We start from the raw sequence: 144,179 nt of genomic DNA on the forward strand, positions 1-144,179 counted from the left end.
GTGGGTATCTAACAGAACTGCTAGGTGAAGTCATCCACCTGTTCAGCATCACAGCATTAATATGTGGGTGATGCCCAATTATTTTTTACTGTCTTAGCTGTATGGGATGGAAATCCTGATTCAGTTTCTTGATGGTATCACATTCTGAAGCAAAAAAAAAAAAAAAAAAACAGGCTCAGGAAGACAGAAACAGAGATTTATTTTTTTAATAAAATAATCACAATAATTTTAGGATTTTAATAACTTTAATTTAATAAGGTATTGTAGTTCCTCAATCTTCTGGCAACCTTACAATTCACCTGAATATTTTTTTTAAAAAAAATCAAATTCCCTATTAGCCCTAGATTTGAGTATTAAGGTAGTGCACTAGCCTACTCCTCGATTAATGCAATTCACTGACAAATCCTCTAGTCCAGGGTGTCAAACTCACATCATCACAGCATAACATATCAGAACTTTTCCCCTTCACTAAACTGGGCTGGAAGTGGCCAGGGTGTGATGCATTCGGCCCATGGACCGGAAGTTTGACATCTCTGCTCTAGTCCATCCAGCTCCTTAACTGGTTTCCTGCTTTACTGAACTTAAATAAAAGTGTTGATTTGATTAAAGATCAGATATACAGAAAAATCAGATTATACAAAAGTAGAATTTAAACAATCAAATGAAATAGTATATCATTCAACACTAAATAATAGAATACACTAAGCTTCCTCTAATTTGCAATTGGTATAATTGTAACCAGTGACTGAATTTGAAAAAGCAGTAGATGAGAAGTTTGTGATTTTCCTAGAGATCCCAGGGCACTGTTCTAACAACAAAAAGTGAGCACAATCCTCTATTAATTACAAAGGGTTTTATAAGTTTGGTGCATAAAATGCTGTAGAAAAGGCAGCCCAGAAATATGAATATGACAGATGCAATTTCTTGAAGTTTTTATGGGAATTTTTATACCAAAGTGAGAATGCTATAGTTCCTAATATTTCTGAAGGGATCTTATTAAATCCAGCTACAGAAAAGCTTTTTCATGCCTTAAGCACATATGATTATTTAAATATTTTGCTGGAAGAAACAACTTTCTGTTAATCCTGAACATTTAGAATCTAACAAAGGTTCCTTATCTTGAGGACAGTCTATGTCTAGAGCATTTTTTTAAGTTTCAATCCTGCCTACCTCCAGTGCTACCAAAAATTAGCTCAACCATCACTCTGACATTTAACGTTTGAAGCTGGATTTTATTCATTGATTGGAACTTATTATAAAACATCAGTACATGTTCCTAGAAAATTGAGTTTAAGCAAATGATTAAATTGATAAATAGTGACTTGACCAGAAGGGGGATCACCTCAGATTCAAGGCATACAGATGTCTTAGAGCAGGGGTGTCCAAACTTGGGAACTTTAAGACTTGTGGACTTCAACTCCCAGAATTCCCCAGCCAGCATGGTCTTAAAGTCTTAAAGTTCCCAAGTTTGGACACCTCTGCCTTAGAGGCTTAGATTGGATGATTTCCACTCACTTTTTGCAGGCATTCACCTGGGAACCACACACCATCTGGAACATTGTTTTGACTTTAAGGATCTTAATGACTACTGGAACATGATAGCCCCTTGTGAATAGAAGGAACCCAGTATTGCTTTTATACTTCTGTCGCTCCTTTCAGCAACTGACCTATTTTTTTCCCTAAAAGATTGAAAGGAAAAGAAAGTTAAACCAAGGTTCCAGAAGACAGAACCTGCTCTACTGTTTTCAGGTATTTATCAGAGATATGTTTAGTGCCAGCTCCTATGAGAAAAAAAACTATGGCCTTAATTTTGTAGCTAATAGTTAGCATTTCCTCATAACAATAGCTTGCTAAGACTAACATGTTTCTCTTGAGTTCAGTCTGTGTAGAATAAAGAATAATCACCTAACCCACAAAAAGAAGCATGGCAATCACCTCTCTGGGACAATGAAACATACTTTTTGTTAAAATTATAGCTGTAGAATTAAAATAAATTTTGAGAGGAGGCGAGCCAAAATTCAAAAGAAGTGTCTCATTCCTTTCTGTATTGGGTTTTTGACAGTTTGTAATTTCTAAATCTAATTCCCATGGAAGTATTTTCATGCTTCTTCTTAATTAGGAGTAGCTTCCCTGGTCTATGAAGAAGTGAACTTCTTTCTACCAGAGCCTATTTTTGGTTTGTAGATACTTGAGATTAAGGACTGAGAGAGAGAGCACCACTGACATATTCTACTAAGAGGAATAAAATAGGTCACTGGTAATTTTTTCCATTCTAAATTTAGTTCTGGTATTGTAGAACATATGTAACATTTATTTATTATGTTATTATTGAACAGGTCATTTTTTCTTAAATAACCTGTAGAACTTGAGAACTTGCAAAATATTATTAATGCCGGTAAATATGGATGAAATTAGGGCATGTTAACATATTGTTTTCAATAATTTGAGGTAAATTTAAATTGTTTCAAGAATAAACAATTATACAATAAACCAATACTGTAAATAAATTGACCTATATTCTTCAACAAGTATATTATTTAATTCTACAGTTCCTTGGGAATCAAATGAAATTTTAAAAGGACATATCTACCTGCACTAGTAAGCTCTTAATTTTATAATTATTTTTCCTTCCCCGAGTGCTTATTTTTCCACTGTTAAACAAACAAACAAACAAACAAACGAATGAATAAATTCAATGGATCTCTTGTCCAATCACAGAGAAGAGGAATAAATAAAAGTGAAGAAAATAGTTTCCGATGGATTTTGAATCAATAATCATCAACATGCTAGACAACTGTGCTATTGTAAAGGTACTGCAAAGGTAAATCTAGAGAACATAGTATCCATTCATTCAGGGGAGCAAATGTTTCTACCTCTGTGAAATATCCCATTAAAGTGAAGTAGTTGAACTAGAGAAAGGTAACATATTGCAGGCTGCTGCTAGAGGTAAAACAAGCAGGAAAACAGTATCTTGAAAGTAAAGCAGGGTATCACATCTGAAGTTCCTTTTTAGGTATAAAAACTTGAAAAGCTTCGCGGAAGTGTCACAGAGCATCGCAGGAGGTAAGGACGTATGCGCACGCTGTGCGTGTTAATGTGGTGGCCACCGGGCCCTGTTGCACCGTACTGGTTGCAATGGGATCCGGAACCCACCACTGATTAAAGGGATGGAGTGGTAGGGTTGAGAGGACATCACTTTAATAGTGGGAAGAAAAAATGGAATGTGCTAATTCAGGATGGGATGATGGCTACCAAGTGAGATGCCTTAAATGAATTAATAGAGAGGGGAAAAAACCTGTCAGTGACTGATTTATTATCATTATGCTGCATCCAAGATCAAAGCATATTAATGCTCTGAATAGTAGATGTTAGGGAATAATATAAATGGTTGGGTATGGCTTTCACAATTTTTTGTAAGCTTCCATTTTCAGTACTATGATTCTCCAGATTTTGTGATGAGACTTTCAGATTGAAAAGTATTTTGTCGTAGATAAATATATTAATTAATTTTACAATAATTGTAGACTGCCACGATTAAAAGTTGCATTAAAAAAAGAAAAGAACTGATCAATCATATGAAAACACCATATAATATTACTGTGAACTATTCTACACTCAGATGACCACCTGTAATACCCTACAAGCCAAAGGTTCATTGAAATAAAACCATTCTAGAAACTTCTGGAACACAAAAGAGGATTTGAGTGAAATGTACATCTGAGACCAGCCAAGGTATACCATACAGTTCCATAGTGTGTGAGCTTTTTATGAGGAGGTCTCATTCCAGCCTTAAGAATGATAATGATAAAAATGTTTTTAAACTTTTAAAAACTTTTTTCTTAAAAAAAACTATACTTAATATTTCATGATTTCTTTTATGTATTTGTAAGAGTAAGGTTCTACATTTAGGCAACAAAAACGGAATGCACAGGTACAGTATAGGTGATACCTTACTCAGTAGTAGTAACTGTGAAAGGGATCTTGGAGTCCTAGTGGACAACCATTTAAATATGAGCCAGCAGTGTGCAGCAGCTGCCAAAAAAGCCAACACAGTTCTAGGCTGCATCAACAGAGGGATAGAATCAAGATCACGTGAAGTGTTAATACCACTTTATAATGCCTTGGTAAGGCCACACTTGGAATACTGCATTCAGTTCTGGTCGCCACGATGTAAAAAAGATGTGGAGACTCTAGAAAGAGTGCAGAGAAGAGCAACAAAGATGATTAGGGGACTGGAGACTAAAACATATGAAGAACGGTTGCAGGAACTGGGTATGTTTAGCTTAAGAGAAAGAAGGACTAGGGGAGACATGATAGCATTATTCCAATATCTCAGAGGTTGCCACAAAGAAGAGGGAGTCAAACTATTCTCCAAAGCACCTGAGGGTAGAACAAGAAGCAATGGGTGGAAACTAATCAAGGAGAGAAGCAACTTAGAACTGAGGAGAAATTTCCTGACAGTGAGAACAATTAATTAGTGGAACAGCTTGCCTCCAGAAGTTGTGAATGCCCCAACACTGGAAGTCTTTAAGAAGATGTTGGATAGCTATTTGTCTAAAACGGTATAGGGTTTCCTGCCTAGGCAGGGGGTTGGACTAGAAGACCTCCAAGGTCCCTTCCAACTCTACTATTGTATTGTATTGTATTGTATTGTATTGTTTTATCAAATTTATATGGCCATACACTTTACATAAAGTGAGTTTCAGTGGTGTAAATAACCAACCATTAAAACTGAATATAAACACCAATTAAAACAAGAAATCAACACAACTAAAACAAAGATTGTAGATATTCTTGGTGCAACCAATATGCAGGCTCTCTGCTATTAAGTGATTCCCAGTGCTAATTGGGGAGGGGAGGAACCTTTTTGCGGGCAGTGACAAAATTCATAATATCGCCATGACTATGCTTTATAAATTTAATCTAGAACCAATTCTACTAATAATACTACAGTATAAGCCAAGATTATGTTTCCATTTTAGAATCATGGTCAGCGGTAGACTGAAATTATCTTCTCATCCCCACAATACAACATGTACTTCTGCATGCAGTATTTAGCTGTCCTATGGGAAATGAAAATGAAAAGATGCCTTGAGCGATGGGAACATAACTGTATTACATTCTTGGCAGTGATAACTTTCTATTACATTATTTTATAGGAAATCTTATTGCAGTAGTTCTAACATTCTTGATAAGGTTGCCATTGTCCCAGGAGGCTTTTGATCCCAAGAAATAAATATTTACAAATTGCTCAAAGACTGTTAGCTAAAGTGTATTATGCACACTGATTATACAGCACAAAATGTTGCATCAGGAAACTTAATAGATTTTTAACAGTCTTTAAAACATAATCGATAGTTCATAGTTACTAGTCTAGAAATGTAATCAATAGTTGAGAAATGCATTGTGTCAATTTCCTCATGAAAATAAAATCAGCACCTTGTCTTTGAAGTAGTTAAAGATAACAGTTTCATATTTAAAATGTTCCCCATTAAATTCTTTATTTTTTTTATTGATGCAACCCTCTTTAAACATATTTGTACTACTGGACACTTTTAAGTCGATCAAAATATAATTATAGTTTACTGTGATAGTGAAAATGCTTCTTAGTTGATCTTCAAAGAAAAAACAGAAGTCCAGTTGCCTCTTACAAAAGCACCTTTGGGACATGGAGAAATTGGTTTCCACAAATACACCACATTATTGGTACCTGGGCACTTCTGCACACAGATGGACATTTCTGTAGAAGCTACAATCCTAAAGGTTGTCCACTGCAGATTATTATGCTGAACCCATGGAGGCTTTTTCAGTAGCATCTCCAAGAAGACATGAAGTAGGAAGGAACATTTTCATCATGTCTTCAAATGCTGAAGATACTACTGTAGGCTAAACAGGCCTAAAGCCAAGAAGATATTCTAGTTCAAAAATAGATCCCTTCATTATCCACTATCAGTCATGCCAGGGAACTGAGTAGTAAAGTGCAGTTTTAAAAGTTATCATTATACTTATCAAAGAAGCATTGCATCAACTCTTTAGAAGGCTACAGAACTGAACAGAAAATCAGAGAGGTAACAGGAAAAAACATTCACAATGATATGAATATCTCTTCGATTTCTTCTAATAATTCTTTCAATTATTTGCCTTATTTTTTGTACCTATTTGCAGATATTGGTGGTAAAAGCAATAGCATTGATGGATTTATTATTGTCAAAGTTATGTTTTCATAACTAATTTGCTGTATTGGCTTTAATAGAAATAATTTCAAACTTCTTGCAAAAGAAAATGATATCGATATCTCTGCATTCTTGATATTCTGAATTAAGAATCAATACTTTTCATGGCATTGATAAATAAATAAAATATGTTTGGAGTTCTGTTTTCAGCTTTGAAACTTTCATTATATATTTGATATTATTGAACTGTTATATTTTACCTGACTTTAGCTGGCATACTTCAAAACATCAACCCATGGAATATGAATATCAGATGTATTTCTTTTGGTAAGTAAAACGGAGAGATAGAAGATGTTAAAGGGAGAAAAATAGTACTGGGCTCCATGAAATTATACTGAGTGACAGCAGCAGGACACTCTTCCATCTGGCAATTTTAAACAATGTGTCTGGCAATTTACAGGCAGTAATTCTGCCAGCCTTGACAAAAGACAGAAATATTTCTTAGCGCTTCTGACTAAGACACCTGCAAGTCCAGATTCAGCCCTTATAAATCTAGCCTCGGAGTCAGTAAGCAATCTGTGCATAGCAAAAACAGCCTGTTGACCTTTAAAGAAATAGGAAAGGCTGCAGACAAACCACAAAAAGCCCACTTATCTGTAATTTTGTCATATGACCATGAATAATGGTTGCTTTTTAGTATGATACTTTTTATTCATGCAATTATTTAAACAGCATGCAAACTCATAAGAAAATGGCCTTTTCAGCTAAGTGCCTTGATAGGATTTTGACTATTTTTCAGCTAGAGTTGGTTTGTCTACAATCATATTCTTCCTTCTCTCATTCCTGATTCCATCCAATTGCATAGGATCTTGCAGCATAAGGAAAGGCTCAAAAAGATGCATTAGAAATGAAATTCTGGGTAAATTTAATTTTAATGTTGTTTCAATTTACTTTAAACCTATGCTTAACAAGTGCAAGCAAAATTTATGCTGGTAAAGTTAATACAGAATGAGAACAAAATATATGTGACAAACCTTTTAAAAAATAAAGATCTAATTTCACCCATTCTCTTTACTAATGATTTATAGTGAAAACAAACTGCAAGCGTTTGAATTTAAATAAAAGTTGGTGATTTTTCTTGGAAGTAAAGGAAATGTTGGAAATCATTGTTTTTCTCTTACATTTCATTAAATGTAAACTATAGGTATTGTTGTTTTAAATTTAGCATTGTGGTAGGTACTAGATCAACAGATGGGAAGGATGGAAGGATGTGGTAGATAAATAGATAGGAAGGAGGGAGGGAGGGAAGGAAGGAAGGAAACCTCCTTGAAGCACCAAAATACTAGCCTCTGCTGCACAGCTTCTCATGATTTGAAGACTTTCCCAGAAACCTTGCACTTACTTGTATGGGGGAATGCAACAACCATCTCATTGGCATCTGATAAAGCAAAGTGGCTGGGCTTGTGCTTGATCTAGGAAGGCCTTTGAAACTGCCAAATTGAGCTCCCTTCTCCCCCAGGCTTTGGCTCATTTATTGCTTTGAGGAGAGGCATTTCAAGAAACAGCCCTTCAAATGTTTTCCATTGTTACCATAACTACTGTGCCTTAATAAGCTTGCCATTCTCCTTGGAGGCTTTCTTTAGGGTCAGAAAGTAGCCTATATGCCTTATGCCGCCCTTAGGCTGGCTTGACTTGCTCCCATTTTTCCTCATGCTAGTTAAGAAAATTAGAGTTCAGTGGTCTTGCTACCTGACCCAAGGATAACACAAATGCCTATAACTTACTTGTTTTCCACAGAAATAGTCTTACAAAGCTATTTTGCAAGATTGCAAAAAAACCTATTTTTACAGTTAAGTACAGAAATTAATCATATGTAATGAATTATTCCTAGGAGAGTTAAATGAATGAAAAAGATGGATGATTTAAAAATATTTTTAATATATGGCACAGATTTGTTCCTGTGAAGAAAAAGAGAAACAGAGAATGGAATGAGAAAAAAATAAATAAAAGGAATATACTATGTGAAGAAACATAAGAGAAAGGAGAAACAAACATGCACTAGTTTGTTAGTCACTAGAAAGATAATAATAAATAATAACCTCCTCCATTATTGATCTCTTGCCATAGGGAAGGAGGTTGCAATTATGGCTTTGAGAGCTATTCTGGAAGTAATTAATTTTATCAGAACTGTTACTCATGCCAGATACGTCTTAGAGAAAGAGCCCAGCTAAGTTTCTCTACCAATCTATTTAGTATGGTAAGAAAACAGAAAAAAGAATTCTTGTTCATTACCTGTGTCAACAATGACCATATACGATATTGGAGTTCCTGGGTATCAGTTGACAAACAGGCAATGGGATTTAGGAGCTATGACTGAGCTACCAGGATCTAGCCATGTAGGATTACCGGAAAAACAACAGCCACAAACAAGACAGAAATATACTGTGTTTGAAAATCACACTATTCTGGCCTATATTGTAAATCAGAACCAATAATATGGGGTTATTTGAAGTAAATGTTTGAACATTGGAAAATAATTTATCCAAACTCAAATATCATTGAAAAGATTAAGATAAGATAAAGATAAGGTTACAGAATTTAGTTGTTCTGTATCAGATATCATGAAGCCTAATCCCAAAAGGTAAACTGAAAACCAATCAGGGAGGGGATGTGTTCAGTCCCTGACAATAGGACAGGCCCTAGTCAAGTATCCTTATATGCCATGTCCTGGATAGAAGAAAGGGAAATTGCAATAATAATTTCTGCCACCCTCTGCATTTGCCTGCAATGTTTAAATTACTCACAGGCATAATAGCAGGCAACATTCAAGATTATTTAGAAGCAAATAACATTCTTCTAGCTGAATAATATTCCTTTCTAACTGAAAAGAAATAAAAGGAAAAGCAGAGCAAAAGATGAAACTTTGAATGGTTAAAAAAAAAATCTGCAGAATTACAAAAGCCAACCCTCCCCCCACCAATTTAAATCTGGTCTGGATTGGTAATGAAAAGGTGTTTGATTAGATGATGGTTAGATCATCAAATTTTTGGAAACAACTGGTATAAGTAAAAATATTAGAGTGAAGTGAAAGGAAGACAGAATTGGTGGCTGGAAATGAAAAATATGGGCTTGTCAATGTTAGGAGAGATATCTCCCAGGGTCATTCATGATCATCTTTATTATTTATCATTTCAGTGATTCTGAAGAAAACAAATCTTGGATACCTAAAAGCAAAATTTTATTAATAAAATATCACATTTACTCTATATGGAAAAATCAGAAATTTAAATCCAGTCATTGATAAATAATGTAAGAACTTTTAGCACAGTTATAGCAATGGAATTTGGCTTATAACAAATGTGACCTACAGGAAATATGCTACAGTAGCAATAAATAATACTCAAAACAGTAATGGAATTGAAATGCTGAATGGCTAAACTATTAGGAGCGATCAGGAGGAAGCCTAAAAGTATCTGGGCATTTTACAGATGGATAACATCAATCATGGACAAGTTAAAAAAGTGATTAGGAAAGAATGCATCCAAAGACTGAGAAAATTGCTAAATTGCTAAAATTCCTAAAAAAAATTGAACATTGATAAAAAAAAAATCAAACCATTAATAGCCATACCTATCACACAATACTTTGCTGGAATTATGAAATGGACAAAGCTAAAATGGACAGTTTGGATCAAAAACACACACACAAAAAAACAAGAAAACTATGAACTATTTGTTATGCATTACATCCCTGTAATCATATTGACAGATTAATACAAGTTAAAAATTGGAACTTACCTAAAGTATAGAAAACAAAAAATAATGCAATAAAAACCCAAACAGAATGCTGGCAAAAAAAAATTACATGGTCTAATTGTGACAAAAATCAAGGGAAAGGTAGATAATGATAAGAACGTGCAATAGCTTACAAAAAAAGAAACTGAAGGCTTGATTTTGACAGCTCAAGACAAAGTTATTCAAACCAATAAGAAGAAGAAAATGTAGATAATGGATGCGGCAAAACCCAGGGGATAGTAGAATAGAAGACAAACAATTGGATAAAGTCCCAAAATATCAGTTTCTGAAAATGGAAGTTGAAAGATTATAGCATAAAACAGTCTTGGAGATCCTACTGGTTATAAGCATTTTGGGACCATACTAAAAAACTTGGGCAGTACTATACAAGTGCTGTCTGTACATTGACAAAAATCACCATCAGACAATTACAAAAGGCAGCTTTATTTGGAAAATCTTACAACCTGTGATGATAAGTTCAATGCCATTAAACATAATTTTCCTATCCCAGGTGTTTGGGAAGAGCTAGATAGGTAAATAAAGATGCCAGATCCAGTTTAACTATCTAGCTGACCATAGTAATAATTTCATTTCTTGGCAGAGTGATATCCTATCTGTTCTTGAACTGCATCTTAGAAGTGGAATTCCATGGGTTTTTTCTCTCTTTTTTTGAATTGGCTACAAGTCCTTTCAAAACTTCTATCCTGCCTTGAGTAGTCACCCTATTTCATGTCATATTTGGAATGTACATTTAGGTGAAGCATTGCCCCACTAAATATACAGGAGGTTGTTTTATTTTTTGGCATCCAGACATCTATCTGAATTAAAGATTTGATAAAAGAACAAAGAACTACACTGATATATACTTCAGAGATACTTGATTGGAAACATTTTGAATGCATGACCTTAGCTAATTATTTCTGTGAAAATCAACATTCTCCTTCTCTTTTGCAGTTAAAAATAATTCAAATCAGGTTCATATGAAATTTATAATCAACAAGGAAATTTTAACTTTCTTAATATTTTCTGACCAGATCAATCTGGGGAACTTGATTTTGCGTACAAGCAGTTACAACTGCAGTGTGAAACTATATACTGCATTCTTTTTAGACTGTCTTCTACATTAAATTTTCACCTCATGTACATTCTTCTTTCAACATTTCTGTTTGATTTCTTCACTGCTGTTGACAGTATGATGACTCTTAATATTGTGTTTCCCTTCTATTTCTCTGAAATCTATTTTCTTGATCACTTATTACTATGCTTGGCTGTATTTATCTCATCTTGTGGAGTCCTTTATTATGAATTTACTCATATATTTGAATGCACAGCGAACTTTATTTACACTCTATTAGCCAGGTACTTCAATGACTGCAATCATACTGAACCAGATCACATTTCACATTATCTTTTATTATTTAATGAGAGCTCTAATAGAATCATGAAAGTTCCATAAAGTATAAACTCTGGGAAATTTTATTTTCTATCTTTCCTTCATTACTTCTAGATATGAATTCAGTGTTACCAGAGAATTCTCTTTTCAGGACTTTGAGTAAATCAATAATATTTTAAGCTTATATATTTTTTTCTTAGAAATCATGAGAATATGAAATATCAAAAATCATATCTTAATATGTTGTTAAAATTTTAGATAACTATCTCATCAAGAAGGGAATTCAACGGAGAATGAGGGATTGTTCATAAATGACAAACGCATAATTTTTCAACACTAACTTGAAAAACTATTTTTTTTTTGTAAAATAAACACACCTAACTATAGAGAAAAGGAATGATAAAGCAAGATCAAAATAGACATAGGTAGAAATATAATATACAGTTTGAATGTAAAACAGCACAAGCAATTGGTATACTCAGAAGCATCACATGAACATAAGGAACTTTTTAAGGACAAATAAAGGCTCCTAGTTTTATAGAGGATACATTGACAGTTTCACAAAGAAAAGTTTAAGAAACTAATATAGATATTGGTTGATATAATTGCAGCCCAGTGTGATCAAACTGAGATCTTCAAACTTTTTACTGCATTTCATGGAATATTATCTAGTTATGTTGCAGTTACCAAAACCAGGCAGTTTCATTTCCTGCCATTCTGAAATGAAAAATACATGAACATTATAATGCAAGCTCTAAAATAAATTTAACACAGTTTTATCAAAGAATTATCCAAAAATGGGAAAATTCCCTACATTCCCTAAATAAAGAAACAATTCTGCCCTGACTTTATATGCTACTCAGGATTATCCTCTTTACATAATTATCATTCCCATTTTCTTCTATTCTTCTACCTATTTCCCCCGTATTTGTCTTTATAAAACACTAAGATGCCTTGTTCATATATGGGATGCTAATGGATTCATTTCGCCAGAATTTTCCCCCCCCAGGGTTTTTTAACATGAACTTTTTGGTCTCATTTGATTCTCATACAAAATGGTTTCTCTTACAGAAAAGTAAAAGAGTGTGAGGGAAGAAAATATTTCCTCTGATCTGAAACAGTTTGCAATTAATCAACTCTTTCTTTACCAAGTGTCAGTAGACCAAACCAGAAAATCAACTCCACAGGAAAACCAGACTGCACTTTATGAGATTGGCTTTAATACAAAAATGTTGCATTTTGATTCTGCTACACCTTCTTATATCTTAGTGAATCAGGGAGGCATCTGACTGTCCCATTTCTGCATTTTATCTTGTTTGCCAGGATTTAAAGAATGTTTCAGTTCTTTTTATCTAGCTAAATGTTCTTGTCTATTTATGTGAAGATTATCTCTTTATTCTGTGTACCAGAGATGGTATACTAGTAAAAAAAAAGATGGTCTAGTTAGTAGATTGATGAGCAAATAGAAACTTTGAAACTGAGTTCTGCAACAAAAATCTCTATAATTTTGCATGTTCCTTATTCTATGTATAATACAGGAATTAATTCAAAGTTATAACAGCAGATAGATAGATATAAAAAGAAAAAGAGCATGTATATACAATTGGCACAATCTTTGCCTATAATTTTTACCACATTTTTAGCTATGGTTTTTCCATTTTTTTCTGGAAATACCTAACTTTCAAATTTCCAGAGCCTGGAGAAGGCAAAGATAAACATATTCCCAAATAAAACCTCTTTTCTTAATGTTAAAAATCTGTTTTCTTTATAACAAAGGCTGAAACATAACTGTATTTTAGGAACTGTGGATAGATATTACTTTGTTTCTAAATATTTACTTCCCTTTCTTTCAATTTCTGCTTCCTGTAAGAAGCAGAAAAGCTAGATGTGGATGGGAATAGCTGGTGACTCTCGCCAACTCGCTAGAGCCAATAGTTAAATTTTCTGGAGGTTTTCAAGAAGTAAGTTACTATGTGTAGCATGCCAATCAGCTGTTCTGCAACGAGTACATGGAGCTACAACAGCCATAGAGCCAGCAGAATTTACCAATAAGCCTATATTTCCAGCTTGTTTTCTTAGTAGAAAGAAAATTGTTTTACCTAGTAGTGTGAACATGAGTTTTGGGTAAAATACACATGGTAGCCGTGGTGGTGGGATTCAAATTTATTTACTACCGGTTTTGTGGGTGTGGCTTGTGGGTGTGGTGTGGCTATGTAGAAATGGCTTTGTGGCATGGCAGGGAAAGGATACTGCAAAATCCCCATTCCCTCCCAACCCCACTAACCTGCTTTTCAGCTCCATTCTCCTGTTCAAGGCAACAAAAGAAGAGCAGCTGGGAGGCTGGAAGGCAGTGAGGGTGGGGCCAGCCCATTTGCTGGTTCTTCTGATGTACTCAAAATTTATGCTACCGGTTCTCCAGAATTGGTCAGAACTAGCTGAATGCCACCATTGGGCAGCCCTACTCCATCCACTTTAATTAAAATAAGTGGAAAGTCCAGATATAGAGTAGTTATCAGAAGTAGTTTGCTTCAGTGTGGAAATGAAATTCCATAAAGTAATAGCCTCCCACTTTCTTTTTCAGTAAAAAAAAATCACTATAGTCTCAGCAACCTAGTCATTCTAGATCATGTTATCAGGATCCCAACAAAAGAAGACCCTGAGCTTCCCCAAAGCTCCATTTTATTAGAGATGTCATATTGGCACGTCTGAGAAAACCTGAATCTGAAACTTTCCAGGTTTTCCCCACCCAAACGAAAGTTTGATTCCCTGCTCAGCACCCACACGTCCATCACATGGTCCAATCAAACACCATCCAAACTGGAGATGCCTCCCAGTCATGCCACTCCAGGTGTGGGGGAAGATGTCCTTGACTTTCTGGGAAAGGAATGTTATTTTGACTATATCTACCCCACTCCATATAATCCCCCCTCCCAGTTTCCCACAGCGATAAATGTGACAGGCCTGAAGGCCCAATACATAAGATGGCTTCCAGGCCTGACACATGTGCTAAGAGGGAAAGACTGGATCAGTTATATCACATGGACATGGTCCTATTGTTTTGTAGACTGTGCATGGAATATTCCACCATGAATAGTCCAAAGCTGGAAAGGTTTAATATTTTTGGGAAATTTCATATCCCCCTGGAACAATTTTATATGGATATATAAAATCTATCCAAGTCTTCGAACTTTAGAAGACTTTGTAATTTAGAATGCTTTTCAATTACAGTGTTTTTCACCATATTTTCAAACTTAGATGAAATTTTAATACCAATGCTTTTGAATAAAATTCAATAACAGAAAAATTCATAACAAACATATTTTTTCACATTCAAAATACCTGATAATACCATCTGGTTATGTCACTATTTTTATGGCAAATGTAAGATGAAGAATCCTTCCAAGACAGAGAAAGAAAATCAATAGCTATTATCTTTGTTATTTACCATCATCATAACCCATCATCTGTTGTTGTTTCATGCCATGTTTTCTATGCCAAGTGTGGGCGTTCAATTCACCACTGATGAATAGCTATAAATTACTGTTTCAGCATGACTGAGATTCTGCTGGTCGCTACTGAGATTCTGAAAGGCTCATCACAGTGGGCTTTTAAAGAGAATCTTCTCTGGTGTGCTATTTTTTTAATACATATTTTCTTTGTTACTGAGTACTGTAATAATTATGCCAAATGAAAACACTAATGAGAAAATATGTAAAGTCTGAATATAGTTTGATGTCAATACCTGTTTGGGAAGCTTCATTCCATTTCTAAATTTCATTAAATCCATTATTTAGTCTTCATAATATCTCATTCATATGTTTTGTAGTGCATTCTAAGGAACCGGCATAAGAGGAGCAGGAAAAGAAAATATGGCCAAGGAAAAGTTATAGTTATATATTTCATATCATACAAAATATTTTTCATGAATGTGAGAACTGCCATTGAACAGGTTTTGCATATTCACCTATAAAGCATCTTCCTCTCCTCCCTCCCTCCCTCTCTCTTTCTCTCTCTCTCCACATGAGTAGCATCAGACCCAGTGAATGGGTAATAATAAGATTTTTTGGGCAGGATCAGATTCACCATAAATATTTGCACAGGTACAGGTATCAACAGAGCCTTGTAGTAATGTATAGAAAATGTCTGACTTCTGCTCTTTGAAACTACTTGGATTGACGTTTAACTGGCTCTGACATTAAATGTGGATCCTAATATGTCTTTAATAAATGTATTTTTATTACTTAACATGTGCAAATAGAGCCTGAGAATGAATACAATAACTAGCTTAAATTTATTATATAGTTACTTATTTGCTTTCTTTATTATTTTTTCTGTATTTGTATTTTTCCAAAAATCAATTAATTTTATTGGACCATTAAAATATATTAATTTTGTTTGTTAAACAAGATTTGTATTCATTGTTAAATATTTTAAACAAGATTTGTACTTACTGTTTAGTTCACTCAAATCCAGTTCACAGAGCTTTTGAAGATGGGACTTTTATAGAAGGAAAGCAAAAGCAATTTCTCTTATTATCCTACTAAGGATTTTTTTTTTCCAAAACCGTGATGCAATGAAGGAACATTACTTTCAAATAACTTTTTTTTCCAAGTTATTTCAAGTCCAGTTCAATGTGTATCTGCTAGCCATGCGTAGATAATCTTATGCAAAGTCAAAACTATAATAATAATGCTAACATGACAAACTAGCAGCAATGGTGCATTGGAAGATCAGCAAGAAATAACATTTGCTTGCAAGCAAGACCTTGTAGGACCTCATAATAGACAATGTAAAAGCAGATGAAAAAGCGAAAGTGCTCTGGAATGTTAGATTTCAAACAGACAAGTACCGGCTACATAACACTGCAGACTTAACAACAGTCAATAAGAAACACAAACACGTCTGGATAGTGGACGTGACAGTACCTGGAGACAGCAGAATAGAACAGAAAGACTGGAGAAGATAGCCTGAAATAGAAATGAAGTGACTGTGGTAAAAGAAAGCAAAGTTAGCATCAATAATAATAGGTGCCTTGGGTGCAACCCTCCAAAAACAGAGAACAACTGGAATACCATTGGCACTGACAATAACACATCAGTCAATTGCGAAAAGCAACTTTACTTGGAAAAGCTTAGATCCTGTTGCAATGTAAGGTTTAACATCATGAAACAACAATATCTGCCTATCCCAGGTCCTTGGAAAGGACTTGATAGGTGGATTAAAATGCCAATTCCGGTCTAAACATCTGGTTGACTCTCCGATGAACCATAATGATACATAATAACCTACTTTATTTTTATTTAATTAATATGAAACATATTGCTTGCTATAACAATGTTTCAACTCTAAAGATGAAATATATACAGCATAATATACAATTTATGTTGGTCATTTTTCAAATATGCAGCTGTAAAAGTTCCTGTCCACCCACTTTCTTTTATTTATAGTTGTGTGGGATATAACAAATAATGCTGGCGTCATACTATAGTTATTTAGGTTTCAGTATGTGTCTATCATAGATTATGTAAGTCAACTTTGTCTTTGCTGTTCTCTTGGTGACATAAGATTCTGTTTTCTAATTGGACCCTAGAGTAACTGTATCAGTATTAATACTGTTTTAATATTTCATGGATTAAAAGTAGATATATATTCATGTGTACTTCTTATATTACATGTTCATTTTATTAAAACTGAGCATCTTTTCTTATTGTTCATGTGTTGCTCCTAGTAGTCTCCTATTCGAGAGAGTGAAAAGTTAATTCAAGAATAGCTTTCTTCTTTGGATGAAAATGTTGTAACAATACTTTAAGAAAAGTAATGTACCAAACAAGAAGATTTGACATTAGAACAGCAATGAAGAGGTTGTAAAATGTAAGCAAGGTTTTGGGGGATGAAATCTGCTTTCATTTTTGCCTCCCTTTTTTTTCTCATCCCGAAAAAAAAAATATTTTCAGACAGAAAGCTCACCTCTGTTTAGAGCATGACATCTATGAAAAAGCATTGAGGCTTTAAGTGTTCAGTCACAGCTGCCATAAAGTGATGCACAGAAAAAAGTTTCCAATGACAGCTTGCATCAAAAGCATTTAGCTAACCTTAGCAGGTCATCCGCATAAGGAGCTATGCCATTGAGTTTATACAGAACTTTCTTCTAAAGCAAGAAATAATACAATGCTTTGAAAAGGACATGTAGCATTAAAAGTGGGGCTGGGAAATATATGCCTGTTGCTTGATTGGCCAAGCACATGGGAATCTAGAGTCAGCTACATTATAATTGGTGATTGAGGTCACAGGAGGGAACTGAAAGAAAGAAATGTGTATTATGTATAAAAAGAGATAGCAACTTATTGGCTAGAAAGGTTTCTGAGAATTGTGAAATAGGTATACGTCAAGCATTGAACACAGGTGTAACTCCTTCTTCTTTGTTTGAGTTTACCAACGTACAGGGGCATGAAGAGTTTACAAGGTGCAATATATTGTATTCAATGGTCTAGCCTACAAAAATACTTTGAATTCCACAATGTACATTACAGGTAGGCCTTGTTTCGTGACCATAATTTGAACCAGCAATTGGGTCATATAGTGAAGCTGTTGGTAAGTGAAATTGAAATTGTGCTCACTTTAGCTTTCCTTTGATTCACAGACCTGTGACGGTTGTAAAAATGAGGATTGATCACAAAGTTACTTTTTCATCACTGTTAAACTGCAAACAGTTGCTGTACAAGGCAGTTGTTAAACAAAGACTACCTTAGTATTATTATACATTACTATATTGAACACACACAGAGAAACTAGCCATGTTAAGACAGAATTCCATACTACCGTATTTTTCGGAGTATAAGACACACCTTTTTTCCTCAAAAAAGAGGCTGAAAATCTGAATGTGACTTATACACCAAATACAGCATTTTTTGCCTCCTAAAGCCCTGCCCCTTCACCAAAATGGCCGTGCATACCTTCATGGAGGATTTCAGAGAGCTCCTGGGGGCTGGGGAGGGCAGAAATGAGTGAAAAATGGGCCATTTTTGCCTCCCCAGTTCCCAGCAGCACACTATAAGCCTCTGTAAGGCTATGCATGCAATTCTTTGGACAAAAAATGGAGTGTTTTTTGCTCGTTTTTGCCCCCTGCCCCAAGCACTCTGCAAGCCCCCCCCCAAGGATATTCACGCCTTTTGGTGGGGGAAAACGGGCCTGTTTTTGTGAAAAATGGTCCATTTTTGGAAGGTTTGCAGAGTGCAAAAACTTTTTTTTCCTTTTCAACAGCTCGATAATTAATTGATGAAAACTGATCAACACTTACCTATCTACTGTATTTCTCTCTCTTTTTTTCTCTCTGTATCCCTCTATCTACCAACCTATACCTACTCTCTCTCTCCCCCTACCTATCTACTGCATTTCTCTCTATCTATCTTTTTCTATTTCTCTATCTCTATCTCTCTACCTACCTACATACTTACCTACACACTCTTTCTATCTCTCTCTATTTCTTTCTCTCTCTCTATCCTTTTATCTACCTACCTAACTATTCTCTCTCTGCTACCTACTGCATTTCTCTCTCTTTCTCTCCCTCTCTATCCCTCTATCTACCTACCTACTTTTTAAAAAAATGCCTCTTCAAAACCTTGGTGCGTCTTATACTCTGGTGCATCTTATACTCCAAAAAGTATGGTATATTCATTAATGAGAGCAATGGGAAATCCATGGCTCTTATTCCCTGCAAGTGGGTAAACTCTTGATGGAGATATCAGTTCAGCCTTAGCTACACCATGTGCTTTCTTTCTTAGGAAAAAAAAACATGAATTTGCCAGAGCAAAGGAACACCTGTAGGCTATGAAATAATGAATGGGAACAGAGACAGTTTACAGGTGGAAATTAGGGCAATGGATTCCATTTTCATCCGAAAAACAGGATAAACTTGAGTGGTTACAAATGATTGGTGAACTGTATGCAGTCTAAAAGCTATGGATTACTCCCCTTTCCTTGACTCTTCTGGCCCACAGAGAGGATGAACAAAATAAATTCTCTTACAACTGGGATAGATATTTCTCTTCGTGAAAGCAATTTTAAAAATATTTCCCTGTAACTGTGGCAAAAGGCCAGCTGATTATTCTTAAACTTTTCCAATTTTCAAAGTTTTTATCCATCACCCTAAAAAAAATTGTAAAACCAAGGAGTAAGCTAAATATGACATGCGAGTGGATAAAATAGACCTATTATGTGGTGAAAAAAGAAAAATATAGATAATTACAGTCATAGTTTAAAATAAAACATGTCCTTTTGGAAATAGAGGTGGTTTTTTTTGCCCTTTAACATTAAAATACCATTTACCATTTTTATACACATTGTCTCTCAATTTGACTGGTCAGTCTGATTTGTCTGACATTTCATAGGTTTAAAAGCAGTGGAAAATAAAAAATATACAATCTATATTTCCTTCCTGGTGATTTCAAACCCTGCAACTTTCTGCAATTTCAGTTTTATATAAAAGTTCCATTGTGACCACTACCAACCTCAGTTTTCATAATGCCTTTCTTGGGCCTAGACAAGGGGTCAGTAACCCACAGCTCTGGAGCCACATGTGGCTCTTTCATCCCTCTTCTGTGGCTCCCTGTCACTGGTCGGCTCCACAATTGATAGGGCTTTCGGTTAGGACAGTAAAGGATGCCATGCTAGGAGGAGACTTTATGGTGGGGGAACCAGCGTTCTAGTTGGCAGAGGAAAAAGGATGCTGCACTAGGAGGAGACTCTATGGTGGAGGAACCGGACTTCTGGTTGGCTCCATAATTGAATGTGGGGCTTCCAGTTAGGACCTTTGTGGCTCTTTGAGTGTCTAAGGTTGTCAACCTCTAGCCTGTACTGTACTTTAATTCCTAAACAGAGATCAACATCTTACCATCCAATGTCCCTTTTAAGAGCAATAGTTGGAGCCATCCAAATTTTGAGCAAAACAATTCTATAGGGCAGGCACAACAATAGAGAAAGCATGTTCTCTAGAGCATAAGATCAACTTTTGTTCAGTTCATGTCTTTTAAATAACCCACATATTCCTAGATTTTTGGACTGCAGATGCTAAAGGTTCCAAGATCAAATTAGATTTTAAAGTATTTAAAGTTATCCTTGAAAAGTTCCATGCCGTATCTTAATTACTGAGGAATTTCATTATTAATTATGCTAGAAGAATTAATAATTGTTTTATCCCAGAAATAAAATATATTTTTCATAATTTATTCTAAAATATTAATATTGCTTTTTTACATCTAATGAAGCCAGTATGACTGTTTTATTTTTGTAAGAATATAATTCTAAGAGATCTGCTAGTAAAGTAATATTGTCAAAGATCTGACAATCTTTCATAAAGTTAGGTTGTAAGAATGAATTATTGATATTAATACTTACTGCATTCTTTGTGCTAAAATAGTAATCAAAATTATAGCATCCATATTTAACAAGGCTATCATAACTCACACAATTTGTGAAGTCATTTTCCTGCTTTCTGTTCTATACAGTAAACCTCTGTATAATAAAGAATCATTTTCAAAAGACATATTATAGATCTTGTTATTTTTTTTAAAAAAAAAGCTTCTTAATAGGGATCCAACTAGCCTGGGATTCTTCCTAGTTTTAATTGCCTCAATTGTGTCAAATATATTCTGCAAAGTTAGAAATGCAACTAGGTCCCTTGATTTGGGATATAAAAATTCTGGAAGACAGATTCCATTTAAGAACCATTCATCTGCTCAATACCTATCTTTACATTTGTAAAATATAAATGTGCCCAGAGATCCATACATTGAAAATGTATGACTCCATGAATTGCCTCCATAGAATGCCTAATTTCATCCACTGTTTGAGCGTCCATCCTTTATTTAAGATAGTTGGAAGCAATTTCCAGTTCTAGTGAGGTAAAGCATTATGAAGCAGTGTATATGTCTAAGTGTAATTGCTATTACTATAGTTCACCTTACTATCTGGGGGCAGACCGAAAATTGCGACACAAAGAAAATAAGTTTTTATCATATTGCCTGATAATAAGATTACTTTGATTTAATCCGCTTCATTTTTTTACAACACTTGAAGGCAAATCGGATTTATTTTCCCAGCCTATTCTCCTTTCACCCTACTCTCCTTCTATCCCAACCCTCACAACAGGATTTAGACTACTAAATGATTTAAACTTTAAGAGTTGAAAAGCTTCCTCTCCCATGCTGAAAAAAATCACACCATTATAAACAGCTTCTAAAAATATTTCTCCACAGACATATCAAGATATTGTCTTTTTCATAAGGCAAACTTCCACTGCTACCTCACGCTTGTGCTTCACAAACATTCAATACCAGCTGCCATGAACTCAAGGGAAGCTAGATGGGAGGGGAAGAGACTTCCAAGGAAATGAAAGTTCACGGAATCTCTCTGATAGAAGCTTCTAGATCAGACGCTTGGGAACAGAATGCAGCTGCATACCACACACCTACCTATGCATGAAATGACCATTCTAAAAAGATCTTGTTCAAACTTGATTGGACATCAGGGGGCAGGGATGGGAAACAGCTATAGGAGGGGGAAATTACGCTTAGAAACTTTTGGCAGGAGATTTTCAGTTCTGGCTTTGAAGTACTGTAATTCACTTGACTTCTAGTAAAGTATACCCTTTGCAACCAAATGGAGTTAAGGATTGTGTGTAATTAGATTCTAATATTGAATTAGAATATTCAATATTCACAGGTAATTATGATGTGTTTAATCCTGAACTGGATTCAGTTTTTCTTGGGGCACTATCATGTCCTTCTTTCCGGGTTATTTTTCTAAACTTTTAATACTTTTTTTAATGTGATCCCACAACTTTTCTTTTTAATCAACATTTGCCATCAATCTCACAAATTGAAGTGACTCTGTGATTTACAGTAAATACAATTATAGAAACAATATACAAATACCAAAACAATAATAAATATGACAATAGATTAAAAATTACATTAATTAAAACAGACTATATTTTGCCTACGTTTTTATACTTCATTTCTAGAACATTTGAAGCACACTGTAATATGAATGTTGTCTGCTGATTAAAAGTTCAAAATTAGAAACTTCATTAGCCCCAATATCAGAAGGAATCATAATATTTGGATATTGATATAACTGATATTGGAATATCATTTCATTAATACTTAAATGTCTTTATTTGCTGATGCACATGGATCTTGAGAAGGAGTAATTATTTTTGTCATAAAACATCATATTCTTACTAAAGAAACTTCTTTTTAAAAGTCTGGAACTGGTGCAGGTCACTCAGCACAGGGGAAGTCAGCCTTGTTTCTTTCCTTATGAGGTATCTTGCCTAAAGCAATGATTAATAATTTTGTCTCTTTTTCTAATTGTTTTTATAAAGTATTTGAACAATTCATGGAAGGAGAGAGAGATAAACTGTGCGATCTTCTTGCCACAAGTTATGATCTGAAGTTGTTTATATTTCTCCTAGAACTTTAATACCAATATCTGTTTCTTCTGATCCATGACTTATCACAATACATTCTGTATATAGATTAAGTATATATAGTGAGAGAATGCAACCTTGACATCTTTCCAATTTTGTACTATTTGGTAACTTCGTAGTTCACCATTGCTTCCTGCTCATTGTACAAATTCTTCAGTAGGCAGATGAGATGGCCTAGAACACCAATATGTTTAAGGGCAGTCCACAGTTTGCTATTGTACTATGCTGTAATATGCTGTATTGCACTGAATTTGTATGCCACTGAATTATTCTAAGTTCTATAGTTTGTAACAAAATAAAATAGAAACAAATATCCATGTTAAGAAAGTAATGAGAATGAAATATACCTCAGAATAACTACTCAACCAACCATAGCTTAAAAAGAAAGATGAGCAATCACAGCCTCAAAGTTCTCCAAAACATAGCAGCTTTCCCTAGTTTCTAGAAGGCCATCAAAAAGGGCGTCAACCTAAGCATTAGATGGAGATTGTTCCAAAGCATGTGCCATTGTAAAAAAACAGTGCTTCCTAACCTCAGCCCTGATTCGCTTTGCTGACTAAATGCAGTTTTTCCAATGCAGTGTATATTGTCAAATTTCATTGTTCTCCATCCAATTATAATCCTATGCAGACTTGTCTTTTAGGTTGTTGGAAGAAGGTCATAAACAAAGAATTTTCTTTGCAGAACACTACTAGTCTGTCTCCTGCTTCATTTTTATAATAATGCCAATTTTATTTCCCATTATTTTACATGCTTCCATAATTCCAAATTTAGTGTTATATTATTGGGGGGGGGGCATTGACAAGGGATTGCTTAGAACTGCTTCTTCTGCATCTGGGGTTGGAGTATAGACTTGAATCATCATAACATTAATTGGCTTGCCATGAACTCACTTCATTCTGACATTGTTTCAATTGTATCTAGGGACTGGCTGATACTTTATGGTTAATAATAACAGCTATTCCTTTTCTTTTATGATAAGGTAGTAAGCAATAGAACAGCATACTGCCATATAATATACCATATCTAATGTATACTTTATAGTATATGGGACAACTACTTTTGCATCTCATTTGGAAACCAAGGACCCAGAGTATGGAGAAAGAGTGGAAAGGCCAATCAAGCACAGTAATCCCACGGTAATTGAACCAGTTTTTGGTGCTTTTGGCAAAAGTTGCTCTCATCAGAAAAGAGGACTTTGGACCACTGAGCAACAGGACTTTGGCCACTCTGCTTCATTAAGACCAGGATCAATGCAACCGTCTAGCAGGAGATTTTGGAGCACTTCATGCTTCCTTCTGCAGACAAGCTTTATGGGGATGCTGACTTCATTTTCCAGCTGCCCAAACTGCCAAAAGCACCAAAACCTGGTTCAATGATTGTAGGATTACTGTGCTTGATTGGCCAGCAAACTTGTCTGACCTGAACCCCATAGAAAATCTATGGGGCATTGCCAAGAGAAAGATGAGAGACATGAGACCGAACAATGCAGAAGAGCTGAAGGCTGCTATTGAAGCATCCTGGTCTTCCAAAACACCTCAGCAGTGCCACAGGCTGATAGCTTCCATGCCACGCCGCATTGAGGCAGTAATTGCTGCAAAAAGGGGCCCAAACCAATGTATATGCATGCTTATACTTTTCAGAGGTCTGATATTGTTCTATGTACAATCTTTGTTTTATTGATTGCATGTAATATTCTAATTTTCTGAGATGGTGGATTTGGAGTTTTCATGAGCTGTACACCATAATCATCACAATTATGACAAATCACAACTTGAACTATCTTGATTTGCATGTAATGAGTCTTATCTCATATATTAGTTTCACCTTTTAAGTTGCATTACTGAAATAAATGAACTTTTTCATGATATTCTAATTTTTCGAGTTTCACCTGTAGGCAGTGGTGACATTTATTTATTTTTACTACCGGTTCTGTGGGCTTGGCATGATGGGCATGGTAGGGGAAGGATACTGCAAAATCTCCATTCCCTCTCCACTCCAGGGGAAGGGTATTGCAAATTCCCCATCAGCTGGGACTCTGGAAGTAGAGAATAGATGGAGGTGGGGCCAGTCAGAGGTGGTATTTACCAGTATTCCAAACTACTCAAAATTTCAACTACCAGTTCTCCAGAACCTGTCAGAACCTGCTGAATTTCATCCCTGATTATAGGGCTTCCAAAACCACAGCAGCAAATGGTAGGGAAAAAACCCCTTTTACATGGCTTAATATCTTGCCTTTGTTTGAAATGAGTATTTGGTTTTGGTTTGATTTCTGTCCTTGGTGTCTGGCTATTATTGAAGCAGAATACTGATCAGGTTTATGTAGTTGCAGAAATGTTTATCACTGAGACCAATCTGTAGATCCAGAGATTTGATTTGAGCATGTGAAAGTAAATAATGATATCCCTAAAGGTACAATATTGGCTGTGAATATGTACATAGTTATTATATGCCAGTAAAGAAATACAGAAAACTCTAATTGTTCCCAAATGATGATTCTCCAGATTTTGGTAGCCTAGAACTGATAGGCTATTTCATTCAAAATATCCCTGTCTCCCCAAAGGAGGAAACAGTCTGATTCCTCTGTGGTCTTTAGCTATAACTCTCTCAGTGTTCTAGCAGTTCTGTAGTTCTCTGGTGGAAATTTTTAAGAGTCATTTTCCCATGACACTCAGTTAAAAGTGCATTTAGATCAAATGCCTCCTGCCAAGCAAGTTATTAACACATTATATCAAGTTTCTTCAATGTGTCCCATTGCTCATAGGAGGTCTGTATTTTGTGTGACCATATCTCTAGAAACAAGTAACATTTGTTTTTCCTCCCTTTGGGAAGTATACATTCATATTCCTCTATTCCTTCCTTGCATTTTCCATAATGCAAGGTAATCTTTCCATCTACTTCTGCAGGGATTGACTCACTGACTGCAGTGCTATCCCACAATACCTGTGCATATTCCTGTAATCACATTAAGTGAGAAAAGCATGTGGAAAGCATTGTGTTGATTCTTTACATAATCAACACTCTTCCCACACTGAACTGCTGGGATGAAGTGTAATTTCATGTGAAGGGAGGGAAGGAAAGAACCTCTTGGCAGCTGCAAATATCTGTGAACAACCCACTCAAATCTGATGTCACCACATGAGCAGCAATTCCTGTGATTTAATACATATTTAGACAGCCATCTTTTCAAAGCCATATGTTATGGAAGAAAAAAAAAACATGATTGTATTAAAAACATATTAAAAAAGGCAAATTGGTAACCCTACCAAAAAACTTTAACTCAGATAAAAAGACATGATTTCCAACACAAGTTAACCTACTGTATATTCATGAGCAAACAATTCTACAACTATTGAGAAACAAAGAATTTTTAAATGTCTTCTTCCATATCATTTTCATCTGCAAACCTCTTTCTTATTCAAACTGGGCATGTGAAAGTGAATTGGGTGTAGATGTATGGACACATAAATATTGATAGAATACCTGGAACCTACTTTATCTAAATAAATGAGCCTTTCGCAAACTTTCATATTCAATAAATGAAGTGCAGCACAGAAACAATGATATTAGAGATGGGTTTTGTTAAGCACAATCTTTGTCCCAATACAATTTTAATCTCCACATGTGCAAACTGACCTCCTATAAAGAGCTACAATTTAAAAGATGTTCTAGTTTGATTTTTGGAACCCGGAACAGAATGTAATTGGGTCTTGAACATAGTTCGGCTCAATTTTTTTTCTGTTCTTATTGATCCAAGCAATATCTAATGACTGGGATCACACACCATTTTTAATCCATTGACAACTTTAAACTACAATTTTGGCTTAGCATGACATGCAAACCAGACAATTGCTGTCTATTCAATCAATCATGATAATACAAGCCATAGCTTTGAATAATGTGTAAACATCACTTGGTGTCTAGAATGCTAAGTGGGCAACAGAGAAAATGCTGCATTTTGCTGGTGTGAAGTTCTCCAGTTCAGCAGAGGAAAGGAGCTACAAAATATTGTGTAAGTCAATTAACCCATTGTAGCCCATCAAGGGCAGATCAAGTACAGATTATCTTTATAACATTCCCAAGTAATGTTGCCAAAGCAGCAGAAGTTGAGGGCCCTAGTTAAAATGAGCAGGATGATCCTCAAACATGGTCTCCCACATCATGCATCAAGTGACATCGTGCATAACAATCTAAAAGGCCATTAGTTAACACTATTAATGGAGTGTGAGAAATTCTTATATTTAAACATATAAGTATAGCCCTGCTGGACTAGGGCAAATCCACCTTTTACAACATTTTGTTTCTTCTGGTTCCCACCTAATCTCTAATGAACTTTACAAACAGGAAATGACAGCTATCCTTTGTCTTCCATGATCATTTCCTATGTACCAATTAAAAGCATAGTGCTCTTGATCTAGAAGTCACATTGAATTCTCAAAACCAATATCCCTTAATGCAGAGGTGCCAAATTCATGTCGTCACGGCAGTGTCATGTGATGTATTGGGAATTTTTCCCCCTTCACTAAACTGGCATGGGCGTGGCCAGCGCATAACGCATCTGTCCAGTGGACCGGGAGTTTGCTAACCCTGCCTTAATGGATCTATCCCACATTAATCTTTTTCAATCCCCCTTTAAATCCACACAAGCTAATGGCCATAATGAATTGCACAAGATAGTTTAAACATATCTATCAGAGTAAATATCTGTGAAGCGTGAGACTTTTCGGATTGGATTGGATTGGAAAACAGATTAGCCTTTTCTTGGAAAGGAGAAATTATACTATTCATTTCTAAGCCAAATTAGAATTACCACATATTTGCCTAGCAGAGATTTGTTGCACAGTAAAAAATAAATCCTGCACAGCATATAAATCCAATAAAACAAACAAACAAAACAAACAAACAAAACAAAAGCATACAATCTTTGAAATAAATAGATGGTTCTGAAAACTAGTCTGGGGAGTTGAGGAGAGGAAAGACAGAGTATCAATGTAACACAGGGAGGAGATGCATAGCCTTATTTTCTAATAAAATAATATCCAACTTATAAATCCCAAGCATATCGATCAGGGTTATTATTCTATTCTGCTTTGCTTTATTTCATGTTATTACCTCCTTAAGTGTTTCAACAAAATTATAATGAGTATATTTTAAAATAACAAAGACAAAAGAGTAATACCAGTAAAACAATGAAAGCTCACATAAAAGCACAACCGAGTAATTACAATCAGTGGTGGGCTACTGCTAGTTTGAACCGGTTCGGGCAAACTGGTAGTTCTGACGATCAGCTGGCCTCCACCACCTGTACTTGCTCTGTCCTGTTCTATATTTCCTTCTTTCTGGCTCAGTTGATTTGCACAGCATAGCGGATTTCCATGCTTCCACTGTTCTACTTACCAGGGCTGCCTTAGAAGATAAGCAGCTGAGCTTCAAATTGCTGTATTTTGAACATTGCACGCATGCATGTTAGGTGCACACATGCACAAAGTGTGCGATCACCGAACTGACCTTTTAAATGGTTGTAGCCCACCACTGATTACAATGCCTGCGTACATAGGTCAATCAGAAGTAAGTCAACTTCCAAAGCAGGATTACAAAGCAATTTGCCCCACATATCAACATTCAAGGTTTTCTGAAGGATAGGGCTATCTGGATGGGATACTATTGCAGAAGAAAGGATAGCTGCAGAGAAAATCTAATCTAAGGTTTTTATAAAATGGCATTGCTTTAGAGAATAAAGCTGGTTCCTGGCCATGGCTGCCATAATAATCTCTTGCTAATTGAACAAGCCATCAATCCAAAAGGACACCCAAATTCTGCCTGTGCAAATATAATCCCATAAAGAATTAAAATTGGAATATCTCTGGAATATCTCTTGAATCGATGATTCTTTGAATCCACATCTTCTAAGTCTTGCTAACATTGACCCTGAGCCTTGAATTTTCACACCTAGACCCTAACAGCCTCTTGGCATTGGGGCAGATCTTCAATAAAATCACAATTTCTGTTGAGAGCCAAGATATATGACCTCGTGAAAATTGATGGGAACTGGAATGAATCAAGAGCCCTTGAACATTTATGAGTTTATGGTTGACAAGTCTCTACTTTTTTGTCCTGGAATTCCTTTCTTTCTTTTCATTGCAACTATGAATCTGTTGGTCCATTTTTATAGGATTGATTTATGTTTAAAGTAAACAGCACTTAAAAACTTTCACTTAATAAAATACAATTTGATGTATTTAGAAACTTCATTATGTAAACTTCAAAAGTGTGTATTTATTTAACAACAATATAACATGGCCTTTTAATTCATTATTCTGCTTACAGTGCTTAATTTGTCTTTAGAAGCCTTTAGAGCAATTTCTGTTGTGGCGCCCACCACTGGAATATTATCCTCTCAGAGATCAGGCTTGACTTTACCCTGTTGGCCTTTCAAAGGCATTAAATACCTGTTTTTGCCATCAAGCATGGATGAAGCTTGTTTGTTCTGTTTGTGATATATTATGAATGATCTTGGCTACCATTTTATGCTATTTATATTATTTACAATTTTGGTTACTGTTTTCATTCTGTTTTTGTTTGTTAGATTATAATTTACTTGTTGGTTATGCATGATGTGAAACCAATAGTACACCAAGTGCTGCAGTTACTGTTGGAAGTCCAGAGGTAAGAATAGTTCAGATACTTTCGAATATCTAGCTTAGGCAAACCACAAGTACACTCACTGCTAAGATCCCCAAAAGAAAGTCTCTTATCCCCAATAAACCATATTGGGCATGTCTTATGCACTTGAACCTGAGACTTGGGAAGGCCAGCCTCTTGTCCACTTGACAACCTGGTGTTCACAAGATGTGTTAAGAATTTCATCAGTCTGAATTATCATAAACAATAGCTTGTGGATTCTGCTTCTAAACATTTGAGGTGTAACCATTCCTTCCTAAAAATATGAAGGCAAAGACAAGGCAGATTCAATATTATGTACTCCTGTAGCAGCTGTTAAATAATAGCATTTCATTGACTCAGCACACCTTGGGAGAATTACAAAAGTGAAAATTGGATAAAGAACTGGCAGTAAGGAAGGTTATTATGTACACCTTGAAGCTGAGGAGACAATGAGACTATAAACATAATCTATTGAAATTTTTGACTCTGAATAGATCCAAGAGAAGAGAAACACTATTGTGGCACTGCAAGATAAGGAAAGAAACACAGACTGGGAAATCTGCTCATGTTTTCTCCAACTGAATGTATGTAAAACCTGTACACCTTTGACAATTAAATGAAAAGTTCTAATTTATTTTAATTATCTTCAATAAGGTTGCTACTAATGGCTGCATGTCTATATATACTACAGCATAAGCCTTCACAATTTGATTTGAAGACATAATCTTCTACTACAAGCATCTACCTGCACCATTTCAAATACTTTCTTTTGTTTTCCAGAGGAGGAACTGTTCTATCTTTGGCAACTTTAATTTTTTGTTGCCTTTCTTTTATGTAAACCTAATAATGTTATGCAGTTATGGCATTTATCACTCCCCTTTCCTTAGTTCCATGTCTTTGTCAATGACATACAATTAGATTTATTTTCTTTCAGCATAAGCTGTGGCTCAAATTAATTATTGGCTAAAAATGGTCCTTTTGTATTCAAAAACTTTTTCAGCATCTGAAGGATGTAGGTGAGCAGATGGTATGAAAATATGGCTTTTCCTTTTCCCCATAATTTCACAAGAAAATAACAACAAGTTTCCTACCTAGCAATATTTATTGTCTAGTGTTTGTTAAGACATTTTATAAAAAGCAGGATTTATATCTATTAAAAAATCCATATGACAAGTTGAGGCAGCTTTGGCATTCCCAAACATACAGAGTTTTCTAAGCTAGGTTCCAATAGCACAAAATTATACACAGGTCATTCTGAAGGTTATACTTTGTCCATATGGTGGAGAGGACAGTTTTGCCTGAATTGGTGGAAACAACTTCTCTGGACATCTGTCTCAATATTTGACTTCTGCCTGACAAAGTTTACATTTGTTACCTGATGCTTACAATCCAGTTTCAGACTGCTAGTCTAAGGCTTTTAGCAATTACGGTGAATGTTTCTTCTGTGATATCCCAGAATAAAATCTAAATATATCAGCTACTATTTTGAGTTTCCACTGGTTGCATTGGACTTATGTTTCACTTATAAATTCCTTAGATTCTTGAGGAGCTGTGGGTGGTGAGATTTGCTATGTCTCTTTTCCTTGAATCCTGAAGCATGTCCTGAATTCTGTGATTTTTTCTCTCTCTCTGCCCTCTGAGAGTTTGTAATAGACTTGTGCTCTTAGAAGTCCATATATCCATTTGGAAGAAAAGTCTTCTCCTTTTCTTCCCTACTCTTTTGGAAAAGCAGAATAAAGGGACTTCAATTATGTCTCCAAAGCCTACATTTTAGCCAGAAAGATTCCTTTGATATGCTGCCTTTTTTGCCCTTCCCATGAAAATTTCTACAATTTTGTCTCAAAAGTGAGCAAAGTGAGGGTCACAGTTTCATATAAAATGAGTCAGACAATAGTAAGTCACACAATTCTGCAAAACTACCCCAGTAAACCCTTATTCTTACCTATTTAAATTTGTCACGATAGATCCTATTTCTGAACCTAACATTTCCCAAAGTTCTTTTGTTTTTTACATTTCCTACTCATTGGCAGAGGTGGGTTCTGTTAGATCGCTAAGAAACAGCAGGTGAGGGGCGCGAGTGAGTTTCAGCACTTTTTATTGCAAGAGTGACTGCGCTCTGCTGGCTGGACTGCCGGAACTCGCCTTTTAAGGAGCTCCAGCAGACCAGCCGGCCAATGATAGTTGTTTAAACTTCCCAGGGTTTGGGCAACCAATCCCCGGTGAGCATGTGAAAACATGTAAATTAACAACGTACGTCTGTACGTAACAGGTTCCTACTGGTTCGCACCAATTCGGGCAAACTGGTAGTGGTATTTTGGCCTGGGTCGCAGAACCAGCAGTGACCCAGGCTGTCCATGCTCCAGTTATGTGTTCAAGAATCCATTTTGCTATCGATGCAGAGTTCCATCCAGAGATACATTTAACTGAATTGAATAGGTTTTATGCAATTTTATTACTTGACAATATTGTTTCAAACTACAGCAGGAAAGAGGCATGATGATTCTTTTAGGGGGGAAAACTGATGCATTAGACATAGGCTACTGTGAAGCCCATTATCATTGCTGTTAGATTTTCAGTAGATGAATTATCAGAAGTGAAAATGAGGTGCCTCCAGGAACAAAGCCACATGAGGAAATATTTCCTGGGAGAATCAGAACCTCAGCTTTTCAGCATTTGACATATCGAATGCAATCCTCTGAAGCAGTTCACAAATGAATTGCCATAGTGGAAACAGTTTTCCTGCTAAAATAGTGAGCTAAATAAATGTGTTTTCAATCTAATTTCTTCTTGTTTCTTTGCTGCCAAGCTATATTGCTACATTGCTAGACTGGTAGGTGATGGCAAGACTAGTGGAAAAAGTGATCATAGAACAGGCTTTGCAAGCAGCAAGCTGTACTCAGTTCCAAGCTCCAGGAAGTTCACAGGGTGGGGCCAAACAGTCTAACTGGCAGCCACGATAATGTGCTCAAAGCTCTAGCTGGGTTTATGAGTGCCATACCTAACAGTTTGGGTCATATCCTATGTACTGTCCCTACTTGACACAGGTTTTCTAAGGAAGAGTAACAAAGGGTGCTTCATTTTTTGCCAGTGATTCTTTTCTGCTTATTGTGACTACATTACTGTGAGAAAATCACTGAATGCTTTTGAGCATATAATTGGTTTTTAAAAATCATTCCACATACATGTCCCATACAGAGTCATACCAGATCGATTCAGGTAACAGAGTTCAGCACATCATGTTAGTTGAAAATGAATAAATAAATGCACAAATAACATCTAGTCTATAGAAGAGCTGAGGTGGCGCAGTGGTTTCAAATCTCACTGGCTCAAGGTGGGTAAAATGAGGACCCAGATTGTTGGGGGCAATAGGCTGATTCTGTAAACTGCATAGAGAGGGCTGTAAAAGCACTATGAAGCAGTATATAAGTCTAAGTGCTATTGCTAGTCAAACATTTCTTTGCTCCTTAAAACAAAGCATAAATTCTACAGATGAGAGTACCATTCTTTTAATGTTTATTTTTCTGCCTAGGTTTTTTATTTGGATCAGCTCTGGTGTTGCAGGATCTAACATTGTTCCCTAAAATAGGTGATTTATTTAACAGAAAAGGAGTACTGTATTTTGCTACAGGAAGAAATAAAAAGCAAATGCAAACACCTGCACACTTCTCAGGAGTGCCAGTAAAATATGTTATATATTATTAAGTTACGTCCTAAAACTGGTTTAAACCTGGCTGATGTCCCAACCCATGAAATTACCATAATGTTTTTTTTAAGTACATCTTACCATTTGAAAAAAAAAAAAACTTGAAATGTCCCAAAACAGATTTCTCTATTCTAATAAAACTCTATCACAACAAATGCTTTATATGTTACACTGCTGTCCTTTTTGAAAGGAAATTAAAAGAATTAGTCAATAATATGTATTCAGCCAAATTCACCAGTGCTATTGTTAGAATGGAGAAGACTGCAGCATATCCATTTTACTCAGTTATTAAAATTAATTGGAATACATTTTGTTTCATGGTCCACTAAAAAGGCACAGGTAAAAGTACTGATATCAAAGTTTATCCTGTTTAGTCTTTTCAAAATATGACTCACTAATTTTGCTATGTAACATTTCAACATACAACAAAATAACAGCTGCTATATGAAATTGAACACTGATCAGAAATTTGATAGAACTTATGTAGAATAGCCTTAATACATATTAGTATCTTTTAAGTAGTTCTACTGGGCACTGAGATTTTATCGCCATTGTTGCTGCTGCTGTTGCAGTAGTTTTGTTGTTGTTTTGTTGTCTTAGCACATAAACGGGCATGTTTTGGGGGACGTTTTGCCATCATTTTTTTCATTACAACAGATTTAAGCAATCAGCAGCTATATTGCTCTGGAAAGTATCTGTTTGCCCACAGAGAGAAGCCAAAAATGACAGCTGTTTGAACTGACCAAAAGAAAGATTTATTTTTTCCTGCCAAGTATGATTTCTTTCACAATAAGCTCTTGTTGCTAGTCAGACTGAGTAATATATTTTCTCCACATTTTGGAGTACAACAACAGAACTATTAATTCTTAAGATTGAATAAAGTAAACTGATATATTTTGTTGAATTCATGCCCAAGGTTTCCCTAATAAAGTGGAATGAAACAGCTGCTCAGACTGGTGGTTGCAGACATCAGGATTTGTTGTGGATGGACAGGCAAATTAGTGAAGCAAGGATTGGAATGGACTTTATGAGCTAGAACTGGTTAACTACTGCTCAGGGCTCTGCATCAGTTTTGAAGCACGAACCAATAACTTGAATACCATATATTCTTTCTCACATACCAGTACATATTGTCATTCTCTCTATGGGTGAAAAGACTCAAGGCTACTTACTGATGTGTGTTTTTTCTTCCTTTACAGTTTAGTGTCCTCTGAGACTTGTGAAGGACTGTACTTCAAAGTGATAAATTATTTATATACGTATTTAATTATTTAACTGTTTTGTATGTATTTTATAACGTATTTTAGTGACTGTACACCGCCCCGAGTCCCTTTCGGGAGAGGGGGCGGTCTATAAATATGAATAATAAATAAATAAATAAATAAAAATAAAATATATATATAATGCAGAATATGGATGAAGAGAGAAAGGAAACTGGAGAGATGAAATAGAAGCAATTGACCAGCTTCTTAACAAACTGATTCTTGTGGTCAGTTAGTTGAGGAGTAAGAGCTATTGTTCACACTTGCAATAGATAATAAATCTTATCACAGTTGGTTCATCATCTTTCTCAGGATAAACATCTTATCCATATGTCTAGAAAGTAGGATCCAGCCAGGTTAATTGAGATAGCTAGCATTTTGTCTTCTGGCAATGGTATTCAGGAATGAATGAATGAATGAATGAATAAATAAATAAATAAATAAATAAATAAATAAATAAATAAATAAATAAATAAATAAATAAATAAATAAATAAATAAATAAATAAATATTCCAAAGTTGCTTTTTTTCAAGAAGCAACTGGACTTTGTAGTTTTGCTTTGAGCTGAGAATTGAAGAAGCTTCTTTGATGAGAAGCAAAATGTCTTCAGGGAAAAATCAGAAAGTCCAGTTAAACAAATGAAACAAAAACATTATACCTTTTCATTTATATATTGAGGAAAATGATCACATATTTGCAGTGCAATCATGTTGTATGGGGGAAGGATTTGAGAAATGATAGATCCTTGATGTTTGTCCCAAAAGATTCAGTGACAGAGCAAATAATCAAATGAAGGTGCATCCAACAATCCACCAAATTTATAATTACAGACTAAATGGCATCTAAATGGGACTAAATGGCACGCAAAAATATTTAACATTTAACATAATTATCTGTAATGTCTTATCCAAAAATGAAGATATGACACATACCAACCCAACCAATGTTTTAGCTGCAGTGTTACACAGTAATATATGAAAACATGATTCAACATAACCATAACATTTTTTCCTGAACAACAAAAAATTACAGGGACTATGTATATCCAAAACCAAGGGTGTACATTTATATTGTACAAATTTTCATTAGAAATGAAATATGAAAATATGCAAACAATGTAAAGCATATTGTATATCTGGAATACAGAGGCAATCCACAACCAGGAACCCATTTCCACACAGAATGTCCAGAATGGAGAATCATTATTAATAAAAAAAATTTATTAGAATTGCTCTGTGTAGTCGATGTAGAATATCTTCTTTATTAATGCTTGATATTCTTTTCCAAATGAGTCCTCATAGAATTTTATAAATTTAGTCTTATTAAGAGATGATGTGATGCAGTGGTGGATTTAAAAAAAAATAGATTTTTTTTTCTTCTGTAGGTGTGGCCTGCTTTGAGGGAGTGGCTTGGCAGCCATGTGACTGGGTGGGAGTGGCTTGGCAGCCCTGTGACTGGGTGGGAGTGGCTTGGCAGTCATGTGACTGGGTGGGCATGGCCAACTTGTAAAATGTGATGAAACTCACTTAACTATGCTCTTGCTTAGCAACCAAAATTTTGGCTCAGAAACTGGCATTTGAAGCATGCAAGTCTTAAAGCTGTCAAGTTACAAGACCCTTGCACCCCTAACCCTTTATAAAAAAACCCGAGGAGTGTTCAAACTTGACAGCTTTAAGACTTGTGGACTTCAACTCCCAGAATTCCTCCTCTCACTCTTCATCTTGATGATATGCGGACGGGCGGGGGAAGGGAGCTAGAACCGGTTCTAAATGGCACTGTAGATTTGTGGAACCTCTTCTATAGAAGAAGTTAGAACTGGCAGGAACCCACCCCTGATGTGATGTGATAGCTGTCTTTAATTATTTTGAAGGCCTGCCACACAGAGAATGGAGTAAACTTAACGTTTCTTCATGGAATATTAATAGGGTGAAAAGATAATAAAAATATGTTTGACTTGGAAAAACATATAAACAGAAAGGAAACACTTTTTGACAGGGGAATGGAAATGATAGTTTCTTGTCATTGGAAATATTTATTTCAAGGTCTGTCAGGGGATGGTATATTTTCAAGAGTTCTCACTTGACAGGAGGCGAATGGTATGATCTTCAACATCCCTTCCAACTATAAAACTTTTTGAAGCAAGAAAAAATATTCCAGATGTTTCTGTAGTTATGATTTGCTTTGAGCAAGGACTTGAGAACAAATCTGTAAGACTTTTAGGAAAAGCACATTTCTTCTTAGCAGTTTTGTTCTTTGGAGTTTACTTCTGATGGTATCCTCCATCCATTTTTTCTACTGTGAGAAAATTCTCCTTCTACATCCTGCAGATTTTAAATTAGTTGTCTGCTTTCCAATCATCTCACCCATCTGCTTGCTCATACTCCAAAAGTAGTCTAAGTGAATGGCTAACTGATCTTATTTTCCCCCCTGAAAAATGGGGAAATAGTTGTTATTAATGTGTTAAGAAATTCATTTCTAAGAATTTTGGGGAGAAAGTAAAAATAATTACATTGCTGACATGGTGAATGAGTTTTCTCTCCCTGAAATAGTTTTATGATTTTTAAAAAATATTACACTCTGGGAGAATTTCTTCTTAATGGGCCATATTACTATGCTTTTTCTATGTTCCATATCCATATTAAAAACCATTCACACTTTTGACCCAATTTTAACCCCTACCACTTTATCCCCTTATGAATCAATACAAAAGGGCCAAAATTGTTGGTCCAGAGCAGATTTGTCCTGAGGCCATAATAGGAAAGCATTAAAATGCCTTACAGCTGCTTTATTTTTCAACAGAAGATATTAACTGGATCAGATTTCAGCCAGATATGTTTGGGAGTTTCATTACAATTTGATTTAAAATATTCCCACTGTAAGAGAAGAATATTGAATGAATATTGGTACTTTAAATGATGATAATTTGAATTTTAATATTCTTGCTATTATTTGCTTACATTTAGTGAGAGGTATTTATTTGTGGACTAAAAAAAATTGAAATCATTCTTATTATACATTAATTTATTGCATTTTTGTGACCTTTTTTTCATTTTGCTATTCCATTTCACTTCACAGTCTGTTTCTGTTGTTCTCCTCTGGGAGGAGTTATTGAAGTATTTCTAGATGGACTACCAGATTCTGTAACAGCTTTGTTCCCTACCAAGTTTACCATCCATCTGGTAAACTTGGAAGATTCATATTTCTTGCCATGTACAGCTGAACTAGACTGTGTTGTTTCTCCGTGTCATATAATATATGTAGGTATATGCATAATTTTGTATTTGTTTGTTTGTTTGTTTGTTTATGTTTGTATAGTGCATATTGGAGATGGATCTCGAAGGGTCAGGGCTGTATGCAATGAAATTTCATTGTAATGTATGCTGATTAGTGTACATTCAAAGCGACAATAAAGTTGTTCTAAGTCTAAAGTCTTTACTCCTTTACATTAGCTTGTATTTTAATGTTTTACTCTGAAGCTTAATATAGTATATAAAAAAAACCCTCAAGAACTTTGATTGGCCAAGAATGTAATCAGTTGATAAAATGAATTGGTTGGCTGCTAAGGTAACAATGCCCACCCACACAGTGATATGCAAGTGAACTTTGTCTGTTTTTCGTAACAACCCTAGAGCAATAGAAAAGCCTTTGAATCTACAAAAGAGCTTTAAAAGCCTAAAAAGCTCTTTGACACAAACTATTTGATTCTCTGCTTCGAAGCATGTCACTTCTTTGATATTTTTTTCTGTAGGTTAATTTGGCTAAAGCTTTCTTCAAAGTACCCTTTGAAGCTTTGTTCAACTCTAATAGCAATGGCATTGATAATGGCATTCTGTCACATTATTTAAATAACAAAAATATATTTTACTTTTACATATTGGATCAGCTCTTAGATGATCACTTATGTTTTAACATTATTCTCGTGTGTAAATGTATTTATTATTGTTAGGTCTCTTTCAGAACATTTATTTATTTATTATTTCAGAACAGTTGCTTTTCTCATTGGAGATTCTGACACATCATTATGTGGTAGATCATTTTCTCCAAAAATGTTTAGTATTTCCATTATATGTATGTATGTATGTATGTGTGTGTGTATGTATGTATGTATGTATGTATATGTATGTATGCGTGTGTATATATATGTATATGTATGTGTGTATGTGTGTGTGTGTGTTGTATTTATGCTGATAAATAAATAATATATATATTCGTAGATTTTCACTGGTATAGGTATGCTGGTCTTGTTGTATTCAGGTGTTTTCCCGTGTAAGATTGAGATTGTCTTGGCAATGTTTCGGCGAGGTCTCACTCACCATCTTCAGGCTGGTGTTTTCAACTTAAAGTGTGGTTGGAGCTGCCGTCTTTCTATAAATCTTGGAGGAGGTGTGTGGAGTGCTGGCTTTGTGTCCATTGATGTTTTGTGTTGTAATGGCCTGGTTGGTGGGCGGGGCTCGTTTGTTGACTAGGGCTGGTTTCCAGATGTCTGGTAGGCGGGAGGTATTGTCACGTTTATTCATGTTGTGGGGAGTATTTCTCTACTTATGAGTCTGTGTGTGCGTTCATTAATTTCATTAATGAATAACACAAATGTATTTATTTGATTTAACCAATAAATGATTTGAGGTGCTTTTAAACATTCTCAAGGGATTTTTTTAAAAAAACCTCCCCTAGCTCTGAAAATTAACTGCCATATATATATTTTAAAGCACTTTCAGTTATATGTTTTAAAAAGCAGTACTTTGGTAGGTATGTTTATAAGCATTATTAATATTTTTAAATTGTTTTATGCTACTGATTGACCTTTTGTTAGCTTCTTCTCTGCTTCTATAATTTCTTTTCTAATTCTAATATAACATTCCAGGAGCGACTATTCCTTAATCACCAGGTCCATCATGATGACACCTCTGATTAGCAAATAGATATGTTCAATGAAATAAGACATATTGTATTTGTAAAATAATCAAAATTGCTAATGACTTCAGACTCTTAGAACAAGTAAAATATAAAACAGACACTCTATGTTTGTTCTAGCTTTAGAGTTCATACCTAGTCACTTGCACTGAATATCTTGCTTAAATTAAAGAACTTCAGGAATCAAATTTGTCATTAAACTTTGCCCTCTTTCTTAGAAGCTACTGTTAGACCAAATTCATACATCCTGTCAGTTGTTCATTTTTTTTCACAAGTGAAAGTATGAAACACTATATTCCAAAGATGAATAATTTATTATTCTTCCAAGGCAATGATGATAATCAAGGAAGCAATCATCCTAATATGTATATAAAATGGACTTCATCACTTCAAAATAAACCAAAGATGCATTTATACCAGATTTGGAAAATATCCATAGACTAAATATTTTTCTCTACCACAGAAAAAGTTGATTTAATGGCTTAACACATACAAGCTGGAAGGCAACTAATGAAATTGCTTGAAATATCAGAACTCTCCTAAACTGAAGCATTTCTGCTTGGATACTTGCCATATTACATCAGATCCCACTAGTAATTATTAACACTTCTGTCATTACTCATAGAAGTTGATTTACACATCTGATTATATACTAGGGTAAAAATGTATTTATTAACAGTAATTGTAATAATGAATAAAGTTCCTGAATAAGCATAATCCTGGGAATTGAGTGAATGGTTCCTGAGACATCTCCTATCTTTGTTAATTAGATGTTTGACTAAAGCACAGATATACAGATATTTTAGTGATTAGGTTGCTACATGTCATTCAGTTCTGGTAGTTAGGAGCTCCAATAATATTTAAACAATCAATCTATTTACAAATGTACTCAGCATTAAATGTGAAGAAATTGAAGTGGCTTTCTATCATTCATGGATCTCAAGTAATAAAAGATACAAGTATAGATTCTTAAATGAAGAATTCTATTTTAAAAAATAAAATGAACAAATCATACTTTTCAATAGAAAAGATCTGTTCAGCACACTTGGTTAAAAGAAATAAAAAGCATAAAAAACCAAGGTGTTATAGGAATCAAGATAAATGCCAGCAGTCAGAATTGTTTAGTAAAAAGTAGAAAACCATTTTTTACATGCTTCCTTTGAATCCTGGTCAATAAATATAAAATTAAATACAGGGTTTAAATTCCAGCCATGAACATCTGAGTTTTGAAGAATAAAATGCATGGTGTGCATATTTCTGGATTAGGGTGGCAAAATTCTCTTTTCTATTGTTTTCCATTTAAGTAGAATTTCTAAAAAGACAGACACTCATTTTTTCCATATCATTATCTATTAAATTACCATTTTCCATATCATTATCTTATATATTATCATTAAGTAATTTAGGTCCATAATGATGGAGTGTCCAACTTTTTTCAATTATGTAGCTAGTTGAGAAGTCCACATGGCTAATAAAAAAGGCAAGATGATGTCACAAATAAAAAACAGGTGGAGTTTCAATCACAATTTCATGGTTGCTAACTTGATTATTTTAACCATACTGTGTGGATACTGCTGGCAGCTGGCCTTTAAGAGAAACATGAGGCCACATTCTACAAAGTAGTAGTACCATGGCAAATATGGCATTTGTCTGCTTTTAAATGTAAAGTTATTGAAACAAATCAAATTTAGTTCATAGAATGATTCCCCATGTATTTTATAATTTGTCCATTATATGGAATTATGAAGAGGCTCTGAGAATTCGGTCCCTAATCTACTCAGAACTTTAGCACATGCACTTTCACAATTCCATACTGCATACAAAAAAGTCAAAGGAATTAAAGACTGAGACAAGACTGAGACAGAGACAGACAGAGAGGGGGGGATGTTATGTGCGGGGGGGGTTCTTTTGCTCCTTGGGAGGTATACCTGTGATGTATAGAAGCAATGAATTCATTCAATTTGCAGCTCCCGCTTTCAGTCAAAGTCTGAGGTGGTTGCAATGTTTTTTTCTAATATGATCTGCTTCCTGAAATGAAAGTCAGAAAAAGTGCATCAGAATGAAGGCAGGTACTACAGTTTATCTTGTTCTCTTCATTCAGCAAAAGTAAATCACTTGTACATGTCCTATCCTGATGAGATTATCGATATACAGTATTTAAGGACGTGAAAAAAATCAAAGTTAGGATTTTATATTATTCTTTGTCCTAACCTATTAATGCAAATACATACTGCAACTCTGATGGACAATAGAATTAATTTGCATTTTAGAATCTTTTGGGGAGGAGATCTAGATTCCCATTTTCAATAAGCCTATTTCATCCTCAAAACCCTTGGCTAATTAACCTACCAGAGACAGAAAATAAAGATCTTAAGGATATTATGAGTACAATTTTAATAAAAAAGGAAAGGGGTAATGGAAAGGTTACAAATTTTGGCAGTTGCAGTGTGCGGCAGGTGTCCCCTCCCTCCATACTCATAGTATACATTTACAGAAAATTCAATACTAAATAACAATATATAGTCAGCATGTAAATTCAGTTAATGATTTCAATCAATTTATATCAAGCAGATTTTCTTACTCATTTTTGTGATCTGAGTTTTCTTGGTATTGCCCCTTCTCCCCCCGCCAGCAGAGCTCCGGCCCCTCCTGTGTCCTGCGTGTCTGTTGTAGGATCATCTGGTTTATCTAGGAGTGCTTTATTTTTTTCCATAAAGGCCTGCACCTCTATGGGTGTATTAATTCTAACTCTTGTGTCCTCCCAGAATATTAAAATACCTTCAGGCATCAGCCATCTGAACCACACCCCCTTCTGGTAAAGTTTCTTCGCTAATTGCGAATAATTTTTCCTTTTCTCCCTCACTTTCTTGGGGATCTGTTTCAGAATGGTTATTTCCCTATCTTGATATTTCAAAACTTGCCCCCTTTGTGCACTCAGAATTTCATCTCTTGTGGTTTTTCTGAGAAATTTAATGTGTACCTCCCTGGGTACATTGTGTGTTCTAGCATATGCTGAGTTCACTCTATAAACCAAATCTAGTTCCCACCCCATCTGTTGTTTCTCTTTCTGAATATGTTCAGCCAAAATGCTTGTCATAATGTCCCTTATATCTTCATCATCTGCCTCTACCGCATTTTGAAATCTAAGATAAAAGGACATTCTCTCAAATTCTGTTTTCATCTGTTGGGTCTCAAGTTCTTTGTTCCCCTTCTGCACCCCTTCCATCTCCCCCCTCATCTCAGCCATCCCCCCCTCCAAAAGATCCAGTCTCTGTGAGTTTTTACTGATCTGGTCCTGGTTCTCTTTAATTTCTTCTTTCATCTCTTTTAATTGTCTTTTTATCTCCTCTTGTCCCTGTAAAATTTGTTGAAACATTTGTTGGAATTCAGTCTCAGTAGTTTTAGGCTGCATCAGAGATGTTATCGTTGATTGTGTACTGGGACTGGATGTTGTAGATGTCAGGGCAGAGGCAGAAAAGCCTGGCTTCCCAAGAGGTGTTTTTTTACGTGACATTATATATGCAATAAAGAGTTCAGTCAATGCAGAGAATGATCAGTCAGAGAGGTAGAACCGCCAAGAGAGTTCAGGAGACTAAAGGTCCAGGCAGAAGAAGGTTTTTCTAGTCACACTGGCAATAGAGTAAAGTTTTTCACTCCAGGGAGTCCAAAAAGTCACAATCAACAAGAGATTTATCTGAGTAGCACGGAGACAAAGACCGGAAGCCTGAAGTTTTATAGGTGGAGTCAGTTTTCACTGTTTATAAAGACAACAGAAGTGTGCCATCTTGCCCTGCCAGCTTCAGGTTTAGGAGGCATAACAAAAGTTTCAAAGTTTCCAAAGTTTCCAGATCATCCTTCATTGTAAGGTTAAATCCGAAATTCACCTTTGCTATGAGCGTGGCGTCATCAGTTGGCTCTCTCCCTGCCTCCTCCCCCTAGGGTTGAGAGCAAAAATAGTTAACAGCCGCCTGTCCGAGGGCGGGGGAAATCCCCCTCCCTCCAGCCGCGCTTCTCAAAACCAAGTCGAAAGGAAGTTTTAGGTAGCTGGCAATTTTTTTCAAGCAAGCAAAGGGAATGGAGAGAAGTTTCCACCTCACCGCACCGCAGCCGCGTCCTTCTGATCGCTCATTCTTCCAGTTGCCTCACTGCAAAGATGCCGGAGCGCCTCCCCATCATGCTCCCCGATGCCTAGGGCAATACGGGCCCCCCCGGCCGCCGCCGACTCAGAGGATCCACCGCGATGCCACCCCTTCGGCAGGAGCCTCTACGGGGTGTCCTGTGCCTCCCAGGGAGTGAGGGGCCCACCGGGAAAGCGCGGGGCGAGCAGAGCCTGCCCGTCGCGGTCAGCAGCCGGAACCGGAAGCCAGAATATATTAAGAGAGACAAAGAACAGTTGTGGTGGGATATGGATCTGGTTTACAGGATTAATTCAGCATACGCTAGAACACATAATGTTCCAGGGAAAGTACAGGAGGAAGTACTTCTCCTTATCAAAGAAATTATATAATAAAGGAGTTTGGTTTAAATGGTTATTGCCAGAGGGAATGTTGATATTTTGGGAGGGAAACAGAATTAGAATTAATACAGTGGGGGAGGCAGAAGCCTTCATTAAAAAACACTGCTCTCTCCTAGAGGACGAAAATATGGGAGGTAGTGAAAAAGGTAGTAATGTACGAGATATGAAGGAGGGAGGGGCTGTGGCTCCATCTGGGGACAGGGAGGAGGGAGCAATATCGAAAAGGCTCAGGTCACAAAAATAAATGCATTTGAAATATTATTGTAATTGTTGATATACTTGAAAGTGACAAAAAAGAGATGATTGAACACATGATTGATATAATGTAGAACAAGATTCTGTTTTTTGCTTATCTTTTATACGTTGTCTTTAACATTGTAAAAATTTTGGCATTTGGGGGGGATTTCTACCACTAGCATGGGAGCTGCCAAAATTTTCTATGTACCCTTTTACCTTTCCCCATAAATGTTTAAAAACCAATAAAATTCTTTAAAAAAAAAGACCCTTGGCTAATTAACCGATGAGTATAGAATTGCATTATACCTTTATAGAACTATTTATTCAAATTAATAGTTAATCAGGCTTTCCTGGACATTTGTCCTGCTGAATGTAATTCAACTACTGTATGTAAATTCATAGAATTCACAGCATTTTGCTGTACCATTTTGAATGAAACAAATCACTATGATCACCATTATGGTAATTGCACTGCTTTTGATTCCCCCCCACAATCTTTCTGAGAAATGCATATTTTATTTTCCTCATTCCAAATCTTATCAGTCAGCTTAATGACATGGCAAGCTGTATATTACATTTGGGTAGTGAGAATTATTTTTATCTGCCATTTAGAAACAGTTTCTCATTATCCGTCACAGAATTAGGGTGTATGTTGAATTCATATGTCAAAAGATATATTAATAACCCCTTTCTTTTTTAACAAATCTTAAGTGCTGATCAATGATATGGTTCAATTTAAAATGATCGGAGAAAATACCTATTCTTTAAAGGTAACTCACACAAAATATTAACTTAATTGTCTCCCAATTTTGCTCTCTAAATGGCAAAAAATGAAGACCAAGCTTTGTAAGGAACAAGGTTTAGTTTTTAAAACTAAAACCTATCTGAAAAGGCCTCATGACAATTTATACATGCGTTTCCTAGCCAGCCTTTTTACAATGTGGCTTCCCAAACCAGTTTTTAAGTCAAAGTATTAAAGGCAGTTCCCATAGATTCAAATCATGTTGCTGAGGAACAAAAGATATATAGGAAGGCACTGAAAATTATCTGTTCCAAAGAACTTTTGATTGTTTAGACCTTTGTTGGAGGACACAACTACATAATTTATATAATTTTTATGTAATTTTTATAAAGTATAGAAACTTAGCAAACAAACAAATAAACAGCTTCCCTATTAGGGTAGTTCCAAGGAGAGACATTTATTTGTAAAATAAAGAAGAAACAGACCTGAAGTTTTGTTGGGAAGAAAGCAGAGATTAAAGAAGGAAGAGGTTATTAACACTGAAGGAGAGGAGGAAAAAGCTTGAATAGGAGTGAATAGACAGTGCATTTTCAACCAATAAAAATTGTGTTTTTGGAAATAAGCCATAATCTTCTCCAGTAAACAACATTTCCACTGGTGACAGTGGGGAGAATTGTGCCCTTACCTACTGGGGGGAAATCAGATGATACAATTGTGACAGGGAGAAGGAATCCATCTACATTGCTTCAAGCTAGCTTGTAACAGGATTTTGTGGGAGCTGAAAATAAATCTCAGTATTTAAATTTTTGATTCTAGTAGTGGTTTGGAAAAACTAGGAAGAAAGCCATTGTTCACAGTTATGAATAGACTTTCTTTGTTCATTCAAATTCTCAAGAGAAGCATCTGAGGGGATCAATAAAACCCCGCCAACAAAGCACTGTTTCCAGGGGGGAGGGGGCAGGCATTCATGATGCCACTCTTACTTAAAAGGACCAAAATGAGTTGGGGTTTGGCAGGACCTTTGAGAAGATCAGGTTCTGAAGTAAGAGGCACCAAACAGCAGGGGGTAGATGTAAATTGTGAATATTTATATGTATGTAATAGTAGAGAATGCTTTATGAATAAACAATTTATGATCTCAATATATAAGAACTATAAACAATATCCTTCATCAAAGTATTTTATTATTTTTTTGTTTTCTGGCAAATGAAGGTTTCATGTCCACTGTGTTTTCCAAGCTTCTTTTACTATAGTATAATGGTAAAACACAGGCAATATCCATCAAGGTACCAAGAGATTCAGAGTAATGGAAGTAACATGCAGCCATCATGAATTATGCTTGTGTGATGGCTACTTTTTATTATTGCTTTAACATTTTCAATAGGGACATTGTAATTGTGAAACCTTAGGGATACCGGGAGATTGCCAGAAATCTTTTTGGCAAATAATCCAGACACACATTTAGAAAACAAGATGGATGATGGTGAGGTCTAGTTGGCTGTCTAATAATAATGTCTCCTGTGAAGGCCCAGGAGAGGTAAATATGATTCAGGAAATATATCATATTTTATGAGCTCTCAATGTATATTATTCTTTAACTTAAGATCCCTGAAAACAGGGACACTATTTTTATGATAACCTTCATATTTCCAGTAAAACATACAATTATCCAACTGTTCCTTTCTATTTTATTTATGTGTTTCATTTGAAGAAATCAGTGAAATCTAAGCAAAGGCATGAAATATTTATTAGTTTTTGTTCAGATGCACTTTCTGAAATGATATAATGACCATAAAAGATACCAATGGGTTTATTTAACTGGGAAGCAAATGTAAGAAATAGAGTTTAAGGCAAATATATTTATTCATTTGACCAGAAAATATGACAGAACAGAATAATAAGCATATCTTTTCCATCCTGGGCACTATACAGCTGTATAACCTTCACCTTTCAGAAATTTTATCAATAATCATGTTAGTCAAGGAATTAAAAAAAACTGAAGTCAGCCGTCAGAGCAGTTCCTCTTTTAAGAAAGACTGATACAACAACCTAACCCTAATTAATCCCCTCCCCCTGGTGCTGGCACTATTAACCATATTCTTCTGACAGCTGAGCTGTGCTTGTCTGTCAGAACAAACTGTTGGAAAGGATGTATGTTCATGTAATATCCAGTGAGATTTTCCTGAAATATAAGACTAAATTCAGAACCACCCTTCCAGGAGAATCTTTTCTGGCAATTATTTCCTTGGATTGGATCAGGCTATCTCAGCTAATATGTAAACATCCACTTTCTTTACTATAGTATTTACATTTTTCTAAAGTACAATTTGCTTAGATTTACATTAAAACTTGAATCAAATGAAATTTTTCAACCTCTCTCCTGATAGCAGAAAATTGAGCCATATATGAATTCTATGTTGAAATAATTTTTTTCATGTATGAACCCAATGTCTTTCACACAAAAGTATACATAGGCTAGGAGTGGACAGTATGTTTTTTTTTAATCAGGAAGTTGGCTAAATAGCTCAACATAAGTGGTGAAGTTTATTGACAAATTGTTCTAGAAAACCATAACTTTATTACCTGACAATACTGATATTTTTCATATGATTTTTGTGACCAGCCTTGCATTAGTGGGAACTGTTCAGTATATCTAAAACTTATGATAAATGGAAGAAATATTTCCATCTAAATTTAGATTGAATCCTTGGCATTACTAGGATTTTGTTTAGTACATCTTTTACAAACTTTTTTTAAAAGTCAATTCCCCATTTATTTATTTATTGCATGTCTATCCCAACACAATCCAAAACATATCTCTTGTACTTGGAATATCAAAACTGATATTAAACTGATCAGTGTAGTCACATCCAGTTTTCCTTTATTGATTGTCTTGAATAAGGGTAACCTATGCTATTTTTATTGACATACAGTTTATTATGTTAACACGTTAAAGGGATTAAGATGTAGGCAATAGTTGTGTAAGAAACTGTCCTTTAAATAGAAAGCTGGGATATAAATGAAAGTTATCAAATACCATGACTACGAAACATTACAATAATCACAATAAGAAAAATAATACAAATATATCTATTATGTGTATTTTTTTAAAAAAAAATAAGAACTTGTCAAAACACAGAGGCATATTTCTTCAGAAATGGGACAGAAAACTTCTGTTTTTTTAAAAAAAATTAATATTTGTTAAAAATATTGGAACTAGGAGAAAGGCAAATGAATGTATTAATGTAGTCAGGCAAAAAACCTGCTTCTTAAATATTAAGGTTTGAATTCTTTTTATTCTGATATTAAATTAGAATTATCACTGCATTTTGACAGAATGTCAGTCTTTAATAAAGAAATGTCAAGCATGTGTCACATGAGCATCTCATGTTGGAGAAAATTGCATCCCTGAATTTTCCCATCAATGAAGGTCAATTATCCCTTTTTGTTCATTTTAATAGCTTGCACAATTCATAGACATTATGGAAAGAAATTGGGCTTTTTGGTAGTCTAAATGTGGTATTAAATCATAACAAAAGACAAAACAAAGTAACTAATAACTTGGGGAAAATACTAAGTAAGCAATTATACATATATTTGGAAATACCTAATTGAATGCAAATGGGCCTTATTTTTGTAAACAAGTAATTCTTAGAAATAATTTCTCAATAGAATGTTTTCCAGAAGACAGTCATTCAAATTTTTGCTTATGTCCAACATAACAAATAGACAATCTAGTAGCTTGATAATAATGCTGATAAGTATTTTATTATTGATTGAATATAGACCTTCTACTGAATTTCAATACCCCTAGAACAAGAAATGCATTAATAGTCAAGCCAGCTTCACAGTTAGAAATGAAGTGGATATTTTCACAGTAATTCACTAGGAAACCTTTGAACTTTTTTCATTATAAAAATGTGATGAAGTCAGTAAAATATATATCCCAGCTGGGGTTTGCAATGTGAAATTCTTTTTTTTATTTTTTTAAATTTCTGGATTAATCACCTTTGCAGTATATAACATGGATGGAAGAAGTTGCTAATTTATACAATTAAAATCTTTAGGGACAAATGTTTTATCAAACTATGTTTTTCCTAAATAAATCTGTGTGAACCAACCCCTCTTTCATCTATATCTGTTTTTATCCACTTGAGAAGAAGGCCAACATATTTGCCATCTATCTTCAGAATTTGCTTAAGCAACATGTTATTTTACTGGTTTTGTTTAGCTCTCATTGCGAGAATTTAAATCTCTTGTTTAACTAAGCTGCTCCTGCTCTTTAAAAACTGAAATGAAAGTTGAACTATAATAATTTTCAAATTATAGGGTTGATAGTTTCTGGTTTTGCTGGATTTATGACTGCTTTCACATTTAGTGAACTGTATTTGATCAGGCTGTATTTCACTCAGAATCTCTCTTTAAGTGCCTAATTGAAATTGCTCTACCAAATCTGTTCATTTAGCCATACTTTCACTTAAATATATCCATATCCAGACATTTCAAAGGCACCTTATTGAGACATGATTAGTTAGCAGTAGTTATAAAATGATGTTTGCCCTCATTTAAAAAGATTCTGAAACTTTGGCACCATCAATGATATAATCAGGAAGATTCTTGGATATAGAAACTTGTTATTGCAATATATATGGAGCTTCATGTTGTTATGTTAATACATTTAGAGGCACAGATGTCACATAGAGAAATGGACCAAACTATCCTCTTCCATTTATAGAATGGCAGGTGTCTGATAAGGCGCTCAGCAAGAATGTTTTCCATCTGTCTGGTCATCAGCAACTCCTGCTATTCTTTTCCAATGGCAATGCCATAAAATATCTGAGGTTTTAAAGCAGCAATGTGAATTCATATTATCCACAAGAATTTTGTAAGCCTATTTATACATATTAGGCTCTCCGTGTTTCATAACTTAGTTACACTGGAGTAATGATTCCAACTTCCAAATGTATCTCTCTGTTCTTCTGGATATATAGAATGTCCTCATTTTTTTCCCACTTGTTTTGCAACAAATATGAAAAAAGATAAACGAACATTTATTAACTTTATCTTGAAAGAAATTATAATGAAGGATCTGTGCAGAATTTTTATTTTTATATATACAATATATATTTCTATTCTGTGCAGAATTTTTATTTTTATATATACAATATATATTTCTATTTTTAAGCGGTAAAGACAAAAACCTTACATATGCAAATCTTACATTTATGTGCCCCCCCCCCATCACACATATAATTCAGTCATGGGGGAAAAAACACAGATGCAGCATTATAAATAAGTAATGTTCCTTTCCTCTTTCTATAACTAACTGATAATACAGCAATAGCATGTCAAATATGCATCATACATATGAGTACAGGAATATCCACAGATACAAGTCGCACCTGAATATCATTTATCTTTTGATGGTAGAATTCAGTACTTGCTTTATTAAACTTTTTTAAGTGGATAAATTATTACAGTAACAGCTGTTTAGATTTAGATATCATTATTTTTGATACTTTTTTCAATGTGCTCAAAAAGTCCAAACTGGTGATTATATCAAGGCTAAATCATATTTTAAATAACCAGATGTAAAACTATCCATCCCAAAACTGCCTTACATGGTTAAAACATTTAAAGCAAAATTATACATATCACTAACTATATAAAAACAAATGTGCACATCGCATTGGAGCAAGTAGGAACACCTGGAAAGAAAGATTTAAGCTTTTATTCTTGGAAAAATTATTCACATCATGTTCACTGATATGAATTTCAATGATACCAGTTGGAGGTTTCCAGCTGATCTAAGTATAGTGTTTCATTTCCTGTTGCAGAGAGGAAAAAGTTACTATCCTTCTCAACTGCTGAGACCCACTTCCTAACATTCTTCCCTCTCATGGTTGACTTTGATAGTTATCTGCACATTAATTGATTTTATGTAAATATATTAGCTGCAATTACTATGAATCTATTTTACAACTATATTAAGCTTGTAAATTTTTAATACATTTGATTGTAGAAAGAATTCTGTTAGGTCTGGTTAAACAAGATATGGTAAATTTCTTAACTGCATTAATAAATTATATTCATCCAAACAACTAAATATCAGAAACTACTTCTAGAAATGTATATATGTGTCATGTTTCTGGGCCCTTTTTTTCTTTGACAAGTATGTATTTATATTTTTGTGTTCTCCTTTTTACCATTTTCTTGTTTCATTATTTTAAAAAGGAATAAAAAATAACAAGTAGAAATCCAAACTCAAGCAACTGGTTTGTGATATTATCTTACCAAAACATCTTTTGCCTCCTAATATCGCAGGACAGCAGGAAACAAATAGCAGTGGCTGGGGATTTATGGAGCATCTGTAAACTGTGGGTTAGTATAGCACTGTTTTATTGAATATCCATCATGGACTTTCAGCAAGGTAGAAAGATGGGACCATAGAACCAAAAAAAGTACAGGCAATAATGGTGGGATCTGCCTGAGAAAGCAAAGAGGAGAGATCAAGGTTAGGTTAGCAGAAAATGGTGCAACACCAGAAATGATTATTTTGTTTCAACAGTGACAACTTCAACAATTTAGCTGCAAATAATAATGATCAAATTAGAAGCTCTAAGGAGAGAACACTTACTTTGTGAAGAAAATGCATCTTTTAGTTGGTTCTAAATTTCCACCTGTATCTCAATAAAAAAGTCTTCCATTCAATTTAAAAAAGGAAGGAAGGAAGGAAGGAAGGAAGGAAGGAAGGAAGGAAGGAAGGAAGGAAGATTATCCAATTTCTGATTCTCTATCAAACATAGTTTGAACCCAAACCTAACAAAAGATTAGAGAAGGATCATAGTCTACGTATGACAACCATTTAAATTCTTTAAAACAAAAATCCTTTTAGAAATTGCACGGAGGAATGAAACAAACCTGGATAAATAAATACTGCTCTGTGGTCATGATCACCTGCAGGAATTATTACTCCATGGAGAAATAATGCATTTTTGACAGAAAATCCAGATTGCTGTTTTTGATTGCCAAATGTTCCCCTGTGGAGCTGTAACAGGTCCAGGTAGCCATGAGACTATCCAATAAAAACAAAGCAAAATCAACATTCATTCTACAAAATTACTCTTGACCAAAATTCTTCTGCCGCCATCAAAGATCATAGTAATTATGAACAACCTAACAAGAAGACATTTTCTGCATGTGCAGAAAAAAGTAATCCTAGGCATCATTTATTGCTATTGCTTTGCTAGAACGTAGAACCTATATAATACTTCATTTGCAGCATGAAATCAAATGCTGAGTACTTAGATTCTGTTGGTGATGTTGGGTTTTTTTTCCCTTTCACTCCCTGCTGTTATTTAATCACAATCATGTTAAATCTTTCTGAAATAAAACCATGTCTTCCATTTAATTTTTAACACAATGAGCTGAAGTGTGATAGTTTCAATGGTTCTCAAACAGGTCATCACAGAAGTGATGGGGAAGCTTTACATTATTCAGTTCAATGGCTTTACAATAATCTGAACCAAGCGGGATTGGGCATAAACCCAAATGAGTTCAACAAAGGGGAAAAAAGTATTAGAATCAAGCAGGGCACACATTCTCTTTCCAAGTACATCCTTGAGACCTATAAATTTCTGTTGCAGTAGAAATGTCAGTGTTGACAAAGTATAAGAGAATTATACTTTGCTCTTCCTGAAAGGATATGCATTCTGATACATTTTTTTAAAAAAAAGAGAATTGAATGGGATTCAAAGAATGCTACCTGGTGTATGGTGGTTTAGATAACGAAGTAACATATGAGAGGACACCTTTATATGATCAGGAATTGTTTTGCAAATTACCTGCTCTCTATTGCATTCTAAATCACTCACTATTTTAACAAAACAAGATTCAGAGTCAGGAAAATAACACAGGATTGTCTACTGTACAAATGAACAGGCTCAATCTATAATATTTTGGAATATATGAAAAGATCCAGTTTCTTCAGGTCTACAATTCTGGGAAAAGGTGGGAGGAGAAAAAGAGAAAGAAGACTAGCTTCAAGATGGAATGACTGAATTAATAATGATTGTACCATTGGAAGGCCTGAAGAGCCAGGTTGGTCATCCTGAAAGTCTATGTAGTTGCAAAAAGTCAACACTGCTTTGATAACATGATCAAATCCAAAACTAGTTTCCACATTGATTTAAATTTTATATCATGTATTTTAGACACAATATTAGTTTTGACATTGGCACTACTCCTGTAACTTAATTTGCTGTTTTTTCTATAGAAGTATATTGGTACTGTCCAATGAGAACATAAAGAATTATAGCAGCCTTTTCCAGTTTTGTACACTTTCTAGGGATATGAGGTTTAGTAATGTTTAACTGAAAACATAGTACCTTGAAAATATACATCCATCTTTAAAATTGGTTCCATTACATAATTAATAATTTTCCAAAATTGTTAAGGTTTACAGCATTTCTACAAAATATGAAAAAATAATCCAACATGATTATTACATTACATTAGAAATGATACACACACACACACACACACACACACACACACAGACACAAATATTCTCTAGGTATAATATTGACAGTTCATTTCACTTTTTTTTTCTTTTAGTGATGCTCCTATGTAAAGTTCTGCATCCTTTTAATCATACAGCTTTTGATTTGCTTAGTCTCTGAATAATACTTCTTTAAATGATTTAAATTATGCACAATAGGCTTTTCAAATATACTAAACATCTTAGTATTCCATATTGTCTTTCCTATACTACTATTTTATTTTAGTACATTTTTTGTACTATTTTCTTTACGATTTATGTGTAGATATTGATACTTGTGAGTTAAAACAAAACATCTGATATTATTACCTTCATTCACCTGTATTGTGTGTGTGTGTGTGTGTGTGTGTGTGTGTGTGTGTGTGTGGCAGTGGTGGGTTGCAGGCGATACACCCTGGTATGGGCGTACCGGAGCCTGCGCGGAGCACCGGGTACCGTTCCGGTACGCTGGGCCCACCCACCCGAGTTCCTTACCTGTCCTTTCAGCCTTTGGTCCTTCTGCACACATGCATGGTATGTACGACACCTGCGCATGGCATGTACAGTGCCTGTGCAATGCTCCGCTGAGCAGCTGGAGCATCGTGGAGGCTTTGCACGCAGGTACAATGCATGCACGTGCCGCATGTGTGTGCATGCACCGTACGCATCCATGTGGGGAACGCCGGACCAATTCCAACCATACCGGTTGGAACGGGATCCAGAACCCACCACTGGTGAATGGTGATCCTGTTATTTTTCTATAACACTGTAAACTTTATGTGTTTCTCCCAAATGTAGTTATGCTGCTTTTTTAACCAAAAGACAAATTAAAAAATGCAGACATCTGTATTGCTACAAGGTGAACTGTGTATAGGACTTTGGGATTCAGCATATGACCTTTTAGATCTCTAACAACCCTGGTTAATGTGTGACAGTGATTGTGTTTCATAGATTCCTAGATATAATTCACAAAGGTTATACAGATAACACATTTTAAAGTAGTCCAGTGACAGCACATGCCATGTGTGACATTTTAATCAACTCCAGCCACCTTAATGGAATTGCAAGGGAGAGCGAGCAAGAGAGAGAGAGAGAGAGAGAGAGAGAGAGAGAGAGAGAGAGAGAGAGAGAGAGAGAGAGAGAGAGAGAGAGAGAGAGAGAGAGAGAGAGAGAGAGAGAGAGAGAGAGAGAGAGACTGCCCCTTAGACATCTGAGCTCAGCAGGAAAAAAGACTAAAAGTGCTCAAAATGTCTTGCCATTAGGCAGCTATGCTCTTGAACCTAACCAGCAGCGATCATTGAATGCACACTGTGAAAATAATGCAGCTTTGCTTAGTCCAAAGTCACCTTCTCATTACCAGACATAAACAGGGGACTGCTTAAAGCTGCCATGACTGCTTCAATCTAAATGAAGATGAGTTTACATTACTTGGCTAAAAGAGAAAAAGCTAGGTGTGGGCAGGCCATCTCGAGTCAGAATTAAGAAGCGTGGAGAAGCTTTATGATGTTTTATGCATTACGAAGGTAAAAAGAAATCAGACAATAAATCAGATTGGAAAGATGTGCCCGCCACAGGTTAAAAACGATTCTAGCAATATTTTGTATTTGTCTTTTTTCTGAAAGTATTTTTTAGATGAATACAGGACTTACAGCAGTTCATTTAGTGACCAAAGTTACCATGGCACTGAAAAGGTGACTTATGACCATTTTTCACACTTATGACCTTTGTAGCATGCCCATTGTCATGTGTTCAAAATTCATACACTTGGCAACTGACTCATATTTATGATGGATGCAGTGTCCAGGAGACATATGATCACCTCTTGTGACCTTCTGACAAAGTCAATGGGAAAGCCAGATTCACTTTACAGCCGTGTTCCTAACTTAACAACTGCAGTGATTCACTTAATGACTGTGACAAGAAAAGTTGTAAATGGGGTGAAATTCACTTAATAAATGTTTCACTTAGCATAGATTTTTGGCTCAATTGTGATTGTGATTGTAAATCAAGGACTACCTATTTTAATCTGAGAACCAGACAGGTAGAAACGGAGACCAGGCAGAAATGAAACAACCTTTTATTTTGCTAACAGTAACAGCTAACAAGTGGGGCAATTCAGTAACAGACAACAGAGAACTCTCCCTCCGACAGCTCTTTATATAATAGCTGTCAGACTGAACAACCAATCAGAATGCAGCAATCTCCCGCCTGGAGACTAGTCTTAACCAATCAGTGCAGCCTCCAGGCCAGCTGGTTTGGACAGCATCGTAAGTGTGAGGACTTAGCACTACCTGTACATTACAAAGAAGTATGTATCAGGAAAAAAATATTTCCTTTAAAAACTTTACAAATGTATATATATATGTGTGTGCGTGTATATATATACATACCTATTTCCCTGGCTCAATTGATAAGGAGGCGAGCCTGTGGCTTAGTGGCTAAGACTCCTGCCTAAGATATAATACAGCCCAGGTTCAAATCCCAGTAAGGGTATGGCTAGCTGATGAGAGCTAATTAGCTCGAAATAGATCTATGCTAGTCTCCCTTTATTTATTTATCAGTACAAATACAACACACACACACACACACACACACACACACACACATATATTTGTTTTCGTAGATTTTCACGGGTGTAGGTATGCTGGTTTTGTTGTATTCGGGTCTTTTCCCGTGTAAGGTTCAGATTGTCTTTGCAACGTTTCGGCAGGATCTCACCTGCCATCTTCAAGCGTGGGCTTAAAATTTTATATATAAAATTTCTATATATATATAGAAATATTAATCTATGCATCTCTAATATGTAATCAGCTCACCCAGATAAATGAATCATAATATTTACAGAGGGAAGAGATTGGGGCCCTGAGTTTCAGAGCCATACCGCACAAGCAAAACATTAATGTCCGATGGACAGATGGTCACTGAGAATGCACTACTTCTAAATTTCTAGAAAAGTGCTGCTCTTTGAAGATGACTTAGACCAGGGGTGTCAAATTGGTGGCCTGCAGCTCCATGAATGGGAAAAACATCACGAAAAGACACATGACGGCAATGTGACATGGTGAGTTTGACACCCGTGACCTACACCCGTGACTTACACATTTCAATAACCTCAGGTGATTTTTAATTAAACCCTGGGACAGAGATGCCTGATCCCATGTGGTTGCAGCAGAAGTATATATGCAGCACAGAAACAAAAGAAACACTTATGTACAGTTGATTATTCTCTAAACGTACCTTTCTTCCATCACTCTTTATTTCCAGAATATATCACAGCAGGAAATGCCCCAAAAATGGCTCAGTGAACTTTAGCTGTGGCATTTTAACAAGCCTAAATGATTTAAAGTTTTCACAGAGCTTGTTATTTGAGTGGGCACAATTAGTACGAAGGGAGCATTGCTTGACTGCACTGAGCTTGAATTCTTCTGGTCTGACCCATTAGTTGCTGAACTGTGCACAGACAGTGCATTATTGCAGGCAGATAAGTGCATTCATTATTTTTAGTAATATCAGCAGAGAGACCACAAGAGGGGAGGCACTTGGTTAATGGGTGTTCTCCTCCCCTCCTTTCCTCTGTAATTGTTATCTAAGTTCAACATTTTATTAAGGTTATGCACTCAGAGACAATGAAGAGATAATTAGTAATGTGCCCACAATTAAGATATAAGAGGATAAGACGAATCATGATCATTCACACAGTTGTTACATTATGAGGAATTATAATAATTTTGTGATGCAAGATAAACTGAATATTACTTTTTACTCCAGACATTAGCCTAATTTTATACTCGGGAAAATTTGGTCCAAATAAGAATTTATTTAGATAGTGACATCCAACAGCTGTTTTCATAATTCTATCCAAATGATGGAGCTTCTTGTTATCAGCTCAACTACAGGTAGTCCTTGACTTGCAAGAGTTAATTTAGTGACCATTCAAAGTTACAACGGCACTGGAAAAAGTGACTTATGGCCATTTTTCATACTTAACAACCGTTGCAGCATCCCCATGGTCATGTGATCAAGATTCAGATGCTTGCCGACTGACTCATATTTATGACGGGTGCAGTATATCTAGGCCATGCGACCACCTTTTGCAACAATCTGGCAAGCAAAGTCAATGGGGAAACCAGGTTCACTTAACAACCATGTTAGTAAGTTAACCGTGGCAAGGAAGTTCTTAAAAAGACCTTTCGTAAAATAGGCAAAACTCACTTAATAACTGTCTTACTTAGCAATAGGAATTTTGGGCTCAATTGTGGTTGTTCGTCAAAGACTACCTGTTAAATATGTGGTGTTCAAAAATCTAAGGAGTAGGTAATCAAGCACCTTTGACTCCAGGAAGGTTTTATATTTTATGTCCAAACATCCACACCTCTTGGAAGAACAGGAAATTGTATGCTGCACCTTTGAGAAACAGTGTTATTGCCAGGTAATATTTGGACAAATGGACCAATTGCTTATCTCATATATGTAGTTTATTTTCTCCTAGTAGGTGGAGACATCATCCAGGCATGGGTATGACTCCGTCTGGATCCAATACGACTGGGTCTACAAGCATTAAGGACACGCCCACGAGGCTCATCCTACCCAACTTAGACTCAGTCAATCCTTTGATTAGCTGTGTCTGTGTTTCTCTCCTCTCTAATTAATTCGTTCTTAATCTAACTTTCTGCAAAAAAAATCTAAATTTCTTTAATTGGCTTCTTTCTTCAAATTTAACTCATTTGGCTTTGTATTTGACTGATTGGAGGCTCGTAGCCCTTTGGGGGCTGCAGGCCTTCCTTATCTCGTGCTTGCCATCATGCAGAGATTCAGCGGCGAGCCTACGAGGTTTTCCTCAGGCTCTAACACCCTTCCGACATCACTGCAGCTGCGCTACTTGAAAAACTGCAGGAGATCACTGTAGCTGCACCGCCAGAAAAGTCACTGGAGCACAGGGTGTTTCGCACACCGCCACTCGTGTTGGCCGCTTCAGAGCAGCCCTTCTTTGGGCGAGCCGCCAGGGGACTGAAACTGGTTCCGATCGCCTCCTTCACTCCAATCATTGGCTTTGGCTGCCAGATTGACCATCAGGCGGCCGTTTAATTTGCAACCTAGCCAACCTGTCAGTTCGCCCCCTCAGCCCTTCCTCAGGGCCTATCTACTCGGGTGGCCATTTTGTTTTGGCAGGAAGCCTGCAGTGACCATTTTAGGGGCTCTACTCAACCTTGAGTAATGCCAACCAAAGAGACCACTATTGTACAGGGGGATAATCCACCTTCTCCAGCCACTATTTCTCCTTCAGTCCCCTCTGAGCCCAGGAGCAAAAAGAGAACCACTGCTTCTCAGTCACCTACAGCCATGCTTCCTAAGGCCCCTAAGACTGTTCCATCTCAGGAGGCCCCAAGCGGAGCTACCCTTGGTTCCAACCGTGACAAGGCCTCAGATTCTGCCCCACAAAAGGCCTCATCTAAGTCCAAGCATTGCACTGCTCCTATCTCTCTACTGATACTGATGGGGATATCGCCACTCCTGCTTCCCCCTTAAACCCTGAGGATGGGATTGGGTTTCAAGGGGAGTATGATTCCGAAGGGGATGGTGGACATAGATGTGGGTTCTCCTTCCCCCAGAGCTATTACAGTCAATCCTAATGATATGGCTGACATCATAGCAGCGACTATTGAGCAAGGCATTGCTGCAGGCCTTCAACATCGGGGACCTGCTATTGCTACCCCTCAAGTGTTCTACTTCTAATAAGTCAAACAAGGGCCACTGTTCCCGTTCTCAAGGGGCAGCTCCTGGAAGTACTTCTCAGCCCTCTGCTGCTGACCCTGAGAAACAAGTAACCCGTGATTCTGATCATTTGGATAATGAGGACTTGACACCTGCCCCTTCGGCCTTAATGGGTTTATTCAAACCTGCCTTGTTTCATTCCTTCTTATTCAAGGCCAAAAAGGTCTCTGGCATCCTGTCCTCAAAACCATCCTCAAGTGCAGAGGTTGACAAGTCTGACACCACAGATCTACTCTTTTTGCGCCCACCTTTCAAAAAGAATGTAGTTCCTTCCCCAAAGCTGTTCTTGGAAGTAATTCAAAATCAGTGGGCATCTCCAGGGTGGGACCTCTCCCTTCTATACTGGACAGACATTTGTACAATGTCAGTCCAGAGCTCTCTAAGCTTTTGGAAGTCCCTTCCATCGACTTACCTATGGTTTATCTTTCGTTGCCCAATGCAGCCTCTAATGCTCCAGAGGACGCTCTCTGTCTTGAGGACAAACACTTTGAACAGTCATTAATTAAGGGTCATCAGTTGTTCGCATGAGCAATTCGGACCGCCTCTTCTGCCTCTTTTTTCAACTGGGCGGCCCTCCGTTGGCTCAAACATATGGAGGACAGAATTCCTCTTGCTTATTTCCATTCTCATCAGGACATCAACAAGCTCAAAGTGGCAATGGAATAAGCTGCTGATGCCTCTCTGGATGCAGCTCGGTTCTCCTCCAAGTCGATGGGATCATCAGTCATCACAAGACATCTTCTATGGTTGAAGCAATGGCAAGGGGAGGCCAGAGCAAAGAGGTGTTTGGCTTCTTCTCCTTTTTCTCCTGGTCTGCTCTTTGGAACACTTTTGGAACCGCTCTTAGTAGAGTCCAAGGACAAGTGAAAGGTGCTTCCTTCTGCCAGCCGCAAAATAGATTCTAAACCCTCTCCTTTTTTCCGTAGGTTCTTTCGAGGGATGGACGGGGGATTTGCCTACCCCTGTCCTCAACGCCAGGCTCCCCCAAGACAGGGCCCTCCGTCTCAGGACAGATCCAACACAAATTCCCAGCGTTTCTCCTACAGGAAGCTCCTCAAGGGCAGCTCCAACTGTTCCTTCCAAAAGCAGAAGTAATTATATTAGAGACCTCCCAATTGGGGGACGTCTTTCAGCTTTCGCCGATCTTTGGGACAACATCACCAATGATGCCTGAATCAGGCATACCACTCGATTTGGTCTGCCCTGGAGTTTCTCTCCAGCAGACTTTCGTACTATGTCCGGTTTCTAGGGACATTACCAAAAGATATCTGGTTGAACTCACAATTGGCCATCTCCTCCAAATTCAGGCTGTTGAGAAGGTGCCCCCTGATTAGCATGGGCAGGGGTTTTATTCCCATATCTTTATAGTGCCTATGTCTTCAGGGGTTGGAGGGCAATCCTCAACTTCAAATTGCTAAACAAATTTATAGTTTACACGTGGTTTAAAATGCACTCTCTGCTATCTATCTTGGAGAGCATTCGGCCTAATGATCTCCTCTCTTCGGTGGATCTCACAGTGGCATACCTCCATATCCCTATTCTTCAGGATCACAGGAAATTCCTCCATTTCTCCAATGTGGGGAATCATTTTCAATACTATGCCCTTCTTTTTGGTTTGTCCTCTGCTCCGAGGGTCTTCACCAAAATCCTTACTGCGCTTGCTGCCCATATTAGAACTATGCCGGTCAGAATTCTCTGTTATCTTGATGATATTTTGTTGCTGTCCAGGTCCCTGAACCAAGCACACAGAGATGTCCAGATTACTCTTCAGACCCTGGAAGAACACAGATTCCTGGTCAACTTGAAAAAAGTCATCTACAGCCCATGACTTGCCTCATGCACCTAGGGGCAGTGATAGACGTCTCCCTGGAACAGGACTTCTTATCACCTTATGACAGGTGAGCATTCGCTATCTAGTCTCATCCATCAGAGGCCATCTGAAGATTCCTCTCATCCACCTGTCACAACTTCTGGGAAAAATGGTGTCCACCTTCAACATCGTTCCATGGGCCAGGTTCCACAGTCGCCAGCTCCAATGGTTTCTGCTACCATATCAGAAGGCAGACTGCAGTTGCTCGATGCACAAGGATTGTCTCACCTCAGAGGTAAGCCGGTCCCTCCGCTGGTGGCTCTCTCCTGCCTTGGAACAGGGCTCTCTTTTTTGCGACCCCCCCATGCATCACTCTAACCAAGGATGTGAGTCTACAGGGCTGGGGGGGCTCACATTCTGTCGCACACAGCCTAAGGCCTTTGGTCACCAGAGGAACCAGTATCAACTGGTTGGAGCTAAAAGCTGTTTTTCTGGCTCGTCTTCAATTCAAACATCTCGTGGCCAATGCGCACATGCTTGTCCTTGAGGACAATATCATCGCCAAAGCGCACATAAACCGGCAGGGAGGGGACAAGATCCCGACGTCTAATGACTTTGTTTTTCCAACTGGCGTCTTGCACGGAGACCCACTTATTGTCTATCCTGGCTGAACACATCTCGGGGGCCCAGAACACTCAGGCAGCCTCATGCACATTTACTCGGCAGAGTGGAGCCTGCATCAGCGAATCTTTCAACAACTGACGGTCAGGTACGGCCTTCCAGTTGTCGCCCTCTTTGCTTCCCAGAGCAACAATCAACTGCCAAGGTATTTTGTGCGCTATGCAATACCAGGGGTGGAAGATGTCGATGCTCTGAGGTGCAAGTGGCCTCTGGGCCTTGTTAAAATGTCACAGGTAAAGTTCACTGAGCCATTTTCAGGGCATTTTGTGCTCTGATATATTCTGAATATTTGTATTAACAATATTTATGCAATTTGTTAACTGGAAAGACAATCATCTTTTTCCTCCTTCCCTTGTGCTTTTCTCTCAGTTCACCAAACCAATTTGCCAAATTATGGTTCTTGCTCTAAAATGATTCATTTTGGCCTTTCATTCCTTGAAACATTCCTTCCAATAAATGACTTCTAAATAGATTTTATCAATATAAAACTAATATTACTATGTCAATTATTTTTGTATTACTTCATTTTCCTCCCTTGTTTATTTTCCCTCTCTCAGATATGACTGAATAACATTGGTGCTCAGTGGACCATATTTCATTAAAAATAGGCCCTGAAAGCAAACCATGATTTGGGAAAATACTCCATAGCTAAGTCTTGCAGTTGGCCTTCTCAACCAGCTAAACCTTAATGGACAAGCAATTCCAATAAACCTATGATAGCTGACAGAAGTAGTGAGTTGAGAGTGGCTTTGTAGGAATTGACAAGCAAAATGGCTAATGACTAAGATAGCAAAATCTAACAGAAACAGAATAATAGAGTTGGAAGGGATGTCGGAAGTCATCTAGTCCACCCCCCTGCTCAAACAGAAGATCCAATAGCATTTCAGACAAATGGCTGTCCAGTCTCTTAAAAACCTCCACAATGTCTAGAGGCAAGCCCTTTGGTTTATTTGTTTATTTGTTGATTGTATTTATAAGGCAGGACAACTTGGACAGTGCAACTTGTCTATTTGTTCAGGTCAGTTTTGCTTTGGGTTGACCCCATATGACTATCTTGCTTTGTGATTTTTCTGGCTTTTAGGGTTTCCCTTTGACAATATCCTGCTGGATGATCACTAAAGACCACCAAGTTTAGTAATGGTTATACAAATAGTCTTTGACTTACAGCCATTCATTTAGTATCTGCTTCATGCCACAATGCCACAGAAAATGACTGCTTCACTCCCACAACCACTGCAGACTCTCCATGATTACGTGATCAAAAATTGGATGCCTGGCAACTGAACTACATCCATGACGGTTTCAGTTTCCTGGGACTATATGATCTCCCCACAGCTACAACCCTCTGACAAGCAAAGTTGAATAGGTGGTGACTGAAAATGTATCAGAAAAGTTATTTCACTTTCCTTTGCCATCCATTATAAAGTGAGATGAAGATGGCCCACATGAGGACTCAAAGGTGTGGAATCCAAGTCTGATTATAGTTTGCTCTAATTATCTTCCTCATATAAGAGACACTGTATACAAAACACACCTACACACACTTTCTTTACACAGGGTAATATATTCCTTGAAATCCTCTTGGAGAAATCAGAATGACAGATCATCTGTTTAAATAGAGTGGTAATGCAATAGCTGTTTTGATAGTATTTGTCAATTTACACTAAAGATATTAAATCTGTGAACAGCTTTCTGTTTGTTCAGTTCCTGCTTTGAATCTTACATTCTTGAGACAAATATTTTGCTCATTTCAAAGGCCTGATAAATCTAGCAGACTTTAATTTCGAAAGGGAGTACAGGTATTCTTTGGACAACAAAAATATAACTCTATTAATATTTGCTGTTCTCCAATTGCATTCTTTCTGGATGACTGCTATAAATATCTAAGTGTCAGAAGAACATAAGTAAGATGAAAGCTCAACAAAATTTCTAGCAGAGTGAATTATAAGTTATTTCTCTTTCAGCATCAAAACTTAATCCATCAAATAAATATACAGTGTAACATAACTGGGTTTTTTCCCCCAAAAATGATCTCTTTAATCTAACTCATAAAAGAAATCGCCCACTTAGTTTCATTAAAAGGATGGACTCTTTTATTTTAATTTCTATCTCAGTACTTCCTCAAGAATGTACAATTTATCACTATTGATTCAATTGCAAAGATATCAGAAAGAACAGGAGTTCAATAAATAGCTCCATTCTCTAACTAGACTCAAGATCTCACAAATGGAGATGAACGTCTTGAAGTATATTATTTTTTCATAGGCAGTCAAAGGTTCAGACTGGATTGGACATTTTTGTACAGCTATTGACTCCTTCCCAGGTACCCAGGTTAGGCGTTTGATGTAGCATTTGATGGTATATCATACAGATATCCTCACAGGATATAAGCTGTTCTAAATAAAGTTGCCTTTCGCAATTGACTGATAGTGAATTTGTCAATGCTGATGGAGTTCAAGTGGTGTTCCAGTTGTTTTGGGATTTCACTCAACGCACTATTACTATTGATACTATTTTTGCTTTCTTTTGCCACAATCATTCTATTTCAATTTACAGGTCTTTGTATTTCTTATCTTTTTTCAGTTCTTTCTCTTCTCTTTCTCTTCTATTCTGCTATCTCAGATACTGCCACATCCACATCCAGACTTTTTTTTTCTATCTTATGAAAATTTGTAAACCTGGAATGTTATGTGTTGAGTGCTCATCTGTTTAAATTCTAAAGTGTCAGAGAAATGTAGCTTCTTAATTTTCTATTATTTTCTCTGTTTTATGGTCCTGCCAGTTCTTGCTTGCAGACTGATGGTGATTTTGTCAAGTTTTAACTGTTTTAAATGTAATTTCAGTGCTTTTGGAATAGCACCCAGTGTGCCAATTACCACTGGAATTACCACTGCTGGTTTGTGCCATAATCGTTGAATTTCAATTTTTAGGTCCTGGTATTTCGTGATTTTTTCATGTTCCTTCTCCTCAACCCTGCTATCAACTGGTATTGCGATGTCTATGATTGTAACTTTATTTTTCTCAACCAGTGTGATGTCTGGTATGTTATGCGCCAGTATTTTGTTTGTATACGAAAATCCCATAGGATCTCGACCATCTGATTTTGGGTGAGTTTTTCAGGCTTATGTTCCCACCAGTTTGTTGTTTTAATATTATAATTTTTGCACAAATTCCAGTGGATCATTTGTGCTACTGAATTGTGCCGCAATTTATAATCAGTCTGCGCGATATTTTTACAGCAGCTGAGTATGTGGTCAACAGTTTCATCAACTTCTTTGCAGAGTCTGCATTTGGCATCATCAGAGGATTTTTCGATTTTGGCCTTAATGGCATTTGTTCGGATAGCTTATTCTTGCGCAGCCAGGATTAGTGACTCTGTTTTTTTCTTCAATGTACCTGTTGTTAACCATAACCAAGTTTTTTCACTGTCCACTTTATCTTTTATTTTTTCCAGAAATTGACCATGCAATGCTTTGTTCTGCCAACTCTCCATTCTTGATTTTATCACATCTTTTCTGTATTCTTGTTTCGTCTGTTGGGCCTTCAGTAGATTTTTTTCTTTACTTCGATTAATAGATGTTCTTGACTTTCTTTTAAATAATCAGCCAGTGCATGTTTTTCTTCTTCAACTATTTGCTTCACTTGTAATAATCCTCTGCCACTTGATTTTTGGGGCAGGTATAGTCTATCAGTGTCACCGCGTGGATGTAAACTGTAGTGCATTGTCATTAGTTTCCTGGTTTTTCAGTCCAAAATGTCCAAATCAGCTTGTGTCCAGTTAACTATACCAGATGTGTATCTTAGAACTGGTATTGCCCAGGTATTTATGGCCTTGATTGTATTTCCACCATTTAATTTAGATTTCAAAATTTTCCTAACTCTGTTGGTGTACTCTCTCCTGACAATAGTTTTTACTTCTCCGTGTTTGATGTTATCCAACTGCAGAATGCCTAAGTTTTTGTAGGCTTCATTTTCATTGCATTTAATTAGTTGGCCATTGGGCATTTCAATTCCCTCACATGCAGTGATTTTTTCCCTTTTTATGGATAAGTGGCGCATTTTTCTATGCCAAACTGCATTGAAATATCGGTGCTGAATACTCGGACTGTGTTTGTCAGTGATTGGATTTCTATTTCTGACTTTCCATAGAGTTTCAAATCATCCATATATAATAAATGTGAATTTTTTTCAGCTTCTTTGGCTGTTTGGTAGCCTAATTTCATTTTTTTTTAAGATTACTGATAGTGGGATCATCGCGATGATGAAGAGAAGAGGTGAAAGTGAATCACCCTGGAAAATTCCTCGCTTGATATTAACCATTCCGTAGTTCTCATTCCCTACTGCCAACTTGGTTCTCCATTGTTTCATCGCCTTTTCAGTAAAGGATGTAATATTTTTGCTAATGCCAAATTATGCGTTACGATGTCCTAGGCCCCTGGGTGGGGCCCAACTAGTAATTAATGCCAAATCCAGCGAAACAACTGGCCGCTGTGATACAATTCTGTTGATGCATAATAATAATAATAATAATAATAATAATAATAATAATAATAATAATAATAATAATAATAATAATAATAATAATAATAATAATAATAATAATAATATTTTCCTATATATCTCATATCAATTGTATTCCTCTCTGATGATATTATGGTGCAAATTCTGTAGGAAATAATTAGACCATGCTACTAATTATGTACTTATGTACATAACTTGATTTTTCACTATGATTTTGTGAGATTTGCATTTTGATAGACTCAGTGGGATAAAAAGGGAAAATTTACTGAAATGCATAATTCATAGTGCAAAAGGCACAATTATACTCTGCAGTTCCACTAAAACTATTAAAAACTCCATTTCATATATGTAGGTATAGGTAACTTCCAGCTAATTTTATTTTGATTTTTCAATCTATTTATACCCATAAAGTATACCATTTCACAAGGAAAATGATCATTTGAAACAGTTGACCTAGTAGGTGTTTCAGAACAGCAAATTTTTTACAGGTCTCTGCATAGTGTATGGTTTTCATTTTGATATATGAAGCAAATGCAAATGGGTTGCACAATGAATCGCTAATAAGACTCAATGAACTCAGTCCAATACTGTCAGCAGAATTTTTGATCCAATCAAAGGTAAAGGGAATCTGGATACAACATCCTTCAGTACTCCATAAATATTTAGCATTTTTTGCAGTTAACTCCAGAGATCCTAAGATTATTTGCAAAACATTCAAAACACTGGTATGTATGCTCAGGGTTTTCAATGGACAACTTCACAAACTCTGCCAATAGTTTGATTTTTTTGGTTGTGTCCTACTTAAAGTTCTGCTGTTTCTGGTAGAAGCAATTAAATCAGTGAGAAGTGCTATCAAACAAAAACACATACATAAATTGTTGGTTTGGATGATTACCCCAGTAGGTCCAGATTAACATCTTATTTTCTCAATATATGTGCATGAAAAATGAAGTCTGCTTTATATTCTGCATATCCAACAGTATTGAAGGTCACTTTTTATAACATTTAATGCCTTGGTGAACTTAGTGTTAAATACTTCAGTGTTAGTTATATTTGCTTTGGCCCCTGGATAAATTACAGCCAAATAGGAATGTAATGATAGCACTGCTTTTGATTTATATTTCTAAAAACACTTAATCTAAATGCCTTGGTGAGAGATGGAATAACATATACTGCACCATGAAGAGGTTCAGTCTGTTATTATTTTTAAGGTAATGTCAACATTTATGTTTTCATTATAGGTCTTGTCCATTATTTTACATGTTAAGATTTTACTTGGATTGAAAATATATATGAGGTATACAAAGCAATACTGTTCAATCCAAAATGAAGGCTTTGTTCTTTAAATTCAACAAGTACATTAGGTAAAGATTATAGCAATAAGTAAGTGAAAAAGATTCCATTCATGGAATTATGTCATTGGATACAAGGGCTATTGGATATATAGACAACAAAAATATATCAGACATATAGGCTATAGGCGTGTGATATTGGATAGGCAAGGAATACAAAATGCATGGATACCGTATATGTGGTACCTTGCTCAATAGTAGTAACTATGAAATGGAACTTGGAGTCCTAGTGGACAACTATTTAAATATGAGCCAACAGTGTGTAGCAGCTGCCAAAAAAGCCAACAAAGTTCTAGGCTACATAAACAGAGGGAGAGAACCAAGATCATGTGAAGTGTTAATACCACTTTATAATGCCTTGGTAAGGCCACACTTGGAATACTGCATTCAGTTTTGGTCACCATGATGTAAAAAAGATGTTGAGACTCTAGAAAGAGTGTAGAGAAGAGCAACAAAGATGATTAGGGGACTGGAGGCTAAAACATATGAAGAATGTTTGCAGGAAATGAATATGTCTGGTTTAAATGAAAAGAAGGACTATGGGAGACATGATAGCAGTGTTCCAATATCTCTGCCACAAAGAAGAGGGAGTCAAGCTATTCTCCAAAACACCTGAGGGCAGAACAAGAAGCAATGAGTGAAACTAATCAAGGAGAGAAGCAGCTTAGAACTGAGGAGAAATTTCCTGACAGTTAGAACAATTAATCAGTGGAACAGCTCGCCTCCAGATGTAGTGAATGCCCCAACACTGGAAGTTTTTAAGAAGAGATTGGATAACCATTTGTCTGAAGTAGTGTCGGGTTTTGTGCCTAAGCAGGGGGTTGGACTAGAAGACTTCCAAGGTCCTTTCCAACTCTGTTATTCTATTCTATGATGGTTGCAGTATCCCAAGGATACATCTGTTGGAAAAATGGCTATTTGCAAGGGCTTGTACTTATCACTATTATGTAAATCAGGGGAACATCTTAGTAAAAGTTATAGTTAGGTTCCTGTTTTATATAGATGTATATGGGCTAGCATGTGTATGTATTTGTTTACCTAACATCTATATATATCTAAATCTAATAAGAGCAGGAGCCAAATTGAAATAATAAATCAAATTAAAGGGTTAAGATCTGCCTTGTAATTTATCAAAATTGCAGAAAACTCTTTTTATATTCTATTCTCAGGCTGGTGAATCCTTTTTCTAGCTAGTATTTTTTATTTAGTGTATTGCTAAAAATGGTGGTGGGATTTTGTTTTTATGTTACCTCTCTTTTTTTAGTATTCTTGGTTGCCTTAAGTGCCTAATCTGAAAAGCTCAGTAAGAAAAAATTATTTCCATCCCTTGGAATTTAATGGATGAATTGGAATATGGGAAAGCAACAAATTACTATTGTGTGTGTGTGTGTGTGTGTTTGTGTGTGTGTGTGAGTGTGTGTGTGTGTGTGTGTGTGTGTGTGTGAGAGAGAGAGAGAGAGAGAGAGAGAGAGAGAGAGAGAGATGTATTCATGAATGTCTCAATTCTATCCATGAGAATTATATTTAATTCTTGTTTGAGAATCCTATAACAACCAGGCTGACACCAAGTAGATTGGAGCTACTCTAGGACTCTCTGCCCAAAACTGGATGAGTAATCCATCAAAAATAACTAAAATGTGACCTGTCCTGAAGCTAGTTTTGTTTTTCACCTTCCCCCTCATGGATAAGATGAGTACAATAGTTCATCCATGCCATTGCTAGGTGGTTTTTGATTATCTGCATCCACATAGCACATGCTAAAACCACCCTCATTTTATCAGATAATATTTCAATGAAGCATTTTTTTTAAAAAAATGTGGATGGTGTCTTATATTAGGAAAAAGACAAGTCTGAATTTCTCTCCTTCTATTCAATTAGATGTTATCAGTTTGTAGCAGCTGAGATTTTAGATATTATATGCTGGCAGGCATTCTACTGTGCTTGCTGTCTTTTTTAAAATTACCATTATATAGGTATAATGGTAATTAGGGAAAGATGAAATGAAAGGAATGAAAAACAAAACGAGAAGAAAAAGAACAGGAAAGAAGAAGAAAATATATTATGCAACATTATGATAGAAAATCATTCAGCCCAATTTTTAAACACATCATGCAAACTTGACCACACAGAATAATATTGATCAGTTCTTTCCATTATGTGGACAGAGAGACAGCTGACACACAGAAAGCAAACACATATTGACAATCCAACATAGTAAACTTAGGGTCACTTGCCGTACCAAAGAAAAAAGAGTAACATTTTTGTCTCTCCATCCTCAATAGATCTGTTATCATTGATACAGTTCAAAATGTTGGTTCTACCATTCAAGAAACACATACCTGTTTTTAACAATGTTGTTTCCTATAATACCATACCAACAAACTTTTATCATAGATTCTAAAATGAAACACGGAAATTGAGGAGAAGACTAAACCATAAGTTCAACATTGGAAAGTTGACAACCAGTCTTTTTAAAATATTATCTGGAGTGTCCATAAATATACAAAAACAACCTTTGAATTAGTCTCACTTTAAAATTACAGTAATATGTTTCAAGATTCTTAGTAGTACTTCAGTATCAAGACACAAAAGAGGCACCAACACACAGTTTGCAATAAATGCACTGTGTTCAAACTGGTCTCAAAAATAAGCAGATGTACATTTGCTAATCTTATTAAGCGGTAGAACAATATATTTTTCAAATAGTTTTTTGTGTTGAAATCTCTGTTTTTGATTCTCCAGAATGAAAGAGCTTCCTGTTTGTTTTTGTTTTATGAAGATGGAATATATCTTATAAATATAAATAAATACAGAAAGATTCAAAATTGACTGCATGCATTGGATAGGAAAATATTCTGAAAAGTCTTTTTTTTTCCCTTGTACTTGTTTTGTTCCCTTAAGATAATTTTAAAAACCCAAACATTTCTCCTTAGAATTTAACTGTTTCATTGAGCTCATTTTAAGAAAGAGGAGGGAAAACATACATATGAGCACATCTTTGCTGAGTCTCTGCAAAATATGTTTCCATAATAAAGCATAACTTTTAATCACAAAATCCATTTTGGCGTGTTTGAATTCTTTGCTTGAGATCATTTAAAAAAAACATTTTTATGAACAATCATAACTTTTCTTTATTTTCATCCTAATGAGAGAAATTTTCAACAGAGCGTAGTCCTTTGAGATCTATGCACTATATTTAATATTCTTTTTATTAAAATATATTTAAACATTTGAGACCATTTATTATGATTTGGGATATGGAAAGCAGTGGAGGATTTTAAAAAACTTCAAAAACGAGCAATAAATTGTTTGCATTATCAGAGGCTCAATGTCTTATTATAAATTCCTTCTCCATATAACCATGTTGTTAAAAAGATTAAGTTCCACACTGTAATTGGGATTCACTTCAACATCAAACACATTTCATTTGTCAAGTGTCATTAACGTTCTTGTCCCTTAAAACATTAATACATTCTTATCCCCTTCTCCCACTTTATTTGTACTTATAAATTACTACAGTTAACAAGATTAGAATTATGGCCATCCATGACAAAGTGTATTTCATATATGGAGCTTTCATGATATCATTGCAGTACATCAGAAATATTTAAGTTTTGTTGGATCTTTCAAATTTGTTGGATGACATCCCAAAGCAACAAAAATTAAGGAAGAATAAATTAATGTTAATTTCTGACAGTTATTGTAACCTCTTGTCTCCTCTGGCATTTAGTTAGGCTCCTCAGCACAGCAATAATCTAAAACTGTAAAGGTACCATCAAATACTTTTTGATAAGTAAAAGAAAACAAATAGCATAACATTTTATTTTCATGACTGACTAAAATGCAATTATCTCAGTATTATCTATGGCTTCTTGTCATTTGATAAAGTTTATTATATGAGAATAAAAACTCCAGTGAGTTTCATATCATTCCTGTAGACACTTTTGTTTGCAAACATCTAACAGTAGGCAGATATTTTAAAAGATTATTGATGCTGCAATTTTATGAGGATCAGATACACCTAGTATAAAGACATTTAAATGCTATAAGAAATATACAACTGAAAGAATGTACATATTGTAAAGGATGGAATATACTTTATATACTTCAATGGGTATCATTTTCTGCTAATGGCTAGTAATACACTGGCAAAGTTCTTTTTTTTAATAGAACTTCATAGAAGGATGAAATGCCATCAGATAACTGGGTCACATTATCATAAGTGGTGGACATGTCCCAAAGCAAATATATATTGGACAAAAATACACATTTTTTTAAATCAATGGCTAGCTAATAAAAACAGAAGTTAGAAACATGTGGATATAAGAAAAGGACTAATGACACAAGAGAAGTTTGTTATAATTGACATGCAAATATTATTATTACTATTGTTATTATAGAACTAATACCAATGTCATGAATATTGTTGTAAACACTTTGATTATTATTTCATATATATATATATATATATATATATATATATATATATATATATATATATATATATATATATATATATATATATATATATATATATATATATATATATATATATATATATATATATATACCCAGAAAACATATTGTTTAACTAAAAATGGAATACACACACACACACCACATTTTTGGGAGTATAAGATGTATCTTTTCCTCGCCTAAAAGAGTGTGGAAATGTTGGTGCATCTTATACACTGAATACAGCCATTTTTTGCCTCCCGAAACCCTGCCCCCGCATTCCATTTTTGCGAAAAATAGGCAAAAGAAATGGGCTGTTTTTTGCAAAAAATGAGGTATTTTTGCCTTCCCTCAGACCCCATAAGCACTCTGCAGGCCTCAGTGGGCTGGGGGAGGCAAAAATCCCCCCATTTTGTGAAAAACAGACAAAAATGGGTCATTTCTTTGAAAAAAGGGGATTTTCTCCCAGCCCTGCTGAAGTCTGCAGAGTGCTCCTGGGGCTAGGGAGGACAACAACTTTTTTTCTTACTCACCTCTTCGAAATCTTGGTGCATATTTCATACACCGGTGATATAGATAGATAGATAGATAGATAGATAGATAGATAGATGGATGGATGGATGGATGGATGGATGGATGGATGGATGGATGGATGGATGGATGGATGGTTGGATGGATGGATGGACGGACGGACAGACACACATATACATACATACATACATACATACATACATACATACATACATACATACATACATGGAACATCATAGAAGAGAATAAATATGCTCAGAAGCCATTTCTTTCATAAGGAAGAATATTCAAGAACCCCATTATTTCAGTCATGACTTTAAATAAAACTGAAAAATGTCTACTGTATGATTATGGAAGTGGAAAGCAACTCATTGTGCTAACACAGAACCTTGCATTCTACCATCAGACAGAAAACTAAAACTATATGACACAAGCAACCAATCCAAGAAAGCACTACTTCTAAGTTTATCCAATCTCTGTGTATAAGGCACCACCATGAAAAGAGGCATTACATGGATTTTGCTTGCATAGAATGTAGATTTTAAAATACAAGTTGCTCCATCAAAACTGAGCACCTTCTCAAACACAGAAACCATAATGCATTGTAATGCTTTAATATTTTAATTAATATTAATATTTTCACATATTCCCTTCCCTTATTAGTCAGTGAAAGTAGCTGACTTCATGGAAGAAAGCTTCATAGAATTTCAATCAAACGACATTTGGTTTTAACAACTACCTGAGCTTGGATTGATAATGGATCTTCTTGCAAATCCCTTTTGAAGACCTTGAGCTGGCATGTTCTTTTATGCAGATGTAGAATGATACAATGTATGAGTTGGAAATTATCTAATCCAATTTCTACCCCAGTTTGGAATCTACTATTGCAATGTCTCAAACAGATCTAAGATCAATAACTTGCAGACAATGCATTCTGTGCACTGTTGAACAGCTCTTATTGTTAGAAAAATTTTCTTCCAGAAAAAAATATTTTTTTGGTATTTGAAAACTGTTGTTTCTTGTTTTAGGTTTTTGAAGAACAATGAACAATAATGTATCATATGCCATATGATAGCTCTTCAGATATTTTGTAATTGCTATCATGTCTTTTATTGTCTTCTCCACTACATATAGATCTACGCCCCATATCACATGATAAACTGCTGTTCCTGCAATGGAATTTCACTTTCTCATCTTCATTCTGCATGTGGAAGTTATTTCAGTGATTCATAGCATATATTTGGGGTTTTCCAAGATACAGAAGAAGGAAAGAAGAGATCAGGAAGGAAGGAGCAATCTAGGGAATTCTACACATAAACACAACGTAAAAGAGAGGGGAGGAAGAATCAATTCTATCAGCAGTGTCCATTCAACTGGGAGGCATCATTGTGTATATCACAATGTATTTTTATTTAATGTTGGCTTTATCAACAATGTTACTGTTTAAATATTTTATCAGGTCTTAACTTGTCAGTTCTGCAAAGTTAAATAAATAACACAAAGAAGATTTTCCACTGGCCTTTACCCTTTGTCTGTAGTGAATTGCACTAAGCTCTGTCTTTCAAACATTGGCTTCTTGTTCAAACAGGAAGATTCCAGGATACCTACTGTTGTAGACTGCATAATCTAAAGTTCAATTCATACTTCACCCCAGGAATATGGTTTTAAAATGAATGCAGGAAGCAAAGGAACCATTTAAAAATAATTGTATAATAAACTTGACACTTTAACTATTAATTATTTAGTTCTATGTTTCCTGTGGACAATAAAACTAAAGGTAAAGGTTACCCCTGCACATATGTGCTAGTCATTCCCAACTCTAGGGGGCAGTCATCTCTGTTTCAAAGCCGAAGAGCCAACGCTGCACGAAGACGTCTCCGCGGTCATGTAGCCGGCATGACTAAATGCCAAAGGTGCATGGAATACTGTTACCTTCCCACCAAAGGTTGTTTCGATTTTTCTACTTGCATTTTATATGCTTTTGAACTGTTAGGTTGGAAGAAGCTGGACAAGTAATGGGAGTTCACTCCATTTGTGGCGCTAGGGATTTGAACCATCAAACTGCTGACTTTTCTGATCAACAAGCTCAACATCTCAACCACTAAGCGATTGTGTCCCTATAAAACCATAGTGCAATTATTTGGCCACATGTGGTCTCCGATTCATATGGCAAAGGGTTAACTATATTATACTGCAGCATCGTATAAAGTGTTTCTGAAATTTCATCTCACCTGGGAAACCTGAGAAAAACTTTTAAAGAAGCAAAACATCTTTTTCATTTTTTATTATTCTTCCCCTCCCACTCCCAACTGTATTCAATCTTTGTACTGACAGATAAACAGAGTTCATTTGGCCTCAAATGAAGTATAAGCTGGCCTCTCATTGTGACAGTACAAAATCAACCATTATCTTCTCGGCAGAAAGTTTGTATACTCCATATTTTTCAGGTGTTGGGTACTTTCATTTCAAGATAGATATCATTCATTGAATTATACCTAGTGGAAATAAAAGGTATTCCTTTATATTGTTTCTGATCCCATATAATTAATTCCCACAGCTTCAGGTTCTCTCTCTATTTCTTTTTATTTCTACGTAGCGTATTCCCTTGGCAGTGTGAAACAATGTTGTGTACGTATGAAAGTTTGACAGAATATCCAGAATATCACTTTTTTCCACCTTCTGTAATTTTATATACCAAGAAATATCCCTGAATGTGCCATGTTTTCAAGGTCTTAAATCTTCACAGATATGAAGAAGTTTCCAGACCACAGTAAGTTGTTCTAAATTTTTGCTGGTGACACAGAGAGAGAAACTGTTTCTAAATTTGCCCTAAACAATATTATTCACAGCAACAGATATTATTAATAGTTCTGCTATAAGAGAAATTATTGGTAGTGATAAAGTTTGGCTTTGCAAGAAAAAAAATCAATTTTGTGAGACACAAAGAAAAATAACACACATATATGCAAAAATACACAAGTGTGTGTGTATTCATTCTTTTCTATATAATGAAATATAAGAACATGAACCAGAAAAATTCAAAACAAGAAACATTTAATGGATTTTATGGTCAGTAAAAGAAAGAACTATAGTGTAATTCAATTGGTAAGTACTCAGAAGAAAGTCAAAATCTAATTTTGGTCTGGTTACTGAAAATATATATATATATATATATATATATATATATATATATATATATATATATATATATATATATATATATATATATATATATATATATATATATATATATATATATATATATATATATATATATATATATATATATATATATATATATATATATATATATATATATATATATATATATATATATATATATATATATATATATATATATATATATATATATATATTTGTGGCATTCAGAGTGGAACTCTGAATTAAAAATTTAAAAACCCATTAAACCAATTACAACAAAACTGTATTTGTATGTGTGTGTGTGTGTGTGTGTGTGTGTGTGTATGTATGCATGCATGTATGTGGAAATAAATCAGACACCTTTTGCATACCTATTTGCCTGCAAACTATCAGTATGTTCCCAATGTGCTTCCTGGTGTAATTCAAAGTGCTGATTGTCAGTGATAAAGCCTGTGATGGCACAGGTGTGGATTGTTTAAGGGACTGCCCCCAATTGTTTCTACTGTCCAATCCGGTAGAATAACCAACTATGTTGTTCTGTCACAGTCCCTCCCCTTTTCAACTCTATATCACATGAGATTAGTTTGACTAACCTTGCTGTCATGGAAAGTTCTTATGATCAAGCTCTTTTCCTATGTCAGAAAGTTCATGAGCCTAAGATGTATGACAGATTGGTTATCCTCAGCTGCCATTTTATGCTTTGGGGCTTTGGGACTTTGGGTAACTACTTCTTGTTTACTACTTCATTATTGTTACTATATTGACATTTTAAACTTCTGTTAGATACCCAGAAATGGATGACTATATAAATCAAATTAAATAAATAAATAAATAAATAACTTCACAATTCCACTTAGCATAACAACTGTTTTGATTTAGAGGATAGCTATGAGATGTAGTTGTCCTTTCATGTACATACATGGATTAATTTTGGGAAATACATGGTTATATGAAGTATCATATTTTCTGTTTAAATCAAAAAGAAGTAAAATTAGATCCAGCCAGGAGTAATAAGTAATTTTTGATGGGAAGCTTACCCTAGTGAATGAGCCTTTTTGTTCTTTCATGAACATGAATGAGTTCCTTCAGAACAACAGTTAATATTTTTCATTTAAAAAATGAAATAAGACGAAATAAAATTAGCACCAACTATGAACAGTAGGGATTTTTCAAAGAAAAGCTCACCTCAGTGAATAAGTGTTACTGATAAATCTTGAGGTTATCTTTGTTTCTGTCCTTGATTGTTCGACAAGTATGAAAAATTACAGTTTGAAAAACTATGGCCTACCAGTGTCAGAACTTGATGAAAACCTAAGTGTCACAATTCATTATTCAAAAAATGAATGTGACATGTAAAGCATTATGAAGCTTATCAAGATGCAGCGTAAATGATAAATTGCCACATTATTTACGTGTTGCATGTAGAAGAATAATGCCCTTTTGACATTATATATGGTTCTGTTCCAATCTATTCAAATAAGACGAATGAGAAATATAGACAAGGAGCAGTTTACTGATTCATAGATCCAGAAAACTTCAGAGGGAAGACATGCTTCTTTCATTCCTTAATCACTTAAAATATTACTTATTTAGGCGAGAAAAAGATTGCTAGTTAATAGCAGTAGCACTTAGACTTATGTACTGCTTCACAGTGCTTTAAAGTCCCCTCTAAGCAGTTTAGAATCAGCATACTGCCCCCAACACCTTCATTATTTTCTTGCCTTCAGTCTGCACCAGCTTCAAAGCCATATTGTATGCATCAGCTTCATTCATTCCTTAACTTTACTGCAACTCACAGGTTACATTTGCAACAGAATATTATATATAAAAAAGTAAACATAAAATCTAAATGCATGCCCAGTGTGCACAATTGTTTTGTTTCATAAATACAGAACATCAATATTAACTAGATAATATTATCATATTATGCATTGGCTAACATACTATTTATTTCTTTTTCTGGCAAACTTTATAATGTTCAAAAATGGCTTCAGAAAGCCAAGTGGGCCTAGAGAAGAAAATCTTAGCATTCAGGGTAGGAAACCCACTGAGTCAGATATCCAAATAAATAGAAATATAATTTCCTGCCCAGATTTAGCCTATGCACTTTTTTTAGAAAGTTCAAGGGAACACATTGAATGACGACAAAGCAAAATAAATATTCTTTATTTATTTTTCTTTCTTCTTTATATCCTGTTTTTGGAAGTCATCTTCTTCTAAAATTGGGAATGAATCTCTTGTTTGATATTGTACATACAAAACACAGCTATAGCCCCTACTGTGCTGCAGAAATTTTATTCAAACACGTGAGAAAGCAAGAGATCAAAGCTCAGGAAACCACTTTGATTCCCTCTCCCTTTTTTCTTTCATTGCTCCATTTTCCTCAGCAGGTTGTTTGGCTTCAAAGTGAAAAAGAAGCCCAGAGTTTCCTGCAGTCTCTTATGTCTCTCAAGAAGAGCTTCCCATCCTAGGTGTTGTTTGCTTTCTTTCCCGTAACTCTGGAAAATGGCCAGAAAGGAGGAAGAGTTGCATTTTCCTTTTATGTACAGATTCAAAATGTTTTTTCCCTCATTTCAAATAATACAGCAAGCAAAGATGCCACTAATAGGGATATTACAATGCCATTGTCAGCCAAATATGCAAATTATATTCACTGTAAGTATAAGAATATAATTTGCTTAGGTTATCATTAATATTTGTATTGTTTAGTCAGGAACACAAAAGGTGAAAAAGTCAAGGGAAAAAAACAGTGCAAAGCACAAATTCTTGAAATATTTATTTATTTATAAAAGTTATAGACTGCCAATCATGATTCAAGGTAACTCTAGGTAGCTTACAATTATAAAAGATAAAAATTCCATTATGTATGAGGGTTCAGAATCTAGGCACATTATTTCCCAGATTTTTCCAAAGGAAATAGATATTGTCAAAGAATTTATCAACAGGACTCCCTCATAGTGTTCATAAGTAACATTGCCGCTGAGAAATTCCAGCAGCAGAAATTCTTTTAGGATATTTTTTTGTTGGAATTTAATTAAAGTATGTGAAACCAGGGAGGCCAGATATCAATGAAGAAAGATGTAGTTATACAATGAAATACTGGGTGTTGACATATAGCTCTTTCCCATCTCATAAGTAAACATGCTTGAATGTTACTTATTAAATGTATGGCAAGAAATGACCAAATATACAACCAAGTGCACCCAACTAATTTTGTTTAGTGCATGGTATTTTTTTCATAGTATGCTTGGTTTTTCAATCTACCTTCTTCCCCTTTCATTCCACCACTTGAGTATAAACAACAACAATTAAAAACTCTGTTAGAAGAATAATTTGGAGATTCTGTGAACCTGGGTTATGCAAGAACAGATGACATCCAGACATACTGTGAAAAAATAGATATTTTTATTCCAAAAAGCAAAGTGGTTTGTTTTGTGGGGTAGACTACAAAGAAAAGAAGTCCAGAGACTTGGTTTTATATGGTATGGATTTAAAAAAACCAAGTATGGACTTGGAAGGTATGGTTTATGTACATGATGGTTTAGTGTGTAATTCTATCAAAAGTCTGCTTATATGTGCAAATTGACGTGCTTCTGCCCTGGATTTTAATCCTGAAGGGGTTTAACATCCAAAAAAGGAAGATCGCCCAGATGTGAATTGAAGGGATCTGGCATCTTCCATTAATCTGAGGGAATTCCTGCCTTCCCAATGTAGGAGTGAGGTGGCAAAGGGAAGGCCACAGTTGTGGGTTCCAGATCTCATTGCAACCGGTACGGTGCAACGGTGCCAGGCATCCACCACGTGCATATGCACAGTGTGTGCATGCATATTTACTGCCCGGATGCTCCGCAATGCTCCGCAACACTCTGTGACGTGACGCAGAGCGCTGCAACGGCTACACGGTGCTCCAGCTGCTTGGCGGACTGTCGCACAGGCACCGTATGCTCCGTGCGCGGATGCCCCAATCAGCTCAAATACAGGTAAGGATGGCGGGCGGGCGGGTGGGTGCTCTGAAGCACTGTACTGGAACAGTACCTGGTGCTCCCAGCAGTATGCCAATACCAGGGTGTACCGGTTGTATTCCACCATTGGAGGAGCAGATCAGAGGACTTTCAACTTCCAACAACTCAATCATTCTGATGTTTCCCTGATTACCCATATTCCAATATGAAAATCCTGATAGGAGATTTTCATTCGCCAGGGACACCATCTGCCATTGGAGAGACAATTGTGTACATGCTTCTTTACCCTGCTTGTTGCTAAAAAAAATATTCAATACTATTATATGCCATTTGTACAAATTTGAAATAAATATTTTATTACATCAAACTGAATAAGAACTAGTGAAAAACAATGCTATTTCCCAGTCTACTCCTAGAAAAGATTGTCATGAATGGAGAATAACAAAAATTTAAAGGGAATTCCTTTCAATAATTACTTAGAAGAGATACTTATTTATAAATCCATTTTTTATTATTCTTTAATCAATTTACCATATTGATATGGCACTTTCATGGGTAATCTGTCTTGCCATTTGGGGAAAAAAGCTATCCCAGCCAGCAGAAGGTGATAATCTGTGCACAGTAGTGAAGTATTATAGGGAAGAGAACTGTGTACGATTGCTGCAAGCTTTAGGATAATTTTCTTACCTGAAGGCAGTGTCCCATCACTCATGGTGAAGTTGGAACCACTATGGCCATCTCTACTTTTGGAAGGATGAAGCATCTTGTTCTTTGGTGTATGCAGCAATATGTCTATGGTTGAAATAGTTTTTGTAATCTTTGAACTATAGGTTGCACACAGGGATGGGTTCCGGCAGTCACTACTGCCTGTTCGCTCGTGGGCACATCACACACATGCGTGCTTGATGCATACTGCGCGTGCATGCATAGAACAATAAAAATTGATCTGCGCAGAAGCAAAAAAAAGATGGCTGTGCCTATGGCACCACTGGGAGAACCAATTCACGGGCATGGCAGGGGCTGGTTCCAGTGACCCAGACCGCCAAACTATTACCAGTTCAGCCAAACTGGTCCAAACCAGTAGGAACCCACCACTGATTGCACATCTCCACACCCTTATTGTAACCCTCAGGCTAGGGTTGTTGGGAACATACAACTTTTTCAATCATTATGAGGTGGAAAACACCTCAGATTTACAAGGTTTACCTAAAATACAGGTGTTATATTTAAAAGAAAATATACCAATGTTTGTGATGTAACGAGTAATGCCCATTTTAACTCTGCCCCCCAAAAGTATTATAGGTGGTGTTTAAGATTGCCCAGCCCTATTTTAAATCACACATTACTAACATGGTGATTTACAATTTTCAGTTTCCAGAGTCAACAGAAGCCACTCTGGAAGTTGATGTTGCAATACAGCACCTGGAGAGCTGCCTGTGCTTTACTGTGGTAAACAGTTTAAAACTGGATTTTATACATGATAATGTAGTCTGTTTAGCAATCACAGTTTTGTGGATTACTGTTTTATTTTGGTTTCATTTAATTTGCCCTTTGTTAATTACCATAAAAGTGGTAACATTTAGGAGATTAATCAGTAATGTAATTAATGTTGAAAAACATTTTGAATGATAAGAATGAGCAAGGTATCTTTGTTTGTATTTAATTATATACAAGTAATCATACTAGTCAATTATTGCATACCTTCAATATTTAGTCTACAATAAGATTGCTTGCTTATTTATTTGTTTGTTTGTTTAATTAAAATATTAAAGTAACCATCGATCTTATGCCAAACTCTGGGTATCTCCCAACCAACAATTAAAACATCAAAAATAAAACAACATAATGCATACATCCATAATGAACCCATTTGTCTAGTTCAAACTTTACATATGGAAAATCTAAAGAAACTTGTAAATGTCTTATTATCTGTTTTCATTCCACTATAAATTACAGAGGTGGTGAATAAAAATTACTTCATTTAAAGATGAAACCACTGACAAAATTAGATCTTCAGGTCACTGAATATTATAGCATTCAATTATTTTTGCCATTTACACAATGTTTTTTTCCCAAAAATCTCCAGCTTTTTCTGAAGCACTTGTTATTAATTTCACTTCCCACAGTTCAGCAATCATATACAAAGCCTTAAAACACAAATTAGAAGCACTCAAAAATTTACGGGGTCTTTCTATAGGAAGTAATTAACCTGCATGATAAAAAACTAAATCATTAGAAACTTAAAAGGTGATTCCAGGAGTGGCATGCTCTTAGTTATTTAGTATTTCCAGAGGGAAACTCATTATTAATCACTTTAATAAGAAACTCAAATGGTAAGCAACAATAAGTAGTGGTTTTAGCAGGAATAGGACAATGGTGAAATCCTCTGAAGTTTACTACTGATTCGGTGAGTCTGCTACCGAGTGCATCCTTTGTGCGCATGTGCACCTGAGTTGTGCCCATGCAACACAAAAAAAGAAACAGTTCAAAGCCTTCTGAGTCTGCTATTTTGTAACATCCTGTGTTGCTGAAGTACTAGCTGTGTGCCCATTAGTCTTTTGTGTTGTAACGACCTGGGTAATGGGCTGTGTGATGACATCCTGTGATGACAGCCCATTACCCAGGTCATTACAACACAAAAGACTAATGGGCACACAGCTAGTACCTCAGCCACACAGGATGTTACAAAACAGCCAACTAATCTCCATACATCAACTCCATCAACTAACAGATTAACAACAATACAGCCAACCAACCCGCTTACAGCAACAAAGCCAGCAGCCCACACACACACCCAATATTTATAGAAAGACGGCAGTTCTGATCACGCTTTGTTCGCACAAGCATGAAGCTAAAGGCACCAGCCTGAAGATGGCAAGTGAGACCTCATTGAAACGTCGCCAAGATATTCTAAATCTTACATGGGAAAAGACCCCAATACGCCAAGACCTGCATACCCATACCCGTGAAAATCTATGACAAAGAACAGGACAACGGCATCACCCTCCTCCCTTACATCAAAGGCACCACAGATAAAATCAGCAAAATTTTCCATGAACACAATAATAAGACAGCCTTCAACACTGACCAAAAAATAGCCAACATCTTATGAAACCCCAAAGACAAAATCCAGCTAGAAAACCAAGGAGACAACCAAATATGCACAATCTGCCCTGCCACATACATTGGGCAAACGAACAGGAGAATAAATGCACACATTGCAGAACACAAGAACGCACTTTAAAAAAAGAAAAAAACTTCCTCCCTTTTCCAGCACCTTAATCTCCAATCAGGTTAATCTCCAAAACTGAACACTTCAACAAGAGAATAATTATGGAAGCCATCGAAATAGAGAAACACCCCCACAACATGAATAAATGTGACGATACCTCCTGCCTACCAGACATCTGGAAACCAGCCCTAGTCAACAAACGAGACCCACCCACCACCCAGGCCATTACATCACAAAACATCAATGGACACACAGCCAGCACCCATCAGCACCAATCTACCAATCATGATACAGTCGCACATCCAATCAATCCACTTACTGAAACAACGCCAGCACTTCACACATCCCCACCAAGATTTATAGAAAGACGGCAGCTCCGATCACACTTTAAGCCAAAAACACCAGCCTAAGGATGGCAAGTGAGACCTTGCTGAAACGTTGCTAAACATTCTCACTTTTACACTGGAAAAGACCTGAATACAACAAGACCAGTGTTCCAATAGAAAATAATATATGTAGTTCAGGTTTAAACCGTGCACCCCTTGGTGCTCTGTGATCTTGGTTCTTTGCTTTCAGATGTTTCATTACTCAGTGAAGTAACATCATTCTGAGTGAACATGGTGCTTCTTTCTTTTTATATACAGTAGTTTTTGTTGGAGGTTTGGATTCTTGGAGTTTTATACTTGGAGTTTTCTTCATGCAAAGGAGTACTGTGTTTCTTTGTACAGTCAAAGAAACTTGTGCTATTATTTTTTTTCACAAAAAAAGTCTTCAGTGCAGAAAAATAATTGGGTCTCAAAGCAAGGACCAAGTAATACCAGGCCATTTCAATTTTCCAGAGCATTCCATTACAAATCTCAAAGTAGCCACATTTAAAAAAATAAAAATTCACCAGCACAATTGAGGAAGAGATTCCTGAACTTACATATATGAAAAGGTTTTAAGCTACCTCTGAAAGTGTCAGCAAATCCAGGGGTTGTTTTTTAAAATCACATTATATATAACTGGTCCTTGTAACCATATATCTGTATTATCACCTGGTCTTCTATTTTCACCTCATTCAAATTTAAATCCAACATCAGTCTAGTCACTTCCTTACATCTGATGAAGTGAGCTTCAGGTCATGAAAAATATGTTTTTTATTAAAATGTGTGAACTGAAAAGGTGCTATCAGACTGCTTCTTAGTTTGGTTACCATAAACCAGTATGCCTTTCTTTAAATACATATGGAGAAAAAAATTAAAAGAACAAATGCTAATCTTAAATTAAATAAAACTAAATTAACTACTAACCCATAAATTTCTGATGTTTCATTTGAAAATCATAATAAATCAGCTTTGAAAATAAGATCAAGAGATTATGGGATTTAAATTAGATCTGGTAAAGCAGAGATAATAAAGCAGTTTCACAACATTGTAACAAAAGGACTTAAAAACCAATAAAGAGATAATTTGAGAAGTGTTTTGTAAAAAGCAGACAATGGCAAGCTAGAAATAGAAGGTTGTAATAAAGTTAGCAACCTAGTTTAAATATTGCTCCTTCAAAGATTTCTTGATCTCTTAAAATATGTATTACAACTTACTTATATATTACAGATATGTGGAGCACTATATACTCTCTTTTTTTTACTAATGATAGTTATTTAGGAATAATAGCAACCATTACATTACTTGATGTCTGCCAAAATTATGTATGATTATTCTAAATGCAGATGTATCAGTTGTTTATTGTGTGTGTGTGTGTGTGTGTGTGTGTGAGAGAGAGAGAGAGAGAGAGAGAGAGAGAGAGAGAGAGAGAGAGAGAGAGAGAGAGAGAGAGAGGAGGGGGAGAGGGAGGGAGGGAGAGAAACAACAAAATACCTGACCTCACTCAATCAGATTAAATTGATTAAGCAAATCTAATTTTGCAATTTTCCAAAGAAGGACTAATCTGCGCAATGGCACTAATGCCATTTCCCCCCCCAAATTAGGATTGCTTTCACCCATTTATCATCATCCTGAGCTCTAATCTTGAATGATATATAACATTTCTAAAAGTTCACATTGAATTTAGGCCCCTTCTATTATACATTCCAAATATTCCCATTTTTCCCACAGAATAAAAATTAGGAGCTTCTTTAGGGCCTATTTGTCAGTCTGGCTCCTTCTGACAGAAAAGGCAAAGTACATGTTCTATGACTAAGCCTAGAAGCCCTTTATTTTTCCCCACTGAAAACAATAAAGACCCAACTATTGGGTTAGGCAATTGCCTAGAAAAACCATTTTAAGAGAAATCATGCAATTAAACTGTCAAACTTAATATATGAAGTTTTTCCTTGTTGGTCAAGAGATGGATCATTATTATTATTTTGTTAAGACTGATCAGATTTGTATAAACAGAGTGAAAATAGACTGCCTTGGTTTGATAATTTCTCTGAAATGTATCTTAAATTAAATTATTAAAGTTGAGTGACATATTGATTTTTTTCCAAACCTAATTCAATGAAATAATTGACTATACATATAAATTGGGGAGGTAGAAAGGTTTATTAAAATTGATTTATATCAGGGGTTGTTGACTTTTCCTGTACTATGGTATTTAAATGTGAAAATTAATTTAAAATGGAAAGCAAAAGAATATTTTCATCCTGCCTTTCTATCATGAAGGTACTTTGGAACAACATTACAACTGTGTTATCATTTGACAGAATTAATTAATTAATTGATTATAGAAAATTTTGTAAAATTAAACCAGTAATATTTAAGTTTCCTATGTAAGGCTTTTTATTATAATAATAAACTTGGTATAATTTATGTAGTTGGGCAGTTTCTTTTTTGTTTTAAATTTTTCAGTTAGACATATTCAGCATCAATCAGCCCATTATAATTCTACTCCATAATACTTCAACCAAGAAGTGATACAAAAATGCATGCGCAATTCTATCCAAACAATGAAGAAAATAATAAACAATCAACTTAAGAAAAGCACAGTAGAATATAATATTATTATTATACAATAACAATAATATGCATTGCAGAAATTGTTTTATGTATAACATTTGGCTCAACAGATCTCTTTGAAGATCTACACTAGAATAGGCCTACTCAGGAAACACAGATAGGTAACTTAAGGGATAGCTGTCTAATCTATATTACTGAACATGCTGGGACAGCTTTTTCTATTAAAAAAAGAAGAAGAAAAGAAAACCCCACAGAGCTTCATGGCAGTTAGGTGAATAGTGTGATTTAATTTAGGCACAGTAACCAAGTTTCCTATTCTGAAATAATATAATAGATGGCCAGATAGCCATGTTAATAACACTTATTTTGGATGCAATCACATCTTCAGTCCAATTCAATCAATGTTAGTGTTTGTTAGATTCTGGAATCTATTCCCTCAAGGTGAAAGTGTTTCCCAATCATTAACTCAAGAGAAAAAAAATGATACCATTTTATAGTTTCTGACACATAATTGTCCCTGCATGTTTTCTTTCTTTCATTACCTCTTCAAGGCAATGCTGGAACGGGGACAAAAATATCAAGATGGCCTCCACAAAAAGGCAATTGAAGACCTGCCCCATTTTATGCATATCACATTGAGTTTCAAACATGGCCATGGCAACCATCTTGATATATTGTCCCAGAGGTGGGCTGCTCCCGGTTTGGCCCAGTTCGGCTGAACCAGTAGTGGAATTCAGGCCTGGGTCGCAGAACCGGCAGCGACCCATGTCTGTCACACCCCCGAACTGGTTCCCTCGCCACTGCAGGGCCACCAACATTTTGGATTTTGTGACTGTATGTGCACAATTCACTGTAAATTGTTCTGTGCATGCGCAAAGAACAATTTGCATTAAACAGCACATGTGTGCACCAGTAGTAAAACCAGCAGAAAACCACCCTGGTTCTGTCCCTCTCCCAATGGATGCTCCTGTTTTTCTTCTAGCAACTTGATATTTGGAAAGTTGCTTCTCTAAATCACCTTTTAGGTCCTGGTGGCATTTTCCTTTTTCCATAGATGGACCATGAAGTTGTACAAGAGTTTTCAAATAGAGAAATTGGAAGAATGATATGCTCTCATATAACCTGAACAAGATCTTGGGTCTTACAAATGATTTGTAAATGAGAGTGGACATATCTGCATATTCTTTATGGGCTTGTTGCCCATTTAGACAGTAATATCAATAATATTGAATAAATTCTTCATTGAACTATTAAATAAAACTCAAAATATGCATAGATCAATAAATAATCCCAGTAAGGATGTATACCAACACAATATTCAATTTGTTACTCCAATAACATTGTCTGCTTTTTTTAGCAAATAAGTCAGTGATTGACAAGAAACATCACAGGAAACGTTTACAGTTTGTTCAGGGATTGTTTATACAGTCATAGTATTGCATGGCTTCCTACATTTTAGGTATTTTCAATTCAATCAGAATTGAGCTGGAAGGGACCTTGGAGGTCTTCTAGTCCAAGCCCTGAATAGGAGATCCTATACAATTTGACACAAGTCTCTTCTTAAAGGACTCCAATTACAAAGCACCCACAACCTCTGAAAGCAAGCTATTCCACTTGTTAATTGTTCTCACTGTTAGGAAGTTTCTCCTTAATTCCATTTTGTTCTCTCCTTGATTAGTTTCCATCCATTGTTTCTTGTTTTGCTCTCTGGTGCTTTGTAAAATAAGTTGAGACTCTTAACCACTGTTATGTGAAGCCTCATATTATATCACTTTAAAGATATGCCTCAACAGTCTTAATCTTTTAATAGTTATTACATCAATATTTCAGTAACTCTTTGGCTTGCCATTCAGTAATACACAACTGTATTCATTTAATGGATAAGCAATTTTGTAATTTTAGCTTTTTAAAGTATCTTAGATCTTCTCCTGCATTCTAATATTATCTTTATAATCTTCCTCTTATTCTCTAAAAAAAATCTTAGCAATATTTTAACCTTTGTTTCTCTTGAGACTGTAACTTTTGTCAGGAAATTATGTTCATTTTAGTCTCTTATAAAATATGTATTGTTATTTGAATTTCTTCTAAAGGACTGTGGATGGCTTACAATCTCCAAATATACAATTGTGCATATGAAAAAAAATTTGGCAGCCCCACAGACAATTGAAAGCAATCATAACAATAAAATCACAACAGGGGTCCCACAGAAACACTAGCTGCAGGCCTGGGAACATGATGATAATAATTCCACAAGGAACTAGAAAATTACAGGTTCCTCAGTGGGACATAAATAGTGTACTTGTGTTGAAATGAATGTAAATACAATCCCCTTCACACCTTTTGGTTGAATTCAAGCAAATCAGGAATCTGAAGAAACAAGTGAATTCATAGTACGTGACTCATATGTTTTATACTGAAGATATTTCCAGTCATCTCACTTAAGATGTACAATGAAAGGGAAGGAGGGAGGGAGGGAGGGAGGGAGAAAGGAAGGAAGGAAGGAAGGAAGGGAGGGAGGGAGGGAGGGAGGGAGGAAGGAAGGAAGAAAGGAAGGAAGGAAGGAAGAAAGAAAGAGAGAGAGAGAGAAAGAAGAAAGAAAGAAAGAAAGAAAGAAAGAAAGAAAGAAAGAAAGAAAGAAAGAAAGAAGGAAAGTCAATTAGGTGGTTATGCTTTCAAAACATAAAGTGGCAAACCCTCCTATTATGCTTGCATAATGCTCTACACAACATTCTCCCAATCCAACATTACAACTCTCATAATCAGGCTTTGCAAGTTTGTTTGTTTGTTTATATGTTTTTAATAAATACATTACAGACACAGCGAACCCAATCCAGATAAAAATGATGGCTAATTCCTCCCTTTCAGAATTCCATATTCAAAATATATCCTGTATACAAAGTAGGAAATGCCAACTGTAGATATCTAGGAGTGGGGGAGTAAAGCTTGAATTGTATCAATTAAACTAGTTTGGAAAACAAAGTGTTATTATTAGTTGCCTCAGGCTAACTTCACAAGTTGACTTTTTGTTGATAATTCATTTTTAAAAATGGAATCAAATGCTAAACTGCTGAACAAAAGTTGCTTAACGTCTGACTCTCAGAGTTGTAATGATGGAGTGAGAATGTTCTGTAGATTAAGGACATCTAAACAGCATCCCTTTGTTAATCATGTTGTTTTCCCAATACTGCTAATTGGGTGGCCTTGGCATATCTTGATAAAAGAACACATAGGGGGCGAATTTGAAGTCAGCAGCATCTGGAAAGAGTTAGGGATAGAGAGGAATGTAAAAGTTAACATAGGACCAGGGTCACGTGATCCAAGCCCTCCCTTTTGTACAATTGTGTGGTATTGACAAGCACATGGCCGTCACCACCAATGTAATTTTGTTGATCTCCTGTTTGAAAAGGATAGTCTTATCACTCTCATTTGTTTTAAATAAGAGTTTGGTTTCTTTTTCATATGATGTACATCTTCCAGATTCTGATTTGGATTCCACACATTTCGCAATTACACTCCAAGTAGAAACACCTTTGGTAACCTTTCAGTTGTTACAAGAGAACTGCAAAGTGTATATCAGAGCTATTTCTATCCATTTACAAACAAATTATGCAATGTTAATTATTTTGCTTTAATATAGGAGTTGTGTTATTCCTGTACAAAACTGGCATTTATAATTTTGTCACTTAACAAGACTCTTTACCCCATAAAAGTTGAATTATATATACAAATAAGTTTTCAGTCTCTGTAAGGCTGTCATTTCAATAATATATTACCATATATATTAATTATATTAATGACAGGTTAAATCTTCCTAAATACTGAACAATTCTTCAAAGACCAATCTGGAATGGTTATAGGTAAAACACTTTGTATGAAATCAATCATCTTAGCTCTTTTAAAAATATAGTTTAAAAAGTGTCATGCTGCTTCAGTTATATTCCTTTCTTTCAGTGTAGCATTAGAATATCCTCCTATTGATTTGACAATTTGCTTCAGGAGTTTACCATATGGTTGACTCTTTGGAAGAAGGTTAAATGACTTTCTGTATTAACAAAGTATTTCTTCACAAATTAATGTACATTTAAACATTGTAAACTGATGACATGTAAGACATGTAATTTTCCTATTACAGGTTTTCTACTGCAAGTTGGAAACTAGATGGTTCATATATATCATAGTATTAATGTCTTGCAATAAATCTATTATTAGGAATATTGTGATTCATAAAACATACAATATGAAAAGTTTATACCTCTCTTCTTAAAATTTTGACTGCTATTATTTGGCCAACTCCTAAATATTATTTTTAGTCTTTTTTTAACATGGAATAAAAGAAAATTCATTGTATGAGACGAAGTGGTACCTCAGTACTCAATTGCTTCAAACTCATCATATTTGGTATTTGACACATTTTGATATAAAAGTATTGTCCCAGTCTTTGTTTGGTACTCAATGTGCTGCAAAAGGAAGTGACAAACAGCCTCAGAGGATGGACTCTGAGTCAGTGTTGCAATTATTAATCAGCCTGGTGCCTTGTGGAGACATACTTCGGTTTATACAAAAGACTGACACATAGACTTCAAAGAAACACATTTCTCTCTGACTGTCCTTCAGCAGAAGGGAGTCCATTGCAGATAACATTTTGACATTCCTTTCCTGGCCGTAATGAAGGGGAGGCATTCATCTCTATCTCTGGCTTGTAACTACTTTTTATAATCACGTGTAGTGTTGCTATGTATGAAATCATAATTTTTCCTTCTGCTATTCCTTTGTTTGCCTTCTGTAACCACCCACTTTTGTAACCAATAAAAGGGACGTGTAAGTTTAGATTTACGCGCTTCCATCCCGAGAACACTCCGTGTACTCATCATTCGGCTGGTTTCATGGAAGGCCCTCCAGTGACCCTTACAAGTCAGCCCTGCTGGTAAGGTTGCTGATATAGGAGAAGGGATAAATGGGAAGTCCTTCCTGGCCAAAGCAAAGGATCATGTGGTAAATCACATGGTTTGCTAACCATCCTTTTTTGTACTTGTTGCACCTTCCAGAATCAATTACTGATATACCACTGTAGAAAGGAAATGGCAAAGTATTGGAAAATCATTAGGTTTGCTGTTGTTTAAAAAAAAACAGTTTTCATGCATTGTATATGTAGCACTTTTTTGTAAAAATATTATAGAAAATTATTTTCATTCACATTGCATATCAATAAAAGAACAGCTGCCTAAAGCTTTTGGTTGTTTTCTTGCCTATAAATGTGGTAAAAAATAGAATTTAGCAAGCAATGTAACTCATGAGAATTAATAATGAAAATAAAAAAAAATTCTTCTTAACTATACATGTGTACAATGACTGTACAGTAACTGAATCACTACTATTGATCAGTACTGAATCAGTAGTAATCAATTTTTGATGCAGACTCCATCATAACTCTACAAATCTTGCCAGACTAAGACTTTACTGTGGCCTTTAATTCTCAGTTTTTGTGCTAAGCAGAGCTTCAAAGAGATCCTTCAGTTTGATGAAGCTGTGCCTGAATCACCCTATTGAAGTAGGCTTGTGTACTGAAGCCTTTCACAGATTTTCAAAGTGCTTTGCTTATTTTATAGATTTATAGATTTTTGCTACTTCTTGACTTATTGCTGACAATATGCAATGTTGCAACTTCACTTTTACACATGAAGAGTGCTGGAATCCTGTGTTCTGAGTGGTGTGAGGAGCTCCCTCAAATGTTATGAGTAATTTTTCTCACCTTTTTGCCTATTTGGGCAATTTTGGAATGATAAAGCTAATGTTGCTTGGTCTTCAGATACTTTCTCACCAATCACCCTTTCTTACCCAAATAGTCTGTTATATCTCTAGATTAATCTTGGCACAGTTCTCAGCACTCTGAATGTAGATTCACATCAGCCAGTTTTATACACTTCATTAGATTCCACTAAGATAAGCCTTATTTTTAAATTCTGCCTAATTTGCTTTTGTCAATTTTGTTGTTTTAAACCAGAGAGTGTAGCCATAACAGCTTTTCCTTCTTTCCTCCCTCCCTCCTTCCCTTTCCCGTTAACCCCTCCCTCCCTCCCTCCCTGCTCTTTTTTCTGTGGCTTGCTTATTGTGAAATTGTATTCACTGTGTGTGTCAGTTTGTTTCTGCTCCTTTTGATAGCTTTGCAACATAGAATGTTGACCACAAGCCACAATCCAGATACAACCTAACTTTGTCATAGATGAAAGAGTCTGAGAGGCAAGGATTAGCAATCAGCTCTACTAAACGGAACTGTACCAGAGGACATAATTTTGAAGAGATGTGCAAGAACTGTTGCTAAATTGGCCCTTTAGAAAAGCAATTAGAAAAGTAAGAGTTTACTTGCTATCAGTTTCTGATCAAAAATGAGAGAATAATAACTCTGCAACAGCTCAGCAAAATATCTCAGAAATCTATTTTCTGGATGCTTTATTTTATTGTCTTCTCCCAATCTTTGCTAAGAAATATAAGAGAAATGTTTCAAAAAAAATTTCAGGGGACCCTTGAAGTTATTTCACTGAAATATAGCTGCTTATATTCTCTACTCTAAAGGACATATTGCTAAATCCATCCCATTCTGCTCCAAAATGACAACACTTCAAGCATTTTGATGCTTTCCGTATTATAAGGATATCTTTTCATTCAGGCTTCTGTCTTGAAGGAACATGAAGCAGATCAATCTGCCCTCACATTTCAAATTGCAAACTCTAATTGATCCATGTTTTCTTTGAATCTTAAATCTCCAATTTGAACAGAATAAGGATTGCATTGCTTATTGCATAAGCTGAAACTAAAATGGCTATTTCTAATTCTATAACTTTCATTATATTCTGCTACTAAGTATTGATTATAGAAAGATTATATAAACATAATATTACATGTGTATTTCATTATTTATTAATAATTGTCGAGGAGTAGAACCATAGAAACAATAGAGAGGATGTAAAAACAGGTTTCTAAAATATGATTTGTACATGTGCTTTTTGTTGTTAATTACAAAGTCATGTCTGACCCATCGTGACCCCAGGAACAAGATTCCTCCAGACCTTCCTGTCCTCTACCATCCTCTGGAATTCATTTAAGCTCACGCCTACTGCTACAGTAACGCCACCCAGCCACCTCATTCTCTGCCGTCCCCTTCTTCTTTTGCCCTCAATCTTTTCCAGGATTAGGCTCTTCTCCAGTGAGTCCTTCCTTCTCATTAGGTGGCCAAAGTGTTTAAGTTTCATCTTTAGGATCTGGCCTTCTAAAGAGCAGTAAGGATTGATCTCCTCTAGGACTGACCAGTTCTATCGCCTTGCAGTCCAAGGGACTCACAGGAATCTTCTCCAGCACCATAGTTCAAAGGTCTCAATTCTTTGGTGCTCAGCCTTTCTTATGGTCCAACTTTCACAACCATACATTGCAAATGGAAAAACCATAGTCTTGACTATACAGACTTTTGTTGGCAGGGTGATATCTCTGCTTTTTAGTATGCTGTTTAGATTTGCCATAGATGTATGTATGTATGTATGTATGTATGTATGTATGTATGTATGTATGTACAGTATGTGTGCGTGTGCGTGTGTGTGTGTGTGTGTGTATGTATAGATAGATAGATAGATAGATAGATAGATAGATAGATATAGATATAGATATAGATATAGATATAGATATAGATATAGATATAGATATAGATATAGATATATAGATATAGATATAGATATATAGATATATAAGGAGGAGAAGCCTGTGGCATAGTGGCTAAAACTGTTGCCTAGTGTATAATACAGCCCAGGTTCGAATCCCAGTAAGGGTATGGCTAGCTGATGAGAGCTAAATAGCTCGAAATGGATCTATACTAGTCTCCCTTTATTTTATCAGCACAAATACAACATATATATATATATATATATATATATATATATATATATATATATATATATATATATATATATATATATATATATATATATATATATATATATATATATATATATATATATATATATATATATATATATGTTTTCTGAGGTTTTCGCGGGTGTTTGTATGTATGTCTTTGGTTGTTTGGGTTTTCTCCCGTGTAGAATTGGAAGTATCTTCACGACGTTTCGATGAAGTCTCATTCATCATCTTCAGGCTGGTGCTTCCGGCTTGGTGCTTCCAGGAGCAATGTGAGATCTCAGCCGGTTCCTCCTTTTAACTGCCAGTGGGGGTTTGTGCTGATTGGGTGGGAGCTTGGCTGTGTTCTGATTGGATGGGAGTTTGGCTGTGCTCTGATTGGATGGGGGCGTGTTCTGTTTGGGTGGGGGCCTGGTTGTGCTTGTGTTAGTCTGAGTTGCAGAGGGATTTGAGCTGAACCACAGCTGCATTATTAGCCACTTTAAACCCCTCAGATCCATACATTAAGCAAACTGATGCCCACCACGGAGATGTGGCACGACCACAAACGCGAAGCCAAACAACAGTAAAGCAGCTCACCAGCTCAAATCCCTCTGCAACTCAGACTACCACAAGCACAACCAGGCCCCCACCCAAACTGGATGGATGACAACCGACTCAAGCTCAACCCTTCCAAGACGGAGTGGCTGTGGGTTCCGGCCCCCCAGTTCAACCAGTTAATTCCATCTCTGGCCATTGGGGGCATTCAACTCGCCCCCGTGGAGCGGGCGCGCAATTTGGGTGTCCTCCTGGATGCCAGGCTGTCCATGGATGACCATGTGACAGCCGTGGCCAGGGGGGCGTTCCACCAGGTTCGCCTGGTGCGCCAATTGCGCCCCCTATTGGACCGGGACACCCTACGCACAGTCACCCATGCGCTGGTGACGTCTCGCCTGGACTACTGTAACGCTCTCTACATGGGGCTTCCCTTGAAATGCACTCGGAGACTGCAGTTGGTCCAGAATGTGGCCGCGCGGGTGATTATGGGGATTACTAAGTACTCCCATGTGACACCTCTCCTGCGCGAGCTGCACTGGCTTCCTGTGGTCTATCGGGTGCGTTTCAAGGTCTTGATTACGATCTTTAAAGCGCTCCATGGCTCAGGACCTAGTTACCTGCGGGATCGTATTCTGCCCCATACATCCCTACGACCCATCCGCTCGCACAGAGAGGGACTTCTCCAGGTGCCGTCCACCAGACAGTGCCATGGGGCGGCGCCTAGGAGCAGAGCCTTCTCTGTGGCGGGCCCAGCCCTGTGGAATGACCTCCCCCCGGATATTAGGACCACTACTGACCTCTGCTCCTTCCGTATAAAGCTCAAGACCCACCTATTCCAAATAGCCGGCCTGGCTCAATCATAACTTCATAACGCTCCTGATGGGTTTTTTAATTCAGTAATTTTATTTAATGGGATTTTAAATTGTGTTTTTTAATTGTCTTTCACTTATGAGTCTACCTCCTCCATGCACATGTATATGTCTTTGTTCTTTATGTATATATGTTTGTCTTTATCTGTATTTTATCTGTTTTGATTGTACGCCGCCCCAAGTCCTTCGAGAGAGGGTTGCGGCTAATCAAATAAAATTATTATTATTATTATTATTATTATTATTAAACAGAACACGCCCCCATCCAATCAGAGCACAGCCAAACTCCCATCCAATCAGAACACAGCCAAGCCCCCTACCAATCAGAATGCACCTCCACCCAATCAGAATGCAGCCAAGCTCCCACCCAATCAGCACAAAACCCCACTGGCAGTTAAAAGGAGGAACCGGCTGAGATCTCACATTGCTCCTGGAAGCACCAAGCCGGAAGCACCAGCCTGAAGATGATGAATGAGACTTCATCGAAACGTCGTGAAGATACTTCCAATTCTACGTGGGAGAAAACCCGAACAACCAAAGACATATATATATATATATATATATATATATAGTATATATATATATATATATATATATATATATATATATATATATATATATATATATATATATATATATATATATATATATATATATATATATATATATATATATATATATATATATATATATATATATATATATATATATATATATATAGTATATATATATAGTATATATATATATATATATATATATATATATATATATATATATATATAGTGTGTATATATATATAGTGTGTATATATATAGTGTGTATTAGTTCGAAATAGATCTATCCTAGTCTCCCTTTATTTATTTATCAGTACAAATACAACATTATATATATATATATATATATATATATATATATATATATATATATATATATATATATATATATATATATATTAGTGTATATATATAGTGTGTATATATAGTGTATATATATAGTGTATATATATAATGTATATACATGTACATGTACATACATACAGTGCATGTACATATACATGTGCTTTCTACACTGAAATATAGGTTAGCGAAACATGAAACCAGAAGAGGTAGATTCATTTAATACCAACTGAAGGTTTAGAATTCCTAGTAGAAACGCCAGGCTATAAAGTCTTATTGAAACGGAGTGCCGCTTAGAGTGTAGGAAAGATTATAGTAGAATGAATAATGGCTGGCCAAGGCAGTCACTATTTCTGCAATTAGCATAGAAATCTTATTTTAAGATTCATTTCAAGCATCATTTTTAAGTCATAGAAAAGTGACAATCTTAGCTGGGGTTGGAGTACCACTGTGCTGTAGCTTGGAGCTCATCAAAGTTTCCATTAAGAAGGAAGCTTTTTCACACCCTTGTAATTCTTACATGCTGCTTCCTCTCATTCTACAGCTCCATTCAATATTTCAAATGCTTATTCCAGGCTTTCTTTATAGAAACCAGCTCATGAATGAAAAATTTTGATTAGCAGTAGCGCTTTTCTTAAACATTGCTGCAGGCAATCGTTTTCAGTGTGTGAACTCTTCCAATTTTTTTTTTTGTTATAAAGGACGTACTCAAATATATTTTGGGATTAGCCTTTTATTTGTCTTGTGCCCCATGTAGATCATAGAAACCTCGTGTAAAATTATTTTTCTGGAAGAAACAAAGCAACAAAACAAGAAAAATACAAGCCACAAGAGAATATAAACTGGTCCAATGGAATTATAAGATGTTTGTATTAGGCATTGATAGCCCTCAGTAAACTGATTTCTTTCAAAACCTTTGAACCTCAGGAAAAACAGCCTGGCCACATACTTTGTGTCTCGAAGTTTAGTTTTATCCAACAATGTAGTTGAGCTTCCAACATCTTTTAATCAACTTCCCCTTAGATGGATTTGAAGCCAGCTTCTTACACTCACCTCTGGAGTAAGCCTTGCTAAATTTACAATTCTAAATGAGGATAATTGAGCAAAGATTTTAGAATTTGGAGGAAAATTATTGCTATAAATGTGATTTATAAATGCAACTAAATTAAAGGGAATTGCATCTTGCTACAGAAGATGTAGCATACAATGTGTGGATGAGAAATGAAAGAAGAGAGAGAACCACAATTTGATAGATTCAGAAATGGTTCATCCAAATTCTATACGCCCAAGCATCAAGGAACAGAAACATTATACAAGAAGATAATATGAATGAATCTTTCATTCAAACACATACTTCTATACTTACCACACTGAAAATGCATTGGCTATCCATGGACAGTTTAAACAGAGAAGTCCATTAAAGAGACAAATATGCTTAGAATCTTAGAATCCAGAAGACAAGCTCAAGATCAAGAAGTTACTTTCCAACTCTATTCTGATTGATTGATTGATTGATTGAATCACTATGTAATACGTAATGGCTACAGATGTTAGTCTGTTCACAGGAGACACAGGTTGTAATACAGACTGAGAGATGACCATCCAGCATCAGTGATATGGCTGTTGTGTCTTGTTCCTCCTAAAAGAAAAGTCTTTTATTGAACAAAATAACACAACATCAAAAAACAAGAACTACAGCATTGCTGCATTTCTTAAACTAGCTACCATATTTTTCAGAATATAAGACACACCAGAGTATAAGGAGCACCAAGGTTTTGAAGAGGCAAATTAAAAAAAAAAAGTTTGTACACTGCAAACCTCCCAAAACGGTCAGTTTTTCGTGAAAACGGGCCCATTTTTTTTTTCAAAAAAAGGTCATGAGTAACCCTTAGAAGGCTTGTAGAGTGTTCCGGGGAGGGCAAAAACGAGCAAAGAATGGACTGGTTTTTTGCTCATTTCTGTCCTCCCCACCCCTAAGAGCTCTCTGAAAGCATCCTACAAGCTATGCACAGCCATTTTGGTGAAGGGGCGGGGTTTCGGGAGGCAAAAAATGCTGTATTCAGTGTATAAGATGCATCCATATTTTCAGCCTCTTTTTTGAGGAGAAAAGGTGCATCTTATACTCCAAAAATATGGTATCTTCCTTAGTCCCTGACAATCTTGCTATATAATGAAGGGTTTTGTTTTTTTGCTGCTATTGGTCAGATTTCCAATGCATTACTTGGGCTCTATGAACTGTAACTGATTCTAATCTATTATATCAGATAATATACTGACTCAATCAGACATGCACTGGGTTTTCTGAAATGTACAGTCTGAAGTATGTGAGACAGTCCAGCAAGGTGAACAAAGAAAGGCATCCACAGCAATATGTTTCTGTAACATCCACAAAAATGGTAATAAAATGTTACATTATTTACTTGGATGGGAAAGTTTAATATTATATGAAGTTCATACCTTATTAACAAACATTGTATTAGAGTTCCATATACTACAATAGTGACAAGAAAGGTTTTAGCAAGCATTGTATCTTTTTAACATCACTATGCATTCAATATCAATGAAAAACCAGAGAATGGTAATTTTACTTCATTCCAATTAGATTTCAGCCAATTACCCTCAACCTTTACATGGCATATAGGGTCCTGCTGTATTCTTCCAGATGAAAAGAAAAATTAAAATCAATGGTTGAAATGTTTGCAACTATATTTCTTGCTTTGGTTATGATGAAATCAATTTTTGCTTCCAGAAAAATAATCAGAGTCAGAGATGACCACCTATAATGCATATTTTGGAAAATATTCTTTTTTTCTGGAAAATATAACAAAATAATGTACAGAGCAGGACAGTACCACAACCAGTAGAGTTTATTGAGTCACTGACCAGCAAAATGTATACAATTGCTAAAGAATTAAGTGATCCATTATCTACTGGGTCATTCTTTTAGAGATAGTTTGTCACCTAAATGGAGAAACAGAATGATTACAGACAACAACAAAAAGCAGTGGGAACAGAAATCACTTCTGACTTCCTGCCAGCTTCCCATTGACTAAAATGTGGGGAGCTGGCAGGGAGGATTGGAAACAGGGATGGGTTCCTGTCGGTTCTAACCGTTTCGGTAGAAGAGGTTTGTCAAATCTACCATACCGGTTAGAAGAGGTTCTACTGGTGTAGTAAGTTCTGGAATGCCTGCCCCGGCCTTGTCGCTCGTTCGCCCCACCCTTTCCATTGCAGTTTGCTCACTCCTCTGCCCGTCCGCACTCTAGCCCAGCCTGGAGTCCAGCCAATCAGTGAGCGGGCTGGAGTTGACCCGCCCGCCTCTAACACCCATTTAAAAGCTCGGCACCAACGGCCAACATTCCTCTTTTGAAATGAGTCTTTCTCTTTTGAAAAGAATCTTTCTTGTTCCCTAGCAGCTGTTGCATCACGCTTGCTGATCGGATCCTCCCTTCACTTCGCCTTCCAGCAGCTTGCTGCTTCCCTCAGGTAAGCAACTAAGCATGGGGGGGCGGGGGCAGGAAGCTAGCGTATGCCAGCCAGTGGCTTTCGTGAGGGAAGGCCCGAAAGCCTTCCCTTGCGAAAGCCGCGAGCTGGCAAACGCCGCATGGCCAAAAGGGGATTTCCTGCTATCACCCCATCCCCTCCAGTCCCCAGCCTCACCTGTCTGGCTAAGCCTGCCAGGCAGCGGGCCTATCTGACCCAGTTGTCCCTTGTCCCTTCAGTCCAGCTTACCTGTTGCCTCATTGGCTGCCTGCTCCCTGCTGCATCCATCACATTGGAGAGCTGCTGATTCTGCCTGCTGGTAAGTGATCCGGGTTTTTTTTTTTTTTATGCTTTAATGTTTTTTTAAAGAATATTTTATTTATTGTGTATAGAATTTTTAAAAATCATTTTATTTAAAAGTATTGAGTATAGAATTTTAAAAATGGTTTATTTTAATTTATTGTGTGTGGAATACTTTAAAATGGTTTTATTTTAAATTGTTGTGCGTAGAATACTTTAAAATGGTTTTATTTTAAATTATTGTTTGTGGAATACTTTAAAATGGTTTTATTTTAAATTATTGTCTGTGGAATACTTTAAAATGGTTTTATTTTAAATTATTGTTGGTAGAATCTTTTTTTAAATTGTCTTAGACTATTTAAAAAAATATTCTATCAACAATAAATTAAAATAAATCATTTAAAAATATTCTATACTCAATACTTTTAAATGAAACGATTTAAAAATATTCTATCCACAATGCATTTAAAAGTATTGTATATAGAATGTTTTTAAATGGTTTTTAAGGATTTTTTAAATATTTATAGAGTATCTTTAAAAATATTTTAGGGAATTTTTATTTATTTATTGTTTATAGAATATGTTTATTACAAGAAATGTTATTCCTTTTTGCAAATGTTTTATTTGTGATGCAATATGTTGCTTTTAAGTGTGCTGGTTGGTGCATGGTTTATGTGTCTCAAAGTGGCTGCTTTTCTATGGGCAGGCCAGATTGGTGCAAGGCAGCTTTGCCAGATTTTGTGTGTTTCTGTGTGATACCTGGTTGTTTAGGTAATTGTGGTTCCTGGTTCTGTGAGCTTCCTGGCACTGTCCTTTATAATTTCCCACAATGCCTTGATGGTTGTATTCCAGTGGCTTTGTCTTTTCTGTCCTTAAGGTTAGGGGAAAAAAAACTGGTTTCATCTGCAGTCTTTTGGGCAGAAATTGTTATTTTTTGTGTTTCCTGGCACTGTCATAGTTTGTGTGTGTGGGTGGGTTGTAATGTCCCACAGTTATCTACACATTAATAATGATCAAGTACTAATAATATTTCCTTATACATTTTAGTGATGTTTCCTTGCATAATTTGTGTTTCCTTTCATACTTTTGGATTTCTAATTTCTGTTTCTGTTTGTTAGCAATTGATGAAACAAATCTCACCTGAAAAGTATTCAAAGCCTTCCTGATTTTAATTGTCAATTGATTCATTCCTGCACATTCTAATATTTATTCATTTTCATATCTTTGTTTTTCCACTGTTGTGCAAACACAATTCCAGCAGCTGTTAACATGTGTAAAATTAAATATGTATTGTATTCCCTTTGAAATGGTCCACCAAATATTACTGGTTTTAAACCACATCTTGCTTTACCATTGCTTCTAACCATGACACCACTAACTCTTGAATAGCTACTTGGTCTATCCTAAGTACTGAACTTAATTCATATATTCCTGTTTTTTTTAACTGAGGAATACATTTCAGAAAAAGAAATATGTATTGCTCTGTGAATCTACCTATGGCATTCATTCTTGATCTAACTTCTTAGATAAAAATATCTATCTTTCCTGTTTGTTGGGGGACATCCTTCCTGAAAAGACTGTACATTGTTGGGTGAAAACAGAGGTCCCTTCTGTTACCTGTAGTGTAGTCCTCAGCTTACAACCACAATCGAGTCCAATATTGTTTCATTTCTTCTGCAGTTAGTATTATTTAACAGGATGAAGAGGCAACAGAGTATGACCACTAGGACAGTCATCTTTCCTATGTAAGTAGCTGTTTTATTGCTTTGTGTGCTTGTTTCATCCTTAATATAGTAGTGCAAGTAATTTAAGTCTTCCTTTCTGTATCTCTTTGTGCAGGCCATTCATTGGAGCAAGATGGTTAGTAGATGACTTCAACACACAAAAGGACAGTAATCTTCCTTTTCTATTATTTTGTGTGCTGATTTCATCCTAATGCAGTTTATGCAATGAAAGAGTTCATTTCTGTGTCTCTTCTTTGTGCAGGCCATTCATTGGAGTCAGTGCTATTGAAGACTGGCAAGGACAGTCATCTTCCTTCTGTAAGTAGCTCTTTTATTGTTTTGTGTACTTATTTTAATCTTATTTAAGTAGTAAGCACACAAAATAATAAATTTCCCTTTTTCTATCTTTTTGAAGATCATCCATTGGGGCAAAGAATTCAGTTACATTGTCTTGGCCACTCCCACCTGGTCACATGACTGCCAAGCCACTCCCATCCAGTCACATGGCTGGCAAGCTGCTCCCACCGGTCACATGGCCAGCAAGCCACTCAGACCCAGTCACATGGCTGGCAAGCCACTCCCACAAAGCAGGCCACACCTACAGAAGAGGTTCCAAAAAATTTTGAAACCCACCACTGATTGGAAATCACAATTGCATGACCATAGTTGACTCAGGACACATTGTAGTGGTCAGAAGTTTGCAAATACAACAACAACTATCGGAAGATACTTGAAATTTCGGTTCCTAAGGAAGTAATGGCTACCAGACTTTACACATTTCTAAATTTGAGGTATCTTGAGTCACAGATATATGCCTTTTGAGGTACAGATTAGTCCTTGACTTACAGCAGTTCATTTAGTGAACATTTCATTTACAACAGTCCTGCAAAAAGTGACATAATCATAATTACCCCCTTTGCAGCTTCCCCATGATCAAAATTAAGATGCTTGGCAAATAGTTCATATTTATGACTGTTGCTGTGTCCCAAGATCATGTGATCACCTTTTGCAACCTTATGACAAGAAAAGCCAATGGGGAAGCCAGATTCAGTTAACAACCAGGTTACTAATTAATCAACTGCAGTTATTCAATAAACAACAGTGGCAAGAAAAGTCATACATTGGGACAAAACTCACTTACAAAAGTATCACAGATGTCTCACATGAGAAACTTTGGGCTTCATTGTGGTCATAAGTCTAGGACTATCTATACTATTTTGCAAATTGCAGTGTACATAGAGACAAATAGACCGGAGAGTTTTACTACTATATAGAAAAAAACAAAAGTAAAATCAAATGGCGAGATAAAATATCAACCAAACAGAAAGATTCTATACTAAAAATGTAACATAAACTATTATAATCATATGTTAATAAACTGTGCAACTATAATGATAATCTATGGACTAGCATTTAAAGTCACCTAAAACAAGATGACTATCATAGTTACAAGATTTATATTAAACTGAAAGTGAAAATGTATGAATGTCAATGGAAAAATAACTTGTAATTTTATATTCTAGATTAGAATAAAATCTTCACACCCAGCAATGCAGTGAAATGTAGAGGAGAAAAAAAATTGATTATTCTACAACAGGGTGTCAAACTAGATTTCATCGAGTGCTGGATCAACATTGTAGTTCTCCTCCACAGATCAGCTGGCGGGGAGATGGGACAGATACCTCCTGCAGTACCCTGCTGGCCAAAATGGGGCATGGAGGATTGTGTAAGATCCTCCACACCCTGTTTTGGCTGGCAAAGTGCTACAGGAGGCTGTCCTAGCCAAAAACAGGGCACAGGTGACCTCAAATGACCCCCCTGTGCGCCATTTTGGCTGCCAGAGACACCATGGGCTGGTCCTTTGCTATTTCCATCCTGGCCCCATGGGCCTTGAGTTTGACACCCCAGTTTTACAATAATGAGACAACAAATATCTAACAGCTACTCAGATACTAGAAACAATGCAGTGTTCTTACTCTTAAGTAAATATGCAGGTAGAGAATTGCAATGATAGATGCCATGTTTACTAAACTTGGTAATTTTAAGATGTATGAACTTGAATTTACTGAATTACCCAGCCAGCATGAAAAACATTAATATATGGCAATCTTAGTCACATTTGGAAAAACAGAGAATAAGAGTAAAGTCATTAATTTTAATGTGAATTTATCTACCTTTTATTTTTCATCTTATCTATGACTCAAAACACCATAATGCCTTGCAATATTCAGTTATAGAGGAGTTTCTATTATTCAGGGTACTGTTTTAGTAATAATACTTTTTTTAAAAAAATAGAGTTCTATGATAGATCTAAAAGGTAGTCTCAAATCATTACAGTTTTATTGATTGTTGCTGCTATTTTGCTGGTTTTAAAAATGTTTTTGCACTTACTATCTTGCTTGAAGGTATATTGATTATTATGGTTCATTGCATAGTCACCCAGATGCTTAGACCGAATTGTATCCATCTACTGAGTCCTTCTCAAGGGTCTGGGATAGGAGATGTTGTTTGAAACTAAAGGCATTGTTATAGAATGTAAGCTGTTCTAAGTGAAACTACCTATCGTTTATGGGGAAAACGCTCTTTATCTGACTTTTCTGATGAGTTTTGCCCACTGTTGAGCCTCTGGCATAGCTCTCATTTACCTCAGAGCACACAAGTCCCACAACCTCTTCAAGTTAGTGTCTCACTGGGATGCACATGTCCTGGTTTGCGTGAGATACTTTTTTTTTTTTAACTGATGTACAATTCTTTTTTTTCTTCTGTAAAATGTTTCTCAAAACTTGGTTTCTGTCAGTTACAACATCTTAGCCTTTTGTTCACAACGAGGCTGTCGAAGTGATGTCCCGGTGTTTGGAAGCCGTCGGGGTCTGGATGGGGGACAACAGACTTAAACTCAACCCCTCCAAGACTGAGTGGCTGTGGCTACCGGCACCTCGGTTCAGCCAGCTGATTCCATCGCTGGCCATAGGGGGCGAACAATTGCCCCCTGTGGAACGGGCGCGCAATTTGGGCGTCCTCCTTGATGCCCGGCTGTCAATGGATGACCATGTGGCAGCCGTGGCAAGGGGGGCGTTCCACCAGGTTCGCCTGGTGCGCCAATTGCGCCCCCTACTGGACCGGGATGCCCTACACACGGTCACTCATGCGTTGGTGACGTCCCGCCTGGATTACTGCAACGCTCTCTACATGGGGCTGCCCTTGGGACGCGCCCGGAGACTGCAGTTAGTTCAGAACGCAGCCGCGCCGGCTGTGATGGGGAGTACGAGGTACTCCCACGTAACACCTCTCCTGCGCGAGCTGCACTGGCTGCCTGTGGTTTTTCGGGTGCGTTTCAAGGTGCTGATTACCATCTTTAAAGCGCTCCATGGCACGGGACCTAGTTACTTGCGGGATCGCATCCTCCCACATACATCCCTGCGGCCAATTCGCTCACACAGAGAGGGACTTCTCCTGGTGCCGTCCACTAGGCAATGCCAACGGGCGACACCAAGGAGTAGGGCCTTCTCTGTGATGGGCCCAACCCTCTGGAATGACCTCCCCCCCGACATTAGAACCACTACTGACCTCCGCTCCTTCCGGCAAAAATTGAAGACTCACCTGTTCCGATTAGCAGCCCTGGCATAATTACAACTGTCCCTCCTGGCAAATGTATTAACTGGTTATTTTAGGGGTATTGTTTTTAACTTATTGTGTGTGTTTTAGGGGTTCAAAATCCTATATTTATATATTTGCTTTGTACAGTTCTTTTAATTCCATTTTTAACCTCCTCCATTCCAACTGTACATATTCAATTTTTATTGTATTTTGATATATTTGGCATGGACTGTACACCGCCCCGAGTCCCTTTTTGGGAGAGGGGGCGGTCTAGAAGCATGAATAATAAATAAACCATGAACTTCAGTATTTAGTTGTAGCCTAGAGATCTTGAGATCTTAAGAAGCATGTCCTTTAATTCGGATGTTCTAGAAAATCTTGATAATTTGAACTTTTTATTTAGCTTTTTTTTGCCTGAATTCAAGCAAGATCTGAAATAAATTCAGGTTTCTTTTCAACCATTTACTTACACAAGTCACATTTCTTTTCACAAAAAAGGGCATCTATAAATGTTACCTTGTAATAGTTGTAACAGCTGCTATTTCCTTTAATCATCCAAAATCTCAGCAAGATAGAAGTTTAAATTTATTTATTTATTTCTTAGATTTTTAGACCGCCCCCTCTCCCAAAAAGGGACTCGGGGCGGTGTACAGTCAATGCAAATAAAATACCGTCATAACAATAAAATACATTTAAAATACATTTAGAGGGGGAGATAGACTGTACAAGAAATAAATACCTAAAAACATCCCAATTAAAACCCCAAACCCAATTAAAATAAATCCCCGGGAGGTAAAACTAAGAAAGTGCCAGGCCAGCTGATTGAAATAGGTGAGTCTTTAACTTTTGACGGAAGGAACGGAGGTCGGTGGTAGTTCGAATGTCAGGGGGGAGGTCATTCCAGAGGGTTGGGCCCATCACAGAGAAGGGCCTACTCCTAGGTGTCGCCCGCTGGCATTGCCTAGCGGACGGCACCAGGAGGAGCCCCTCCCTGTGTGAGCAGATAGGTCGCAGGGACGTGTGTGGTAGGATGCGATCCTGCAGATAACTAGGTCCTATGCCATGGAGCGCTTTAAAGATGGTGATCAATACCTTGAAACGCACCCGAAAGGCCACAGGTAGCCAGTGCAGCTCGCGCAGGAGAGGTGTTACGTGGGAGTAACGTGTACTCCCCATAATAACCCGCGCGGCTGCGTTCTGAACTAGCTGCAGTCTCCGGATGCGTCCCAAGGGAAGCCCCATGTAGAGGGCATTGCAGTAGTCCAGGCGAGACGTCACCAGCGCATGAGTGACCGTGCGCAGGGCACTCCGGTCCAGTAGGGGGCGCAATTGGTGCACCAGGCGAACCTGGTGGAACGCCCCCCTTGCCACGGCTGCCACATGGTCCTCCATTGACAGCCGGGCATCAAGGAGGACGCCCAAATTGCGCGCCCGCTCCACAGGGGACAGTTGTTCGCCCCCTATGGCCAGCGATGGAGTCAGCTGGCTGAACCGAGGTGCCGGTACCCACAGCCACTCGGTCTTGGAGGGGTTAAGTTTGAGTCTGTTGTCCCCCATCCAGACCCCGACGGCTTCCAAACACCGGGACATCACTTCGACAGCCTCGTTGGGGTGGTTTGGGGTTGAAATGTACAGCTGAGTATCATCAGCATACAGGTGGTACTCAACCCCAAAACCACGGATGATCTCACCCAGCGGCTTCACATATGCGTTGAACAGGAGAGGCGAGAGGACCGACCCCTGTGGCACCCCACAACTGAGTGGCCTCAGGGACGACCTCTGCCCCCCTGTCAACACACATTGCTTCCGGTCTGAGAGGTAGGAGCCGAACCACCGCAAAACGGTGCCTCCGACTCCCATCCCCTCCAACCGGCGCAATAGGATACCATGGTCGATGGTATCAAAAGCCGCCGAGAGGTCTAATAGGACCAGGATAGAGGAACAACCCCTATCTCTGGCCCTCCAGAGATCATCAACCAACGCGACCAAGGCTGTCTCAGTGCTGTGCCCGGGTCAGAAGCCGGACTGGCGTGGGTCTAGATAGTCGGATTCGTCCAGGTGTCGTGGAAATTGCTGCGCCACCACATTCTCAACAACCTTCGCCAAGAAGGGGAGGTTGGAGACTGGACGATAATTAGCTAGCTCCATTGGGTCGAGCAAAGGCCTCTTGAGCAAGGGTCTCACCACCGCCTCTTTCAAGGTGGTTGGTAAGTATCCCTCACCCAGTGAGGCATTCACCAGGCCCAGGAGCCAGCCTCGTGTCACCTCCCAGGCTGCCAGTACCAGCCAGGAGGGGCACGGGTCCATTAAACATGTGGAGGGTCGCAGCCGTCCACGCAACCTGTCCAAATCCTCGGGGGCAACAGAGTCAAACTCCTCCCAGAATGGTCTCTCAAGACTCGCTGTTGGCGGCTCATCTGGTCCACTGACGGAGGTCCACCCGCTCCGGATCTGATCGATTTTGTCCTGAAGATATTCCCCAAACTCCTCTGCTCTACCCTGTAAGGGTGTCTCCCGCGCCCCCTGTGATAAAAGGGAGCGGGTCACCCGAAACAGGGCGGCAGGGCGGTTATCCGCGGACGCAATAAGGGCAGCACAATATCTACGTTTGGCCGCTCTTATTGCCACAAGGTAAGTCCGCAAATAGGCTCTTACCTGTGTTCGGTCAGATTCGGAGCGTGAGGACCTCCACCTGCTCTCTAGACGTCTCCTGTGGCGCTTCATCACCCTAAGCTCCTCAGTAAACCAAGGAGCCCGGGTGGGTCGATGCCGCAGGAGAGGTCGCAAAGGCGCAACCCGGTCCAAGGCCCCAGTCGTTGCCCTATTCCAGGCAGTCACTAGGTCCTCGGAGCGGGAGCGGGACAAGGCTACAGGCATTGGCCCAAGCTCCGTCTGGAATCTATCAGATTCCGCCTGGGGCGGTACCAGTTTATAGAGTCTGGTTCCGCCTCCTCGCGGTGGGGGATAGCGCCAGGGAAGTCCAGCCGGAGAGATGAGTGGTCTGACCATGACAGGGGCGTGATGACTAAATCCCCTATTCCCAGATCACTCGTCCACTGTTCAGATACAAAAATGAGGTCCAGTGTGTGGCCCCCTTCATGAGTGGGGCCCTGCACTAATTGGGTCAGGTCCATGGCCGTCATGGAAGCCATGAACTCCCGAGCCACCTCAGAAGCCGCTCCCGTTGACGGCAAGTTGAAGTCCCCCATGACCAGAAGTCTGGGAGTCTCAATTGCCGTCGTTGAGATTAGCTCGAGAAGCTCGGGCAGGGCTGCTGATGCATAGCGAGGAGCCAAGTATACAATCAGCAAGCCCCACTGCCTCCCTGGGCCCCAGTTCACACCAAGGGACTCACACCCGGGTATCTGAGGGACAGTGAACTCCCTCGGCTCTAAACATTCCCGAATAACCACCGCCACCCCACCACCCTTACCCAGGGCCCGGGTCTGATGGAATGCCCGGAAACCTGGTGGGCACATTTCCACGAGGGGTAAACCACCCTCGTGGCCCAACCAGGTCTCCCAGCAAGGTCTAGCTCCCCCTCTGAGATCAACTCATTAATGAGGGGGGCCTTGTTGGTAACAGACCTTGCGTTGCAAAGCATCAGCCGCAGGCCTTGGCTCTGTAGCATCTGTCCACCTAGACTGCAGGGGTTGGTACAAGCGACCGGGCGTAACCAGCAGCCACGGTCTCCCAACCGACCTTGAGATCTTATCCTGTCGTCGCATCCCTTCCTCCCCACGACCGTTGTAATAGGACAACCCTCTGCTCGAATGATCTTTACTTTCCCCACCACCACCGCATCCCCGTCCTTCCTAGACTCACCTATTTGTCCGGCACTGGCTCTTCTCCCGGTCTGAATAGCCCTCCCCCCACCCTGGAACCCCCTAAAAAAGATAAAAAACATTTTACTAAAAATCCCCTTAGCTTCCGGTTCCTGCACCTCTCAGGGTCCACGAACCCGTCCTCGAGGCGGGCCCTTGAAAGAGCCAAGGGCCAAACCTGCGAGAGAGGGGCCTCCCACAGGCGGAGCAAATCTAGCCTCAAATAAGTTATTATCAAAGTTCCAATAGGGGTTAAGGTGCTGTAGGTGGTAAGAATAAGTCAGTATGGGGGGAAGGTTGAAGGCATTAGTCCCATAAGCCAATGTGGGGGGTAAGAGGCATTGTCCTAGATAATTCTTCAGTAAAGAGTGGGGGGGGAGCAGATGTCCAAATGATGGGATTAGACGGATGCGGCGATAATGGTAAGAGTGGTAGAAAAATGGGTGATAGCCCTAACTGTAAAGTTGGTGAAAACCCTCCGTAGTCTTAGATGGTCCTAGGTGGGGAGAAGCTCAGGAACAGAGATCCACTATAATAATTCAAATATTATAGTATCAGGAAAGATGGCTGAAGGAAAATGATGGAAGGCTTTTGAAATTAAAATTTATTTCACAACTTTTTTCTGCATTATTGATCTCAGACTTCTTGGACCTAAGAACACATACATACAATACATACATACATGCTCATTATTTGTGCATAAATTAGAATATTTGTACCTTTTGATTGAAGTCTCCTCAATAATATGATAGTAATTAACATGCACCCCATTAAAAAAAGATATTATGAATATAGAGACAATAGCCAAGTTGGTGCGGTACAATCATCCATTATTCATGATTAAGGTGACCAACTTTTTTACAATGAAAAGGAGGGCAAATAAATTGGAAAAAATATATCGTAAAGAAAAGAAATATTTTATTCATTGCAACAATAATACTCTAAAATATGATATCTGCATAATAAAAACATTTGCAACATTTTATATTGTAATTATGTTTACATGCCTGTTAATTATTATTTAAATGAGTACTTTTCCATTGAATTAATATTTTTTGTCAATGTATCATCTTCTAACAATATATTGGAAATATCTGAACAAGAAATATCCTTCATATTGAATTTTACGGCAAGTGCTGCAGCTAGAGTATCAACATTCAATCTCGATTTCTCACTTGTCGAAAAATCATTGGCAATTGAAAAAAAAAACCTCTTTCAACTGCTGCATTAGTTCCAGGGTAGCACAACGTAAATTGAACAAGTATAAATAAATGTTCACATGGAATATGTTCATTTTTGAAATGGCTGAAAATATCCACCCATCTTTTATCAATTTCAACATGTTGATTTTCCCATTGTATTAATTTTTCAGAATTTAAATATACATTCAGTCTTCTAATTTCTTCAAAGAGACAATTGTCATCTATTTTAATGTCTAGCATTTCTTTAGATAAAAATTCAACACAAGATTCAATATCTGTTCAATACACTTGCAATGAAGTAAAAAAACACCATTAAAAACTGTTTAATAAAACGTGAATTGTACTTACCTCTGTATAATTGAATATTCACTGAGAAAGAAATAATTACCGTGAGTCATTCAATTGCCGACGTGCCGTGAGTCTACTGCGTGTATATGTGCCGTGTTGTGTTTCGGTAAGAAGTAAACAAAGCCACTTGCACGCGGCGCTCTCTCTCAAGGTCTCCCATTCGGAGCCATTGCGTCTCATAATCGCGTCTTATACCACACTATACTGAGTCTTGACGAATTGTCATGTCAAATACAAATACGTCACATAACACGCAACAGATTAGTCTTCAAATATCGAAAAGGAGGACATGTAGGAGGACACTTTTTGAGGGAGGACAGAACTTACAAAAGAAGGACTGTCCTCCCTAAAGGAGGACGGTTGGTCACCTTATTCATGATATTCTTTTTAGTCAATGTTCATGGTATTGTGAACATATTCTTCCTTGAAAGCATATTTCAAACAGCATGTATGAGTAGCTGATTTACAATTAGATGTTTGGTCTTTATACTGATTGCTCAAAAGAAGAACCAGGTTTTCAGAATATTAACATTAAAATTAGGATTGGGCTGTGAGAGATAAATAAAGAGCCAATAATTCTAAAGTCACATGATTGTCTTATCAACCACCTGGATTCCAGGACATGGAATAACAAGGAAAAACATTGGAAAATGGCAAGGAGGAGCAATGCATTTTTATATTATGAAACGAGTCTCTATATTATGAATATAGAGACAATAGCCAAGTTGGTGCGGTAGGTAAGGTGCTGGCCTAGAAACCAAGGGGCTTTGAATTTTAGTCCAGCCTTAAGTCAGATGGAGGTAACTGCACCAATAACTCTCTCTTAATCCAACTCACCTCACAGATTTGTTGTTGTGAGGAAAAGAAGAAGAGGAAGGCGTACTGTGTATCATCTTGATTACTTATAAAATAATGACGATGGGATTAAAAATCTAAGTAAATAAAAATAAAAGGCTATCTACAGAGGTAAGGAAAAAAATAAGAATACATACAAGTTTCTGCCAGAGAAGAACATTACAAAGATAATCATTTGCCTTGCAATTGGATACATCTTTCAGTGTTTTTTAAAAGAAAGAGTAAGCAGCTTATGATTTGTTTCAGATAACTCACCAAAATGACAATAGGCGAAGATCAAAGGCATTGTTGTCCTTTAGCCAGAGATGTCTGAATATTTTGGTAGTGATCCTTTTTCATGTGTTAACGTTTATGAAAGTATAGAAAGATTACAGAAAAGATCAAAGTGTTTAATGAAAAAGCATTGCAGCTCCCAAGTGCACAATTTCTACATTCATATTTATATTCTTTATGTAATGTATGTTCCTTATATCCTATATTTAAAATGGAATTCATTTTCATTCTGTCCGAGGTAGGCAAAAGCACATAAGAACAAAAGGTTTTCTTCTAAATTCATTTTAATAATTTATTTGGATTCCTAGTAACATGGAACATGAATGTCCCAATGGCTTTGCAGAATTTTCTACTTTTACTATTTTCAATTTATACCAGCTATTTTCAGCCAATACTGGGTACTGAGTTTACTAGGTAGATGATGGTGTTGGGGGGTGGGGAGGTTGTCTTATGACACTAGTGATACAATTCTAAAGATATTTATCTGACATTAATTTTCTACTAGAAATAATTTAGATTTATCTCTGGGTCAATACACTAAGGATTGCATCATTTGAGTAAAAAATAGGAAGCTGGATCAGATCCCTTAGTGATTACTCACTTCCTTTTCTCTAAATCTGTTCACCTTAAATCCCAAAGACAATTACAACCACAGCACAATGCTTTAATAAAAGCTTGTTTTCTCTGCTGTTTGTTAATAAGACACATTCTGAAGGTGAAATTCCCAGAAGCTATTTAACCATAATAGCTATGCATGTACACTAAGTAGGAAATAAGCAAGCAGATGAAGGTTTTTTTCCAGGTAGTCTGCTAAAATAGATACAGAACTCAATAATATAAATATATAATTTAAAGATCAAACTGTGTACAGCATAATATCCATGTTGAAAAATTTACATAAGGTATTGAAGCTTTCCAGGCCCAGTTAGAATATTTCAGTTAATAACTGAAGTCAAAAATAGTTTATCAAAGTAATAGTTTACCAATTTCAAAATAATTTTTATTGACACTAAGAAACAGCACAAAACTTAATGTTGATCCCTTTTTTTTCAAAAAGTTTTTTTAATTTTTTTTAAATTTTCATTATCACATGTATACTATTACATAGCCAACATCATATTGTATTATTAAATGTTTACATCAATTCATTTTACCATCAACTCCCAAAAACAATTATTGGCTCTTCTGCTTTCCATACACCATATTTGTACCTTATCCATCACTTTCTTCTTCCTCTCTCCTCTCCCTCCCTAATTCCTTTCCTCTCTCTGTCACCCTTCTCTTCTCTACTTCCCCTTTCTCTGTCCTTCTCCTCTCTCCTCTTTCCACTCATTTCTCTCCTTCTCTCCCCCCCACCTTGCCCTCTCTTGTATCCCTTTCTTCTTCCCTTACGTCTCTCCTCTACTTCCCATACTTCATCTCCTTTACTTGGTGTATTTCAGCTTCTGAACAACCTCCATTTTATGCTGATGTTATTTCCTTTTCAATATACATATTTAATTTTAACATGTATTCTTCTCCTTTTATAAAAAAATACAACAAACAAGTATACATATATAGTCATTCTGCTTTTAATTCCCCCCCCCCCCAGCCTAGTTTTGGATGAGATGTAGACCTGGTTACAATTCACAGCTATTCTCATCATTATCTTTATATAATTATACATCTTACACACACCCAATTTGTGGCTCTGTCTTTAAATCTCAATAGTTTCCTATTGTAAGTATATTTCATGTTCCCTCTCCATTTTTCCATATCTTGTAGATTACCCTTAATAATCCTCGCTTTCAATGTTCATTACAATTCCCTTAATCTATTATATAGAATAACAAGCGGTAAACATCTCACTTTATTCATTAGCTTAAAAGTTCTATGTATGTCCATGTTTCATATATTTTAACCCATGCTTAGTTATCCTTCTATTGTCATATTCAGTCAATTTGCAACTCAGTTTAATTTTTATGTATAAAAGTGGATCACAGACCTCTGCTTTACAACCTCCCCATATCAGTTTCATATTTATCCATATTCCATATATTTTAACCTTTCTTTAATTATCTTTTCATTATTATATTCAACCAACTAGCAACTACATTTTATTGTCATATTTAGAAATAAAACCCTTATCTTAGCTTTATATTTTCCCATATAACAGTTTCTAGTTGTCTGAATTTTTTCCTAGTAAGTCTTTTGTCCCACTTTTCTGTTTCTGTCTTCTCCCTTTTCTTTGTTTTGGCATATCTACACTCTTCAATTTTCCCCAGGCCACCATCAAAAAGATATTTTATATTTCTCTTTGTTGGGCCATAATTTCCTACTTCAAATTTCCTTATGCCACTAATAACGTCAACCTCTTTTATCCGCTTTTTATTTCTTTTTGTTGGAGCACCTCCCCTTTTTACAGTTTTCCCTATACCAGTGCCAAATCCAATGGAGTTTTTTGTCTGTTTTTTATTTCCTTCCATTCCTACCCTTTCGTTGTCTTGCCCCGCCCCCCTCTTCTTTGAATCCTTCTTTAAATATCTGCTTCTATGGGTTCAGAATTCTAGTTAGGCTTGATTTTAATGATTTATGCATATTTTTAAATTTTCACATAGTTCTTCAAATTCCCAGTTTTCCATGTTGTCCAGTTCCAAAGTTACATTTAGTTATATAATTCTAATTTCAGAGTTCTGGTCCACCTTAAATTTATCTACTTCAACTACTGTGGGGAAGAGCGATGGGAGCCATCTTAGTCTTTTGTTGTTCCTTAATGCCCAGTTCCAAAATTGCAGTTAGTTATATGTTGCGGCCCAGCAGGAGCCGTTGGAGTTGCAACCAGACTCCAACAGTGAGGGGCCTTATGAGTTGGCTCTGGAAGATGTGGAGAACCCTGGACAGGGTTTTGACTCCGAGCAGGGATCAGAGAGGCTGGTTGGCCACCAGGAGGCGCCTGAGGCATGGACAGCAGTGAAAGCCAAAGGGAGTGTGCTCCTGACATCATGCCTTGGAGCAGTGGGGAGGAGAAAAGGGAGTTGATCCTGGATGCCCAGAAACGGAGGGCTGATAGATGTAGAGAACAACTATGCAGATACAGAAGATAATTGGACCCAGGTGGTTGTAATTAGGTTCCTCTCAAGATAGTATATTATTATTATTATTATTATTATTATTATTATTATTATTATTATTATTATTATTATTATTATTATTATTATTATTATTAAATTATTATTAGTATATAAGGAGTGACTTTCCTGGACACTGGTTGCAGGATTCAACTTAATTACCAACGCTGGAGAAGCTCTCGTGCCTGTTTCTTATCTTGGAAGTCTGGATTGCTGCCAAGGTCTAGTCAGTGTGTTAATATCCTGTGAATAAATCATCTAGCAGTATTCTTGTCTTGAAGTGCTTTGGTGTATGAAGAAGGGGGTCAGAACAGTTATACAAGTCTTATTTTGTGATTCTGGTCCACCTTTAATTTGATTCAACTACTGTGAAACTGGAAGAGAAGCTGGGGCCATCTTAATCTTTTGCAAGGATAAAAAAGGATGAAAGAGGAAAAAACCCTTGCATTTCCCAATTGACTCTGTTATTATTATTTTCCCTGCCACCTTCCCAGCTGCTCAAAACATAACAAACTTGCAAACAGCCAGGTTCAGGTACGTTTCTCTTTTGCCTCCTGCTTTTCCAAATTCCGATTTATGGCAGATGGTTAATTAAAACTTCCCACATAGTCAGGGTTAGGTTACAGTTATCAGTGAGAAGGAGTGTTTTATTCTTGGTTTTTGGAAGTTGCTTCAAATGAAATAAATCCTTTGGAATGTTTGGTTTAATTTCAAATCCAAATCCAAATTTAGAATTTATATTTGAGTGGGTTTGTCACTTCTCTATTTTCTCCTTTTCTGTCTGAATTTATTTCAAGCAAAATAGCTTGGGTGGTGGGGGCTGGTGTTTCAACCCTCCATTTCCCTTTTCTTTTTTTCTTTCTTTTTGAGAAAATCCCAATCTGACCATCAATATTATTTATGTTCTCAGGATTTCTTTGTCTTTTCCATGTTTGATATCCGGCTGTGGGTTAGATAAATTTTCTTACCAGTCTTTAATCTCTTCCTCACCCTCCTGTTCATTTGCTTAGATGGGAAGTCAGCATCTTGTCAGCCATTTTGATGTTGCCCCCACTCCCATTCATAAGGCAAATCTCTGACCTGCGAGGGACCTGTTGCCTCTCTCTGGGTCTGATGAGACACTATCCTTCTTCGCCCCCCCCCCCTTCCAGGGTGGTTCTGCTCCAAAAAAGGAACATCAAATTACTTGTCAGACAGGGTCCATGTGAGGCTCTTCAGAGCTCCACATCCCCCACATCTGTCCAGCTGAAGAACTTCCTGTCAAATCCAATGTTGATCCCATTTTCAGAGACCATTTTCTTCCCACATGGGGGAGAGTGTATTTCTGTTTCACTTATAAAAAGACCACCTTAAATTCAATTTAGGAAATGTGTTGATGTAGAGGAAGTGTAATCACATTACTGAACATCTATGGAGATTCTCCATCATCCAGGTCATGGTTTCCCCAAAGGCGCTTTTCCAAAAGACAGCTGGACTTTGTTTTTCCCCACTTGAAAATGTTTCACTTCTTATCCTAAAAGCTTCTCCCGTTCAGAAACGTATGCTGAACCCACCTCTAATATCAGTCACTTTCTTGATGTTCTTGACTAGGGTTAAGCTCCAATAGAAGCTTCCTTGTGGTGAAAATTAAATATATACATTTAATTAACTACTTCAGATTATGATGTTCAATGAATGTCAGGTTCAGGGATAGGATTGTTGTATAATATTGCTGTACATCCATTATGGTGCCCTTTTTCTTTAAATTCACAATTCCATTTCATGGAATTAATGTAGAAAATCTTGAGATTTATTCAGTAGCTAAATGCTTCTTAGCAGCTTGCTGTAGTTGCATATTTTAAAGAAGCATTTGTCAACCTTGACAACTTTAAGAGGTTTGGACTTCAACTCTCAGAATTTCCCAGATAACCATGGGGAATTCTGAGATTGAAGTCCAAACTTTTTAGAATTGTAAAGTTTTAGAAACACTGTTTTAAATTGATGATGACTAGGGGTCAAGTGCATAATCAGTCATGAGCCCCTTTGCACTAACCCATATTGAATTCCTTTGGCTCTTATTTACTGCTTATTTGCCCGAATTGTTAATAGTTCAGATTCTTATAGAGAACTTAAGCTTGCAAAAAATATTTATACCTATTTGAATTGCCTAGATCTTCTGATTTCCCTGTCTCATGACATAAATATTATAAGAAAATGGCAGATTTATTAAACACACTTTGAATAATTATAAATGGAAATAATGAGAAAATATATGTATAGAATTAGAAGGAAAAACATACATAACAAGAAGTAGGTTTAGTATTTCATGTGTGTGTGTGTGTGTGTGTGTGTGTGTGTGTGAGTCAGTAAGAAATGCATTAATTTTGTCTGTCTTATGTAAGGTCTTCTAAATCAGTGGTAAACACCAATTGAATGATGCTTGAAAAGAAAGGTTAAACTATTGTGGCTCCTTCTGTTTGCTATAGCCAAATCAAATGTTATGCAGGAGAAGAATCAAGAACTGACATATATAAATATGTAGCACCCTTCTTGTGACATTTAAATGCCGTATCTCAGACAGAAACACATCAAGCTGTTCCCTTGCATAAAGTGAATTATGAAAGAGCCTGATTAACAAATTATATGTGTGTTTTCTGGCATACGTAGCATAAAAGAAATCTAGCCACTTATAAGTCATATATTTGCAACAGAATATGAAGACACATGATGTGCAACTTTGCTTAAAATAAGCAGATTGAAAATTACTAGTGCCACATTGTTTCTTCAGAGACAAAGAAAAATTACTAATAAACAAAATAGTGACATATATAAATTTAAATACTTTATCATCATGTCTTAGGAGATTCTTTAGTTGAAAGGACTTTATCATATCCTGCAGCTACTGAATTATGTACAGGACATCAGGTTTGTGCAACAACTTGGAATTTCTGCATCACTGTGGCTTTATTCTCAACCTACCCTTTATTGATTGATTTAATTTTACTTCTCTACTGCTTTTCCTCCCAGAGGAGCTGAAAGTGGTTTTCAAGGGATCAATAAAAACAGTATTAAATAAAACCATTGCTGTAAAGTGAAGAATGCTTAAAAACTATATATATATAGTGTGTGTGTGATATATATATGTGATATATATATATATATATATATATATATATATATATATATATATATGTGTGTGTGTGTGTGTGTGTGTGTGTGTGTGTGTGTGTGTGTGTGTGTGTGTGATATATATATATATATATATATATATATATATATATATATATATATGTGTGTGTGTGTGTGTGTGTGTGTGTGTGTGTGTATGTGTGTGTATGATATATATATGTGATATATATATATGTGTGTGTGTGTGTGTGTGTGTGTGATATATATGTGATATATATAGTTTTCAATAATGTTCTTGGAGTGATAGGAGATATGATGATTTTAATAACTAGAAAGGTTTTCAAATAAATTATTATTCAGGTGAAATAGAAACAGCTGTCTGTTAGGTAGTTAGATACTCTGAGGTACTGAGGAGCTAGGAGCACTAAAAATAAATTCTCAATAAAAATATAAACAAAATGATATAGAAAAAAATATCTATAAAGAAAAAAACATGCAACTCTTCACGGGTTTGTGAGTTTCAGATATGAAGGTGTCATTGTGGAAGATGATAATATACTACTTCAAGCCTCTGTGGCTGATAGAAATACTGAGATAAAGTTAACCTGAGAAAATAGAGGGGAAAATGTAATAACAAGATATATTCTGCGAAGTTAATTGTAAAGCTGGCTGAGACTGTTCCATATATTTTATCCAAAAGCAGCTACAAGGACAATCCCTTTTTTCCAAGGATAAGTCTTTTGTGACTAGAACAATAAATACAAACAAAAGGATAATAAAATGAGATTTGCAGATGTAACTAGAAAAAAATTGAAGTATAGATCCTATAGGCATCCAACACATCAGTAGCTTGGATGACTCCAACTCATCAAGGTATAACAGCAACTTCTCCTCAACTCTTTTTTCATCTAGCTTTCCCAAAGAAGAGTTGAAGGAGTAGGGGTAGAGCATGGCAATATTGAAATTTTTATTGTATTATGAGGATCTTAGGAATGAAAAACTCTTATTTCAATGTACATGTCATGAAGAATAGGTCAGAAGAAATGTAACATATGCTAGCCAGATGACTGATCTATATGATTCAGACTGTGCTTAGAAACAGAATTCTAAGGGCTATGGCATAGATTCTTCTTTGCACTGATGTCTAATCTAGCAGAATCTATCAAAGTGAGGATATACACTTTGTGAATAAAAAGCATATGCTCAGTCACAGAAAAGTTGTATTTTTGAACAGCAATTTGGACATTTGGGCATCAGTCATGGATGGTTTAAAAACTGATTCATATAATCCTTAAAATATCTTTAGGCCCTATGTTCCACCCTGAAAATGCCAATTACTTATATACTCATGTCATGATCATATAGGGAAGAGTAAGCATTAACTACTAGCCATAATGTTATATCTACAGTTGACCCTGAGACTGCAGTAATTGCAGTAAAATACGTACCATTTATAACCATGAGCTAATCATCACATTCGAAAAGAATCTAAACTCACTCTCTCCCCACTCAGTCTATCTCTCTCTCTATTTCTCTTTATCTATACAGGAATGAAAATGTATCAGGTAAACTGCCATTATGCTATTAAGCGTAGAAGTATTGCTTGTTTTGTATTTTAAGTTTTTAAGAACATAATGTGTACTTTTACACATTCAAATATATCATGGAACAAGCATATTGTCTTCTGTACTAAGAGAAATGTATAGTTTTGAAAGATACTTTTAATTCATGTTAGTGAGGTAGAAATGCAGTAATCATCAGTACTTTAAGAAAAATATCTGAAAAACAACTAAATAGACTGTTGTGAGTGTTATTTATATTTAAAATTATTTACCACTGGGGGAAGATTATTTTTAATCCATATTCATCCATACATTAATAGCTGGCATGCTATTTCCTTTTGGAGTAAATAACAGCATAACAAACAGACATCAATAACATGCCCTCTACTGATGACACTATTCTGATAGCTGGAAATGCAAATGAACTGCAAGTTCTAATAAATGAAAGTCAAGGAGCACAATGAAAACTGTCTCTAAGATTAAATAAGAAGAAAGCCAAACTAATGACAACAGGTACAGTAATCAGCTTTAGAACAGAAAATGAAGATACTAAAATATCATTCCCTGCTAAATGTTGAGCCATTCATTAAGGATTCCAATTATGTTACATGTTATTTTCATTATATACTACTTTTATAGCAGTCAGAAAACAACCTTCAAATCCTTATTAGTGCAATCAGTTCCAAATTTGAAACCTGCTCATTATTCATATATGCATGCTCTCAACTTACTTTCTCCCATTGATATAGTTCCTAACGACCTAGTAAAAAACAAAAATCAGGTCTACAGAAATCACTCTGCCTGGCATATATTTGTACTCCATAATTGTGTTCACTTTCATGCAGAATTCTTTCCCAGGGCTGGTCAACAAATTTTCTTTTAATTTTTGCATTCCCTCTTCATATAAGACCAGTGATCGCATGTTTATATTTTTATAATTTTGATTGTAATTTTATAATTATAGTTATGAAGCCCAGATGCACTCTTATAAAACACATTAAATAAGACACAACACACCTCCATGAGCAAATTACATCCATGTGTCTAGTTACACCATTTACATCTGTGGCATTATATTTGTTGGTATTCTGATAGCATGGTTAACTTCATCATTTTTTTTACTGACCATTAATATTCATAGCATTCATTTCATTTTTATTTTTCAATATGTCATTAACATGTATATACAAATCTCTAAATTATTAATATTTCCTTTATACAGTGCTTTATTTTTTTTCCTCACAACATGACAGCTGGGGTTATTGATGAGGACTCGCCAAAGATCACAAAATCCATGGACAAGTGGACATTTTAACTGAATTTTGTTCCAATCCAACAGTCAGTGTTCCCATGATATGAGTGGTGCAGTGGTGGGTTCCGGATCTCGGTGCAACAGGTACGGTGCAATGGGGCTGGGCGTCTACCACATGAATGTGCACAGTATGTGCGCACACGCATGCAGTGTGTGCATGCATACTTACTGCCCGTGATGCTCCACAATGCTACAGCTGCTTGGTGGAGCATTGCGCAGGCATTGTATGCTCCGTGTGCAGAAGCCCCGAAAACTTCAAAAACCGGTAAGGAGCGCGGGCGGGTGGGTGCATCCTCCAAAGCACCATACTGGAACGGTACCTGGTGCTCGAGGCAGGCACCGGTACCCCCGTACTGGGGCATACCAGTCATAACCCACCACTGCAGTGGTGCGATTCAATTTTTTTACTACTGGTTCTGTGGGCAAGGCTTGGTGGGCATGGTCTGGCTTGATGGGAGTGGCAGGGGAAGAATACTGTAAAATCTCCATTTCCATCCCATTCCAGGGGAAGGTTACTGCAAAATCCCAATTCCCTCCCGATCAGCTGGGATTCAGAAGGCAGAGAATAGATGGGTGTAAGGCAAGTCAGAGGTGGTATTTACCGGTTCTTGAACTACTCAAAATTTCCACTATCGGTTCTCTAGAACTGGTCAGAACCAGTGGTGGGATTCAGCCAGTTCGCACCTATTTGGGAGAACCGGTTGTTAACTTTCTAAGCAGTTCGGATAACCAGTTGTTGGAAAAAATCTCATTTTGTTTTTTCCCACTTTGCAAGGCTAATCCTGTAAGGAAGGCAGGAAGGAAACATTATTGCATTGTAACAGCTAAGGTGAAGTGCCCATCGACGTAAGTGACATTAAGTTGGGCATGCCCAGCCAGTCACATGACCACCAAGCCCCACCTACCCAGCTGGTCATTAGGGCAGAGAACGAGTTATTAAATAATTTGAATTCCACCACTGGTCAGAACCTACTGAATACTACCTCTGCATGATGCCTCACTTAGATAGATCATAAGAACAACAATTATATAATTGATTAAACATTTAACAATTTTTATCTCTGGTATTTCTTCTTATTTCCATAGTTAATACAATACAATATAATAGCAGAGTTGGAAGGGACCTTGGAGGTCTTCTAGTCCAACCCCCTGCCTAGACAGGAAACCCTATATCATTTCAGACATGGCTATCTGTTGTGGCCCAGCAGGAGCCGTTGGAGCTGCCACCAGACTCGGAGAGCGAGGGTCCCTATGAGTCGGCTCTGGAGGACCCTGGGCAGGGTTCTGACTCTGAGCAGGGATCGGAGAGTCTGGTCTGCCATCAGGAGGCGCCTGAGGCATGGAGCAGCGGTGAGAGCCAAAGGAGGGGTGCTCCAGATGCCATGCCTTTGAGTAGTTGGGAGGAGTCACGGGACAGTGACTCAGACATAAGCAGGGAGTTCTTAGATGCCCATTATTGTCGCACCCACAGGTGCAGTTATCGGCGGTAATTGCTCTCAGCTGCTGATAAGTAGACTCCCCTTCAGTCTATAAAGGATTGATTGAGCATACGCCCTTTGCAGAAGTCAACAAAGGAATTATTTGGAAAGTTCTGTCTTGGAAGCTTAGCATGCTGCACAGCTGCTATCGTGTCTCTGTGCCGGAGGGTTCTAAGAGCCTTGTTGTGGTGGATTGCTGCCAAGGATCGATCTGTCTGTCTGTGCAATAAATCCTGTTGAAATAGTTTTGATCCGCAGTGTGTTCTGTGTTGGCAAGGGAAGAAGGGGGTCAGAACAGCTATCCAACATCTTCTTAAAGACTTCCAGTGTTAGGGCATTCAAAACTTCTGGAGGCAAATTGTTCCACTGATTAATTGTTCTAACTGTCAGGAAATTTCTTGTCAGTTCTAAGTTGCTTCTCTCCTTGATTAGTTTTCACCCATTGCTTCTTGTCCTGCCCTTAGGTGCTTTGGAGAATAGTTTTACTCCCTCTTCTCTGTGGCAACCCCTGAGATATTGGAACACTGATATCATGTCTCCCCTAGTCCTTCTTTTCTTTAGACTAGACATACCCAGTTCCTGCAACCGTTCCTCATATGTTTCAGCCTCCAGTCCCCTAATCATCTTTGTTGCTCTTCTCTGCACTCTTTCTACAGTCTCCACATCTTTTTTACATCGTGGCAACCAAAACTGAATGCAGTATTCCAAGTGTGACCTTACCAAGGAATTATAAAGTGGTATTAACACTTCATGTGATCTTGATTCTATCCCTCTGTTTATGCAGCCTAGAACTGTGTTGGCTTTTTTGGCAGCTGCTGCACACTGCTGGCTCATATTTAAATGGTTGTCCACTAGGATTACAAGATCCCTCTCACAGTTAGTACTCTTGAGCAAGGTACCACCTATATTGTACCTGTGCATTTTGTTTTTCTTTCCTAAATGTAGAACCTTACTTTTTTTCACCATTGAATTTCATTTTGTTAGATAGTGCCCAATGTTCAAGTTTGTCAAGATCCTTCTGTATCTTAAGCCTATCTTCTGGAGTGTTGGCTATTCCTACCATCTTGGTGTCAGCTGCAAATTTGATGAGTTCCCCATTTATCCCCTCATCCAGATCATTGATGAAGATGTTGAAGAGTACTGGGCCTAAAACAGAGCCTTGGGGTACTCCACTGCATACCTCCCTCCATGTAGATGCAGTTCCATTGAGGACTACACGTTGAGTGTGGTTGGTCAGCCAGTTACGAATCCATCTGGTGGTGATATTGTCTAACCCACATTCTTCTACTTTATCTAGTAGTAGGTCATGGTCTACTTTATCAAATGCCTCGTTGAAGTGCAAGTAAATTATATTGACGGCATTCCTCTAGTCCATTAATTTTGTCAGTTTGTCGAAGAATGCAATAAGATTAGTCTGGCATTATCTGTTTTTGACAAACCCATTTTGGCTATTACTTTGTTTAATTCTAGGTGTTCGCTAATTGCTTGCTTGATTATCTTTTCCAGAATCTTCCCTGGAAGTGAGGTCAGGCTGATAGGTCTGTAGTTTCCTGGATCTGTTCCCCCCCCCCTTTTGAAGATGGGAACCACATCAACTCTTTTCCAGTCCTCTGGCAGTTCCCCAGTGCTCCAGGATCTCTGAAAGATATAGTTCAGTGGTTCTGAGATATCGTCTGCCAGTTCCTTCAGAACCCTGGGGTGTAATCCATCCGGTCCTGGTGATTTGAACTTGTCTTGGATAGACAGGTGCTCACTTACCATTTTCTTCCCTATTTCAACTTCAAAGACAGATTTAAAAATGAGTTAAATAGTTCTGCTTTCTCCCTGTGGCTTGTCACCTTCTTGCCCTTTTCTCCCAGCAATGGACCAATTGTTTCCTTAACTTTTTTCTTGTTGTTAACATGTTGGCAGAAGCTTTTTTTGTTTTTTACTTTTGTGGCAAGCCTTTCTTCATTGTGAGCCTTAGCTTTCCTCACTTCATCGCTCAAGCTATTTGCTGATATTCTGCCTTAGTTATGTTCCCCTTTTTTTATATATTTATCCTTTTTGTCTTTCAATTTGTCAGATACTTCTTTGTGCAGCTATGCTGGTTTCTTTTGGGAGCTGTTATTTTTCTTTTTCATTGGTATTGTGCTACACTGTGTATTTATAATCTCATTTTTCAAAATTTCCCAAGCTTCTTGAATTGTTTTGCCCTTGAGGATTCTCATCCATGGAATCCTTCCCAAGCTCTCTCTACGTTTATTGAAATTAGCTCTCTTAAAGTCTAAGACTCTAGTTTGACTTTGTTCTACTACTTGTGTTTGCATAATGTTGAATTCCAGTATTGCATGATCGCTTGCCCTCAGGGTTCCTGTGGCTTCAACACCTTCTATCATTTTCTCTCTGTTAGTGAGAATTAAGTCCAATATGGCTGATCCCCTTGTTCCCTTCTCTACCTTTTAGGAAACAAAGTTGTCTGCTAGGTTTGTTAAGAGCCTGTTGGATCTTCCACTTGGTGCAGAGTTTGTTCCCCAGTTGATGTCAGGGTAGTTAAAATCCTCCATTACTATTGTGGTGTGCTTCCTACCTACCTTAGTTAGCTGAATAGCAAAAAGTCCATCTACTTCCTCTGCTTGGTTGGGTGGTCTGTAGTATAGACCTATGGCAGTTCCAACATCTCTTTTTTGAAAATGCTGAAGCCAAACTAGACATGGTTCATTACTATCTTATTAATTCTAGTTTTTCTTCTTTCCTTTCTAAATGTATTCAAGAGGTGTTTTCTGAGGGCTTGTAGAACTCTTGTCATATGTACACGTGTGGAGGGGCAGTGGCGGGGGGGGGGGGACACATAACCCAGCCGAGTATCCATCCTGCAAATAGAAAAACATAGATTTATCCAGTGAAAAGGTTTTATCCATTTTAAAAAGTAACAAACAAGTGAAAGTATCTTTATTTTAATTAGTCAAAAGCATCTCTACTTCTTAGATATTTATGGAGCTTAGATATTATACATGTTCCAGTGGAGTGATAATGCTATGAAAAATGAAAGTAGAATGCATCACATGGTTTGTAACCACCAATTATTTGTGTGAATATATTTTCAATTAAAACCTTCGTGGTTTAAAAAGGATGTTGAATACTATCCCAACTATGTTCAATTCAATGCACATTTCTTAAAAAGTCAAGCAGAAAAAAAAGTTGGGTTCTCATTTTTGTGTATTTTATAGCCTGATTATCATCATTATTTGTTTATTGTACAACTCATTCCATTAAAGAAGAAAGCTGTTCAAAATAGTTAACCGCAAGACAAATAACATATACTGGAGCTTTGTTAAAATTAAGCTAATTCAAGTTCAAAAGAAACTTAATATAAAACAATTGGAAACATAAGTCTTAAAGGAACAATTTATTTATAAATATATTAAGTAATTTGAAAGGCTAAATTAAAAAATGTGCTTAGCCAAGAAAAAGTCCTTCATCTTTCATAACCCTAACAAAAAAGAGAAAGAGGGGGGGGGTGTTAACAATAACTCTGGTTCATGATGATACACAGCCTATGCCTACAACACTGAGTGATTTAATATTTTCTTTGTATCATACAGATAAATAGAAACATCATCTCCTAGCTGGTTGTATATGTTATATTCACTTAAAATTCCTTTACAATAATGTAAGGGCAGCAAGGTGACTCAGTGGTTAAGACAGGCTTGTTGGCTGGAAAGCTAGTAGTCCAGTTTTGAGGCATGAGCTCCATGTGACAGGGTGAGATCCGGTCCTTGCTCCAACTCCTTCCAACCTAGCAGCTAAAAAGCATGCAAATAGATAAATAGGTGCTATTTTAGCGGGGAGGTAACAACGCTCCATGACATCATGCTGGCCTTGGAAATGTCTTCAGACAGTGCTGGCTCAATGTCTTGAAACAGAGATGAACACTGCCCCCTATAGTCGGCAACAACAAGTGGAGTAAAATCTGCAGGGACTCCTTTACAATAGCATGTGGCAATTCTTTACAGCAAACCAAAATAAAAATAGAAAGTGAACAAAAACACATAAAAATGTAAGAACGCAAATAGTTAAAATGATACATACCTATTTGCACAGCAAAATGTTCTTGTGTCTTTGAGAGAAACAGCTGGGCAGTGATAGACTGAGAAATATCAGAACATGTAAGATGTTATTTTATATTTTCTCTTCCCTAACATTTAATTAATGAAAGCTAGTTACACTGAACTTTGCTTAATGAAAGAGAAAGTGGGCAATGCTATGCTGCATAGCTTTCTCTAAAACATATTTACATATCGATCCCTTGTCCTTGGAGTATTCTTTATACAATATGAAAAAGGTTCTCTTAAACCAATTTGTCAGATTTTAATGTAAAATATTGTTCATTTATATAAGAATTATGCCAAAGAAAACATTGCAACATGTGCATTATTAAATATTTTTTTATTACAGTGTAGGTTACATATGCAAAAGGTGGCAACAAATAGCTTTAACTTTAACTTTATTCAATTTCTAGACCGCCCCTCTCTCAGAAGAGACTCGGGGCAGTGTACAGTCATATTAAAACAATTGAACAAATATACATAGTATAAATATAAGATAAATAAAATAAATATAGGACTGGAGGAGGTAGCAATGGTTCACTGTACAGATTTAGTTTAAGTTAGATTAAAATTTTAAAAATTTAAAAAACATTAACCCTAAAAACTATCCCAAATAAGAAATATCCGCCAGGAGGTAAGAGTAGAACTATAAGTGGGCCAGGCCAGCTAATTGAAACAGGTGAGTCTTAAGTTTTTGTCGGAAGGAGCGGAAGTCGGTAGTAGTTCTAATATCGGGGGGGAGGTCATTCCAGAGGGTTGGGCCCATCACAGAGAAGGCTCTACTCCTAGGCGCCGCCCGTTGGCATTGCTTGGTAGACGGCACCCGGAGGAGTCCCTCCCTGTGAGAGCGAATTGGTCGCAGGGATGTATGCGGTAGGAGAATAGGAGAAAAATATGCAAAATACTTATCCTTGCTAATAATAGTAATGTATATTTTGTCTTATACATATTATACATTATATTTCGTGTTTAAAAATATCAATACATTAGATTAGAACCAGAAGTTTTTTTAAAAAAAAACTCTCAACTTTGTGACTTCACAATGTTGAAGTCCTGCCCCTTTTCCAAAACATCACACAAAAAACCTGGGTCACACTTGAATTGCATGGTTGATTTTTTGACCCCACCCCTTTATAGAAATTCCTATTCTGAACTTAGAAGGTAGTCATGAAGATGGTAAACAACAGGAAACGATATGAGAGGGATGCTTTTTGTGCCTCATGTCTCAGAGACAATCAGGAACATTTTTTAGGAAAGATAATAAAAAAATGACTGCCAGAAAAAATGCTTCCTGTCATTCAATAGGGTTTCACTAGGTGGAACATTGGGTTAGCTACATCTACAGGTTTAAGTCTGCTCAGTAAACCTATTAAGAATAAATAATATATTCAGAAAAATATCCCACTTATTTATAGAGAAAAGTGAAACCAACTCACTGCTTGCTACAGTGTTTATTGGGTGTGTCTAGCAAGTGTGAGAAGAGGTTCCTGAGGATGGGCTCCAGTATGAGCCGGAAAACTTTGAAGACTAAACTTCTGGTCCCAGTGACCAATCCGGTTTGGATCCTGCAAAGATATACTAAGGGAGGGTCCAGTTCTATGTAATATATGCTCACCTAATGTATGCTTTGCCAGATTTAGTTAATAATTGTATAGGAAACCACATTGCAAATAAATTCTGACTCTAAGAAATTAAAAAGAGGCTTTTAAAACAGGACAGAGAAGAAGCAAATGTACATGTCAGTCTCATTTCTTAAATGAGATGTCAGCCTGTCCAGTTGGTAATCTATGCAAAATATCAAACTCCACAAAAGAAATTCCACCTTAATCTATTCACTACGAAATGAGGACTGGAATATAGCTATGGTATCTAATTTCTGAGACTTTGTAAATCATTTATTTTTTCCCGGCATTAAATGTGATGAGGCTGTTCGAATCTTCTTTCCTTGATCATGCTTGACAGTTAGACAATTGACACAGAATTCCAAGGTTGTAGGTTAAATGGGTGTGTGTATGTGAAAAAAAAAATTGGAAGATGATAGAAGATGATGGAAGATGACAAACCACGTCCATGCAGTTGCCAAATAAACTAGGTGATAGTGACTCTTATAGTTATCAGGATTTGAGCATAACTTGAAGGATACTTTACTTTTATGTATGCAATTCATTGTCTCCAATCAAATTTAGATCACCCCTTAGAAACTATTCTGACCATCTGCCAGCATTTCAGGATGTCTGCTTAGAGTGTTAGAAAGTCCCAAAATACCATTAAGACAGATTTTCTCCAACCTCCTGATCATGAAGAGAGCCCATATCAGCTATTTGGTTGAACTAAACAGTTGCTGGACAGTAACGCCTGCATGTACTGCGCACTTGTGCACGCACACCACGCACGTTCATGTGGAGGACATTGGGCCCCGTTGCAATCATACAGGTTGCAACAGGATCCACAAACCATCACTGAACAATATGTCTTAATGTTATAAGTGAACTAGGGCAACCCACTTTTATTTTAGTTGCTCATGTGTTGTGTAACTTCTTTAGAGTTAAAAGGCAAGATGAATGAAAAATGTATTGAGGTTGTTTTTATGAGCGACACTGAATTTGTTTTTATGAGCGACACTGAATTCTAAGGACATGGAACAATATCTACATCAATTTTCCCTATCCTAACATAAAATTTAACTCATTAATTAAATGCAGGTGTTCTACACTACACCTTTCTGACTTAATGGTAGCTGAAACAATATGTAACATTAGCAATTCAATATAAATCATATCAGTAAAATGCTACTTAACATCCTTTTCTAAGGAATGATTAAAAATGCATACAAGTACATAGGAAGCCTATATAGCAGAATTAAAAATAATGACCACTGTAGCTATCCAGCTGAATAAATCCCTAGATTAAAGCACTGCTATGCAACACCACTAGTACATTAATTCAAGCTGTGTTGCTTCAAACTGCAGAAGAAATTCCAGACATGTAGTTGCCTAAGGCCACAGTCAGTCTGAACCAAAACTTGTGATAGGAAGGTTACAGAAGAGTCAAGGAAAAGAAAACATACACAGTTCGGTGACTCACCAGCTAATGTTATGATACTCAAAGACACCATTGTTCTTGGTGGTCCACTTGAAAGCTGGCCTGCAGACTTTAAGCCCAACAATCACAGACAGCAAGTATGTGCAAAGGGAAATGAAGTGCTGTACTTCAATAATGTTATGGGAATTCCTTGTCTATTAAAAAACAGTTTTGGTTTTTTTTTAAAAATTCTTAATGTGTAAGCCAATACCTATAGAATTGTGGGAGAGGGGGAATATTTTCTATGATATAAAACCCAGGTTTCTGTTCCTCAAATCCTGCTTGACTAAAACATTGAAAAGTGCTTGGTTTACATTAATTTACTAGTAAACTCTCCAAATTAGAACATCTTTTAAGCAGCTATTCTCAACTAAATATAAAAGCATCAACATAGTAGAACAAATTATTTGGAAGAAATACCAGAAGGCATATCAAATAAATGACACTTTGAAATTTTACAATACTGAAACATACAACTTTGAATGAGTGTGAATTATATTACACAAGCAACTTTTTCATAATTAAGGACACTTATATGTTAGTCGTATTTCATCTGGATCACTGCAATGTGCTCTACAATGACTGTCCTGAGGATCATTTAGCTACAACCTAATGGCATGCATAGTTATGGACACACCATGATATCTACATTTAATATCTCTGCTATTCAAGCTGAACTGCTTACTGCTAGGCTTCAGGATGCAGTGTAAGATGCTGGTTGTCACCTATAAACACCTACATGATATTTAGACATTCTTTATTGAGAGACTTTCTTGCTCTCTGCCTATCCTGTAATATTTGACAAATTTACCATCTATGAAGCAAGGTCCCATCTATCTTATTAAAACAACGTTATCTGATAGGACTTAGGAAAATGCCATCTATATAATAGCATTTGGCTTCTAGAAGGGCAGTGTTCCAAAGAGCCAATCTGACCTCTGGTGTTTTTAAGACAAGCCTTAACATTCATTCCTCAGGCTGAGCCTTGGTGTGGATTCATGGAAGGGTGATTTTGTTGTCGCTGTGTCTGCTGTTTTCCTATTTGGTAATCTTTCCCTTTTTTCATTATTTTAATTAATGTACTGAGCTTTTATGTTTTTAATCTGCATATTGCAAGTGTTGTTCTAAGTGGGCAGCTGGAAAATATGATAAAGAAAGTATAGGCAAACTGCTGTTTTCATCAACCAGATGCCTTAGGTTGTCCCATAGTAGAACAAATTCAATTAAAGTAAGTGCAGACCCATTGAGAAAAAGTACATTAATCTGATTTTTAATTATTCTGTCTAGTGTTTACAAGATAACATCTTTTACTTCAAATGTCTTCAAAGCATGGTTTTAAAATAAAGTTTGTTGATTATATTATATTAATGCATTTTAATTCATTGATCTGTGTGGACAAATGAGCAGATTTGGACTAGAATTTATCACTGATTTATTAGCATCCATTCTGCTGAAGCTTTGATGGTTTTTGTTCTGAATTTCTTCTTTAAAAATTACATCAATATGAAATGCTTGGGTACAACACTGTCTTCCCCTCAGAACTGATCCTTTAGAACTCAGTACAAATTCAAGAATACCATTTAAATTTTTAACAAATATCAAGCTACAAAATTAATGGTAAACTAATATGGAACTTTCTTTAGAATAAATATTACTTTAACCAATGCCTTCTTTTTGAACTCTATTACCAATTCTATCACATTTATGTCCAAGAAATATCCTCAATAATTTATTTATTCAATAAGCAGAAATAAGATATTCTCTTCTCCTTTCAGATTATTTCTATTTGCTGCCTTTACCAGTTGGATGTCTTCGGTGTCCTGCTATATGAATATTCTTCCCACCTGTTTCATGGGCTTCGTATTGACATTCCTGCAGTATTCCCACTACAATAGACTTAAGAAAGCTGGATGCATTCTAATCCTTTTGACACAGCTGACGATGACTGCAAGCACCCTCTAACAGCTGAGTAGTAATTTTAAATGTAAGCACTGAAATGACAGCCACAGCTGCCTAGAACCAATCTCAAACTCATATAAAGTCTAGAATTAAACTAAGAAAGCCACTTATCAAAGAACTCTTCTGATTTTTTTATTATTTAAACTAAAACAGCTGCATATGGATGAATTTCATTGCAACTGGGGCACTGTGGTTACAACATTTGTTACAGATAACATTTGTCCGTGTTATATGAACAAATTCAGGAATATTTGTGTAAATGGAACTTCTAATTTGCAATTGGACAGTTGCAACATATAAGTACAAAAGAGCTATTTGTACAAAATTAGTCATAATTATTTAATATTTAACATATGACACATGCTCATCCAAATGTACACTCAACTTACTCTAGTGCTGAAAAAATGTTTACATTTGAATCAGTATCCAGCAGAATTAATGCACTGTATTAACATTCCACATTTCCTTGTGAGGCTTGTTGTGATTCATCTATATACTGCTCCATGAATTGCTCGACAGGAGAAGAGAATTTCCATCATCTCTCTAATTAGAAAGTTTTTTTATTTTCTCCCCATTGTTCCTTGTGAACTATACGATGCCCTTTCACAATATTTCTAAAAACTGTCAAAAAGTATTCATAAATTTGCCCTCCATCCACATCAGTCAACTCTAATCAAACATTTTTTCAGTGAGACTTCACAAATACTGTATGTATCTGCCTAAGGTCACCTTCAATTACCCTTTTTTAGATCTCTCATTCCAAATGAGATTAGGAGGGTAGCAACTTCAATTACCCATTTTAGTGCTTTGTAGTAAAAACATACTAAATTTCCTCCATGTCATTCCTTTTCACTCCTGAATACTCTGACCTTCGTTGCATTGTGTTTTCTGAGCTTGCTTGCTTGCTTGTAGACATTTCATTATCCAACTAGCTAACATCATCAATGAGAGCAGACCCCACACTCAGTCACATTGAATTTAAAAAACAACCACCAAGATCAGAAAGCACTGATCACAGTTAAACCTTAGTTACATATATTCTCTTCCATTGGAACTTTATTACATTCCTGATTTAATAGAGAAAACTTCTAATTTAATTCTGGACTTGGAGCAAGTGCTGAGTGTTGCAGCTTTTCATTGGTTTAGTTCATAAACATCTTTTTCCAGTTTGTTATAGTGGTTAAAGTCATGGGCTAGAAATTGAGGAACCAAGAATTCTAGGCTTGCCTTAGGTATAAAACCAGCTGGATGACATATGGCCAATCACTTTTTTTCAGCTATAGGAAAAAGGCAATGAGAAACCAATCCAAAAATGACTAGAAAACAGCATGGACTTTCCCAAGCAATTACTAGGTGTCAAAAATGACTCAAATGCAAAAAGAAAAACAACATTAAAAATGTATGCCGAAGGCAACATCCCCAAAAAGAAAACCCTGATATGTTCAAATAGATGATTGCATACTTTATTTATGTACACATAGGATCCTGCACACTGCTAACTGATCAGACAAAAATGTAAAAATATATTATTTGATTTTCAAACTGTTTTCAGAATTTTCACAAGTAAAAAGGTATTCATTAATTTTTTATATATCTCATTTTAATATCAAAATGGTGCCCCAAAAAGCTAGTATTAGCCAGGGGTGAAATAAACTTACCTTCACTATGGGGTCACAAATGTGAGCGCACGTGAGGACCCTCTGGGCATGTGCAGAGCATCCAAAATGGGATGTGATGACATCCGGGCAGGTGGGTGGAGCCTCTCACCGCTACCGCTACCGGTTCACTCAAACCAGATAGAACCGGCTGGTAATTGCACCACTATATTAGCACAAAGATAATTAAAGCTACAATTAAATTGTATTTACTTAAATATTTGTTAGATTTATTTTCTGACCTTCTTTCAAAATAGCATGAATGGTGCTTACTACTCTCTCAGGCTCCCACCCACAATTCCTGTGGGATAGATTAGGCAGAGAAGCAATGGGTAGCTACAAAACAATTATTTTTATTTTTTTTAAAAAACAATTTTGAAAATTTAGATGGCTACCAACAGCTTAGAGTCATAGGGAACCAAGCAGCACATAAATTTAATAAATTATTAATACTTTTTATTATTTAACTTTGGGTGACTAACGAAGAATACATTAACAATTTTTGTTAATTAAAAACAGAATACAGAACTACGTCACAGAAAACCATATTAAAACCATGTTTTAATAATATATTGTTGCTTCTCTTTGTGTCAGTATGAACAAATGAATTTAGCCTTCTCTGTCTTACCAAGGAGTTCCAATGCCTATGAATGCTAGTTAGGACATTGCTTATTTTTTCCATCAAACAAATTCCAGGGCTTTAAAAAAAAAGATATCTCATAAAAATCTAAAAACCCAGCCAAGATTGCAAAGGACAATTCTTTTTTTCAAGAATTCTGGTGCCTATTCATCATTATTAGTATTTTGAATTATGCCAGGAGGCTAACTTCAGTTCTTACATTGTTGTAACTAGAGAATCATAAGGGCCCTGCAATTAGACCCAATTTAGAGCCTATTGATAGTCTTCTGTAAACGTTGTTGATATTTCCAAGACCAATTTTAGAGTCCAACAATATTCATTTGTACTATTATTTTTTTCTGTCCCCCCCACCACATTTTTTTAAAGTTGACACTTGGTAACTGGAATCCCTTGTGGTAAAAATTGTGGAGTCAAGGGGGATAGTTGAATCACACTGGTCTTTGGTGGAGTCAAGGGGATCTAATAAGACAAGCCAGTTAGGTATGGTTCACTCTTTAACTCCCCCCCTTGGAAGAAATAAACAAAATGTTTATTTGTTTAAAAAAAAAATTCAATTTCTTCTTCAATCCTTGCATTGCATGTCTTATAAGACACTCATTTTTGGTGAAAGAAAAATAAGAAAAGAAAGAGGAAAAGAGCTAAAGAATTGTAAATAAAAATAAATAAATACAATTTGAAAATTTAGCCTTGGAAAAATAGTATCTTTGAAGTTTATAAGAAGGCATTCATTTCTGGGGGAAAGAGGAGATGGAGGTATGATTGACGCAGTAACAAACAAAACAATCCTCTAAATCTCTAGGAGTTAGCAAACAGCAGACTTTACTCTCTTTCTACAAAAATGTATGTGTCTGAATTAGTAGACAGAATGATTGAACTGCAGAAATGAAAAAGAAGGGGAAAATAATAATGATAGCTAAGACCTCTAACATGTCCTCTGAACCTGAACTTTCAAATGCACTTAAAACGCATGATTCCACCATATTTATATTTTTCACCTTTGTTGACTTCTTCGTTGTGAATCATAGCTTCACTACCACTAAATAGATCAGCAGCTAAAAGAAGGATAAAGCTGTCACACAGCAGCCTGCTACTCCTTAATGTAAGTTTTCAAATTTAGATAAGGGAAGCTGAAAATTAAAATTGGATAAACTTAACCAATTTCAAAGTTATCCTCTCCTTCAATATGTTCACTGCACTTTGGATTGCATATCTTTCCTCCTTAAAAGTAAAAAAAAAATTATATGGATCCAAATCTAAGTATGAAATGGAAGGCAGGAGTCTATAAGGTTAGAATTGGTTTTAAATGAAAAAAAAAAGCTTTGTGCTACTAAATGCAGGTTTAAATCATAGAGTTTAAATAGGATACCAATTATTCTTCCCTGAGATTTGAGCTTTTCTTAAAGCCACCTAGAGTCATGTAAAAATGAGATATAAATTGAATGAATAAATAAATAAAGCTTTCCAGGCTTTGCCACAAAGGCTTCTTGTCACTTAGGGTTTTTGATTCTTATGACAGATTGCAAGTTCAAATCTTTTTTCTTTTTAAGTTAGAAGTGCTGCGTTGGGAATCTCTGACTTGAAAGTTTGCAATGTTATGGCCTACAAATGACAATATGACTTTGAGAATTACTACATTGATGCAAAGTCACTTTTTCTAAAGAGAGCTTTTACAATGGGTTTCTGGGACAACATTACTGCAGAGCTATCTCAGATTCCACAGTAGGTATGTTCTAACAATAGTTCTTTTGGTCTGTGTGCCAAATATTAGAGGGCATATGTTAGAAACCAAGTACATGATTATGCAACTGTATGTGGCACAGTGTAAATAAGAAGCATATTATTCCCATAACACATAAAGGGGGAATATTTAATGTTAACCATGAATGGCATATTTATTTCCATATTAGACAGGTGCCTAAAAGATCCCATTACTTCTGATACAGAGTCAGTCTATTCAAAAGTTTATTATTACAACTGAGTAATTATGAAAATCCTAGGAACTGTATTTGAACAAGATGTTGATAGATATTGGTTCTTTTATCTTCAGTCCTAGTGGATAGAAGTCCCAGGAAATAAATATTTTTTTTTTAAAAAAAACTATTTGTCAGGGAATTGACAACCAGTGTCCAAATTGAGTAAGAGACACTGACATGAATCAATTTTATATAAATAAATATATTTATTTATTTAAAGTAAATAAGATAGGCAAACAGGACCATCATCAGGTAAATCACAGACAACACACTCAGCACACACACAAAAAGGTGAGGAAAAAGGAAGCTCCCCATTTTCACGTAAAGCAACCAATCACAGCTCAGATTCTCTGATGCTGTGGCCAGCTTTCTTCAACCAATTAGCTATAACCGTGTATTCTTAGTCATTGTCCAACCCTTCACTGCTCCAGCTATTAAATTTTAAATTTCTTAACACTATTATTCTCAAACAATTTCTTAATGGTAAAGGAATGAAAATGAAAAGGATATGTTTATTAATAACTATATGAAGTTTTACATACAAGCTCAATTTTTGGCTGTTGTCATTGTCCCTAATAGATCATGATATTTATAAACATATTTCTGTAGCAATAAAGGAAAATATTTGTAGCTCAGGGTCGAAATGACCTCTTGGTGCTTTCTAAGTTTGGTTGTTTTTTGCAGAGGTTTCATTACCCGAACTAGGTAGCATCAACGGGCGCTAACATTGCCATAGTTTGGGTAATGAAATGTCTTCCAAAAAAGAACCAAAACCATCAAGGGAATCAAGGGTATGTGTGCATTCTTTTGTCTGATGTTTTATGTTATGTTTGTTGTTTTATACATGAATGGTCTGTACACTGCCCCGAGTCCCTATGGGGAGAGGGGGCGGTCTATAAATTTAATAAAACCTAAAACCTAAACCTAAACTTTTCGGTATTTTAGATATCTTGTAAACAAGAACATAATGCTTTCAGTTCAACATCTTATTGAATTCAAATGATACTTCTAAATCAATTATGTTTTCAATGTGTGTTTTTGTTTTGGGGAGGGGAGCTCATTGTTTAAAAACACACAACAGTGCAAGATGGCCAACTTTCCTAGCTGAAGGGACCAAATATTGAGGATTGGATTCATTATTTATTTAATGTTCAGAGCAGCATGCACAATCTTTTCTCTCTCTACTCCAAAGCACTTACAATCCCATTAGAAAGCCCATTGGAAGGGACAACTGGCTAATTATTAAAAATCCTGGAAGTTGTGGTTCAATACAACCACTGTTTTTTTTTCACCCACACAGAAGTGAAGAAGCAGAAAGCAGGGATAATTCCTACTGCTCTGTTTCCAATTCTCTATGTGATGTGTGGGTAGGTGGGTAGGTGTGAGTGAGTGTGTGAGCTATGTTCACTTTATTATCATTAGAACCACCACCGACTTCCACTCCTTCTGACAAAAACTGAAGACTCACCTGTTTCGATTAGCTGGCCTGGCACACTCATAACTTCTACCTCCTGGCAGATATATTTTAACTGGTATTTTAGGGGATCCATTTTTAAATTTAACTTACGGGGTATTTTTAGGGGTTTTTTAAAATTATATTTTAAATACTTTACTTTAATGTACAGTTCTTCTTTTAACCTCCTCCATAACTATCTAACTATTTAATTATTTAATTATTCATGTTATGTATCTTTTATGTATTGACTGTACACCGCCCCGAGTCCCTTTTGGGAGAGGGGGCGGTCTATAAGTGCGAATAAAGTAAAGTAAGTAAAGTATGTCTGTATAGAACTGTATAGTTCTATTGTATAGAACTTGAGAGCAAATAGTGCTGTCTGAATAATTTTCACATTAATGTATTAATGGTAAGAGATGTTAAAAGGACTACATATTGTTTTATTTTGTTCTTGTTTTAATTCTTCTCTCATTTTAAGGAAAAACCATCCACATATGCATTATTTTATCTTCTATATCCATCAATCCAAATGAAAACTTTTTGTTCAAACAGCTTTAGAAGTTGATGATCATGGAAATTGGTTTCTAAGTTGTTTCAGCACATAGATCATATGGGAAATATATGATAATCAAATCATCATTCTGCAAACAAAATTGCCCTTTTTATACCATGCCATTAAAAAAAATCCATTTTACTCTGCAGGGCATAAGGAAAGATTTAAAAGAATGAATCTCATTATTTATTATAGCATCATGCAACTAAAATGATTGCCTCCCTCTTCTTTTCTGAAAAATGATGGCATGATTTGTTTAGCTCCTATTGCTGCATTTAGACTCCTGGGTAGTAAGAAGGATCAAGCCATAAAAATAAATAAGATAAGATAACAGTAGGTACCCAAATTATATAGCAGCTGAGAACAGAATAGGGGATCTGAAATCCTTGCTAGAATTCATTTTACATGTAATTCTAGATTGAGATTGTCTTGGCAACGTTTCGGCGAGGTCTCACTCGCCATCTTCAGGCTGGGTTTTGGGCCCAAAAGAGTACAATTAAAATTAAATGAAAACCAACCCACATCTACTCCAACAAAGCAATAAAAATTTAACAGCAACTATTGCCTGAAATTAAATACCAGGGCTAAACCTAAAGGATAGAAACTCGCATAAGAACTAAAGTATTCACTAAAATCCAATTATGTATTCATTCCCTGTAAACACACATCAAATGAATGAAAATGTTTCACAGACTTTTCTTTCTCCCAAATCTCATGTTGCCTTTTTTTAAGAGGAAAAGGATTATTTATACATGTAGCATTTAGCTTATAGGTTATCCAATTTTTCCAGGAACCTTCTAAAATACAAAGGGGGCAGTATCCAAAAGGTACTCTAGATTTTATATTGATCATTAGACAATGTTGCTTGCCCTCAAGATATTTGAAATACAATTTCCTCTAAAACATACACATACAAAAATCCCTGTGTGAAGCTTATGGGGGTGATGGAATATAATTAATTAAATTTGAAGGAACTAGTTTGGGAAAAGTTGTTGTTAAGTACATAGATTTAAGTTTTCCTAAAGAGATTTAGGAAAAGTTGGATTTTTTTGCAGACTACAACTCCTATGGTTTTTAGATAAGCCATTGATGGTAGTTTATTCAAACTTCTAAAACATCAATATATGGAATAGCTTGGAATTGTTCCCAAGGATAGACATAACTTGTTTGAAAGAAGTGCAAAACTTTGGACAGATCATGCATTAATTTCATTTCACATTCTCCTTCATATTAAGTTGCTTGACCATTATTACTAGAAGAAAATGGAAGACTGCCAATTAATTGGGTTGAAATATAATTCGAATATTAAAACTGCTTAGTTGAACAAATTTAGTAAGATCATGAACTTAAACATATGTCACGTTATCTTCCTAGAATGATAACATGGGAGGGTACCACTTAGGTCATTGAGTCAAACATTCTTCTCTGTGCAGAAATGAAAATTAAAATATATTTACATAATCCAGCAAATGAAGCCTTCATTTAGGACACTGGCTCCACTGGCATACTTCTCTCACTTAGAATTAGGTGGTATCTTTTTCAGTAGTAGCTATTGCAAGATGGATCTTGGAGTCCCAGTAGAAAATCATTTAAATTTATTTATTTATTTATTTGAACTTATTAGTCGCCCCCTCTCCCCACAGGGACTCTGGGCGACATACAAAAGCAACAATCAAAACAGTATCATATAGAGGAGGTAAAAATAAATAAATAAATTACAGTGCTTAGAAAAAGTTAAAACCCCCATAACATTAAAAATTTAAAAACTAAAATTAACAGTTAAAAAATGACCAAGGGGTGGAGAAGCTGTAGAGTTATGCCAGGCCGGCTAGTCGAAACAGGTAGGTCTTCAGTTTCATACGGAAGGAGCGGAGGTCGGTTGTTGTCCTAATGTCTGGGGGGAGGTCATTCCAAAGGGTAGGGCCCACCACAGAGAAGGCCCTACTCCTGGGCACCGCCCTCTGACACTCTCTGGAGGACGGCACCCGGAGGAGTCCCTCTCTGTGTGAGCGAATGGGTCGCAGGGATGTATGGGGCAGGACACGATCCCGCAGATATGAGAGCCAAAAGTGTGCTGCCAAAAAAAGCCAAAACAATTCTCAGCTACATTAAAGGGTTGATCATGTGAAATATTAGTACCACTTTATAATGCCTTGGAAAGACCACATTTGGAATATTGCATCTACTTTTGGCTCCTACAATATAAAAAGAGATGTTAAGGTTCTAGAAAGAGTGCAGAGAAGAGCGACAAAATGATTAGAGGACTGGAAGATAAAGCACAAAAAATGATTGGAGATATTTGATACTAGTTTAATGAAAAGAAGGATGAAGGCAGGGTGTGCTCTGCCGCTGCAGCTGCAGCTGCTGCTGTCAGGCGCATCCACGCAGGAGAACTCCCATAAACGACACAGTTCCGGGATGGCAGAGAGCCCAGGCACGCTCTCCCACCACCATCACCATCACCACTGTTGCTGCCAGAGGCATCCACATGGAGGAAGTCATGTGAGTGTGGAATCACCCAATGGAAATTCCAGTCACCCACAGGGAAGAGGAGGCCTAGTGTGAAGTCTTTTCCGTCACTCGGCATGGCTCCTGTGTGCTACTGTGTTCCTGGTGGGTGATCAGGAGAGGGCAGGATGGGAGCCGCTCTCCTGGGTTGAGCACTAATGTCCTGGGCTCAGCTCCAAAGAGCCTTGTGGGTAAAATGTCATTAACCCCCAGAGCGGAAAGAGGCTGAATTGGGGGCTCTGTGAATTGGCTTGTAAGAAACAGATGGCCGTGATTATAGAATTTGTGGGGTTTTAATTCATAGAATATTTCTACGAATATAACTGGAAGGGATGTGTATGTGAGAAAGAGGGGGGAGGGAGAGAGAGAAAGTAAGAGAGAAAGAAAGAGAGAGGAAGGAACGAAGAGAGAGAAAAAAAGAGAGAGAGAAAAAGAAAGAGAATGAAGGAAAGAGAAAGAAAGAAAAAGAAAGAAATAAAGTGGGAGAGAGAGGCACCCACAAGAGAAAGGGGGGGGGAGGAGAACTTATGACCACAATGACCGGGGTCCGGAACCCTCAACTGGTCTGCATGTTTATATATGTGAATGGGTGTAGTTATACAGTATATGTATACGTATGTATATAGCATTTTTCATTTCAATTTCATTTTTAATGTGGGCCAGTGTTCTCACAGTAAAAAATGACAATAAAGGTTATCTTAAGATTCTAACATTAAAAGTAGATTTTGGAGACATTATATTGGGAATTGCTTAAGTTTCAAGTTAGCTATGATCATTAGCGTTGTTTATAATGATTTTTCTACAATTATCATCCTCTTTCTGTAGGCCTACCTTATTATTCTCTTTCTTGAAAGACAAAAGGTCAGGTTGCTTTTAAAGGTAAGTCTTTGCTCAAACCATACTGTGAAGTAGATTGAGTCACTGAATCAGTTTCCAAAGTAAAGGGAAATATACAGTAGGCATGACATTGCTTTGCGCTAACTATCTTCCATAAGCAACAACTAATCATATCCTCTGGAGTGCTTTATGTTCCCTTGTTAGATACAAAGCAAAATAGATCCTTAAACTGAGCTAGCTACTGCTTCTTCAAAGGAACTATGCAGCACAAATGATGATAAGCAATATCTGTCTGTTGCAGCAACTTTAAGAGTAAGAAATTATATTACACATTTCTGAAAATATTGAGAAGTTCTAGCTTGTGGTATGTACTTTGGCGTATAAAGCTAATCCTTTCTGTAGAATACTATTTTATTTGAACAGGCAGATTCTGAGTGATGAAATGTCACACATTATTGTCTCATCTTGTCAGCAAAAATTATGGAAATGTTTGCTGACATGCTATAACAGCATATATGTATTGTATACACAAAACAACAAACAACAGAGAGTCCTCTATGTCCCTTAATTATTTAACAAAGTGAATTGGAAAGTATTTCCAAGATCCAACAATTTCCTTCTTTCTTTTGTGTTTTATTATTAAAAACTAGGGGTGCAGTAAGATAGGCCTAAATGTAATTGTATGTGTTAGTTAGTTCAGGCACCCAAAAAGAAAAGGAAATAATTTTTAAATGAGGAAATCATGAAATTGCAACAATCTCGTTGCTGAGATCTCACAATATTTTGATATTTTTACCTTTCAGGATTTCAGGAAAAAAAAAAAACAAATTTGGTGATCTTAAAGGGACTAACTATTTGCCTTGCCTTATTATTTTATTTTATTAAATATGTTTTCCACTTCAAAATATTTTGGGCATGTAAGTGGTGTAGACTACTGCAATGGAATATGAATACATATTAATTATTTTAATGCAAATTAAATTCAAGATGAACAAGTGACCCAAAAGGGAAAACTTGCAATAGATTGCTCATTGCAGCATATTACAATAACTTCTGTCTTCTCAGGTAACTTTTTGAAGTAAATGAGATAGAAATAAAGACGAACCGAAATCATTTCACAGAAGAGTAAGAGAGTTCTAAAATGATATAAGGGTTTTTCATAAATAATGGATGCTACATCCCCTGTATCCTGCCCACCGGTGTAGCTGAGGTCACCAAGAAGAGAGGAGATCAAAATGTATCAAAAGCATATTCCCTGAAACATCACAGGGAAGAAAGAGAGCGAGAAAGAGGAAGGGGGAAACCACACCAAAATACAAAATGTCTGAAACCAGAGGCAAAGGCTCTGAAATGCAGTAGACCAAAAAGGTCAAGAGGATAGAGGTCACATGTGCTGGAAATAAAAGATACTGTTTTTCTTCTTGTACTGTCACAAAGTGCCTATAAGGATTAGCCTCTTCAGAAAGTTGAATCTGATGTACTAGCAAACTGCTTCTTTTTATTCTCATGCTTTGCTGTTCTTAATTTTGACTTCTCCTCTCCTGGTTTCTGCTCTCTTGAACTGTTGAATACCAGCTCTTCTCAACTTCCATTCTTGTAGGAGGAAGGGGGGGAAACCCAAACAAACAAAAACAGGAAAGAAAAATGTCTACGGTCCACAGGGAAAGGAAACATATTTCCTTGCCATCTGTTACATCTGTTAGTGCACATGCTTTAATGAAGCATAGAAAATAATTCAGGATCACAGCCAAGACAATATTCTAAGGGTCAGAGGTGACAACTAAGTGATATATGTCTCTCATGAGCCTATCAAAGAGTTAACTTTAACCAAAGGGCATAGAAGTCATTCAGATATTTAAGCAATCTAAATGTCAATCTGTATTAAATTTTCCAGTGTGAATAATGTTGTATTCCCAGCAATGCGTTCCAAACAGAACTTATGCATTTTTCCAGAGAAACTCGATGAACTCTGAAATTTAAATCTAAGGTTGTATAGAATATATGTATTCAATATACTCACTTACTAATCAATATTTTATTTAATATTATTTTAAAAATGAAATATATGCTTAATGAAATTAACCCAATAATTAACTTTATAGGACCATCCTGTGTAATGTGATCAGAGTTTGAATTTAAAATCTCTACAAATATCTGAGAAATAAACCTACAGAGGATTTCCTTAACCAGAAATAATATTCTTTTTAAAAATCTAACATACATTGAAAACCTATAGCATATTGATTTACCGTAATACCAGAGTATAAATTGTGACTTTCATATTTATAAAATAATTCTGAAAAGTCCTATTTTTGTAAAAACCAGCAAACTACTTCCAAAAATGTTGCAAAAAAAAAAAAAAAAACCTTCAGTTGGACAGTTGCCAGGAGTCAAGGCAGATTTGAAATCACAAAATTTATGTGACAGGACTGGCCAAGATTTTGGTGGCAAAAGGTTGAACACACTTTTGAATAATGTTTTCAAGGGCACACTTCCAAACAGGAGGTAAGGTCTGGAATACAGTGAAATGCCTCATTTTTTCTTTCTTCTACTCAGATCTATTAATCATATTCATTAGTAATCATAATTAAATATTATAATATATTCCAATTAAGAATTTATTTTCAATAATTCAATTATCAATTGAAAAATAATTAAGACTCATTTTATATACTTCATGAATTAAATTAAGCACTTCATTAATAACTCTGAGAAGCAGTTTGATGTAATGGTGAAAATGCTGGACTACCTCTTTGGGATTTGCAATTTTCTGCCAGCTTCTCCACATGCTTTGCTTGTGAAAGTCAGCAGGAAATTGCCTCATTCAATGACCATGGGCTTTGTTTAACAACAGCAATCTGGATTGCAGGGAGGGAGTCCCATCACTAAGTGACACAGTTGTGCTTTACAACCACATACACTATATTGCCAAAAGTATTCGCTCACCCATCCAAATAATCAGAATCAGGTGTTCCGATCACTTCCATGGCCACAGGTGAATAAAATCAAGTACCTAGGCATGCAGACTGTTTTTACAAACATTTGTGAAAGAATGGATCGCTCTCAGGAGCTCAGTGAATTCCAGCGTGCAACTGTGATAGGATGCCACCTGTGCAACAAATCCAGTCGTGAAATTTCCTCTCTCCTAAGTATTCCACAGTCAACTGTCAGCTGTATTATAAGAATGTGGACGTGTTTGGGAATGACAGTAAC

The sequence above is a fragment of the Natrix helvetica genome, assembly GCF_964273705.1.
Source record: "Natrix helvetica genome assembly, chromosome: 2".
NCBI classification, from domain to species: domain Eukaryota; kingdom Metazoa; phylum Chordata; class Lepidosauria; order Squamata; family Natricidae; genus Natrix; species Natrix helvetica.